This window comes from Eubalaena glacialis, chromosome 9 (assembly GCF_028564815.1).
Source record: "Eubalaena glacialis isolate mEubGla1 chromosome 9, mEubGla1.1.hap2.+ XY, whole genome shotgun sequence".
Lineage (NCBI taxonomy): Eukaryota > Metazoa > Chordata > Mammalia > Artiodactyla > Balaenidae > Eubalaena > Eubalaena glacialis.
In genome coordinates, this window is record NC_083724.1 from 106382417 (window position 1) to 106526595 (window position 144179).

The 144179-nt window shown below is 40.7% G+C and overlaps 2 protein-coding genes and 1 pseudogene across 2 annotated transcripts in view; all 3 read right to left on the bottom strand.

Moving 5' to 3' along the window:
• Window positions 1–51362: 51362 nt before the first annotated feature.
• On the bottom strand, window positions 51363–116745 carry SPIN1 (spindlin 1). Its single transcript, XM_061200654.1, has 6 exons — window positions 116648–116745; window positions 93711–93925; window positions 78102–78150; window positions 64135–64388; window positions 59166–59399; window positions 51363–55023 (listed from the first exon to the last, which is right to left on the bottom strand). Exons 2-6 carry the CDS (start codon window positions 93760–93762, stop codon window positions 54824–54826), a joined length of 789 nt encoding a protein of 262 aa, XP_061056637.1. The 5' UTR covers window positions 93763–93925; window positions 116648–116745; the 3' UTR covers window positions 51363–54823.
• Window positions 116746–125741: 8996 nt separating this feature from the next.
• Window positions 125742–127105, bottom strand: LOC133097498 (leucine--tRNA ligase, cytoplasmic-like; annotated as a pseudogene).
• A 15913-nt stretch (window positions 127106–143018) lies between these two features.
• The window catches only part of LOC133097390 (NADH dehydrogenase [ubiquinone] 1 alpha subcomplex subunit 3-like), a 3469-nt gene continuing 2308 nt past the window's right edge, over window positions 143019–144179 (bottom strand). Inside the window, exon 2 of the mRNA XM_061199246.1 lies at window positions 143019–143277. Coding sequence (XP_061055229.1) covers window positions 143019–143277 — 259 coding nt within the window. The remainder of the gene's footprint in view (window positions 143278–144179) is intronic.

Genomic DNA, 144179 nt, shown 5'->3' on the forward strand with positions numbered 1-144179 from the left:
AGATAAGCAAAATGAGAAGACAGAAAAACACACAGCAGATGAAGGAGCAGGGTCAAAACACACCAGACCTAACAAATGAAGAGGAAATAGGTAGTCTACCTGAAAATTCAGAATAATGATAGTAAGGATGATCCAAAATCTTGGAAATAGAATAGACAAAATGCAAGAAACATTTAACAAGGATGTAGAAGAACTAAAGAGGAACCAAGCAATGATGAAAAGCACGATAAATGAAATTAAAAATACTCTAGATGGGATCAATAGCAGAATAACTGAGGCAGAAGAACGGATAAGTGACCTGGAAGATAAAATGGTGGAAATAACTAATGCAGAGCAGAATAAAGAAAAAAGAATGAAAAGAACTGAGGACAGTCTCAGAGACCTCTGGGACAACATTAAACGCACCAACATTCGAATTATAGGGGTCCCAGAAGAAGAAGAGAAAAAGAAAGGGACTGAGAAAATATTTGAAGAGATTATAGTTGAAAACTTCCCTAATATGGGAAAGGAAATAATCAAGTCCTGGAAGCACAGAGAGTCCCATACAGGATAAATCCAAGGAGAAACACACCAAGACACATATTAATCAAACTATCAAAAATTAAATATAAAGAAAACATATTAAAAGCAGCAAGGGAAAAACAACAAATAACACACAAGGGCATCCCCATAAGGTTAACAGCTGATCTTTCAGCAGAAACTCTGCAAGCCAGAAGGGAGTGGCAGGATATACTTAAAGTGATGAAGGAGAAAAACCTACAACCAAGATTACTCTACCCAGCAAGGATCTCATTCAGATTTGATGGAGAAATTAAAACCTTTACAGACAAGCAAAAGCTGAGAGAGTTCAGCACCACCAAACCAGCTTTACAACAAATGCTAAAGGAACTTCTCTAGGCAAGAAACACAAGAGAAGGAAAACACCTACAATAACAAACCCAAAACATTTAAGAAAATGGGAATAGGAACATACATATCGATAATTACCTTAAATGTAAATGGATTAAATGCTCCCACCAAAAGACACAGACTGGCTGAATGGATACAAAAACAAGACCCATATATATGCTGTCTACAAGAGACCCACTTCAGACCTAGGGACACATACAGACTGAAAGTGAGGGGATGGAAAAAGATATTCCATGCAAATGGAAATCAAAAGAAAGCTGGAGTAGCAGTTCTCATATCAGACAAAATAGACTTTAAAATAAAGACTATTACAAGAGACAAAGAAGGACACTATATAATGATCAAGGGATCGATCCAAGAGGAAGGTATAACAATTGTAAATATTTATGCACCCAACATAGGAGCACCTCAATACATAAGGCAAATACTAACAGCCATAAAAGGGGAAATCGACAGTAACACAATCATAGTAGGGGACTTTAACACCCCACTTTCACCAATGGACAGATCATCCAAAATGAAAATAAATAAGGAAACACAAGCTTTAAATGATACATTAAACAAGATGGACTTAATTGATATTTATAGGACATTCCATCCAAAAACAACAGAATACACATTTTTCTCAAGTGCTCATGGAACATTCTCCAGGATAGATCATATCTTGGGTCACAAATCAAGCCTTGGTAAATTTAAAAAAATTGAAATCGTATCAAGTATCTTTTCCGACCACAACGCTATAAGACTAGATATCAATTACAGGAAAAGATCTGTAAAAAATACAAACACGTGGAGGCTACACAATACACTACTTAATAACGAAGTGATCACTGAAGAAATCAAAGGGGAAATCAAAAAATACCTAGAAACAAATGACAATGGAGACACGACAATCCAAAACCTATGGGATGCAGCAAAAGCAGTTCTAAGAGGGAAGTTTATAGCAATACAAGCCTACATCAAGAAACAGGAAACATCTCGAATAAACAACCTAACCTTGCACCTTAAGCAATTAGAGAAAGAAGAACAAAAAAACCCCAAAGCTAGCAGAAGGAAAGAAATCATAAAGATCAGATCAGAAATAAATGAAAAAGAAATGAAGGAAACAATAGCAAAAATCAATGAAACTAAAAGCTGGTTCTTTGAGAAGATAAACAAAATTGATAAACCATTAGCCAGACTCATCAAGAGAAAAAGGGAGAAGACTCAAATTAATAGAATTAGAAATGAAAAAGGAGAAGTAACCACTGACACTGCAGAAATACAAACGATCATGAGAGATTACTACAAGCAACTCTATGCCAATAAAATGGACAACCTGGAAGAAATGGACAGATTCTTAGAAATGCACAACCTGCCAAGACTGAACCAGGAAGAAATAGAAAATATGAACAGACCAATCACAAGCACTGAAATTGAAACTGTGATTAAAAGTCTTCCAACACACAAAAGCCCAGGACCAGATGGCTTCACAGGCGAATTCTATCAAACATTTAGAGAAGAGCTAACACCTATCCTTCTCAAACTCTTCCAAAATATTGCAGAGGGAGGAACACTCCCCAACTCATTCTACGAGGCCACCATCACCCTGATACCAAAACCAGACAAAGATGTCACAAAGAAAGAAAACTACAGGCCAATATCACTGATGAACATACATGCAAAAATCCTCAACAAAATACTAGCAAACAGAATCCAACAGCACATTAAAAGGATTATATACCATGATCAAGTGGGGTTTATTCCAGGAATGCAAGGATTCTTCAATATACGCAAATCAATCAACGTGATACATCATATTAACAAATTGAAGGAGAAAAACCATATGATCATCTCAATAGATGCAGAGAAAGCTTTTGAAAAAATTCAACACCCATTTATGATAAAAGTCCTGCAGAAAGTAGGCATAGAGGGAACTTTCCTCAACATAATAAAGGCCGTATATGACAAACCCACAGCCAACATTGTCCTCAATGGTGAAACACTGAAACCATTTCCACGAAGATCAGGAACAAGACAAGGTTGCCCACTCTCACCACTATTATTCAACATAGTTTTGGAAGTGTTAGCCACAGCAATCAGAGAAGAAAAAGAAATAAAAGGAATCCAAATCAGAAAAGAAGAAGTAAAGCTGTCACTGTTTGCAGATGACATGATACTATACATAGAGAATCCAAAAGATGCTACCAGAAAACTACTAGAGCTAATCAATGAATTTGGTAAAGTAGCAGGATACAAAATTAATGCACAGAAATCTCTTGCATTCCTGTATACTAATGATGAAAAATCTGAAAGTGAAATTAAGAAAACACTCCCGTTTACCATTGCAACAAAAAGAATAAAATATCTAGGAATAAACCTACCTAGGGAGACAAAAGACCTGTATGCAGAAAATTATAGGACACTGATGAAAAAAATTAAAGATGATTCAAATAGATGGAGAGATATACCATGTTCTTGGATTGGAAGAATCAACATTGTGAAAATGACTCTGCTACCCAAAGCAATCTACAGATTCAATGCAATCCTTATCAAACTACCACTGGCATTTTTCACAGAACTAGAACAAAAAATTTCACAATTTGTATGGAAACACAAAAGACCCCGAATAGCCAAAGCAATCTTGAGAACGAAAAATGGAGCTGGAGGAATCAGGGTCCCTGACTTCAGACTATATTACAAAGCTACAGTAATCAAGACAGTTTGGTACTGGCACAAAAACAGAAATATAGATCAATGGAACAGGATAGAAAGCCCAGAGATAAGCCCACGCACATACGGTCACCTTATCTTTGATAAAGGAGGCAAGCATATACAGTGGAGAAAAGACAGCCTCTTCAATAAGTGGTGCTGGGAAAATTGGACAGGTACATGTAAAAGTATGAAATTAGAACACTCCCTGACACCATACACAAAAATAAACTCAAAATGGATTAAAACCTAAATGTAAGGCCAGACACTATCAAACTCTTAGAGGAAAACATAGGCAGAACACTCTATGACATAAATCACAGCAACATCCTTTTTGACCCAGCTCCTAGAGAAATGGAAATAAAAACACAAATAAACAAATGGGACCTAATGAAACTGAAAAGCTTTTGCACAGCAAAGGAAACCATAAACAAGACCAAAAGACAACCCTCAGAATGGGAGAAAATATTTGCAAATGAAGCAACTGACAAAGGATTAATCTCCAAGATTTACAAGCAGCTCATGCAGCTCAATAACAAAAAAACAAACAACCCAATCCAAAAATGGGCAGAAGACCTAAATAGACATTTCTCCAAAGAAGATATACAGATTGCCAACAGACACATGAAAGAATGCTCAACATCATTAATCATTAGAGAAATGCAAATCAAAACTACAATGAGGTATCATCTCACACCGGTCAGAATGGCCATCATCAAAAAATCTAGAAACAATAAATGCTGGAGAGGGTGTGGAGAAAAGGGAACACTCTTGCACTGTTGGTGGGAATGTAAATTGATACAGCCACTATGGAGAACAGTATGGAGGTTCCTTAAAAAACTAAAAATAGAACTACCATACGACCCAGCAATCCCACTACTGGCCATATACCCTGAGAAAACCATAATTCAGAAAGAGTCATGTACCAAAATATTCCTTGCAGCTCTGTTTACAATAGCCAGGACATGGAAGCAACCTAGGTGTCCATCATCGGATGAATGGATAAAGAAGATGTGGCACATATATACAATGGAATATTACTCAGCCATAAAAAGAAATGAAATGGAGGTGTTTGTAATGAGGTGGATGGAGTTAGAGTCTGTCATACAGAGTGAAGTAAGTCAGAAAGAGAAAAAGAAATACAGTATGCTAACACATATATATGGAATCTAAGGGGGAAAAAAAGGTCATGAAGAACCTAGTGGCAAGATGGGAATAAAGACACAGACCTACTAGAGAATGGACTTGAGGATATGGGGAGGGGGAGGGGTGAGATGTGACAGGGTGAGAGAGTGTCATGGACATATATACACTACCAAATGTAAAATAGATAGCTAGTGGGAAGCAGCCGCATAGCACAGGGAGATCAGCTCGGTGCTTTGTGACCACCTAGAGGGGTGGGATAGGGAGGGTGGGAGGGAGGGAGATGCAAGAGGGAAGCGATATGGGAACATATGTATATGTATAACTGATTCACTTTGTTATAAAGCAGAAGCTAACACACCATTGTAAAGCAATTATACTTCAATAAAGATGTTTAAAAAAAAAATTGTTGTTTTAATTAATGCAGACATGTCTTTAGAGCCATCAACATTAAGCATAATACTTTTGTCATACTTTGGTTTATTAGAAATCAAATAAGATCTTATTATTCCTGTTATAAAGTTTGTCAGCAAGGAAAATAACTTGATATGATGAAACTTTTAAGTAAATAAAATAGAGGTAAATGAGAAGAGCTTTTTGGCAAACTCTTTAGGAATAATTATGTTTTGGGAATGTCCATCTAAAATAGTATCTGCAGATTTTGGTAACCTGAAACTTTGGAGTTTTGCTAAATTAAGTTAAGCTTTCTGAGAGGGTGTTCCTGGGTTGTAATCCTCAATTTGGCTCAAATAATATTTTCCATTTTTTTTCTTAGATTGACTAATTTTTCATTGACAGTAGATAACAAAACCTCAAAGACAATTAACTGGACTAGAATAATGGGTACACTATAGTTTTCTACTGAAAATTTTTTATATTCATCCCATTTTAATCGAAGATAATTACAGTGAAACTAATTTGTAAAATAAATTAGTCTTATTAAAGTTGGATTATTAACATAAATGTAGTAAGAATAGTCATTATATGCATAGTTTTAAATATGACATTTCGGGGCTACAGCTTTCATAACATCCAAAGGGCTTTATTGCCTCCATAGAGTCAACCTTAAAGAGTTCTTTAAAACTGTCTGGTAACAAGGTGAGAAATGGAATATTTCCTGCCATATCAGTAAACAAAGGATGTCACGGCCATCAGCAATTGCAACCTTCCAACGGGAGCCCTGAGGAAACTCAGGATATGAAAACACAGGATACTGGCCCCAGATAGCTGAGGTGAATATCAAAGGAATGATTTCAGTGAGCCCAGATTCTTGCATCTTCCCATACATAGAAAAGCGCTAAATTCCTTAACTTGGGATATGTGGTTTTCTTTAATCTACAATAATCTTTTGATGTTCCCCACGACCTGCCCTTTGTTGCAAAACTTCTAAATAACCTGGCTCCCCGCCCTTGCCTCCTCGGAGCAGTTCTCTCAGGGTTACTTGAGAGGCTGCCCCCCTGGCTTAAGTCCTAAAAATTTCTGCCAAATAAAACATAACTCAACTTTTAGGTTGTGAATAATTTTTTAAGTCCACAAAGGAATCTCATATTAGACCTTTAAAGTCTCTTTAGGCTAAGACGCTAAGTCAAGGACTTGTCTAATTGTGTCCTATTACAAGGAGAACAGATTTTTATTGTTTATATAAATACTTGTGTTGCCATGAAAAATAAGAATATTTAACAAGAGCTTCTGAATTCTGGAGGGATCAGATAGGGAGAAAAAGATAAATGTTTCAACTTTGTTTACAAAAGTATACTTTATTAAATCGCTGTAAGTTATAGGTAGCTTAAGAGACAGGAGAAGAGGTCCTTTAAATCTGGAAAACAAAACATGAAAGAACCAGCAATGTTTAAATTAAATCATAAAAGTGATAATCATCTTCATCAGTTCATTCAGTCTCCTGTTAATTCTTGTTTTGTTTCATCTTGGGTTAGCAGCTTTATGAATCAACCAGTTTTCATTAGAGTTTTATAAAGTCTTACCCAGTTCAGTCTTACGATCTTAAAGTTATCAGAAACGTATACTTTAGAGTACTTGTTTAGGACTCGGCGCTTTCACTGCTGGGGCCCGGGTTCAATCCCTGGTCGAGGAATTAAGATCCCGAAAGCCACCCAACGTTGCCAAAAACAAGACGGGGGTGGATTCCCTGGTGGTCCAGTGGTTAGAGTACTTGTCAGGGTCCTTTCCATGAATCTCTTTGAAGATGAAGCATTTTTGCCTGTAGTTGACTGTAAGTGCATTCAGAGAAGAATAGAGAATAAAAAATAACTGTCTGTGAGTGGCGAAAGACTTAAAAACAGCCATGGTTAAAATTCCCCAAAAAATTGATGCAATTGAGAAGCAAATTGTTATTTTTGTGATGTATAATACTATAAAATAATAACGGAAATTATGACTGATAACATTACAGCAGGACATATCAGATTTTTAGGAATTTCATATAATTTCTGAATTACTTATATTAATAATATACAACCCCATGTAAATAAAATCTAAGAAAGTTAAACATTAGTTTTTATTTATGTTTCCCATGTAACTTAACATATCTAATAAGCCTAATAAATTAACATTTCTCTTTTATAAGGAGAGAGAGCAACCCTTTTGAAATCTTCCAGGCACCCTCTGGAAAATCCCAAAGTTAGTTTGAGGTCAAAAAGACTTCACTCAGAATTTGATTTTGGGAAATGTGTCAAAAATGTCAAAATGGGGCTTCCCTGGTGGCACAGTGGTTAGGAATCCACCTGCCGATGCAGGGGACACAGGTTCGAGCCCTGGTCTGAGAGGATCCCACATGCCACGGAGCAACTAAGCCTGTGTGCCACAACTACTGAGCCTGCGTTCTAGAGCCCACAAGCCACGACTACTGAGCCTGCATGCCACAACTACTGAGCCTGCACTCTAGAGCCTGTGAGCCACAACTACTGAGCCCACATGCCACAACTACTGAAGCCCGAGTGCCTAGAGCCTGTGCTCTGCAACAAGAGAAGCCACCACAATGAGAAGCCCAAGCACCACAACGAAGAGCAGCCCCCTCTCGCCACAACTAGAGCAACAAAGACCCAATGCAGCCAAAAATAAAAATAAATAAGTAAATAAATTTAAAAAATAAAATAACTTAAAAAAAAAAAAAAGGTCAAAATGTTTAAGACTCTTGATCAAATAGGATCACAGGTCACTGTGAAACAACACTTATTCATTCAACCAAAGTGACAATTAAAAGATTTCAAAGGCAAATACAGAAAGTTATATACAACTGACCCTTGAACAACATAGAAGCACAACCCTCCATGCAGTGAAAAATCCACATGTAACTTTACAGTTGGCCCTCCAAATCTGAGGTTCCGTATCCTTGGATCCAACCAACCTGGAATCGTGTAGTACCTATCTACTGAAAAAAATGTGAGTATAAGTGGACCCATGCAGTTCAAATCCATGTTGTTCAAAGGTCAACTGTAGTTGTAAAAAACCCTAGCTTTTTCAACAGAGAAGACTCAGCTTTCTTAAGTAATCAGTCTTGATAAAGACAACATGAAGCACAGGAAATTATTTTCATAAACAACAGGATCTTTGTTTTCTAGGCAGACTACTTGAAAAGTAAAGAAAAACCTTTCAGAGTCTTACCAAGAACAGACTGAGTCTAATAAAACTTTGTCCTTTTAGCAGATGAAGGAACATTGTTTTAGTTTTACATAAGTACACTATTTATTAAAGCTTGTTTTTAAAAAACCTTATAATATATCTATTCAATTTTAGCCAGATTTGACCTCACACATAAAATTTATTTTCCATAAACCTCCTGAAATTTTCTATATCCATTTAGGTTTTGTCTTATTTTTTTTTCTTTTCTTATTCTGGAACAACCAGTCATTTTTTTTTTAGACAACATTGCTCTCTTTTCCCTTAACAAAAACACATCCTATATTCTTTGCATACTCTTCATAAAAAAATATATCCCATTTTCTTCCCATATGTTGTATGCAGAGTTGTTTCCCTTTGCTATGTTTAACTATTACTAATCTTTCCTTCCCAGTGAAAACTAGGAAGCAGGCAGTTGTGAACTGTTTATCACATATTAACATCCTGTAGTAAATTAGCAAATGTATGAATACAATCATTCCTCCGTGTCCTCGGGGGAATGGTTCCAGGACTCCTGTGGATACCAAAATCAGCAGATGCTCAAGTCCCTTATATAAAATGATGTATATTTGCATGTAACCTACACACATTCTCCTGTATACTTTAAATCATCTCTAGAGGGAGGGGCAAGATGGCGGAAGAGTAAGACGCGGAGATCACCTTCCTCCCCACAGATACATGAGAAATACATCTACACGTGGAACTGCTCCTACAGAACACCCACTGAACGCTGGCAGAAGACGTCAGACCTCCCAAAAGGCAAGAAGATCCCCACGTACTTGGGTAGGGCAAAAGAAAAAAGAAATAACAGAGACAAAAGAATAGGGACGGGACCTGCACCACTGGGAGGGAGCTGTGAAGGAGGAAAGGTTTCCACACACTAGGAAGCCCCTTCGTGGGCAGAGACTGCGGGTAGCAGAGGGGGGAAGCTTCGGAGCCACGGAGGAGAGCGCAGCCACAGTGGTGCGGAGGGCAAAGCGGAGATTCCCGCACAGAGGAGCGGTGCCGACCAGCACTCACCAGCCCGAGAGGCTTGTCTGCTCAGCCGCCGCGGCGGGCGGGGGCTGGGAGCTGGGGCTCGGGCTTCGGTGCTAGCCGGGAGGGAGTCCGGGAAAAAGACTGCAGCTGCCAAAGAGGCAAGAGAATTTTTCTTGCCTCTTTGTTTCGTGGCGCGCAAGGAGAGGGGATTCAGAGCGCCGCCTAAACGAGCTCCAGAGACGGGCGCGAGCCGCGGCTATCAGCGCGGATCCCACAGCAACAGGGACGCAGAGGGAAAAACGGAGAGATTCCCGCACAGAGGCTCGGCGCCGAGCAGCACTCACCAGCCCGAGAGGCTTGTCTGCTCACCCGCCGGGGCGGGCGGGGGCTGGGAGCTGAGGCGCGGGCTTCGGTCGGATCCCAGGGAGAGGACTGGGGTTGGCTGCGTGAACACAGCCTGAAGGGTCTAGCGCACCACAACTAGCCGGGAGGGTGCACGAGAAAAAGTCTGCAGCTGCCGAAGAGGCAGGAGACTTTTTCTTGCCTCTTTGTTTCGCGGCGTGCAAGGAGAGGGGATTCAGAGCGCCACTTAAACGAACTCCAGAGACGGGCGCGAGCCGCGGCTATCAGCGCGGACCCCAGAGACGGGCATGAGACGCTAAGGCTGCTGCTGCCGCCACCAAACAGCCTGTGGGCGAGCACAGGTCATTCTCCACACCGCCCCTCCCGGGAGCCTGTGCAGCCCGCCACGGCCAGGCTCCCGTAATCCGGGGACAACTTCCCCGGGAGAGCGCACGGCGCGCCTCAGGCTGCTGCAACGTCACGCCGGCTTCTGCCGCCGCAGGCTCGCCCCACCTCCTCCGTACCGCTCCCTCCCCCCGGCCTGACTGAGCCAGAGCCCCCGAATCAGCTGCTCCTTTAACCCCGTTCTGTCTGGGCGGGGAACAGACGCCCTCAGGGGACCTACATGCAGAGGCGGGTCCAAATCCAAAGCTGAACCCCGGGAGCTGTACGAACAAAGAAGAGAAAGGGAAATCTCTCCCAGCAGCCTCAGAAGCAGCGGATTAAAGCTCCACAAACAACTTGATGTGCCTGCATCTGTTGAATACCTGAATAGACAACGAATCATCCCAAATTTAGGAGATGGACTTTGGGAGCAGGATATATTAACTTTTCCCCTTTTCCTTTTTTTTGTGAGTGTAGATGTGTGTGCTTCTGGGTGAGATTTTGTCTGTATAGCTTTGCTCTCACCCTTAGTCCTAGGGTTAGGTCCGTCCGTTTTTTTTTTTTTTTTTTTTTTTTGGCTTAAAAAATTTTTTTTTCCCTAATAAATGTTTTCTTAATAATTTTTTCCTTATTTTCTATTTTTAAAAAAAATTTTTAATAAGTTTTTTCATATTTTTTATTTTAAAAAATTAAAAAATTTTTTTTTCTTAATAAATTTTTTCTAAATAATTTTTTTCTTATTTTTAGTATAAAAAATTAATAAATCTATTTTTAAAAATTAAAAAAAATTTTTTTTTCTTAATAAATTTACTCTTAATAATTTTTTTTCTTATTTTTTATTATAATTGCTTTATTTTATTTTATTTTATCCTCTTTTTTTCTTTCTTTCCATTTTTTCTCCCTTTTATTCTGAGCCGTGTGGATGAAAGGCTCTTGGTGCTCCAGCCAGGCATCAGGGCTGTGCCTCTGAGGTGGGAGAGCCAACTTCAGGACACTGGTCCACAAGAGACCTCCCAGCTCCACGTAATACCAAACGGCGAAAATCTCTCAGAGATCTCCATCTCAACATCAAGACCCAGCTTCACTCAACGACCAGCAAGCTACAGTGCTGGACACCCTATGCCAAACAACTAGCAAGAGAGGAACACAGCCCCATCCATTAACAGAGAGGCTGCCTAAAATCATAATAAGGCCACAGACACCCCAAAACACACCACCAGACGTGGACGAACCCACCAGAAAGACAACATCCAGCCTCATCCACCAGAACACAGGCACTAGTTCCCTCCACCAGGAAACCTACACAACCCACTGAACCAACCTTAGCCACTGGGGACAGATACCAAAAACAACGGGAACTACGAACCTGCAGCCTGTGAAAAGGAGACCCCAAACACAGTAAGATAAGCAAAATGAGAAGACAGAAAAACACACAGCAGATGAAGGAGCAGGGTCAAAACACACCAGACCTAACAAATGAAGAGGAAATAGGTAGTCTACCTGAAAAAGAATTCAGAATAATGATAGTAAGGATGATCCAAAGTCTTGGAAATAGAATAGACAAAATGCAAGAAACATTTAACAAGGACGTAGAAGAACTAAAGAGGAACCAAGAAACGATGACAAGCACAATAAATGAAATTAAAAATACTCTAGATGGGATCAATAGCAGAATAACTGAGGCAGAAGAACGGATAAGTGACCTGGAAGATAAAATGGTGGAAATAACTACTGCAGACCAGAATAAAGAAAAAAGAATGAAAAGAACTGAGGACAGTCTCAGAGACCTCTGGGACAACATTAAACGCACCAACATTCGAATTATAGGGGTCCCAGAAGAAGAAGAGAAAAAGAAAGGGACTGAGAAAATATTTGAAGAGATTATAGTTGAAAACTTCCCTAATATGGGAAAGGAAATAGTTAATCAAGTCCTGGAAGCACAGAGAGTCCCATACAGGATAAATCCAAGGAGAAACACACCAAGACACATATTAATCAAACTATCAAAAATTAAATATAAAGAAAACATATTAAAAGCAGCAAGGGAAAAACAACAGATAACACACAAGGGCATCCCCATAAGGTTAACAGCTGATCTTTCAGCAGAAACGCTGCAAGCCAGAAGGGAGTGGCAGGATATACTTAAAGTGATGAAGGAGAAAAACCTACAACCAAGATTACTCTACCCAGCAAGGATCTCATTCAGATTTGATGGAGAAATTAAAACCTTTACAGACAAGCAAAAGCTGAGAGAGTTCAGCACCACCAAACCAGCTTTACAACAAATGCTAAAGGAACTTCTCTAGGCAAGAAACACAAGAGAAGGAAAACACCTACAATAACAAACCCAAAACATTTAAGAAAATGGGAATAGGAACATACATATCGATAATTACCTTAAATGTAAATGGATTAAATGCTCCCACCAAAAGACACAGACTGGCTGAATGGATACAAAAACAAGACCCATATATATGCTGTCTACAAGAGACCCACTTCAGACCGAGAGACACATACAGACTGAAAGTGAGGGGATGGAAAAAGATATTCCATGCAAATGGAAATCAAAAGAAAGCTGGAGTAGCAATTCTCATATCAGACAAAATAGACTTTAAAATAAAGACAATTACAAGAGACAAAGACGGACACTATATAATGATCAAGGGATCGATCCAAGAGGAGGTATAACAATTGTAAATATTTATGCACCCAACATAGGAGCACCTCAATACATAAGGCAAATACTAACAGCCATAAAAGGGGAAATCGACAGTAACACAATCATAGTAGGGGACTTTAACACCCCACTTTCACCAATGGACAGATCATCCAAAATGAAAATAAATAAGGAAACACAAGCTTTAAATGATACATTAAACAAGATGGACTTAATTGATATTTATAGGACATTCCACCCAAAAACAACAGAATACACATTTTTCTCAAGTGCTCATGGAACATTCTCCAGGATAGATCATATCTTGGGTCACAAATCAAGCCTTGGTAAATTTAAAAAAATTGAAATCGTATCAAGTATCTTTTCCGACCACAACGCTATGAGACTAGATATCAATTACAGGAAAAGATCTGTAAAAAATACAAACACATGGAGGCTACACAATACACTACTTAATAACGAAGTGATCACTGAAGAAATCAAAGGGGAAATCAAAAAATACCTAGAAACAAATGACAATGGAGACACGACGATCCAAAACCTATGGGATGCAGCAAAAGCAGTTCTAAGAGGGAAGTTTATAGCAATACAAGCCTACATCAAGAAACAGGAAACATCTCGAATAAACAACCTAACCTTGCACCTAAAGCAATTAGAGAAAGAAGAACAAAAAAACCCCAAAGCTAGCAGAAGGAAAGAAATCATAAAGATCAGATCAGAAATAAATGAAAAAGAAATGAAGGAAACAATAGCAAAAATCAATGAAACTAAAAGCTGGTTCTTTGAGAAGATAAACAAAATTGATAAACCATTAGCCAGACTCATCAAGAGAAAAAAGGAGAAGACTCAAATTAATAGAATTAGAAATGAAAAAGGAGAAGTAACCACTGACACTGCAGAAATACAAACGATCATAAGAGATTACTACAAGCAACTCTATGCTAATAAAATGGACAACCTGGAAGAAATGGACAGATTCTTAGAAATGCACAACCTGCCGAGACTGAACCAGGAAGAAATAGAAAATATGAACAGACCAATCACAAGCACTGAAATTGAAACTGTGATTAAAAATCTTCCAACACACAAAAGCCCAGGACCAGATGGCTTCACAGGCGAATTCTATCAAACATTTAGAGAAGAGCTAACACCTATCCTTCTCAAACTCTTCCAAAATATTGCAGAGGGAGGAACACTCCCCAACTCATTCTACGAGGCCACCATCACCCTGATACCAAAACCAGGCAAAGATGTCACAAAGAAAGAAAACTACAGGCCAATATCACTGATGAACATAGATGCAAAAATCCTCAACAAAATACTAGCAAACAGAATCCAACAGCACATTAAAAGGATCATACACCATGATCAAGTGGGGTTTATTCCAGGAATGCAAGGATTCTTCAATATACGCAAATCAATCAACGTGATACATCATATTAACAAATTGAAGGAGAAAAACCATATGATCATCTCAATAGATGCAGAGAAAGCTTTCGACAAAATTCAACACCCATTTATGATAAAAGTCCTGCAGAAAGTAGGCATAGAGGGAACTTTCCTCAACATAATAAAGGCCGTATATGACAAACCCACAGCCAACATTGTCCTCAATGGTGAAACACTGAAACCATTTCCACTAAGATCAGGAACAAGACAAGGTTGCCCACTCTCACCACTATTATTCAACATAGTTTTGGAAGTGTTAGCCACAGCAATCAGAGACGAAAAAGAAATAAAAGGAATCCAAATCGGAAAAGAAGAAGTAAAGCTGTCACTGTTTGCAGATGACATGATACTATACATAGAGAATCCAAAAGATGCTACCAGAAAACTACTAGAGCTAATCAATGAATTTGGTAAAGTAGCAGGATACAAAATTAATGCACAGAAATCTCTTGCATTCCTGTATACTAATGATGAAAAATCTGAAAGTGAAATTAAGAAAACACTCCCGTTTACCATTGCAACAAAAAGAATAAAATACCTAGGAATAAACCTACCTAAGGAGACAAAAGACCTGTATGCAGAAAATTATAGGACACTGATGAAAGAAATTAAAGATGATACAAATAGATGGAGAGATATACCATGTTCTTGGATTGGAAGAATAAACATTGTGAAAATGACTCTGCTACCCAAAGCAATCTACAGATTCAATGCAATCCCTATCAAACTACCACTGGCATTTTTCACAGAACTAGAACAAAAAATTTCACAATTTGTATGGAAACACAAAAGACCCCGAATAGCCAAAGCAATCTTGAGAACGAAAAATGGAGCTGGAGGAATCAGGCTCCCTGACTTCAGACTATATTACAAAGCTACAGTAATCAAGACAGTTTGGTACTGGCACAAAAACAGAAATATAGATCAATGGAACAGGATAGAAAGCCCAGAGATAAGCCCACGCACATATGGTCACCTTATCTTTGATAAAGGAGGCAAGCATATACAGTGGAGAAAAGACAGCCTCTTCAATAAGTGGTGCTGGGAAAATTGGACAGGTACATGTAAAAGTATGAAATTAGAACACTCCCTAACACCATACACAAAAATAAACTCAAAATGGATTAAAGACCTAAGTGTAAGGCCAGACACTATCAAACTCTTAGAGGAAAACATAGGCAGAACACTGTATGACATAAGTCACAGCAAGATCCTTTTTGACCCAGGTCCTAGAGAAATGGAAATAAAAACACAAATAAACAAATGGGACCTAATGAAACTTAAAAGCTTTTGCACAGCAAAGGAAACCATAAACAAGACCAAAAGACAACCCTCAGAATGGGAGAAAATATTTGCAAATGAAGCAACGGACAAAGGATTAATCTCCAAGATTTACAAGCAGCTCATGCAGCTCAATAACAAAAAAACAAACAACCCAATCCAAAAATGGGCAGAAGACCTAAATAGACATTTCTCCAAAGAAGAGATACAGATTGCCAACAGACACATGAAAGAATGCTCAACATCATTAATCATTAGAGAAATGCAAATCAAAACTACAATGAGGTATCATCTCACACCGGTCAGAATGGCCATCATCAAAAAATCTAGAAACAATAAATGCTGGAGAGGGTGTGGAGAAAAGGGAACACTCTTGCACTGTTGGTGGGAATGTAAATTGATACAGCCACTATGGAGAACAGTATGGAGGTTCCTTAAAAAACTAAAAATAGAACTACCATACGACCCAGCAATCCCACTACTGGCCATATACCCTGAGAAAACCATAATTCAGAAAGAGTCATGTACCAAAATATTCCTTGCAGCTCTGTTTACAATAGCCAGGACATGGAAGCAACCTAGGTGTCCATCATCGGATGAATGGATAAAGAAGATGTGGCACATATATACAATGGAATATTACTCAGCCATAAAAAGAAATGAAATGGAGGTGTTTGTAATGAGGTGGATGGAGTTAGAGTCTGTCATACAGAGTGAAGTAAGTCAGAAAGAGAAAAACAAATACAGTATGCTAACACATATATATGGAATCTAAGGGAAAAAAAAAAAAAAAAAAAGAGGTCATGAAGAACCTAGTGGCAAGATGGGAATAAAGACACAGACCTACTAGAGAATGGACTTGAGGATATGGGGAGGGGGAGGGGTGAGATGTGACAGGGTGAGAGAGTGGCATGGACATATATACACTACCAAATGTAAAATAGATAACTAGTGGGAAGCAGCCGCATAGCACAGGGAGATCAGCTCGGTGCTTTGTGACCACCTAGAGGGGTGGGATAGGGAGGGTGGGAGGGAGGGAGATGCAAGAGGGAAGAGATATGGCAACATATGTATTTGTGTAACTGATTCACTTTGTTGTAAAGCAGAAGCTAGCACACCATTGTAAAGCAATTATACTTCAATAAAGATGTTTAAAAAAAAAAAAAAATCATCTCTAGACTACCTGTGATACCTAATACAATGTAAATGCCATGTAAATAGTTGCCAAAATGTGGCAAAATTAAGTTTTGCTTTTTGGAACTTTCTGGAATTTTTTTCTGAATATTTTCAAGCCACAGCTAGCTGAATCCATGGATGCAGAACCCAAGGATACACAGTGCCAACTGTACATAATTATAAAAATGTATACTTTTTAGAAATATGTTTTTCATAGCATACTTTTTTTAATGTGGCAAATGACATATTTATTAACAGACCCAGATATCCATTGTCTCTCTATAAAAATTAAAAAGCCAAAAGTAGATAAACTTATCTTTATGTTTAGTGATCAACATCTCAGTATACTATCTTATTTGGATATGACCTAGATATTCAAAGTATATCCATTATTTAGTTAAACTTAGTATAAACTTTTATCTTATTTAAATTTATTTAAATTGTTTTTTCTTAACAGTTATGCTTAGATTAGACATCAAACAGCTAACCATCATCTTAAGTTATTTTTCTGGCTGACAATTTTGTAATATAGAGATAGCATGAGCTAATTTGACTAGTAAACCCAGGTAGAAAAAGTTGTATGTTTGTGCTATACTTAATGCTGACAATTCTGAAAACATGCCTGTTTTATTAAACTAACAAACTTAAACTAGTTTTTATTTATCCAAGATTATCCCAGATCATGTGAACTTAAAAAATACTTGAGTTAGATTCTATATTTCTGTTTTTTACGAATACTTCATACGAGCACTTAGTCTTCTTTTAGCCAATTAAATAGAACGCTTTTAAAATTATCACATATACATAATATAGATACTTACATAGGTAAACATATTGACAGACACAAACAGAGACCTTATAACTTTCATTTAAAAATTTTAGGGACTTCCCTGGTGGTCCAGTGGGTAATACTCCCCGCTCCCAATGCAGGGGGCCCAGGTCGATCCCTGGTCAGGGAACTAGATCCCGCAAGCATGCCGCAACGATGATCCTGTGTACCACAGCTAAGACCCGGCACAGCCAAAATAAATAAATAAATATTAATAAAAAATAAAAATTTTAGCCATGTCACAGGTACAATAATACAAAACCCAAAAGAATAGCTGGATCCAAATTGCGTTCCTGGCCACTGGACTAAGCTAAGGTTACCTGCTCAGATGACCAAAGTTTTTTGCTAAAGATTGTTGTTTGTATGCTGTAAGGATTCTTTTAGAAAAGCTAGTTTTGGAAACATTCTGTCTTTTAGAAGCTTCTGCATACCAATCAAAGAATGCATTCTATTGTCTCTGAGAAGTTTGAGATCCTCTTTTCAGGTAGACTTGTCTAAGTTGAAGTTTCCCCTAAAGTGGCCATTACAATTCCAAATTATCCAAAAGTTCACTCATTTTCCAAAAAGGCACAAGTTCCTGGTCCATAGTGGGTATACATATAGGAAATAGGAATTTTTGAGGACAGTGGAGCAAGAGTTTTAGACCAGGTAGAACCCATCTTTGCCTTTGGATTCACTAAAACAGATAATCTACAGGGAGCCCTGTAAACCTACTGCCCCCTAAAACCCAGGGAATCACAGGTTTCTCCCCTTACAGACAAAAGGGTGACTTACCAAGAAGCTTCAACAAACAAAATACAGGTATGCACAATAAAATCAGAGAGTTCAAAATGCAAAGAGCGTGGAGCTGGGATCCAAGAGAAACCCTTACCCTCTGAAACCATAGTGGAATACTTGCTTGCCTCTTCCTAGCTTCCAGTAGTTTACAGCAATCTTTGGTGTCCCTTGGCTTGTAGACACATCTCTCCAGCCCTCCACCTTCACATGGCCTTTTTGTGACACCAGTCACATTGGATCATGAGCCCATCCTACTGCAGTATGGCTTCATTTAACTTAACTAATCATATCTGCAATGACCCTACTTCCAAATAAGGTCACATTCTGAGGTTCTGAGAATCGGGACATCAACATATCTTTGTTGGGGGGACATAATTCAGCCCATAACACAAGTCTAGAGGAAGAACGGTTACTTCAAGGAGGAGGATTGGAAGAATCTGTAGGAGAATGGGCCCAAGAAAGAGGTGGTAGATGGTGGGCCCAAGCAGGTTGGGGAGAGGGAATAGCAAGCATCTCAATTTGGCTTCAGTGGACATTCGTCAGGAGGGTGGATGGAGAGGATGATGGAAGGTGGATTGTGCCAGCTCACGCAGGGCACTGGATGCCCAGAATGCTTAATGATCATGGTGTTTTATTCAATGCTGTATGCCAGGCACTGTGTTACCTATTTAATGTTGACAGGCATTACCTATTTTATGTTAACTTATTAAATCCTCCAAAAAGTTCCATAATGTATTGTAGAAACAAAATAATATATGTAGTTCCTCTCTTTGAAACAAGAAAGTGTGAAATCAGAAATGTGGACTTTTGTTTTATTAAAACGAGAAACAGTGAAGCCCAAAAGTACTTTACTTGTTCAGGCACTGAGGCTTCCCATAGCTAACCCCATTCTCTCTGTTGCCACCCCCCACAGAAGCATGACAACCCAACCGCTTCCTTTCTGAGCCTCCTGCAGGCCTGGCCAGTGGCACTTAAGGCTCTTCCTGGAATCTTCCTCTCTGTGATACAAAAGGAATAAGAAGAACCCCTTGTCTGGTGCTTACCTACCTCCAGAAGGCTTGCAGACAGCTTATAAGAAAAATAAACCCCTATCTCAGCAGTTTTCAACGTACGTTTTCCAGAACCCTGTGTGACCCAAGACCTTTTCAGATGGCTTGCAGGGTGGAAACTGTTTTCACAATAACACTAAAATGGTATTTGCCTTCACCAAATTGACATTTGCCCGAATGGTACAAAAGCAACAGTGGGTAAAACCACTGGTACAACCTAAATCAAGCCAGTGGCACCAAACTGTACTTAGTAGTAACCATATTCCTCACTTACATGCATTCACACAGTTTAAAAAAAAAGTGTTTCACTTAAGAATATTCATGATGATGCTGTAAGAGTTATTAATTTATTAAATCTCAAACTCTGAGTACAAGTCTTTTGCATTCTGTACGACAAAATGGGAAGTTTGCATAAAGCACTTCTGCTGCATACCAAAATACTACGGTTTTCTTGGGGAAAAACACTGTGCAATTGTTTGGCTAGCAAGCCAAACTAGCCATTTTTTCATGGAAGATCATTTCTTCTGGAAAGAACAATTGGCAGATGAACTGAATATTTAGACTTGGGCATTTGGCAGACATTTTCTCAGAAATGAATAAATGGAGCCTATCGATTCAAGAAAAACAACTGACATTACTTGTTGCCTGTGATAACATTCAATCTTTCAAGCAAAAATTAAAATTTTGAAAAGCTTATACCCAGAGCCATGAGCTCAACAGGTTTTCAGTCATTAAAACACTTGAGAGCTTGGTGGTGATATGAACAAATGTGATTTGCTTCACGTTGTATAATAACTAGGTCAAAATTTGGAAGTTCTGTTTAACTCAGTGAACCAATATTTTCCAAGTGGTCAATGCATAGTCATATAAATCCATGCACAGATTTCCCATGCACAGATCTGTTCAAAGTACAAGATGCTCTAATTGACTGTAGTGTAACAGAGGATAAAAAGTCCATTGATAAGATTTCAGATTGCACATCGCAGATAACCTTTAAGAAGCTACCACTTGTCAAGAGTTGGTGTAGTATCAAAGAAGAATATCCGCAACTATCTGAAGGCTCTAAAAATTCTCTTCCCTTTTCAAACTACAGATCTACATGAGGTTGGATTTTCTTCACATACTTCAACCAAAACAACCTATCACAGCAGATTGAATGCCAAAGTAGATATCAGAATCCAGCTATTTTTTATTAAGCCAGACGTTAAAGAGATTTACAGAAAGACACACAGTGACACTCTTCTCCAAACAAAATAATTACCGGTAAAACATCATTTTTGTAAAAATATGTGAGTTAACATGTAATGGGTTTATTAGTGTTATTTTAATTGAATTAATACATAAAAAAATTTAAGTTATTATTTTTAATTTCTAATACAGTAAATGGTAATACTTCCAACCCACATGAATGAAAGATCTTTGTCATCCTCAATAGTTTATAAGAGTATAAAGGATCCTAAGAACAGAAGTCTGAGAACACTGTTCTTGTTCAAGGTCACTGCTGGCAGGAGGTATCTGTTATGTGCCACAGAAGCATTCATGTTTGTAAGTGGTATTGGAAATACCTTCTCTTCTGCTAATCAGAGAAGCTAAAGAATACAGATTTTTGATGATCCAGGGCTAGTCATGATGAAGTAAGCAATTCTACTCATCGAACTGAAGAAATAGAAACAAGACTTAGTTTAACTATACTCTCTTGTTCCAAGGACACATTTTTCTGCTGTGATGACTTTCCCCTTCATCTGTAAAGAGATCCATGTGTTTCTGATATTTCCACCTGTACACAAACCTTTAATGTCTGTGTGGTTGTCTAGGAATTGTGAACTGTATTTTACAGAATTATGTTAAGTTACAAAATACACCTGGTATAGATGATATTGATTGCTTTAAAACCACTTCTTAATTGCTTCAGATATCATTACACTGAGGCTGGACTTTCTGGGCTCCTGACACCATTTCCCAGGCCTCATGGGCCTGACCTCAGCACCCACCTGCTAGCAGCACCTGTGCCTCCCCTCTGCTCCCAGGCGGAACTTCATGTCCACTCCAGGCCATGCTGCCCATTGAGAGCACTTTCCTCACTTCCAACGTGCTCGGTGATTCTTGGTCTTTCTATTTCAAGATAACTGTAATCTAAATAGGATTTGGAGACGGTTCAATGCAGAGAAAAAACAGGAAGAAAAGCTGTGACTCCCCAGGAGCATGGGTGCCTCATGCTCAGTGGCCAAGCAGAACTGAGGGTCCTCACACTGATTCACAGCACAGAGGGGAACCCAATGAACCAGAAGTCTCCCCACAGCCTCGAGGAACCCCCGACAGTGAGGGCCCCTTCCCCTGGGGACTCAGGTTTGGATAAGCCAATGCACCCAGTCGGGTTTCTCCACTCACATTTTCTCTTTCCGATTTCATGTTATCTTTTTTTAACTTGTTTATTTCTATTAGTTGGTTTAAATCCCTTCTGGAGTGAGGAGGGAGGGAGATGACTGGTCTGTGAGCTTGCTGGTGACTTAATAAAGAACCGGCAGATACACATTACTGTATATAAAATAGGTAAACAACAAGGACCTACTGTATAGCACAGGGAACTATATTCAATATCTTGTAATAACCTACAAATGAGAAGAATCTGAAAAAGAATATATATATATATATTATATATATATATAATATGTATATATTATATATATATATATAACTGAATCATTTTTGCTGTACACTTGAAACATTGTAAATCAACTATACTCAGTTTGGGCAGGGATGGAGAGATGTATGTCCAGCTCTCACTTTTAGTATTCACTAAGAATCCCCGTTTCACCAACCTCTCAGGTCTCTGCTGAGGGCTCTTTCAGACAGACATTGGGAGAGCAGCTGGCCTGACTAGGGTGAGTAAGAACAGGAAGCTTGAACACAATAACTACAATGTTTGCTCTCACTCAGTCCTCACATCCACCTATGGACGAGGCTCTGTGTCCGTCCAAACTCGGAGGCCTCAGGAGCTAGCATTTGAATGAGAAAACCATAAAACTCTTAGTCCTGCTCATCTTTTTATCAACATCCAACACTAAGCAATCATACCCAGAAGCCAATGACATCCACCATTAAGGAAAATTGTCTTCAAGTCTTAACTAACAAAGTCAAAGACAAAGGCAAATGTTTTTTGTAAAATCTTCTCAGCCCAACCTCTGACATGTAGGGACAACAGCATCTGGCAGCTACCGATAGCTTCTGGTATTCTTTCTGGCCCCTCCATGGATTTTTTCTTTATCTCATCCACGTGTTTCTTTAAGCTTTTACTGTAAAGAAGAAAAGGGATTCAGAAAACCACACAAGACAAATGTGCAGCTTAAGATAAACACCCCCACAGAGGCCATGACACAGCTTCGTGGCAGCCCAGGGATGCCCACCAGGCCTCTCTCCCTTCCCAGGAAGGAGACAGAAGTGTCCTGGTGTCTCGCTGGCTCAGGGACTGCTTGCAAGGGGAGGGGGTGCTCCTCCTATGCCTCCTGGGCCCTCCAGGGGCCCAGCGTGCTTGTCCTTCTTCCCGCTGGCCACACAGAGAAGGGAGGATGCCATCCACTGTTAGTACAAACATGATTTGGGGGCTCGGTGCAGCCATGCAGCCAGCGCCATCCTGACACACTTGCAGAAGGTGGATCTCGGGGTCTGGTGAGAAAAAGGAGTCCAGTGGCTCTTGGAGGCAGCGGGATGGCCTCAGACCAGCTTTAGAATAATGGACGTTGGTAGGGCAATGGCTACACAACTAAAAATATGAGTTTCCCAACTTGCTGCCTTTAACTCGTGCAGGAGTGAGAGTTACTAACCTAGTGCAGTAACCAGACTGACAATAGTTGCCTGTAGGCTGTCTCCAGGCCCGACCTGGGTCTCTGCCGGGGCTCCCACCAGCTGGGGCCAGGACCCAAAGTTAGGAGACGCCTCATTTTCTTCATCTTCTAAGCCTCAAGGTAAGTTTTTCTGGAAGACACTTGACCAGCTGTTCTTAATTGATAAGGGGCTTAAGCTGCCCTTATGTTGTTGATGTGGGGATACTATCTGACACATTTTTATCCCAAATTACAGCTCTTGTAAACTACGCTCCTTTTTTAAAAAAAAGAGAAATCACATGCATCTGCCTTTCGGTTTGCTGGCATGATGAGCCTTGCACTTGCTACAAGTGCCAGCTTAAGACAGTATCATGGTTAGACAGTGAACGCTGCAAAGGCGGCTGCCCCCTGCTGGGGGCCATGGCCTCTGTGGGGACATTTCTCCAGCTGAGCCACCTTTACAAACTTGCCTATTTCAAAGTCATATCCAAACACAGTCTACAAGGTTGCCGGAGAGCAGCTCGGAGATGACATCACCCCTAATTAGCAGCTGAGAGAGAAGGGCGTGAAAAACAGGACGATGCAGGTACAGGGGAAAAAAGATGCTCGAAATAATTTCTATCCTATTAAATTGTTGAGGCTGAAGTCCAATTGGTCTATTTTGTTATTTAGGATCTCTTTTGCCTTATTGATTTTCTGTTTGGAAAATCTGTTCATTGATGTCAGTGGGGTGTTAAAGTCTCCTACTATTATTGTATTCCTATCAGTTTCTCCCTTTATATCTGTTAGTATTCATTTCATTTATTTAGGTGCTCCAGTATTGGGTGCATATATGTTAATGAGTATAATATCCTCTTCTTATATTGATCCCTTTATCATTATATAATGTCCTTCTTTGTCTTTATGGACTTTGTTTTAAAGTCTATTTTGTCTGATATGAGTATTGCCACCCCAGCTTTCTTGTCATTTCTATTTGCATGAAATATCTTTTTCCATCCCCTTTCAATCTGTGCATGTCTTTCACCCTGAAGTGAATCTCTTGTAGTCAACATATTGTAGGTTTTTGTTTTCTTTAATCCAGTCTGCCATTCTGTCTTTTGATCAGGGCATTTAGTCCATTGACATTTAAAATAATTATTGATAGATATGTACTTATTGTCATGTTAAACCTTGTTTTCCAGTTGATTTTGTAGTTCTTCTACAAAACTTATTTTTTGTTTTTCCTTTTGTGGTTTGATATGGTTTTCTTTTTTATTATGCTTGAGTTCCTTTTTGGTTTTTGTGAATCTATTGTATGTTTTTGATTTGTGGTTACCCTGGTTTTCAAGTATGTTGACGCTTAACTATATCTACTTGCTTTAGACTGATAATACAAGTTCAAACACATTCTAAAAGATCTACATTTTTTATTCCCCTCCCTCACATTTTTGTGATTTTGATGCCCTATTTTACATCTTCATGTTCATCCTTTTGCTGTTAATTGTAGTTAAAATTGTTTTTACAAAAAATTTTTTATTGTTTTTGGATCTATTTACTTGCCTATTTAAGTGATCTTCAATCCTTTTATATATTTGACTTTCCTATTGTGATTTTCCCTTTCCTATAGATTCTTGCTTCTTTTCTATTTAGAGAAGACATTTCAATATTTCTTTTAGGGTAGGTTTAGTATTGTTGTATTATTTTAGTTTTTGCTTGTCTGAGAAATTCTTTATCTCTCTTTCTATTCTAAATGATAATCTTCCTGGGTAGAGTATCCTTGGTTGCAGGTTTTTCTCTTTCAGGGCTTTGAATATATCATGCCACTCATTTCTAGCCTGCAAAATTTCTGCAGAGAAATCAGCTGAGAGCCTTATTGGGGTTCCCTTGTAACTGACTCTTTGTTTCTCTCTTGCTGCCTTTAGAATCCTCTCTTTATTTTTAACTTTTGCCATTTTACTTATAACATTTATGTCTTGGTGTGGGTCTGTTTGGGTTCATCTTGTTTGGGACCCTCTGTGCTTCCTGTACCTGGATATTCGTTTCCTTCTTCAAGTTTGGGAAGTTTTCAGCCATAATTTCTTCAAATACATTTTTGATCCCCTTCTCTCTCTCTTCTCCTTCTGGAACTCCTATTATGTGTAGGTTTGCATGCTTTACATTATCCCATAGATCTCGCCTGTTGCTTTCATTTGTTTTTCATTTGTCTTTCTGTGTGCTGTTCTGATTGGGTGATTTCCATTATTCTATCTTCCAGATCACTTATTTGTTCATCTGTGTTATTTAGTTTGCTATTCACTGCTTCTAGATCGGTTTTTATCTCAGCAATTGAGCTGTATAATTTTGATTGGTTCCGTTTTATAGTTTCTAGTTCCTTGTTACAGTGATCTGCATTTCTATCGATAATCTTTCCTATTGCCTTTAGTATTTGTATTACCTCCTTTTTGAACTCAGGGTCTAGTAGACTGGTGAGGTCTGTTTCATTATTTGTTCTTTCATGGGATTTCTCTTGTGCCTTTAATTGGGAGTGGTTCTTCTGCTTTTCCATTTTACTTAACTTTCTCTGCCTCTATGACTTTAGGAGAAACAGTTATCTACTGTGGTCTTGAAGGGGTGTTTTTATGTGGGAGCATCCCTGTGTAGACTGTGCGAGTCCAATATTTTTGGTATGGATGCCAGCCACATCTTTTCTCAGTGTGTGCTGGCCATTATCCCCTTGATAGTGGGTGTAATTGGTGGTGTGGTGTCCAGAGCCAGCACTGGATGTTTGGCAGGGCCTCCTCTTTGCTCCATGGCTATCACAGCCCTGTTGGGGGCGGGCTCTGCTCCCCAGTTACTGGAGTAGAAGCCCTGAGGATTGGGTTCAATTCGGCTCTGTTGCCCTTGACATCACGCTTTGTTCCAAAGGAGGTGAGTGCTGAAGCAAGTGAGGTCCCTGTGGTCACAGCAAACCTATTCACCACCTGTGCAGAAGTCCGTGGTTCTGCCCAGAAGCAGCCCAAGGTCACATCCCTTTCTCCATTGTGTTTATCCTAGACCTAATGCTAGGCTGGTGCTGGGGGCCAGAGCGCTGTAGCTGCAGGAATTGAAGTGGTTGTGCTGCCGCCTGGGACCTGGGCTGCCTCTGTGGCTGCTCTCTCCCAGGACCTGTTCATCCCAGCTCCGGCTCCAAGCCATAGTGTGGGGTGGGCGGGACCAGAGCACTCCTGCCAGGAAAGGAACTGCTACATATTCCTCCCCAGAGGCTGTCCGCCCAAGACGTGTGTTTCTGTGGTACCACCCAGTGTGCACGCCAGCAAACTCTGCCACTGCTGGACCTGTGCCCCACTGTGCACATGCTGACAATGGGCTCCAATGGAGGACCACACCCACCATTCGTACACCGGCAATGGGCTCTGAGGTTTGGACCTTTACCACACCCCAGGCCCTCCAGGCTGTCTCTGCACAGCTAAACCAAGTTTTCTCCCAGGGCCCGTCCACCTGAGATTCAGTGCCTAGCTGCTGCTGGCACTAGCAGTCCTACCGGGCATGCATTTCAGGCTGGGAAGTGCGGCAAGGTGGCGGCCAGTCTCCCTCCACCCTGATCGCTAGCAAGCTGGCACGCGTGCACTCTTTGAGAGCAAAGTTCAGACCCTCCAGCCCCTCTATCTGTCCCAGCGGACCTCCCAGCAGGCAAGGCGGGTCCCTAGGGAGGGTGCCTGTCTGTGTGGACTTTCCCTCCTATGTCCTCATCCTCTTACCCAGGGTCCTACTGTCTCTCCGAAAGACTTGAGTTCTTGGGACAGGACCAGGAGTGGACATGATGCCTGGGATTGCAGCACCCATTGTGCTATCAGACTATAGCTAGAGTCAATCATGGAGGAAAGCAGAGGCAGCCCGGGAGTACTACACCTCATCACCCCTCCCCTTCTAAGAACCTTCAGTTATGGGAGGTAATCCATTCTCGTTTGAGCCAATGTTTTCTATCACTGTTGCAGAAAACAACCTATGTGGTGTTTTGTCTAAAATTTCTATCTTGTATAAAGTATTTTGGCAGATACTTTTCCTACTGTATGTGATGAAATCACAGGGAGAAGAGGCAGTTGAGAATCATGATTCGACAGGTGATCTAGTCAGACCTGCAGAGCCTTCGCCCCTTCCTGGTTCACTCTGGTGGGGGTCACACCCACTCCCTGTGACAGCTCCTTAAAGAGGCCCCTACTGGGGTAATCAGCCCATTTTAAAGGTGGAGATCCGAAGCCTGACTACCACGCCCTGAGCAACAGGGCATGAAGGCAGAGATGAGTCCTCCGTTAGGACATGAAGAGCTGACTGTTCAAACGATTTCTTGCTAAGAGATGATTAGTTTCCAATGAGAGATCTAGAGTTCCTCATGTACATTACAGTAACTGTTGGCTCAAGGCACCTGTGTCTGCTCTCTCCACAGACTTCCCAGCTACAGGGTCCTTCAAGCCTCTAAAAGCACGTGGTGAATGGCTGGCAGTCTCTGGTTGTCGTTTCCCTGTAACCCCCGCCACTGTTACAGACACACACCACACACACACACACACCACACTCACCACACACACACACACACACCACACACACCACACACCACACACACACACCACACACGCACACCACAAACACCACACACACACCACACACCACACACACCGCACACACCGCACACACACCACACACACCACACACATCACACACACCCCACACTCACCACACACACACACCACACACACACACCACACTCACCACACACACACACCACACACCACACACCACACACACACACACCACACACCACACACACACCACATACCACACACACACAAACACACACACCACACTCACCACACACACACACACCACACACACACCACACACACACACCACATACACACACCATACACCACACACACCACACACACCACACACACCACACACACACCACACACACCACACACACCACACACACACATACTACAAACACCACACATCACACACACCACACACACACACCACACACACCACACACCACACACCACACACACACCGCACACACTGCACACACCACACACACTCCACACTCACCACACACACACCACACTCACCACACACACACACCACACACCACACACTCCACACACCACACACCACACACCAAACACACACACCACACACACACACCACACACACACCGCACACACCACAAACACCACACACCGCACACACCACACACACCACACACACACACACCACACACCACCCACACACACAAACACACACACCACACTCACCACACACACACACCACACACACACCACACACACACACCATACACCACACACACCACACACACCACACACCACACACACACACAAACACACACACCACACTCACCACACACACACCCCACACACACACCACACACACACCACATACACACACCATACACCACACACACCACACACACCACACCACACACACACACACCACACACCACACACAAACACACCACACACCACACACACACACAAACACACACACCACACTCACCACACACACACACCACACACACACCACATACACACACCATACACCACACACACCACACACACCACACACACACCACACACACCACACACACACACCACACACACACTGCACACACACATACTACAAACACCACACATCACACACACCACACACCACACACACCACACACACACCACACACACCACACACCACACACACACCACACACACACACACACGGCCCCGAGCTACCTTCCCTGCACCCCCACACTGTTCACCACTTGTTTTGCCAGAACAGAACAAATATTCTTATATGGTCATTTTGCCTACAGAGGGTCCACTAAAGCACAGGTCTTGCGCACCCCTCCCCCTGCCTTCCCCCCTGCAGAAATTTGGTCCACAGGCAATGGCTCTGTGAGCCGGGACCACTGTTTTCAGAAGAAGCCAATGGGCAGCCCCATAGACCTCGTATGTAACTACAAATGGAAATCATCGTGACACCCTTGAACGAAGTAACAAAATGCACGGAGGGCTCTCTGACAGATCATGAATACGTGGCGTGAGGAAGTTGGAAAGCTTTTATCAGTAAGTGCTGACCTCACAAAGAAGTCTGTAAGAGAATTAAAACAGAGAAATACAAAGTGTGTGCGTGTGTATGTTAGAGAGAGGATACAGGACAAAAGCAGGTGTAGCTCTCGCTGGCCCCTCTCTGGCGTGGCCTGAGTACATTGATAGTGACCATTAATTATACTGCCTGAGATGGTTGTTGAGACCAAACTTCACCCTGCCCATCTATCCCATCTCGCATTCTTTGCCAGCCTCACTGCCCACCCTCCAGTTTCTCTACCATAATAAGCCATGTGCTTTCTCATCCCAGGGCGTTTGCACATGCTGTTTCACTAACCCTCCTTCCCCTTCAGGGCTCTGCTTAAATGCCCTGTCCCAGCAAGTCCACCTTCAACCCCTGGACCCCGTCAGGCCAGGTTAACTCACGCTGAGCACATTTCACACTGTGTACCCAATTAGCATAGTTGTATGTGTGGTATATCTTTTATAGTATGTATAACCACATAGTGTGGCAGGATAGTTAGTGTTACCGGTAGTTTGAGTCTATCCTCCCCTGTGAGCTGTGCGCTTTGCGAGGAAGGGGCCATGGCTCTCCTGTTCAGATTTGGGCCCTGGGTAACTGGCATGAACCTTCCATGTAAAAGTAAAAACCCACCCTGCCACTCACAGGGCTGAAAGGGCAGCCCCAGAAGACCAGCTGCAGAATTCATAAGAAAAGCACTTCTCACAGGACAGCTGTGCCCTGTCACGACAACGCCCTCTGTGAAGGACTGCTGCTGTTCCCACTGAGAAGCTTGAGTCTCTAAAATCCTAGACTGTCAGACACTTGCCATTTGGAATGAAAGCTGTGAGAATGAAGCAGCCCATGATCCCCAAGGTACTTGGGTCTCTGACTCAGGGATGAAGCCCAGATGTACAACCCAGGTGCACAGCTTCAGACAAGGGGTCTCTGGACTCACGTTCTTGCAGTTCCCAAGGAGGTCTACACAGCTCTGCAGGGCAAGCCTATCAACCCATAGCTTCATTCCAATTTCACCTAAACGCCATCCTTTACAAATCCTAAAAAACTCTTTCCCTTTATTGGTAAGATGCCCAAAGACTCCTTTGGTAAGCAATCAGCTCACTGTAACAGGTCAATGAACCAGAGGCCAGGTTGGTCCCCGGAGGTCCCAGGCGAGAAGACACATTGATCTGGAACAGAGCGTGGTGCCTCCTGACAGCCTGTGTGTTGTCCACGTCCCCAGCACTTGGGCCAGTAGGCTCCACGTGGTGACCAGGGCTGCAGCCTCTGTCTTCTCCAGGTTCAATCATAGACATTTTAAAAATTGAGATATACATCACATACTGTAAATTCACCCTTTAAAAGTGAACTTTTATTTCAGTGGGGTTTTTAAAATATATTTACAAGGTTGTGCAATCATCACCACTATCTAGTTCCATAACATTTTCATAGTCCAAACACAGATCCCCAAGACCCCCTGAACAGTCACTCCCCATTCCCACGCAGCCCCTGGCAACCTCTGATCTGCTTCCTGTCTCTACAGATTTGCCTATTCTGGACTTTTCATAGAAATGAAAACTTATGACGTGGCCTTTGTGTCCGGCTTCTTTCATTCAGTATAACGTTTTCAAGGTTCATCCAAGTTGTAGCACGTACCAGTATTTCATTCCTTTTGTGGCTGAATAATATTCCTCTGTATGGGTAGAATATTATTTTGCTTATCTCGTCATCAGTTGATAGACACTTGAGTTTTTTTTTTGGCTATTGTGAATAATGCAGCTATGAACATTTGTATACAAACTATTGTGTGGACACATGTTTTCATTTCTCTTGGGTTTAAACCTAGGAATGGAAATGCTGGTTCATGTGGTAACTCTGTTTACCATTTTGAGGAACTGCCAGACTGTTTCCCAAAGCAGCTGCACCATTTGCATTCCCACCAGCAGTAAACGATGGTTCCAGTTTTTCCACATCTTCACCAACACTTGTCTTTTTGACTCAAGCCACCTTAGTGGGTGTGGAATGAGTGTGACTATATTATTCTTGAGTAAATAGGTTTCCCCTCTTACTATCATACCAAAATTCAAACATCCCTTTAAGAACACACAATCCTGACGCATAATCACAAGCATGTCCAAGTGCCCTTCATGCTGTGGCCTGAGAGCTGTGTACGTAGCGGATACGTGAGGCAGATCCAACCGCTTCCTACCTGCATGACCTTGGGCAAGTTATTTATCATCTCTCAGCCTGAATTTCCATATCTATAAAATGGAGATGGTAATGTCTATTGGGAGGATTTAATGAGATAATATATGTAAAGTCTCTCGAAAAGTGCCTGGAAAATAAGAAGCTACTGTGTTTCTCATTATCATTTTAATATAAATTGATACTACTGAGCTCCTATTAGCAATAGAGTGACTTAATTTGTTAGAGCAAATTAGAGAGACATAGTGATCCACTTACCATCATTTGATCTAACCAAGTGACCCACAATCCAGAGACAATCTCTAAAGACAGCTGGCCAGGGAGGAGCTGAGGCTCAGATATCTGTAATCGACCTCAAAGTGTGGTGTTACAGGCTCCAACCAGCTGGGCAAGATGGGCACTGAGCACTTAGGATGAAGCCCAAAGGATAGAAAGTCACGCCACTGCATTCCCAGTGGTTTGCCATAGCTCTCGGTAAACTCTTTCCTGGGGCCTCCCTTGGGAACCCCAAGATTGGCCTGGGGGGCTGTCCAGATAACACATTCAGGGCAAACCAGGCTTTCCAAAGCCCTTTCCGTTTTCAGTCTCCGATTCTTCCCTCCTCAAGGCGGACTCATTCCCTCATCTGTGGAGGTTTCTTACCCCCTCCAGGCCTGGTGACCTGTTTCTCCAAAGTTGTAACTGCTCAGACCCTCTCGTGGATGGTAAAGCGCCCATCTTGGTGACTACTGCAGTTTATCCAACCAGCACGAGGGGTGTCACCATGTCACAAGCTCACTAGCCTTTGACTCTCAGAGCGGAGCAGAGGCTCCACACACCTCGCCATCCTGTCTCACAAATCACGGGGGGCCTGTGTGAGTCTTATTCACCTTGCCTAGGCTACCACTCCCACGGTCTGGGGCCGCTTGGGCAGCCCAGGGTCTCCAGATTTCTCTGTGGAGCCCTGTCCTCTGCACCTCAGGCTACTCCGAGGGCAGCAGCTGCCCCTGGAACCCGTTAGAAGTGCAGACTCTCAGGCCTCACCCCACACCCGCTGAACCAGAATCTGCATTCACGCTCCAGGAGAATCAGAATCTACATTCACGCTCCAGGAGAATCAGAATCTACATTCACACTCCAGGAGAATCGTGCTCTCAACCTAATAGTTTCCAACCAACTGACAAATCTTAGAGCAACGCCCTGGGCAGCTGTTCTGCTTAAACCGAGGCCTTTAGTCCGGAACATTCTGTTTTCTGGGTGCCGAGTCCTCATCAGCATATCAGCCTGCGGCCGTCCCCTCTCCTCACTGGCCTCCACAGCCGGTCTACTCTTCCTCCCATCTGTGCGCTCACCCTCAGTCCCCAGAGACAGGCCTCCACTGCCCGCACGCATGCACACTCACCCGCACATGCATATGCTGACACTACCCATGTGTTCACGTGCAGCACTTGCATACACTTTACACGTGGATGTGCACACACACACATGCACATTTAAACACATGCTCGCAGACCCACCTGAACATGCAGAGACACACATGCACACTTGTGTGCATACTTACACACTTGTGAGCACACACAGGACCCTGTTCTCAATCTCTGGGACCAGCTGAGAGAGGGAAAAATAAGATTGATTCCAACATACATCAAGACTCTCTGTAAAACCTGTGGGTAAAATACTCAGCCCTCTCTCCTGAGAAAGATCAGGATTTTTCAGCCCGACTTTTGAGAGCCTGTTTTGTAAATCTGTATATATTGAGAAACAGTCAGTGGTCTGAATGAATGAAGATCAGCTGCATGGATGCTGACTGACAGGGTCAGGTCATGATCACGCTGGCAGGTGTGAGTTCGTGGAAGGACAGGAACCACCCCCTCTGCACTGCCCTCCAATAGGCAGGTGTCCACACCTGGAGAGACCCTTGACCTCGAGGTCTGCCCGTCATCTGTAAGATGCGACCACCCACCTATTTCAGTCTCTGCACAGGGTCCCTGCTGGCCCAACGGCAGAAACTGAGGCTCTCACAGTTCACTGGTCGAGGGCCCTTCACATCTGAACTGAAGCCCCCCGAAAAGCCACACTGAACTTATGGGGAGAAATGCAAGGGAGGCAGATGCTCACCTTTTTAAGGCATGGAATTTATTTTATGTACCAACGAACACATAGTACTTACCTGTACAGTTTACAGGACAGCAATGAGATGGACAACCATCCGTGTTAGGTTATGCTAGCGCCTCATCTGCACTGTCCACGACAGCAGATACAGGCCACACGTGGCTATCTATATTACAATGAAATAAAATTAAAAATTTAGTTCCTCAGCCCCACGAACCACATTTTGGGTGCTCAGAAGCCACGTGTGGCTACTGCATTGGGCAGCACAGACAGAACATCTCCCAAGGTTCTACTGGACAGCCTTGTCTTGGATGCTCAGTGCAAGCTCAGCTTTCCATAGCACAGGCCTGATTGTTACTACAAGACACTCAAGTGGACCCATCTGTAAAATGGGAGTGATAATAATGCCTAACCGTCAGAAGAAGTTACTGTAAGGATTTTATATCTTATACATGAAACACACACACAGAGCAACCAAGTTCCCCGCACGTACACACATGGTGTTCTGTTGCCTGACAAACCTGAGTTACTGCTATGTCTTAGTCCACTCAGGCTGCTGGGTGGCTTACAAACAAGAAATCTGCTCACAGTTCTGGAGGCTTTAAGTCCAAGATCAAGGCACCAGAAGGTGGGTGAGGACCTGCTACCTGGTTCACAGATGGATGACTTACTATCACATGGAGGAAGGGGCAAGGGAGATCTCTAGGGTCTCTTTTGTAAGGGCACTAATCCCAACAGGGGGCTCCACCCTCATGATCTAGTCACCTCCCAAAGGTCCCACTTCCTAATACCATCACACTGGGCCTCAGGATTTAACATAGGAATTTTGCAGAGACACAGCCTGTAGCACTATGGGCTCGAGCTTCTGCCAAGTGCCTTAATGCAGGCACACATGGTTCTCCCTGGAGTCCTTACTTTGTCAGATGTTAGTAAGATATCTCTACTCTGTTAAAGGACTGAGGAAATCTAACTCTGAAATGCTTGCAACATTCCTGCCCTGCACAGGATTTCTCTGCCTTGGCTTCTTCCAAGATATTCTCCCGAAATCCAAAGCCAGAGCTGCTTTACCCTGGTAAGTTCTGCGTTGGCTTGTTACTCACTTGGAAAGGGTTTATCGCTCACCATTGTGTTGGTAGCCATCAGCAGACGAGGGGGTAAGTGATAACTGAGGGTCCATGACATCTCTCCACCAGAGTCTTCTCCAAGCCACAGGTTGCAAACTTCTCTTTCTAGGTCCCCCATCCATAAATCCAAACAACCTTTTATTCTTGAGAGACTTTCATTCAAAGATAAACTGGTAAAACTCATGTCTAGTAGCAACCACCAAGCAACTGTATTTCTAAAGACTTCTTTAGGATCAACTATCAAATGTGAATTTTTTTTTTAATTAATTTATTTATTTTTGGCTGCGTTGGGTTTTCGTTGCTGCCCATGGGCTTTCTCTAGTTGTGGCGAGTGGGGGCTACTCTTCATTGCGGTGCACAGGCTTCTCATTGCCGTGGCTTCTCGTTGCGGAGCACAGGCTCTAGGAGCATGGGCTTCAGTAGTTGTGGCTCGCGGGCTCTAAGAGCGCAGGCTCAGTAATTGTGGCTCACGGGCTGTAGAGTGCAGGCTCAGTAGTTGTGGCCCATGGGCTTAGTGGTTCCATGGCATGTGGGATCTTCCCGGACCAGGGCTCGAACCTGTGTCCCCTGCACTGGCAGGAGGATTCTTAACCACTGTGCCACCAGCGAAGCCCTCAAATGTGAATTTTAAAAGACCATCTCAAATTATCACAAAGTCACTGGGAGCAGGGGATGCACTTCTGGAGGAGGCTTTGCAATCCATCATGGCTGTGGGCCCTAGAGGACGAGAGGGATGGAGGCAGTGATTTATTCATTTAACCATTCATTCATTGTTGCTGTGATCAATTTTTCCAAAATAAAGACATTATTACTTAGGACAGATATTTGGCTTTATTCTTTTGTACATAATTTAGACAAGAATATTGCTGATATTAAGAGAGACCAATACATCTACACGGACGTGAAATAAATCAAAGCAGTTTTGAAATGGCTACCACCCCAAGGTTTCTGAGACATGGGGCATAAAGAAAAGCACAGGCCAAGGTCAAAGCCACGGCTGCCACAAGCACAGAGGTGGATGTCGCCTGGTTGCCTCAAAATCTTATGTTCTTATGCTGTGCAAAGAAAGTAACCAGTTCCTAAGCATGAACATTCATCTTCATTATAGTGTAGGCATTCTTTTTAGGGCTTCAGTTTAACACTATAGATTCTCGAATACATGGGGCACACCGGGGGAAACAAAGCTCTCATGGCCAAGTGTAGTCGACATAACCTTGAGTTGCTCTCCCGTGTAAATGTGGCCATGTAAGAAAGGAGAGCGAGTCCTCTTGGAGACTGGAAGGTACCTCTCTTCCTTTTGCATCTGGACCCAACTGTCCTTCTTGCCTGGATCTTGAAGGAGCAAGCACATCCAAGCCTGCGAGGAGATGGGGCACTGGCAGTCACTGCCCTCAGGGTCAAGGCTGGGGCTGGCACTGGCTGACCACTAGCTTGTGAGTACAACATCCAGGCCAAGGAAACACCAGGAGAGCCGGGGCAGCTTGCAAAGGACATGCAAAATGCCCAAGGGGAATAGCGAGGTGTTCCCAGTTATGACTGTGAAGTGGGAATCCCCTTGCAATGACAGCAACTGGAACTGGAATCTGACGTGGAGAAACTCATAAAGTAGCACATGTGGAAGTAGTTAGGCAACAAAAATGCAAACAAAGCAAGGCAATCTCTCTAGCAAAGAACTCGAATAGGAGAGACTTGTGAAATCCTCACAGATTCTTATCCCAAATAGCTTCCAGCAGGAACTCCCAGCTTGATACTCTGGTCCTCGAATAATCTCCTCCCTCTGAAATGTTTTATTTGTTCTCCCTCAAAGTCCAGGTACCTTAGGCAGGAAAAGGTTAGACATCTTGTTTGCTCCCTTCTCTCGTCAGTGTGTCCACCCGTGCAAGGGTAGGAGGCAGCAATGAAGAAATGCACTGAGCCACACACATGTTCTGGTGGGGGAAGACATGCCGCCTGCCCACCAGCCTCCTGCCGGACTTTGATGAAACATTTTCCCACATGAATTTGCCCTGGTGTTGGGCTGACTTGTAGGATTGCCTCCAAAGCTAATTTTTCCTCAAAAACTGCTTTCAGGGCTTCCCAGGTGGTGCAGTGGTTGAGAATCCACCTGCCAATGCAGGGGACACGGGTTCGAGCCCTGGTCCGGGAAGATCCCACATGCCACGGAGTAACTAAGCCCCTGCGCCACAACTACTGAGCCTGTGCTCTAGAGCCTGCAAGCCACAACTCCTGAAGCCCGCGCGTCTAGAGCCTGTGCTCCACAACAAGAGAAGCCACTGCAATGAGAAGCCCGCGGACCGCAACGAAGAGTAGCCCCCGCTTGCTGCGTGCAGCAACGAAGACCCAACACAGCCAAAAATAAATAAATAAATAAATAAATAAAACCAAAAAAACCTACTTTCACAAAACCCCCTAGGACCACAAATGTACATGAGACTAACATTCTCCTGTCCCTCGCACTACCACCTGTGTGCTCTGACACCTGCTCCAGCCAACAAATGCAGCATCCCAAAGCACATGCACACAGGCGTGCACAAACACAAGTCTGCATTCCACCCCAAGGTAGACTCTGGAAGGTTCCTCACTGCAGCGGGCTGAGCTCTGATGGAGGGATGTAGTGGCGAGACTCGAACGGTGACAAGAAGGCGTTCTCAACCCAGCCTGAGTGACCTGGGTCCACCTCTCCACTTGCCTTCACTTTCTGAGGGCAGGATCAGCCCCACAGCACGTAAGATGTGTTTAATTCCCAAACTAGCCTAAAGCAGAATATTTCCAGTAACGAGTCATTGGGAGCGAAAATAAAGTGTATAAGGTCTCATTCTCAGCTGCTTTTGCTTTTGGTATTCTTATCTTTTTGGTTTTGGTTTTTGGCTTTTCACACTCCCTTCTGGCCGCCTTTTCTGGTTCTGCCTTTCTCATGGGCCTACTCCCTCTTCCAGATTGAGCCTGCTCTCGGTCTCCGGAAGAATCACAGACTGTCAGCATCAGAAGGGGCCACCTGGCATCAAGGTGCTTCCTTTAGCTTTTGGTCAACCTGCAGGCCTCACAGCACCGACTCACCACCAACCACTGCTGCCCCGTGGCGCCCACGGGCCACATGCGAGCATTTGCCCAAAGGGCGTCTCAGCCTGGGCCGTGAGCTGCCCATTTCCACAAGTATTAATACTTGTAGCCTTTTCTCTAGTTTTCTTGCCCTCCTCTCAGCCTTTTAGCAAGAGGATCCACTTGTGATGATGACGCTATGGTTCCCACCAGTTATTTTCCTAAATAGAGAAAACTTTAGTTTTTCTTGACTTCAGCTCTGATGTTGTTTCCCAGCACTTGACCCAGAGGACAAAGGCGCACGACACTCACGGAGCTCACAACCCCCAGCCCCCTTGGCAATCTACCTCGTCCAAATGCAAGTCACAAACTAGACCACCACGCTTTTGGTCTAGCCCTGTGTCCTCGGACTGGATACCAAAGCATCACCCATGAGGTCGTCAGAAAAACAAATTCCCAGGCAGGCAGCCCAAACTCAGAATCACAAACTGTCCCTCCCACCTTTCCTTCTTTTTAGAATTCAGGTATCATCTCAGGAGTCTTCTAAAAGCTTTATTTGAGATATAATTCACATATGTATCATAAAATCACCTATTTTAAGTGAATAATTTTTTAGCAAATTTAGTAAATGGTTATACAATCATCAGTAACAGTTCCCTCAACGCAAAACGACTCCTAGTATCCACTGGCAGGTGGTCTGCATTCCCAACCCCAGCCTCCAGCAACCAACCAATAATCTACTTTCTGTAGCTTTTACTCTTTAGGAAATTTCACATAAATGGAATCACAGAATATGTGGTATTTTCCATCTGTCTTCCTCCATTTTATGTTTCTGATATTGTAGCTTGTACCAGTTCATTCCTTTTCCTATCTGAGTAGTGTTCCATTGTATGGATCTACCAGTGTGTTTATCCACTCACTGGTTGATGGTAATTTGGTGTATTTCCATTTGGGGGCTATTATGAACAATGTTTCTATAAACATTAGTTTACAAGTTTTCTGTAGATATATTTTCTCGATTTTCATGTGTAGTTTCCTAGGTACCTAGGGTCTTATGGTAAATTTGTATTTAACTTTTTAAGAAACTGCTAAACTGTTATGCAAAGGGGCTGCACCAATTTCTCCACATCTTTGCCAACATCTGTCATTGCCTATCTTTTGGGTTACAGCTATTTTGGTATTGTTATTTGGTACAGTTATTCTGGGTGGGAAGTGGCATCTCAGTTTTAATTTGCACTTCCCTAATGACTAAGGATGTTGAACATCTTTCTGTATTTATTGGCCACTTGTGGATCTTCCTTGGAGAGATGTCTATTCAAATCCTTTGCACTATTACTTGGATTGTCTTCTTGTTAAGGAGTTCTTTGTATACTCTGAATACCAATCTTTTATCAATATGATTTATAAATGTTTTTTCCCAGTCTGGCTTGCTTTCTCATTTCCTTAACAGTGGCTTATGACACACAAGTTTTTTTTTTTTTTTTTTTTTTTAGAAATTCACGTTCTTATTTATTGATTGATTGATTGATTGCTGTGTTGGGTCTTCGTTTCTGTGCGAGGGCTTTCTCTAGTTGTGGCAAGCGGGGACCACTCTTCATCGCGTTGCGCGGGCCTCTCACTATCGCGGCCTCTCTTGTTGCGGAGCACAGGCTCCAGACGCGCAGGCTCAGTAATTGTGGCTCACGGGCCCAGCTGCTCCGTGGCATGTGGGATCTTCCCAGACCAGGGCTCGAACCCGTGTGCCCTGCATTGGCAGGCAGATTCTCAACCACTGCGCCACCAGGGAAGCCCGACACACAAGTTTTTAATTTTGATGGAGTCTAACTTATCAACTTTACCTTTTAGATTGTGCTTTTGGTGTCGTATACAAGAAATCTTTGACAAACCATGAAGATTCTTGCCTATAATTTATTCTAAATTCAATAGTTTTAGCTCTTGCATTTAGGTCGTTGGTCCATTTTGAGTTAGCTTTTGTATATTATGAATGATCTAAATTCATCTTTTTGCATATGGATAACCAATCCTTCCAGCCTCAACTGTTGAAAGGGCAATATTTTCTCCACTGAATTGCCTCAGTACCTCTGAGGAAAACCAACTGCCCATGAATGTAAGGATTAATTTCAAGACTCTCAATTGTCTCACTGAGATAGCTAGATGTATCTAGATACATCTTCATTCCAATACCACACTATCTTGACTACTGCAGGTTTATAGTTAAGTTTTAAAACCAGGAAGTATAAGTTCTCCAAATTTGTTTTTATTTTTCAAAATTCTTGTGGCTATTCTGAGTCCTTTTATATTTCCATAAAAGTTTTAGGATCAGCTTAATTCCTGCAACAAAACCTGCTGGAATTTTGACAGGAATTGCCATATTAATAGTGAATCTTCCAGTCCATGAACATGGAATGTCTCTCCATTTATTTAGATCTTCTTGTGTACAATCTCATACTTTTATTAAATTTATTCCTAAGTATTTTATCCTTTTTGATGGAATTAATTTCAAGTTGATGTAATTATATGTAGAAATGCAATTTATTTTTGTATATAAGTCTTCTATCTTACAACCTTGCTGAATTCCTTAGCTTTAATGTTTTATGTGTGTATCACTTAAGATTTTCAACATAGAATCATCTCATCTGCAAATAAAGGTTAACTTTATTTCTTCCTTTCCCACCTGGATGCTTTTTATTTTTTTCTTGCTTGACTGCAGGGTTAGATCTACAGTATAAAGTTGAATAGAAGGAATGAAAGTGGACAACTTTGACATTCCTGACTTCAGGGGAGAAAGTTATTCTTTCACCATGAAGTATGATGTTAGCTGTTGTTTTTTTTATAGATACCCTTTGTCCGGTTGAGAAAATTCCCTTCTAGTCCATGTTTTTGAGAGTTTTTATCATGAATGGTGTCACACTTTGTCAAATGCTTTCCCTCTGCCTTTTGAAATGACTCGTGTCTTTTGTCCTTCCATCTATTAATATGGTGGAATACATTCATTGGCTTTCTGGTATTAAATCTCACCTGGCCATGAACCTAAGCCTTTCTAAATGTCATTGGATTTGTTGAAGATTTTTGTATCTATATTCATAAGGGATACTGGTCTGTAGTAGTGTTATGATGTTTTTGTCTGGCTTTCGTATCAGGATAATAGGGGGCTCATAACATAGAACAAGTAAGTATTCCCTCCTCTTCTATTTTCTGAGTCTCTGAAAGATTGGCATTATTTCTTCTTTATATGTTTGACTGCATTCACCAGTGAAGCTATCTGGCCCTGGGGTTTATTTCATGAGAGAAGTCTAGTTTCCAGCCTAATCTCTCCACTTGTTATAGATCTAATGAAATTTTCTATTTCTTCTTGACAAAGTGTCGGTGATTTGTGTCTTAAGATTTGTCCATTTCACTTGCGTTGTCCATGTGTTGACATAAAGTTGTTCACAGTATTTCCTTACCATTCTTTTAATTTCTATAAAATTGGTAGTTATGTGACCTCTTTGATTCTTGATGTTGGTAATTTGTGTCTTCTTTCTTCCTTGGTCACTGTAGCTAAAGGTATGCCAAACTTGATCTTTTCAAAGACCCAACAATTGCTTTCATTGATTTTTCTCTACTATTTTTGTTTTCTATTTCACTGATTTCCAAACTAATCTTTATTATTTCTTTCCTTCTGTTTGCTTTGGATTTATTCTTGCTCTTCTTTTTCTAGTTTTTTTAAGGTGGAAGCTTAGACTTTGATTTGAGATCTTTTTAATATAAGTATTCACAGCTATAAATTTTCCTCTGAGCACTGTTTAGCTGCATCCCATATATTCTGATATTATGTTGTGATTAACACTTATTAGGAAGTGATAGCCAATTTTTTTTTTTTTTACAAACACCTCTTTAATCATCCACTTACTATCATTTTTGCAAAAGTCCAACTTCCAGGAAGATAACAAGGAATTTAATATAAAAGGTTGTTAGTTAACCAATTCAAGCTCTGTACTTCAGATTCTAAGAAGTAACATTGAGCATATTAAGATCTCTCTATCTATGCATAATAGTCCAGTAATCAGGCCAATGTGAGCTATCTGGAAAATAAACATGGATGCATTTGGTATTAACCCACTGCATACACACACCCATGTCATCATTCAGACGGTTTGAAGACTGAGTTCCATCCTCTTAAAGACAAATAAGAATTCTGTGAAACACACAGCTAAGTGGTTATTTAGAGAAATTCCAAGTGTACATGGCAAATGAATTGTGATAAAATACTATTCTTTTGTTCCTATAATAGTTTCTTTTAATTAATAAGCATCTTTCAAAGTTATAAAATGACATCAATTCATTTTCCAAAGTTAAATCAATGTGTGAGAGCATGAGAGAGCATCCTGCAGGTGAAAATCATTTTGGCACAAGGTACTTCCGTGTCCTGCAAGTTTTCTGTTTTGTTTTAAAACTATTACTGAGTATCCTTTCAGGAATAGAACAGAAGTAGTCTAAAATGACTTGAGTTTTGTTTCTGATGAAGCTATCAACATCATTTGAATACTGAAGCCTGAGGGTTGTTTTCCATCAGAAAGTCATACCTAAATGGGCAACAGCAGACAAGGGTCACTTGGCTGAGGTCCGAGGCAGAACTAACACAGCCTGGCTCATGAATGGGCAAAACACAGGAATGCCATGTGCTGATATCCGAGCAATCTCATAAGCACATTCACAGAACTCCAAACACGACAACTTTAATCATTTCCCCAGTTCCAAAGTCTTTTAAGAATAAGATTCGTATATTGACATAAAAGTTAATCTGAAGGTTTAAAACAGGAAGATTTAAGTCAAAATCATTAGAAACATAAAAGCATTTTCTCACCATCCCTGAGATACAGCCTTGGAAATATTAAAATAACAAAAACTCCCATGATTTTTAAATACTCCCTAAGATCCAAGATGGTAGGTCTCAAACTTGAGTATGCACAAAATTATTTAGGGGTAGGGAAGCAGTTCTTCTAAGATCGCAGTTTCTGAGCGTCAACTTTAGTTTGTGCAAAGCCTAGGAATCTGTATTTTTAATAACCCTCACACAGATGATCATGTAGCTGACTCTCATGCTGCACGCAAAGACACTAGCCTAAGATGGGTTAGCAGAAACAATTTCTCAGTCTTACTGAACACTCTTAAAGACCACCCATTTCTGATGATTAACAAAATTAACATGTAATCAATTCCTATTTCTTAGCTCTTTAACCCCTTTCTACTCCAGAGTAATAACTTAATGGTGAGTTACAAGCACAATGTCAGACAGTGAGGAAAAAAGCTACAAAACCTCACCTTTTAAATATATAATCTTAATATAAGTAAATGAATCTTCTATAAAGGCTTATTTAGGCTCATGACAGACCATTAAAAGTGTGCTAACTGTTGATAAGGCAAGGAAAATAAAAGCACGAAAGGACTGGGGACTAATGTGTAAGAGAAAAGGGTCACGTCAGCCAACATTTCATTACAGTACACGGTGCCTGCTTAGCCACCAGCTCCAACAGGCAACCTGGAGCTGGGCAGCTGCCCTTTTCTCTGCAATCCTGGTCACCAATGTGTGGTGCTAAAGTGAAAGGGAGGAATTAGACCCTCAGTGGCCTTCCCAGGAACCACTCAGAGAAAGAATTCCCATGTTGAAAAATGAAAAGTGCTCCCAGCTGCCACAGCAAACCCCACCATCAAACACACTCTTGACGGTCATGTAGGACCAACTCCCGAGGCTGTAAATCCAGCATGGTCACTTGGGATATAGATTTGACACTTCTGCCTGTGAATATTTTCTTCTGGGGCCTCCTGACCATCCACAATAGGAGTGTAACTGAGACAGTAGTTACGCAACAGATCTTTGTGCAAAGAGAGCAGTTCTCTCACTACTCCTCCTTCCAGGAAGCAGCCAGGGGGTAGAGGTTGGGGGCGAGGGGTTGGGCAGCAGGGTCCTTGGGGGCAGGTGGATATCCTGACCTCTGAGGTTTGAGTGTCACCTGTGTTCAGCAGACAGGATACAGTCACTTTACCAGGGACTACACTCGCCACTGGCCCTCAGGCCCGGGCTGCTCCCTGGACTTTACGGATGCCATGAGGGGTGACGGGTGACAACCCCAAAACTCAACTGGCCTGTGACACCAATCACGATGTTATGAACATGCTGTGCAGCAGGCAGTCAAAGAGGCCCTGGTGGAGGCCAGAACAGTGGAGATGCCTCCTGACTCTATCGTGGGCCTCCACCCAAGCACTCAGCTTCATAGGTGTTCTGCAGGCACTCAGGAGCTGGCAGACAGCCTGAAGTGGAGAGCCATTGAAAGACAGACTCTCAGGTGAACCTGAGATGAATCTGCTCCGTGTCTCTTCTAATGCTTAAAGGTATCCTAGGCACTGTATGAATTAGCTTACTCCTTTTTTCAATAATGTACTTTCATATACTTCCCTTTTGGGGGGATTTTCTGCTCAAAGTCACTCAAACCAGAACTTTTTCAAAAGGATACTCTGGGGCTTCCCTGGTGGCGCAGTGGTTGAGAATCTGCCTGCCAATACAGGGGACACGGGTTCGAGCCCTGGTCTGGGAAGATCCCACATGCCGCGGAGCAACTAGGCCCGTGAGCCACAACTACTGAGCCTGCGCGTCTGGAGCCTGCGCTCCGTAACAAGAGAGGCCACGATGGTGAGAGGCCCGCGCACCGCGATGAAGAGTGGCCCCCGCTTGCTGTAACTAGAGAAAGCCCTAGCACAGAAACGAAGACCCAACATAGCAATCAATCAATCAATAAAATAAATCTTTAAAAAAAAAAAAAAAAAAAAAAGGATACTCTGGACAGTACCTAGGGAACTAGGTACGACTTTACCATCTGAAAAAATTCATGACACAAGATTCTTAAAATCTTGTCTTTAAAGATCATAAAAAGTAAATAAATCAACACAAAATTATATTAACATGATCCTGAAATAAGATGCTTAATAAAGGTACGACAATTTACTTAAGTGCAAAGGAATTTTGGTAATATGGTTAGCTATAAAAGGAACTTAATTTTCTTGGAAAAATTAACAATCAGACTTAGAACAACGGCCTCAAATAAATTTTGAAAAACTTCTAATTTACCTTCTGTTCAGTGCTGAATGAGCATATAAACTATTAAGTTAAACCTAGGATGCTCAGTATAAGGAAAACATTAAAATACCTTGATATACAAAAGTCCCATCTTAATAGTGTCTTTCCTCAAAATACTTAAAATGTCTTGAAATCCAGTAAATCCTACAATATCACATCAGAAAAGTGAAGCTGGTAAAGTTGGTCTTTTCTCCAAAGAAGGTAAAGATAAGAATACAGAGCTACTGTTAAGATGTGTGTCTAGCCAAAAATCATGCCTTCACCTCTGTTCCAGCTTGAAATTGTAGGTAGAACTGTTTTTAAACAGGAAACAAATCACAAACAATTTTAGAGTATTTTAAATTATGAAGACACAGAAACTGGGGAAAAGGTTTTGGATTTTTCTGATATTAATGGTACACAATTTGAAACTTAACCTTGCACTTCATGATAAAACTGTAAGATAAGGTGCATGTAAAACCTGAGAAGCAGCAGGTATGACAACCCAACCAGGCAAGTCCTGACCACAGCCAAATGGATCCTGCTGGAACGTGGAACACAAGTTTGTCCTGCTGTCTCACAGAAAGCCCCTCACTGGAGGAGGCTGGGCAGAAACAGCCCTGGTGGATTCCAGTGTATTAACGGTCTGTTGGCCAATGGTCGGCTGGGAGGATTTTGACTGTAAACTGAGAATATGCTGCAATTTACATTTTACTTTGTTTTCTCTTTCTAAAAGCTACACCACACCACTCTTTGGTGTCACAGACAACGAAAATGCTTAAATGGCAGTTGTAAGCTCCTCCATGGAGCACAGTGTAGCAGGGAGAACACCAGTTAGGAATAAACACCTTCATCAGCTTCATGTCCATCAGCCAAAGTAATTGTTGGTGTAAGGCACCTCACTGAACCAGGTGAGCAGGGGGAAGACTTCAATGTAGTAACACGTAGAACAGACACGAGCTTATTGCTATCTGAATTACCTTGCTAGTTTAAATGTAGTACAGATTGTCACTTATTCTGAGGCATTTTTGCAAAAACAAGTTACTCTTTCCTAAGTGCTTTTAAAAAACAGGAAATCATAATATTATTCTGGATAAACAAATTAGAAGTTCAGAGATGTTAAAAAAAAATAATCATGCAAAGAAAGAAACTGAGCACAGAGATGTTTTAAAATAGAGAACAGAGACCAGACTCCAAATACCTGCCCAGGGCTAATTCTACCAGGCCTTGTGAATCTATCCTGCAAAGTCCAGCTGCTGCACCGCACCGCACCCCACAAAATCCCAAGTCATAACCACCATATAACTCACGTACTGGTGAATTTTAACCACACAACAGTGACCACAAGTTTTAGGAGCCATTTCAGTGAGATGCCTCTCTGAGGTGGCAGCATACCATATCAATTTACATTATCTGGAAAGAAAGAGCAATCTTCCACAGGACTCTTAAAAAACTTCACTATTAAAGGATGGAGAATTTTCAAGGGCAAAATAAATATGTATACCTATTTTGTTCCATAAAAGATTTTAGGTAGCTTATGAAATTATTTGTATATTATCCACATTTACAAAATATCCTAGAGGCAAGTGTACATTTTTGCTACTATCTGAAGAGTATTAAAGCTGAATTAGGTTAGAACTGACTTGCTTACAGGTTATAATAAAGACCTGCAACATAGCAACATTTGAAATTCTACTCTGAAGAAGTTTAATTAAACCCTCACCTCCTTTAGAGGAAGGCAGCCTGCTATCTTCACTTTCCCAGCAGGACAAAAACCTGCTCTTGGTGTCCACACCCTCGACACTTTCCCAGGCGTCCCACTGAAGAACACAGGCAATGGCACCGTTACGCGCCAGCTGCCAGCTACCATTCTCGGACAACTTGATGGTTATTTCTTTTGAGCACACGTGAAAATAAAATGAAATTCTGTTGCAGTTTAAATAAAGCAGCTGGCTTTACTTGAGTGTGGGACCAATGTTAAATAGCCATACCAGAAATTAACTAAAGATGGGAGATCAAATACTAAGGTGAAATTTAATACCTGCAAACAACCCCGCCCCCCCCAAACCATAATCAACTTTTAAAACTTCTCCAAAGAGGGACTGATTTCAGATTATATTAGAGAAAAAGCAACATCGGTGATTAAAGACACAGTGCATCAAGGCCTCACTTGGGGTGGGAGTGAGGACAGTGGTCAGTACTCTCCTATTACACAAAACGGCTATGTTTCATTGGGCATAACTGTCCTGTTTTAAAGATACGACTTCCCTCTTAGGCAGCAAGACATTCTCAAAGTAGACTGCTATTTAAATTACTCCAAATCGGGCCACTGGCTGACACTGCCAACTCTAGCACCATGTTTCACGAAAGCACTAAGGAGGCAGTTCAGTGTTCATGACCCCTATGACAATGTGAGAACATTAGCAAAACACAGATGCAGACCTTTATTCATGAAGGTTATCTTTATAGTCTACTTCTCAGTCACAATAAAATGGAAAATGTGGAGCATCCCACTGACCTTTCAACGGTGCTTTTTACAATTTTTACATATGCTGGGAGATGCTAGTGTTCTGAAAAAATATAAAAATGGAAATCTTCCCGATTGACATTATATAAGTGAAACTATATGAAACTAAAAGTAAGATCTCAAAGACCATAAAATCAAAGCAAAACATGGCAAGGCCTGAAATGACAGAGCTGCTGTCTGTGTAAGGCCCTGACACCCAATGAAATCCCAGCACGAAGGTGACTCGCCCCCTCTGCATCAGGCTCAGGTTTGCATCACACGCACATCCAGCATCATTGGATCCACTCATCTTTTGAGTGAGTAGAGCAGGATTCTCCCCAATTACAGAAGAGGAAAAGAAGTTAGAAAGGCGAAACAATTTGCCTGAGATCATACTGATAGGAAGTGGGCAACTAGAACTCAGAGATTTGGCTCTTCTTTCAATGCTCTTTTTAGTACACTAAATTTATCCATCCCTTTTAAATAAAAATAGAAAATTAGTATTGTTTTTAAAAGAATTAGTCTGTCAAAAATAATGCTCTGCCAGTAAGATTTCTTTTCCATTGTAAGCTTAACAGTAAGAAAGCCCAACTCAATTTTAACACGGTGCTGTGGATTAAATTGCATTACCCCAAAATTCATCTGTTGGTATCCTAACCCCTAGCAACTCAGAATGTGACTGTATTTGGAGATATGGCCTTTAAAGAAGTGGTTAAGGTTAAATGAGGTGGTTATAGCGGGCTCTAATCCAATGTAACTGATGTTCTTACAAGAAGAGATCACGACAGACACACACAGAGGGAACACCATGTGAAGTTGGAGGTAGGACAGCTGTCTGCAAGCCAAGGAGAAAGGCCTCAGGAGAAACCATCCTGCTGACACCTTAACCATGGAGTTTCACCTTCTAGACCTGAGCAAGAATAAATGTCTATTGTTTAAGCCCCACAGTCTGTGGTGTTTGTTACGGCAGCCTGAGCTGACGGACACATACAATACGTAGAGCAGTATCAGAAAACAATCTTTCAGTGGTCTACCACATGTAATCTGATCAGAGCATGACCCTTTTTAAAAAATATAATTACCAAATTTTAAAAAAGGGCCAGTGACAATGGCTGAGACACTTCTGTTTTTGTTTACTTGTTTGTCTTACAAATGCATGTGAATTAAGGAGACGGCTGGTAACAGGTGTTAGTTTCCTGTGCTCTGTGTGATCTCTCCCCCACAGACTGCTCAGAGGCAGTAATTCTAGTTGTAGGACAATGCAGACTGTGGACTCCATCCCTTCAGACATGTTTTTCAGTCCTTAACATACTGCTCTCTTCTGCTGGCTGGACTGCTCTGAAGATGACCACAATCTTGTCCTTCTCCTGTGACAAATCAGATTTGGGATAAATTAAGACAAATGCAGTGGTTAAAACTACTTGGCCACAGTATTACAGGGCAACTCGAAGCAACACTTTGTTCAAATCAGGTCCCCCGTAAATAACCGACATGCACACACACACACAGAGTAAACACAGTCCGCAACAAAGTACAACTCTTGGGAAAAAAGCCACAGTCACCAGGGACCACTCTCCTCTCGTTTTTCTAGTGGGAATGCGCAGTGCACAAGTAGTCGTGTTCAGATTTCTTACAAATCCTTTAGGAGACAAATCTAAGGCAAAAGCTTTAAAGCTACTTTCACAATCTATATCAGAAGACAATTCAGAACGCTGAATTTCAATCTTCAGTTGTTAACTGTTCATGTCAATGTCAAGGTTTTTAAAAGGTCTTCCTTCTGTCCCTTTCACATCATAATCTGCTTTGGTTCCAACATGAAGACACAGAATTTAAAGTTACGTGTAATGTGCCAATCCTATAAAAAGGATTTTTAGGTAGTTCACATGGTACTTCAAGCTCTAATGTTCCCCCAGAGCATGAATTTTCAAAGCATAAGTTGAAAGTAATGAAAGAGGATGGAGATAAAGCGGAAGCAGGAACACACGCACAGTACACACGGCAGCCTACTCACCTACTGTTAACAGCCAACGTAAAAAAGAAATGCATGGAAAGGGCCCACGCTTCCGTGTCACCATTGCGAGAGCTGACAGGGGTCAAAGCGCTACCTGGTCCAGTGCCCTCACATAAAAATTAAGCAGAAAGAATGCAATGTCATTTTTAGGCAAAATGATGTGCCAAGGCAGTACCCGAAGACCATCTGCCACTGAGTTACCAAAACCTAAGAGTTTTAGGGCCCATACAGGGGCAGAGACTATCCTAGAATGTCTGGAGAAACAGTTTACAGACTCACCTAATTTTCTGAAATTCAGCAGCCTAAAAACTTAAACACACACACACACACACACACACACACACGTATATTAATGACATAGGACAATTACTGTAAAAACTAGGAAAGAGCATAAGAAGTCTAGGTTTTATAAGAATATTAACTTAATGACATGTTTAAAGTGTCTTTGAAATATAAAATAGTATCTACATTCTTGTGATGGAAATTATTTAAATATTTCTCTCCAAATAAAAGATATTTATTTTTATCTTTTATTAGCTATATTCAGTTTAACTTTGGGTTACAATTCTCACTATAAAGAGATTTCTACATTCTAGTGACTTAATATAAAACCTTTCATTATGCAACTTGGAAATAAAACACTTTTTGCTATCAATGTACGAAATAAGGTTACAAAAAATTATCCATAGAAATGACTGGACCATGGACTATTCAAATCAAATCACCCCACTGAAGTAATTTAATTCTGAGGCGTGAACACAGACAGCAGCTTGGAGCCCGGGCACAGCATTGAGGGTCTGAGTCCTGATGGCCTCTGTAATCCTGGACAAGGTACTCAACCCTCACTCCTTTTACAACAGCACAACATGGAAAAACGTCATGCCTTCCTCACAGTATTAAGAATTAAATGAAGGGACTTCCCTGGCAGTTCAGTAGTTAAGACTCTGCGCTTCCACTGCAGGGGGCATGGGTTCGATCCCTGGTTGGGGAACTAAGATCCCACATGCCACATAGCATGGTCAAAAAACAAAAACAAAAAAACAAAGTGTTTGGCAAGGTACTTATTAAGCACTTTTGCTAGTGCTTTATTATTGTCAAATGCTTTATTATCACAGAGTGGTGACTGTACCAAGTGAAGAAACAATGGAAAACAAGCCCATCCCTGCAATTCTCCAATAGTGGCGACTGCTCTAGACCTAGTTCTTCAGTTTACAAACAGCAGCCAGCAACCGCCAACCTTTAGACTAAGCTTGCCTTGTTATTTTGGGGGAAAATATTTCCTGAGCTGTACCTTCAATACTGCAATGAGTGATTTACCTTCAGGAAGAAGACTGTAAGATCTCGCCCAGGGTGAACACGTGTGCTTCCAGGTTCATCTCCTCCCTACACCTGTCTGCGACTCCTCTCACCAGAGTCTGAGAGGTGGTCCTGCATCCCCTTGGCCAGGGCCTCAGCAGTGGTCATTGCAGCTGCCATGCCAAGCCTCCCCAGCCACTCTGGCAGCAAGAAAAGTGACCTGTCCCGTCCTAGCTTTAACCACGGATCCTTGGGCCAAACACGGAAACATAAAAAATGAATCTAATTAAGGGCAGGCATACCATAAACTCTACTTTTCCCCCTCACTGATAAAATTATCCAGGAAGATAAAATATAGAGTACATATAGTTCCAGTATTACCTACATGTCTTCGTCCTTGCTATTGAAAAAAAAAATGGAGATTTTTCACTGCAGAATTTCACTAGTTGGTATTTAAGTATTAATAAAAGCAATATATAATTATAGCAAGAAAAGATGGGAAAGTATAAAACACACATTATTTAATTCTATTTAAACAATTCTTTTACGTTTAAAATTTTATGATAAATTGAAATTTCTCATTAATTGCTAATCACAAACTTCCATATTTTGGACTATATAATATATTGGGACTATTGATTATTGCTCCCTTTCTTTACAGGTACTATTAATTATCATTCAAATAAAAATTCTATTTCTTTCTGTTCCTATATATATCTGACATTTACATTTGGTGAAAAGAGGGAAAAAAGGTCTCTTAAAATTTTCAAGTAAAACTTCAAAAACTTTTTCAGAAGCACGTTTAACACATCAGTTTGCTCATAAGCACAAAATTTACAGTCAAAAGTTGCACATAAAGGGTTTATTTTAAATGTTTTAAGGATAGGATAGAGTTACATCATAATTATAAAAATTACTTACAGAATGAACAGATTTATATTGTTTATACTTCTAAATGCAGAGAACAGGGAACTGTCTACACATTGTATAAAATAAAATTAAAATTAAAAATGAATTCAAGCTTGAAAGATGAGGTCATTTACCTAATTTTAAAATGCGAACACGAAGACCTCTGAACTATACACATTCGTTCGAACTGCACTAATGATGGAAAATACAAAAAGCGCAGCATTTCCAAGGAACCACAGACATTTTGACCATAATTATTTTCTGTTACAATAATTCCTGTTTTGTCTTTGGAGAACTGTCTTTTTTTTTTTTTTTTTTTTTTAAGACAATCAGCTTCAAGGATGTCTTCAGGCACTACAATTTGTGACAATCAAAACAGTCTTCTAATGGGTCCACAGCGTTCAGAGATTCAAGCCCAATGCACTTCAGGGTTTGGCACGTAAAACAATAATAGAAATGAAATCTGGTTTAGAAGCAACTGTGACTGTTTTAAGAATGCACAGTCCCTTCAAATGCTGCATGACATACACAACTGGAAAATCACCTTCTGTTGGCACTACATTTGCTTCACCAGTGCATCTTTATCCTACAACCACTGAAACAGCACAGTTAAGCAAATATACAGAAACTGAAAACAAATAAAAACAAATATAGAAAACAAAAAACCTAAATATATTTAACATGCAATTTTAGTTAGTTACATTGAACATTCTACTTAGAATAGAGCATGCAAAAAAGGATGGTCTGCTTTTAAGGTTTTCCTTTGAAGCTTTACATGGCAGCCAGACATCACGCACGCACACACACACGACACAATAATACTATAGCAGGTCAATGAGAAAGGCCAATACATTTTATACAGAGATTCATGTCTTGTGTTGTCACAAGTCCCATGATAATTTTGGAAATTAATGTTGTATTCCTAGAACAAGGAACCAACATTCCGATACCAGGAAAATGCAAGCAATGCATGCAGATCTGAAACATGAGCCTAGACGAAGCCTGAAATACTCGGCTGGGGAGCAGAGTTAGTCATGGCGTCAGGAAGTGTGGTTTAAGCCACCAAAAGAAAAAAGAATGGGGAAAAAAAAAAGGAAAACAGAACAACAAAAAGACCCCTTCCCCTTCCTTCAACCCTAAAGGCAATAAATGGAACAATGATTAAAATAATGATGATAATAAATCACGTCACATTCATCTAGAGAGATCATGTGGTATTAAAAGTTGCTAAAGGTACTTGCAGAAAAACCACAATGCAAGTCATTAAGTAATGCCAGAAATGTTTCAACTCAACTGACCCAACCCTCAGGATGCCTCCAAAGGACTTGTTTTTCAGTCTGAAGTCACTGTGTCCTGTTCATGCAGTGCACGCTGGACAACTCCCTCCCTGGGCCACACGTGTCCACTTGGGCACAGGGGGCTCGGCTCAACCTTGAGATTCACATGCAGGAACTCTTACAAGAGCCTCCAGGAGAACAGATGACAGATCTGTAGCATGACACTTGTTTCAAGCACAGGAGGAACATCTAAGACCTGGGTACCCACTGCACGGAGAAGCTCACGCCTGGCTGCCCTCAGTGAGGCACTGGGCACGCTGGAGAGAACTGGGGTGCTGTATTTACATGGTGCGCGAGGTTACCACCCACCAGCACAACAAGGCACAGCCTTCCTGAAGGCAAAAATGGGCATCACACAAACCACGCAGAGCGCGGCCTTGAAACTACAGAATCTCTTAACATCAAGAACAGCCATGAGAGACGTCACACAGACCTGGTGTTTGACTGAGATTCATATGCATTTAAGCTTTCTGCCCAAATCTGAGGTAAGATTTTCAACCTCCACAAGACTGGTTTCACAAATCATGTTTCTCCTAGCTTTCAAACTGCCAGGGATCATCCAAAACAAAGTGATAGGCTGATGTTCTGCTGCTAAATGAACCACTTTTGCAGTTCTATTTTAGTTAAAACAACCTTGCAGGAAAGGATTCAATGGCTAAGGGTTGCTATCAGTCACACCCACAAGCCAGTGCAGGTGACTGACCCTGATGTGGTAGGATCCACCAAATGGAATGAATCCACATCAACAGCACACCATGAGTAAGAACGTACAGCACCACAAGAGGTGTCAGAAATTTAAGCTGTTATTTGTCTAGACATTCTTTGAGGGGAAAAGCCAAGGGGGAAAAGCCTTCTGACCATAATCATGTATCAGTAATAACAGTAATAAAAATAAAGGTATCCCAGAGAACTTGTTAAAAGGCAACAACGTCATTCTTAAACTTACATTTCTAATATAAAAGCACTACGTTCTTCCAGGAACTTACCAAATACACATAAACCGCTGATATACTGTTGCCTTTTAAATCCGTGTACTAAAATTCCAGATTACTAATTTGTACAAATAATGGACCAAATGTGCCATCCAAAATACACCTGCATTTACACTATGTGGACCAAGTACCTGGGCTTTGCTTAAAAAGAAGTATTTATGATAAAAAATGTAAACAAATAATGTACAAAGCTTAGAATTAAAGGCAGCCTTTTACCCAGATTTCTAACTGTTTTGTAAAATTGTAATGTGGGTCATTAAATGTTCACAGGTGATTCATATTTTAATTTACAGTTTAAAGCCTCCAGACTGAAATGGTGCTCTGAACTTGACTTTCAAAATAAGCTGAATGTCCCGATGTGCTTCCTGTGCCCAAATTTAATTTTAAATAAACACCAGTAATACACTGAATACACTAAATACAAATGGCTTGGGTCAGCACTCCTGTTAAACTGGAGAAAATTATGTAACCCCCACTCCAACCCACAAAGAAAGGACTGCCCATGAAGTGTGTGTGTGTGTGTGTGTGTGTGTGCGTGCACACAGATCTATGTGTATGTATATATACATTATATATGTATACACACAGATATAGATAGGTAGGTAGATATAGATACATATATATCTCAAAAAAAGGCAATAACAAAAATACCAAACTATGCTTGCATTGTGGCAGCAGAGTAACAGTGTTAAGCGTGAAGGGGAAAGTGGGTAAGATCTACTACAGTTTTAAATGACTATGATACTAGCTTAACTTTTACCAGACTTGCCTGTAACTCCCTTCCAAACAGACAGACTTCTTTTAAGAGGAAGGAGTTCCTTACACAAAATGCTTTGTGTTCACATAAATCTGTACTATTCAGAACAAAACCAGTTCTGCTGGCAGAGATTGTGGGTTCGCAGGGACATTTAAGCTTTCATTAAACTGGAAAGCAATCAAGTCTTTATGTCTACAAATTATACATGTAATAGTTCCACAAATTTGGCAAAGTTCGTGATGACATCTAGGATGTTTTCACCAAATCGTAGACATAAATATGGAAATCATCATCAAACTTGATGAAATAGACAGACGGTTTGGCTTCTACTTGATGAATGACCATGCCAGTCCTTTTAGAGCCATCTTCTTTGGCATATTCCACTTGTTTGCCTACCAGGCTGTCCACAACTTCTCCTGGTTCCCTTTCTGCTGGAGGTGAATCATCTGTATTTAAAAGGGGGAAAAAAGAGAATTTAGAGTCAATTTTTAGATACACACCAACTCACATATCTATTTTAATAATTTAAAAAATTTTTTTTAATATCCTGAATTCATCTTGATTTTCTAGACCAAGAGTCAGCAAACTTTTCCTTCAAAGGCCAGACAATACATATGTTAGGCCTGAAGCCATACGGTGTCTGTACCAACTACTCAGCTGTATTGTTGTCACATGAGAGCAGCCACAGATGATATATAAATGAATGGTGTGGTTGTGTGCCAATAAAACTTTATTTACAAAAACAGTGTGCTGACCCCCAAGAGCTAAACATGTAAACGACTTTGAAAATCATAACCAGAAATTCCTTTGGCTTATATTTAGTTATAGCTATAATTACCTAAAGAGGGATGGACTAAAAGGAGGAAAGGGTCAAGAAAAAAACTAAATACAGTTGGCCCTTGAACAACAGGGGTTTGAACTGCATGGGTCCACTTATACAGGGATTTTTTCCAATAGTAAATACATGATCTGCAGTTAGTTGAATCCACAGATGCAGAGGAACCGCAGATACAAAGGGCTGCCCATAAGTCATATGCAGATTTTCAACTGCGTGGATGATCAGTCCCCCCAACCCCACAGCTGTTCAAGAATCAACTGTAATTATACAACTTCTTTCTTTTTTTAAAAGATTTTATTGAAGTATAGTTGATTTACAATGTTGTGTTTTATAACTTCTTAAAAATAAGCCTGCTTTACTTTGAAATAATTTCAAAGCAGATAATACCTACTGGGATTACTGAGAATGTGCTACACACTTAAAATGCCTAAGTATTCCTGTCTTATCCTGTGAATCCTTAAAGCTTTTTTTCCCTCAACTTCATTTCATCACACATGGTTCTCTTAACCCAGTTTGAAAATAAAAGAGATTTCCTGTGCTATAAAAATAGGTGCTAAGTGAACTCCATCCTCAGACCAATTACAACTGAATGTCAGAGGATGGCTGAGGCACCTGTACTTTTTTAAAGTCCCCAAGAAAATCTGAGTGTTGGAAAACACTGCCCGCCCTATGACCTAGCAAGAACTCTGTAAATTCTAGGAATACACATAAAATGAGAACAAACCATCACTGCCAACAATAAAGAAACAAAGTACAAAAAAGGGGAGCCAGGGGATGGAGCTAGGCAGTTACAATTCTATTTTAAGAAACCCCTAACAGGTCCTGGAATAACTCAAGCTCTTATCCATGTAGTAACAGAGAGCTTTCAAGTAGGACAACCAGGTATCCTGGTTTGCCCAAGACAGTCAGTGCTTATGCCAGTCGTCCTGACACAATGGTTAGCAGTGCACCTTTTTATTTTCACATGTATCTGGGTTTGGATCATATCATGTATCTGTATTAATAGTAGTTTGCCTCTTTGAATATAATAAATTCTCTCACTGAATGGCATAATCTGAAACCTGCTATTCTGATCTCACACAACACAAACCAACCACCTGAGCATAGTGTTATCAGTTCTTTAAAAAAAGGAAATGGGCTTCCCTGGTGGCGCAGTGGTTGAGAATCTGCCTGCCAATGCAGGGGACACGGGTTCGAGCCCTGGTCTGGGAAGATCCCACATGCCGCGGAGCAACTAAGCCCATGAGCCACAAGTACTGAGCCTGCGCGTCTGGAGCCTGTGCTCCGCAGCGGGAGAGGCCGCGACAGTGAGAGACCCGCGCACAGCGATGAAGAGTGGCCCCCGCTCGCCGCAACTAGAGAAAGCCCTCGCACAGAAACGAAGACCCAACACAGCCATAAATAAATAAATAAATAAATAAAAAAGGAAGTAAAGAGGAAATCTAAGCTGAACTCTTCTTCAACAGTGCTCTTCCGTCAAGCAGCAACATCATACCACACCACACTTTTGTGGCACCTCATGTGTACAAAGAAATTACAAACACATGATCGCCATACGTTTTACAGTAACCATGAGTGAAGAAGCCAGGGACTCAGAGGCCACTGCAGAGCTCTTTGTATCAGAACATCACAACAGCAAGTAACAGCAAATAAACTTCCATACCACTCGAAAGAAAGGAGTGGGAGGATAAAGACGTGGTCGGTACAGGCAATGATTTAATGTGCAAATGACCTCATACTTTCTATTATCAAGTTAACAGTACTTGCTTTGGACATTTCTCTACAAAAAAGTTTAGAACTTCAGATAGGTTGGAGAAATGCTTTTATGGTATGCTCTCATATTTAAATTCCCGCCTATATAACACTTTCCATTACACATTTACAACAAATATACACACACCTAAAAAAAAAAAAAAAAAATCTAAGAAGGCAGAAGTCAGGGCCAGATGAGCACATGAGTAGATTCATTGAGTGGCTTGTTCACAGGAAGAACTTTAAAAAAAAAAAAAAAAAAAAAAAAGGAACAGAGATGGTGTTACATTGCTAATATATCCAGTGTCTGTCAGTCGGCCACATCTGTCTAGGGCCAAGAATTCACGTGTTTGAGGAAAAGCTATTGAGTAGTTTAAAGAAAAAAAAAAAAAAAGGCTTACGCAAAAGTGAAATTAAGAAAATAATTTTATTCACAATAGCATCAAAAAGAATAAAATACTTAGGACTATAAGAAGTGCAAAAACTTATACTCGGAAAACTACAGAAATGGAAAAAACTCAATAAATGAAAAAACATCCCATGCGCATGGGTCAATGGCTTAACTTAAGATGGCAATACGCCCCCGCCAAACTGATCTAGAGATTCAACACAATATCTAACAGAATCCCAGCTGACTTTTTTGCAGAAATTGACAAGCTGATTCTAAAATTCTAAAATGCAAAGAACAGCCAAAACAATTCTGAAAAAGAAGAAAGGAGGATTCACACTTCTTCATTTTAGAACTTATTATGAAGCAGTGTAATCAAGTGTGACACTGGCATAACTATAGACGTATGGAATAGAACTCAAAGTCCAGAAATATCTCCATACCTCCACAGTCAAGTAATTTTTACCAAGGGTGCCAAAACCATTCAGTAGGAGAAAGAACAGTCCTTTCAAAAAGTGGTTTTCAGACAACTGGATGGCCACATGCAAAACAAAGAAGTTGGACATGACACATCATAAACAAATATTAACTCAAAATGTATCAAAGATCCAAGTAAGACCTACATGTAAGAGCTAAAACTGTAAGACTCTTAGAAGAAAACATAGGGGCAAATCTTCATAACCTTTGATTTGGCAAGGGATTATTAGATATGACACCAAAAGCATGAGCAATAAAAGGAAAACTAGAAAAATAGGACTTCATCAAAACTAAAAACTTTTGTACTTCAAAGAATACTATCAAGAAAGTGAAAAGACAATTCAGAGAATAAGAGAAAGTTTCTGCAAGTCACATATCTGACAAGAGACTTGTACCTATACTATTGACTATTACGACTCAATAACAGAAAGACAATGCAATTGAAAAACAGACAAAGGATGTGAATAGATATTTCTCCAACGAGACACACAAATGGCCAATAACACACGAAAAGATACTTGACATCTTTAGTCATCAAAAAAATGAAAACCAAAACCACAATGAGGTATCATTTCACTACCACTAGGATGGCTAGAATCAAAAAGTCAAGTTAACAAGTGTTGGTAAGGATGTGGAGAAATCAGAACTCTCACACACTGTTGGTGAGAATGTAAAATGATGCAACCACTTTGAAAATCAGTCTGGCAGTTGCCTAAATGATTCAACCCGGAGTGATCACTATGTCTCATCAATTCCATTCCAAGGCATATACCCAAGAAAACAGAAAACAAATGTCCACTCAGAAACTTGTACACAATTCTTCATAATAACCAAAAAGAAGCAAAAAAAATCCAAATATCCATCAACAGATGAACATTACATACACATTATACACACATTATATACACCATTCATATGAAAGTCCAAAGTCCAGAACAGGGAAAGTAAATTATTCTTGGCAAAAGGGTGAAAATTTCACAACCTATGCTTGGTGCATGACTAAAAGAATAACCACTTAACCCTAATAATTAAAATTTTTAAATGTATCTGCATAAGAGTTAATCAAATATCTTGCTCTAAAATTCAAATTCCTTTTGAATTACCAAAAATAAAAGTTGTCAATCTATACTTACTAGAATCGGGCATAATGCGAAGGTCGCCTTCTTTATAATCATCTAAGAGCTGGTACATGTACAAGACAGGATCTTTTTCATAGGTGATGTAAAACCATGTGTTCATTATAGGGGCGCGTGCTAAGACCATTCCCCTCCACTCGTCTTTAGAGCCATCCTCGGTCTCAAACATGTGCTCCACTGCTTTGCCAATCATTGTGTCGGCTAGGTGTGCATCACTGATTCGAGATGTTGCTGGGGACAAAAAAGCAAACAATGGTTTACGGGAAAGAATCTGTTTTTCTTTTTTTTCTGAATTCATCTGTTCTTGGTACTGTACCTAATTAAAACTTTTAGTTGTTTATTCAAGGTATAAAGTGTTTTTTGTTATTGTTTAATAGATAATTATTTTAAATTATGAGATAAATTATAGACTTACAGAAGAGTTCCAAAAATAATATTGTTCCCATATACCCTTTACCCACCTTGCCTTTTAAATATCTTATATAACCACTGACCATTTATGAAAACCAAGGTATTAACCTATTCAAGGCATAGGTTTTTACTCTTGCCCCTACAATTTATTTTTTACAATAATCAGAGTGATATTTGTGGCCGTTATACCAGATTGTGTTGGTCATTTGCTTAAAATACTCCAGCACTTTCCTTTCATAATTTGAATAACGAACTGCTTCTCCAGATCCACAGCCCCTTGGCCATCATCCCCTGCCAGCCCTCTGCCCTCCTGTTCGTCACATACTGCTTGACTGCCTACACCTCAGCAGCATGGGCATCTTTTCCTGGGATACCCTTGGGCTGACTACGGCCCCCACATCCTCGGGGGCTGGCTCTTCCTGAGCAGATGTCTTCCCAGAGGCTTTCCAGGACCACCCGGTGAAAATAGCCCCAACAATCAGTCACCTAACCGAGCTTGATTTCTTAAAGACATTTACCACTCTCTGCAGTTATCTTGTTTTACATGTTTGTTTACTTGCTTTTAGACTGCACAGTGATGAAAGCAAAGGCCTTTCCCATCTTGTTTCCAATACTGTGATCACAGGGGTTCAACATTTGTTGTATAAATTAATTATTTCAGAGGAAAGGAGGTTGTTCTTGATGGCCTGTGTGATTAGGAACACAGGCCTCCCTACTGGTATATCAATAGCCCTCTGCAGCCCTGCTCTACATTCCTTAAAGACACAGGTGAGAAATCACAAGTTTCATTTTCTTTTTTAATATTGGGAAAATTATGGAGGAACCTACTGATTTTAAGGTTTTTCCATTCCTCGCATTTTAGACAATTATCTTTAAAAAAAAGTTAGCACTTCTATCTTATTCATGAGTGCTTCTATTTTTGTCAAAGTTCAAAGGAACAAAGATTAGAATTTCTTGGTAAAGATACTGCCATCCAATTTTATCAGAAGGACACTGCAAACACATATGGTAGTTTTCTTTGCTTAAGTATGCAATAATTACCAAAAATAACATAGAATTCCCCACTGTGCATGACACTAAAGCAAAATCCCACTAGTTTTCTTCATACCAGAAGTTATCAAACTTTCTCATCTTAGGACTCCTTTACATTCTTAAAAGTTTTTGTGCATTTGTTTATATGGATGATAAATATCAGTACCAACTATTTTAGAAATTATAAATGACATATCTAAAAATATTTTAAAATACCTACAGAAACACATTTTTAATGAAAAATATTTTCTAACAAAAAATTAGTAAGAGATGTCTAGCTTTAAAAATGGACAGCTAGAATCTCATATCTGTTTCAGCATTCAATTTGTATGTACTTTTAGTTGGTGTATAAAATCACAAAGATATGCTGTTGAAAAAATATTTTATTAGTCTTTTCAGATAATTCTAGATATTCTTCTATGATACCACATCAAAACTCAACAAGTGGTAGCTTTCCTTAAAGGTTAATTGCAATGTAGAATCTGAAATCATTATCAATAAACTTCTGTCACACTATTAAATTAAAATTCATTTGTCTCCAGAATACATAAAGAACGCCTACAACTCTACAACAAACAAAACAAAAAAATCAAGCAACCTGATCAAAAAAGTGGGCAAAGGACTTGAATAGACATTTCTGCAAAAATGACATACGAACAGGCAAAAAGCATATGAAAGATGCTTAACATCACTGATCATCAGAGAAATGCAAATCAAAACCAACAGAAAATAACAAATATTACTGAGGATGTGGAGAAACTGGAACCCTTGGGCACTGTTGGTGGGACTGTAAAATGTTAACAAACACTATGGAAAATATTATGTATGTAGGCTCCTCAGATAATTAAACACAAAATTACCATATGATTCAGAATTCCACTTCTGGTTAAATACCCAAAAGAACTGAAAGAAGGGCTCGAAGAGATATTTGTATACCCACGTTCACAGCAGCAGTATTCACAATAGCCAAAAGGTAGAAGGAACCCAAGTGTCCAATCATGGATGAATGGGAAAAAAAATGTGGTATACACATGCAATGGAATATTATTCAGCCTTAGAAAGAAAGGAAATGCTATCACATGCTACAACATGGATGAATCTTGAGGACATTCTGCTAAGGGAAAGAATCTAGTCACCAAAAGACAAATACTACATGATTCTACTTATGATGTATCTAAAGTAATCAAATTCATAGAAACAGGATGGTGGGTGCCAGGGGCCAGTGGGAGGCAGAAAAGAGTAGCTGTTGTTTTAATGGGGAAAGAATTACAGATTTGCAAAATGAAAAAGTTCTGGAAACCTATTCCATAACAATGTGAATATACGTAATGCCTCTGAACTGTACACTTAAAAATAATTATGGTAGTAAATTTAATGTTTTGTGTTTTTACCACAACATAAAAAATCTGTCGGTCTTTGAATGGCTCTTTCACCAAAATATGATTTGGTAACATCATGCATTGCTCATATAGAAAATATTGTATTCACTGAGTTATGCAGACCTTCCAACTAGTGGGAAACTCCAGTGTATAACTGTGAAAGGATGAGAGTGAAAAAGGCAAATTATATCTTAAGATTTTTATGAAAATTAATTTTGACCTCATAAGCCTCCTGAATGGGCCTCTGGGAACCTCAAGGGTCCTCAGACTACACTTTGGGAACTGGTACTCTGTGACATCACATGCTTTTGGGTTGACTGACTTACTTTTCTCTCCACCTTTAGCTTAAGGAAAACAAAACTGTAACTTTAGTCTAATGTACTGCCTGCCTTAAGCAAATTAGGAAAGACCATTTTCTTCCTACATGGAACATAAATGAAGTCCAAATAATTTTTCAGACTAAAGTATCATAGGGAATACCATAGTTAACTCCTAATTAAATTAGGCATGTAACATATTGCTGGTTTGCACACAGGCCTTTGGATTTCCTTTTTAAAATTGCTTTTCTGTTTACAAAAGCAATCCATGTCTACTGTTGGAAACAGAGATGGCCCAGAACTAGAAAGAAAAACATTAAGAAACCCTTAAATCCCATCACCAGAGATACTCATATATCTTCGGATATTTTGGTTTAGTCAAATCACTTTTTTATCAAGATAAAAGGTTTCTTCTGTCCTATGATGACCATAGAGCTAACACAGGTCATGTGGCAGAATGCAGTAAATTTCAAGTAAGCTAGCAGCCTTGCCCTTGAAGGGGTCAGAAACTAAAATTCTGGGTCAGAAAAAGAATGTATGATAATTACTGAGCACAAATAATTGATATAAAGGTGTGGATAATACTTTTTAAGCCCTGAAGGGAAGATTCTTCAATGTTAATTTCTAATGTGGAAAATGGACTGATGTCAAGATCAAGAGGAAAGAGGAAAGAGGATGTGCCTCACGAGGAAGAATGTGTTCAGCCGAACTTCGACTAAAATGCCAAAGATTTACTATTACATAATTAAGTTACCTTTGGTTAAAAATACAAATTTAAAGAAAGATTTCTGTGAAAACTGAACTATATTTATACAGGATGAATAAAGACAGTGTTTGCTATCTAAAGCAAGGATTAAAAAATAACGTGCTGCTCTCGCAAAGTTAACTTGATGAGGAAGCATGTGTTCCAGGGACACAACGGCAAAAACAAAGGGGGAAAGGGAACTAGGTAAGCGTCTTCCCTTGACAATTTGATCCCAAATTTCTATCCTCCAAGTGCAGATCTGCTGAGGCTCTATTTGTAAATATATAGGCTTTTAAGGACAATTCCAAAAGCATAAACCAGATTCAAGCAATAGCAGCATCACTGTAATAATAAGAAAACATTTCAAAGTAAATACTCTGAAGAAAGTAACAATTTGGGTGTATTCTGTTGATCTTAAAAATAAAATCATATTTTATTTTATTCTTAAAAATAAAACCAGTCATTATTATTTAACTGACACCTTATGCCTTAAGGAACCTAAGGTATGCAAGGCAAAACTGATTTGTATGACATTAAAAAAGCCATTCATTTCCCACAAACCTTGTACAAACGAACCCCCAAAATGTAGTATAATAGAGTTCACATGTTTTGGTTGCTTAAATTTTGGCTGAAGGTACAATTACCACTTAACGTAATAATACACAATAATAAAAATTCACTTCACATAAAGATCCTAAAATAAACACATGAAAGTTTTCTGAGCTATTACAATCTGATGAAATGAGCACACTGAATATTTGAGCTAATGAGAAATACTCTTACTCACCAGAGTCCAGATAAACAGTGAGCAAAATGTGGGAAATAATCATATTAGAAATTATTAGACTGTTGACTTCTTGGGGAACAATTTTATACGTCTTTATATCCTTCACAGTTCCTTGAACTTTGGTTTTAGAACATTTGCTGAGCAGTTTTTGTGGTTTTAGGTGACTGATTTAAATGTGTATCAGAAGTGCTTATGCTCCAATAAAAAAAATACCAGTAATGCTAATAATCAAAAAGCATCCATTTCAATAATCATTTTTAAAGCATACAATGCACAAATAGTAAAGAGAACTTACCAACTCTATCAGGGAGGACTTCAAGCGCAGAAACTCTTTCATCTTTATTAAGTTCTAGTCCATAAACACAGTCAAATCCATCGTATTTTATAAGATACAAAGAAGGATTTACAGGCACCTGGTCCAGAACGGTTCCTTTCCACTGGGTGATGGGGCCATTCCCCTCTTTCCACCCATGCTGAATCCTGCAGCCTACGATGTTCCGCCGGGGCTGGGAAACAGGTTTGCTCGGCCCCACACTGCTCCGATGTTTTCTGTATTCACACATATACACACGTAAGGTATCATCTCAAAAGTATGCACTCCTACCAACACAACTACTGCTAGCTAGCATGCTCCCATCACAGATGATCCGGTCCTATGCTAGCTAATGTTGCCACACTCGGGGTTCAGGTGGCTACAGGCAGCCATCTCCCAGTCCCACAGCCGTGCAGTGGTGGCTCACAGGTGGGGCCCATCTCTAGCAATAGAAGCTTCTTGTGCACCCTAACTGTGGACACGCAGAAAAACACAACTAGTCAATAGCAACTTAGCCTTAACATTAAGTATCAGTTTTTCAGCTTTCTGAGTTGCCTTTAATTCAATCAACTCACAATTATCCAAATTAATCAAAGAAAGACAAGGGCTGACTACATGAAATAACCGCACATGCATATGGCTTTATAAAATAGAAATCCATTTCTCATTAATTCAAGAAATTCAATTTCACCCATTCTAATGCCCACATAATTTTGTCCCCACTGGCTTAAACAATAAGAATAAACTAGACATTTAACTTTTTCTTAAACTGGAGTCCAGGCTGGTTTCTATCCATGCATTTATACCATCATTATTTCTCTAGAAAACATAACCTTCAACCCTTAAATTTGTAACAAATACTTAATGTAGTATTAAAAATTATTGAAGCAACACCAAACTACATTCTTTCTCAATTACAAACAATTGAAAAATCTACATACAATGTTTACAAGTAATACACCTGGCTCTCAATATCAGGGAAAAAAAACTTCATTTCATGTAGAAATCCAGAGACAAGGGACAAGACTTGGCTTGAATGCAAGCTGAAGGCCAAAGCCATGCTGGCACATGGATGCCGCTATATGCCAAGAATGAAAAAATTTAGGGAGCAGAAAAGAACCCACTCCCACACTCTTATGGGCATAAAGCTCTCATCTGGTAAACCACAAATAAAAGTGGTGAACAAATGGCATAAATACAAATAAACTTTTAAAAACAAGTAATTTATTGTAGCCTGTAATATTTAAAACTACAGTTGTACATATTTTAAGTAGACCAGCTTGGTAAACTTAGTGGTTTTGTGAAACAGAGAAACAGGTTACAACAAGATATTAAAGCTGCCTCAAGGAGGCCTAGAATCAGTTGACACAGTCCTTTACCTAAGCAAGATAGGGAACACCATTTGGGGAACACCTCAGAAGGAAAACTTCTCCAGTTGGACTGTAAAAGGGTTCAAAAGGTTATATGCAGGACCTGAGACCAGAAAACACTGTGTCTAACCCAGCCCTTACGTCTCTGCAAACACCCAGCCAAATGGCCTTCCAGGAAAGGCAGAGCCCTGCACTGAGGACACATACTGAGAATAACATCCTGAGTAGGGTGAGGCCCGCAGGTAAAGGAAAGATGAGGTTCAGATGCTTACAGGGTGGGCCCAAAGGAGGCCGACCTCAACAGGTATCACAGAGGAGACTATACAGAGAAACTTGAGTATGCCATGGGAATACTGAAGAGCTCTGCAGCGAGGATAGCTGTCCTGGAATACCCTCACCCCTTCTCATGGGAGAGGACCGTGGTGGCACCAATGGGCAACAGAGGCAAACCCAAAAATATGCCCACAAGGCAGATGGGAATTATCACCTAACATTATGCACATAACAGAGGCCACGAAAGAGGAACTTACATCAAAAACATAAGAGCCCAGATGAGAGACAGCTACACAAGAGAAGATGTGAGAAAAATCAGACACAGTCAAGAAACAAGCAGCAATTTGAAAACTTTTCAGAAATGAAGGCTAAACTAGAGGAACATGGAAGAAATTGACACCATGGGGCATTTAAGGAAAACAGATAATAAAAAAAGAGACAGATGGGAACAGATATGAAATTCCAACTTCCATATAACAGAATCACCCAAAAGCTAAAATCGGAGGAACAGAAAGAATACTAAAATAATTCAAGAAAAATATCCAGAAATAAAAGACTTAAATGTACAAACACGCCCCTGGGAAAACTGACCCAGAACTACTGACACTAAGACAGTCTAGTGAAACAAACAAACTTTAAAGAAAATAACATCTCGTGGGCATCCAAGCAAAAGAACTGCATCATGTGTAAGGAAAAGATAATCACATGTGTAAGGAAAAGAAAATCACACAGTGACACCGTGTGCCACCAGATAACCAAGTGACAAACTTAAGGTTCTCAGGAAAGAAAATGTGAGGTGAGGGTTTTACAGGCAGCCAAGAATTCTATACTGACCTCCAAGTAAAAGTACACAGATAAAACTGTGTGAACACATAAGAACACGGGGAATACTGTTCTCACAAATGCTTCCTGGAGAAGTTAACAGTTGGCCATCCATATCCATGGGTTCCACATCCTCAGATTCAACCAAACGTGGATAGGAAAATCCCAAAATTCCAAAAAGCAAAACTTGAATTTGCCACACACAGGCAACAATTTACCTATCATTTACATTATATTTACAACCATTCACATAGTATTTATACTGTATTAGGTATTATGAGTAATCTAGAGATGATTTGAAGTATATGGGAGGATTTAAGTGGGTTATGTGCAAATACTATGCCATTTTATATAGGGGACTTGAGCATCCATGGATTTTGGTATGGTGTGAAAGGTCCTGGAACCATTCCCCCTCGGACACCAAGGGACGACTGTATAGGACAGAGTTTCAGATAATCAGGAACGCCTGGGGGACTTCCCTGGTGGTCCAGTGGCTAAAACTCCGTGCTTCCAATGCAGCAGGCCGGGGTTCGATCCCTGCTCAGGGAATTAGATCCCACATGCCACACCTAAAGATCCCACGTGCCGCAACTAAGACCTGCTGCAGCCAAATAAATAAATAAATAAATAAATATTAAGGGGGAAAAAAAGAAAGAACACTTAGAAAAGTTTCAGCACAGAGCTGATAGTAAGCAATGAATATCTCTTACTACAGAACAAACACAGGGACAAGAGAAATAGAGTAGTATTTAACTATTACCTGCTCTGAAAATAGAGTTAACACCACTCTGAAAAAGGGTAGGAAAGAAGAATACGTAAAGTATAAGAAGCTCACTAAACAAAAGAATATTACTTGGAACAAAGTACCTGATATTAAATGGATATAAGCTAAAATAAATGAATTAATAAGATTAATTTTAGAAGACTTCAGTATAAAACTTAGTGAAGAGGAAAAAACCTTGATAACATATTATCGAGTCTGTAACTTGTAACTACTACTAACACTCAAACCCGAAAGAAAGTGAACCTCAAGACCTTTTCATAATCCCTGAAAATGTGCCACTACATCCAACTGGCCCTCTGTAGGGATATGGCTGGTGAAGGTGATTACATTCCTCCTTTAGAATACAAGAATCTTTTCTAGCATTACATTTTTCTTCAAATAGACAATTACCTATCTTCTTTTGATCTTTAGGCAAAAGTCCTTGTGATTCATCCTGTGTACAGGATCAGGCTTTCTTCACAGCAAAGGCAGAGGTTGGTTCCCAAAACTCACTGAAGAAAGAATTCAGTCATATGCACCATTTTGTAATTCACACAGATGTTCCATTATTACTACCAAAATTATAAGCAAATTCAGCATCTTCACCAGTGTGATGGTTAATTTTAATGTGTCAGGTTGGCTGGGCCACAGTATTCAGGTATCTAAGTCAAGCATTAGATGTTTTCTGTGAAGGTATTTTTCTACATGAAACTAAAATGTAAATCAACAGACAGACTGCCTTCCATAACATAGTTGGGCCTTATCCAATCAGTTAAAGGTATTAAGAAAGAGTGTTCGCCCCACACAAAGAGGCAATTCTACCTTCAGACTCAAGCGGCGACATCAGCTCTTCCGTGGATCTCCAGTCTCTCTATGCACGCACCATTGGTGCTGCTTCTCTGGAAAACACTGACTACAACAGAAAAGGTTCCCTCCTAGATTCAGAGGCATGAAATTTTCTACTACCATGATTCTCAACAAAACCAATATAAACTTAGCCATTGATAGCAGAAACGGCAACTGGAAGACTCAGAGCAGTGATTTTCTAGTTCAGTCACTAATCCTTTCTATACTCGTTAGTGGCATTCTTCTGGAACCGCAATTGCTTCTGAAGAGGGAGACGCTTGACGCTTTCTAATCACATTTCAGAACAAGCAGTTTTTATCCTGGTCACCTCCAGTGGTAGTACACAAGGCTCTCCTCCATCTTCTGAACAACACAAGGGACTCAAATCTAGCCAGCAAGCATCCCTATTCAAAGAGGCTCCTATATCCTTTAATTCTGAAGAAACACAATCCCTCCTTTTTGCATGGATTTTATTTCCTCACTTTCTTTAAGGGAATTTTAATCATTAACTTTAAAAAATATATATTTATTTATTTATGTATTTATTTATTTTTGGCTGCGTTGGGTCTTTGTTGCTGCTGCGCGGGCTTTCTCTTCTTGTGGTGAGCGGAAGCTGCTCTTCGTTGCGGTGCGCGGGCTTCTCACTGTGGTGGCTTCTCTTGCTGCGGAGCACGGGCTCTAGGCGCACGGGCTGCAGTAGTTGTGGCACGCAGGCTCAGTAGTTGTGGCTCAGGGACCCTAGAGCACAGGCTCAGTAGTTGTGGCACACAGGCTTAGTTGCTCCGCGGCATGTGGGATCTTCCCAGACCAGGGCTCGAACCCGTGTCCCCTGCATTGGCAGGCGGGTTCTTAACCACTGCCCCACCAGGGAAGCCCTTAATCATTAACTTTTGCTGTGGTAAATAATATGCTTGGTCTATTCTAACATTTTGCTTTGTGTTTCTGTTTGCAATGCTTTGTCTCATTTCCTCACCCCTTTCTTCCTTTATCTATACAGCTAGGATGAACAAGGTTTCTTTGCACCAAATAAAGCTTCTAATGGAAGCTGTAGGAATCTATAGATCTTATTTCTAGACTTACAGCAATTACTTCTAACTTCCTAAATATCCTATTTAAATTCCCTGACAGTCCAGTGGTTAGGACTCCATGCTTTCACTGCCGAGGGCGCAGGTTCGATGCCTGGTTGGGGAGCCTCCCGCAAGCTGCATGGCTCGGCCAAAAAAAAAAAAAAAAACCCTATTTAAGCTTACAATTTTCTATTAAAATCTACAATTAATCAAAACCTATACTTTCCCTTCCCTGGTCCAAGCAAGACTAAAAATAACAAAAAAATTCTTAGTAAAAGAAGGAAAGAATTTTAAAAACAAACACCTTAGCACCTAGTAACCCCTTCCTGGCCACTTTCACCACACTGCTGAAATTTAGTCTTTTGTTCCAAACTGTTATTTATCTTGCTACTATCTTAAAAATAATTTTTAAAAAACATTTCCTTATTTAGAAGTAAACAAGAGGATTTTTGCTGCTTTCTGCAACATTTATTTTTTTCTCATGTACTGGGTTGGCCAGAGAGTTCGTTCGGGTTTTCCCGTAAACCTGAACTTTTTGGCCAACCCAATATATTTGGTCTTTCTGGACATGTCCTCTGGTAAGTCAGATAGGGTTAACAAATGCAAACTCCAAATTCTTGCAAGCCTCAAAATATTATTTTGTTCTCATCCTTGACTTGCCTAGGTATACAAGGCAGGCTCAAATTCCCTTTCCCCTCAGTACCTTTATTGCAAAAAGGTATTTTCATTGTCTTCTACCTTCCAGAGTTAAGAGATACCAGATGCCAATCTGATCCTTGCTCCTTTGAGGGTAACCCATCTTCCTCTTCAAATTGCTTTTAGAATTTTGTTACTGGATTCTGAAATGTTACCAGAACTTGTGACATATGTTTCTAATTATCCATCACTAGCACACGGTCAGTCTCTTGAATTAGGTAAAACAGGCTTGAATTTCAGTCTATCTATTGAATACCTTACATAATATTTTTAATTTCTATGAACTGATTATTTCTTTATCTTGAATGATTTTTCTTTTTAATGAACACAACTTCTGATATCTGAGGATAATTTTCACTTTTCCTGATTCCTTATGAACTTCTGGGTTTAGCCTTGTTTTTGTTGAGTCTGTTGCTGTCTGAGTGGCAGCTTTCTTAACACTTGCAGATTCCTGGTTAGCTGCCCTGTTCCATGTATGACTTTCTTTGGTGCTATAAGTGTTCCTCAGGTGCCTGATGATTCTTAGTGTTCATATTTCAGATGCAAGGAAAGATTAAGTGGTATCTGTAGCTGAGATGTATTTCTTCAGGCCAAGTCAGGGTCCCTGGTGTCTGAGTATTAAGTACAGGTTCTGATAAAGCAGCCAGGACCCAGGGAATTGTGGAGCAGCCGAGACTGAGTAGCAACTTCAAGTCAGGGGAGGTAAGGTGAGCATCTACTGCTTAATGCAGCTGGTTTCTCACCCATAATGATTCAGACGACTGCAGCCAGCCTTTGCTCTCCCTGACTTGAACAGATTCTAGGGGTCTAGTTTGAACATGTAACTTTTTCAACTTTTTGGAGGTCTTCCTTTGCAGCTGAAAGTGGTTGGGAGTTCCTTGGCTTAGCTTAGTTTTTATGTAAATCTATTCCCATCTGATGTATATCTTGCAGAGATTTCTCAGTGTTCTGGTCTGCTGGTAGGATGATCTTTCTACACCAATAACAAAAACTGCAAATTTAATGCAAATTACAATGAAGTACTATTTTCTAACTGCTTACAGAATAAATACAACCCTCCTAGTGAACAATCTGGCAATCCACTGTCCCAGTAATTCCATGTCTAGGAATTTATCAAAAGAAAACAGTGGACAAGCACAAAGCTACAGCTACAGTGATGTTCTGAGCAGTGTTCATACCAGGGAAAACTGGAAATAAAAAAATGTTCAATAGGTCTCACTGATTCAATAAGTAATAGTGTATCTATATGATGAAATAACTACATAGCTATTAAAATCACAGAAAAAACACGACATTTTATTCCTTGGCTTGTAGACACATCACTCCAATCTCTGTCTTCACATAGCCTTTTCCCCTATAAGTCTGTGTCCAAATTTTCTTCTTATAAAGACACCAGTCATTGAATTGGGGGACCTCCGTAATCCAGTATGACCTCATCCTAACTTGACCACATCTGCAAAGACCCTATATCCAAATAAGATTACAGTCAGTTTCCAGGTGGACATGATTTTTGGAGGACATTATTCAACTCAGTACATACATCCCTCAGAGTCGCTGCAAGGAATAAATGAAATAATGTTTCCAAAGCACTTAGTACTGTGCATGGCAGGGCACACAGTAGGACACACAATTTATCCATAAAGATAAGCAGAAAAAAACTTTTAAAACATACATTAAATTATTAACAGGTGTAATCTCTGGATGATGGCATTAAAAATAAGTTGTCTTCCTCTGAATTTACCTGTGTTTTCAAATTTTTCTATGACTTAAGTATTTTACTTTCATAGGCAGATAAAACACAATTTTTAATTACTCTTAAATTAATGCAATGGATGTCCTAATTCTGCAAGAAACTATATATAAAAACAGATTTATACATATTAGTGTTATCAATTCCAAATTGTATTTGTTGCCTTTTTTTACATCATTTCACTAGTTCTAAAAGAATTAAAGGACATCTAATATAGATACCATTTCTGCCCAATTTATCTAATAAACAACTTAATTTGATCGAAAGGAGGAGGTAAAAAAGAATGAATGGATGGGACTTCCCTGGTGGTCCAGTGGTTGGGACTCTGTGCTTCCACTGCAGGGGGAACGGGTTTGATCGCTGGTGGGGGAACGAGGATCTCACATGCCGCGTGGTGCGGCCAAAAAAAAAAAGAATGGATGCTTCAATGAATACTAAAGACAAAAACAGTAATTAGAATAATAGACTACTTTTTAAAATCATCAGTCAAGCTTTCCAATTACTGCACCTTGAATGCCTAAACTGCTCAAATACCCTCGCAGCGGAAGTTTACAAAGAAGAATGTTTAAAAATATTTTTAAACATATGTTAAAATATTAAATATTATTTAATATTAAGAGTATAGAAATATATGTTTTTGATAAACTGATTTAAGCTCTTCCAACTATAGCATCTACTAGAAGACAAGGTTTAGAACTTCCCTAAATAACAAGAAATATACTAAGAGTATCTAATATTGGGCAAAATGTTGATAATTATTGAAGCTGGATGATAGGAATTCGGGATTTATTATATACTACTTTATTTTTGTGTGTATTTGAAATTTTCCATACTAGAAAAGTTAAAAATTATATATTAAACAAACTCTAACATTTTACTTTAATTTCTAATTGCTAATTCAGATTCAAAAATCAGTAAGAAAAACTTTAAGGGGGGACATCCCTGGTGACGCAGTGGTTGGTTAAGAATCCGCCTGCGAATGCAGGTGACATGGGTTCGAGCCCTGGTCCACAAAGATCCCACATGCCGCGGAGCAACTAAGCCCGTGCAACGCAACTACTGAGCCTGTGCTCTAGAGCCCGCGAGCCACAACTACTGAAGCCCGCGCACCCAGAGCCCATGCTCTGCAACAAGAGAAGCCACTGCAACGAGAAGCCCGCACACCACAACAAAGAGTAGTCCCCGCTCGCCGCAACTTAGAGAGAGCCCACGCGCAGCAACGAAGACCCAACGCAGCCAAAAATAAATAAATAATTATATATGTATTAAAAAAACTTTAATAAAAATTAAAGCTTACTTACATGAGTTGAAATAGTATATATAAAAGCAAACAATAAGAACATGTCGGATTACCGGAAGATATAAAAAGAACACAAACACACTTGTGTCATCTTTAGACAGTTCAATCTAAGAACAGTACAGGGAATTCCCTGGTGGTCCAGTGGTTAGGACTCCTCGCTTCCACTGCTGAGGGCCCGGGTTCAATCCCTGGTTGGAGAATTAAGATCCCGCAAGCCACACAGCATGGCCAAAAAAAAAATTTTTTTAAATAAATAAATAAATAAGAGCAGTACAAATAAGGATGTGAGATTAATGATTTAAAGCAACGAACTTTAAAAATTTAAAATAACAGTTCCTTGAATATGGTGATTTTGTTTTATGTTCTCCCTGGATACATTATTTTTAACAGTCCTTAGTCTCTGGTATTTTCTTTGGGAAAAAAGTCTAAAATGTTCTTAACTATCATTTACTAGGTACTCAATAAATAAACAGCAATACTGTAAACAAATACCAAGACACTTCATTCAACTGAGGACATATGGAATTACATAGCCAAGGGCAAATAAAAAGCCGCATCGTGTCAAGATCCAAACAATTCAAGGATAAAAGCAGAGAAACAAGAATTAAACATCTATAATCACTTTCCTTGTTTCTTATCTCCAGAAGCTATAAATGGCTTTTCTTGTAGTTTCAATGGGAGAAAATGGTGACCAAGTACACAGCATCCAATCATCCTTCATTGCTGTAATTTTGTGTACTCATTTCCAAACAAGTTGACTTAGTTATCTAATGTGCTTTAAGATATCAGCTCTGATAATGGTCTAGGCCAGTGCTTCTCAAACTTTGGCATGCATCGAATCACCTAGAGAGCTTTTGAAAAGAGATACCCAAGCCCTGCCCCAGAGACTCTGGGCTCCATTCCGCAGGTCTAGAGAGGGACCAAAGACTTTCTAACAAGCTTCCAAGTGCTACTGCTGCTGGCACCATACCTTTGGTAGTAGAGCTGATCCAGAACAAATACTAATTTCTATCCACCCATGTGCCCAAAAAAGATAAACTGAGAGTGCAGAAAATATTTCTGTACTTTGCTCAATACTTTAAATAAGTTCTCGAAGTACCATTCTAATTATTTGGTAATCAAGAAAAGAATTCCTGAGAACTAGTGGTTACCAATAGGGGAAGGGAAGGGGGAGGGGAAAAATAGGGATAGGAGATTAGGAGGTACAAACTACTATGTATAAAATAAATAAACTACAAGGATATATTGTACAGCATAGGGAATATAGCCAATATTTTATAATAACTATAAATGGAGTATAATCATTAAAAATTGTGAATCACTATGTTGTACACCTAAAGCTTACATAATATAAATCAACTATACCCCAATTAAAAAAAAAATCTGTTTTAAGACCTTTCATCTTTTATCTAGACTCCCTTATTGACTTAAGTTGACTACTGTTTCTCATCAGTAAATATCTTACTTTTATAGTCAATATTTAAAGGCACCATACTTCTTCAAGTTAATTTTTCAACTATTACAATTCTACTATGAACCAGTAAATGACTGCCACACACCACGTACTTTGGTGTATGAATTAATAACTGACCTCTTTCCTTATTCTACTTCGTATTGTGAGATAAAAGCAGTTTCCTTACTCTGTGTTCCAGCAGATTTCAAAAGAAACTATTAAGGCAAAATAATTATCTTTCTGCAAAATGCATACCAGCAAGTCGAGAGAGAAAAAACTGCTTCTCTAGTACTTGTTGCTTGATAAAAGTTCTACAGCTGATACGGTCATTCCCAGCTTAAATTGGCAATATAAAAACAAGATGGAGAAAGTCAAGTTTTCCATCCAAATCACTATGGGTTTTTCATTATTTTGTCTACACACTGTACACCCTGAGGATATCAGAGATGTCCATGGCAAACAACCAAATGCCTCAAGGGTTTTCCAAAGCACTAGTCACTTTCACTGGTGTTAATAACAGTTACTGGCAAATTGATTAAAAAGTATTACATATTTGACCAATTTAAGATTGTCAATACCATGGATCATTTAGATGCTTGCTCCAACTGTTATCTAGTCTGTGTGTTTAGGACAGAAATAATATATTTTTCAGATATGAGACAACAAAACACACAGTTCAGAAAATAGAATGTGGTAGTTAATATAGGTTTTAAAATCAGACTGTCCTATTTCTGAATCCTAGCTCAGTCACTTCTTATATGTATGACCTCAGACAAGTTACTTAATCTCTCTGTGCACAGAAGGATTCATGGTCCCTACCTGACAGGGATGCCATGAACACTAAACGAGACTACACCAGGGACACGAGGAGGAGGAGCACAGTGACAGTTTTGGTTGGTGACTAGTATTGGTATCTTATAAAATGAAAGGAAAACATTCCCTGGAAATCCTCAACTTAGCATGTAACAGCTCCTGATCCATTTTCTAAATGTACATTAGTAGGAAATACACCAAAGCCCAGTCATACCTTCCAGCAGTACCCTGAAATGTAAATCTATCCACTATTCCAATTAGGAAGAAAAGAGTCAGATTTACATTTGAAAACTAAAACAAAAAATCACTGTAGGGCTTCCCTGGTGGCGCAGTGGTTGAGAATCTGCCTGCCAATGCAGGGGACATGGGTTCGAGCCCTGGTCTGGGAAGATCCCACATGCCGCGGAGCAACTAGGTCCGTGAGCCACAACTACTGAGCGTGCGCGTCTGGAGCCTGTGCTCCGCAGCAGGAGAAGCCACGATAGTGAGAGGCCCACGCACCACGATGAAGAGTGGCCCCCACTTGCCACAACTAGAGAAAGCCCTCGCACAGAAACGAAGACCCAACACAGCCAAAAATTAAAAAAAAAAAAAAAAAAAAAAAAAAAAAAGAATCACTGTAGCTAAATTCACCTTACATGTCCCCCAACTACACTTCCCTTCAAGATGTAACTTCAGTGCAGATTTCCCAAACAACCTCCTGGGAAGCCAGGAAAGGCTTGTCCACCAGCCTGTCCCCCAAACACACCAAGGACCCTAGCCCGCAAGAAGTACAAAAGTTTGTTTCTATTTACTTTAAAAAATGAGAACAAAACTCAGCTACACAACGTTTCTGGGTGCAGAGGCACTGCTCCAAGCACTTCAGACCCGATTACCCGAATCCCCTAGCACCCACGGGGATGGGAGGTGCCGTTCTCAGGACGGTGGCTCTGCCAGCATTTGTCTCCTGGGCATTCCCGTGACTCTCTCTCGAGCAAGCAGAGGCATCTGCACGTGGAGTTATTATTGCTCAGTCCCCCTGTACCAACACGGGAAGCGAGAGGAGGCATGACCACGGGTCAGTGGCTGCACATGAGGAGTCCCGAGTGCCTTACTTTCTGGAGAGCCACAATGGGGGCAGGCAAGGAGAGTGAGGCTCCAGTTCTGCTTTCCTATATATGTTTGCTATAAACACTTCATCTGTAGAAAGGATTCTATGATAAAAAGCTGAAAACCTCATTGTTCTAGTCCAACACCATGACTTTACATGAGTTAAGCAGAGCACCAGGCACATGAGGGAACTTGGTAAGGCCCACAACTGAGGCAGTGGGGCTTCCCACTCCAAGGCCAGCCTCTCCACCAGCCATTATTCCCACTCACCCCTCCAAGGACAACTATTAACACCTTTCATTTGTGAAATGTGGAAACTTCTGTTTCAGTTTTTTTCCATCCCACCCATCTTGAAATTTGCACTGAGATTAGAAAAAATAGGAAAATGACTGATAACTTTTCTTCTCATTTCAACTTCTCCCTTTTAATATGTTCAAAACGTCTACTCTTTAAGTGAGACAAGCACACCTCATATTAAAGCACTAGATCAAGTTCCCTGTATCATGCAACGTACAGGATGAGAAACCCTTTTAGCTGTACACATATGAACTTCAAAAATTGAACAGGTAGGTATTCAAGCCTTGTGTTTTAGGGGAAAAAAGATGAACAGTTCTGGTTTTGCAAAGTTAATGTGTAATTTACTTTCATTTCCCACTGTATTTAAGTTTTTTTTCATTACCTTCTATTTGTGCCAAGAGGTGGTTTACCATTTATGGTAATGATATGATAATGAGTGGAGATATATTACATAAATTATCAGATTACTGAATATGGCAGAAGATGTGAAGGTGATGGGCAAATAAATGAAATTTGAGAAACGCTTTATCAAACCTCAGGACTTGCCTTATCTTCATATTTTTACTTTCCAAGTCATTTCTTAAACTGAATATCACAAATATTTACATTACATATACAAGTATTCATTTAAATAGAGACATGTTTAGTTTAATCACCAACAATTACTGAAAGGCACCTTTATTCATCCAGACCTTTCACAAAAGCCCAGAGGACTCACACTCTTTGACCACTACAGTGTGGTGACCAAGAGGAGCAAGCATTTCAATATGAGTAATTTGAAAATAATTGCTATAGGAAGAGTCTTAGGAGGTGCTAGGGTCAAGGAGAGTCTTCCATATTTAACAATCCATGATTAAGACTCATACAATCATAACTGATTTGTTAGAGAGGGTTCCATGGTGCAGTAGCCGTCACTACTGCACAGCAGTGGATACTGTGGATACCTGTAAAATCTATTAAATAAAATACAGTACCAGTGGATATTGTTATTTAAGATAGTATCTCAATTTTCTTTTTGGACTAACTACATTACACACAAAAGAAGATTTCAGGGAGGAAAAAAGTTGCTTCTATTCTCTAGTACCTATAGAATTTAGGATTTATAACACATTTGTCACTTAAAATTATCTTTCAACATACATATGCTTTCTCTAAATTACAAGCTCCTCATTCACTTGAAAACCTTATGAAGAAGTGAGTGTGCCTGGCAGAGTGCTAGCCAGGTCCTCAATGCGCAGGGATTAGACAGCACACCACTACTCAGCATGCAGCACGGCTATACGTGACACTGGCTGCTCTGAGGCAAGGCCTGCTCATACAGGGAGAGGGCCTCACATAGATGACCTCATACCTCACGTAACCAAAGACCACAATTTGCTATCTAAAAAGGCAAGTTTCAGGACTGCTTACTTGTGGGATGTCCGTTTCTTCATCATGCTTGCAGATACACCAGCATGGCCTAAAAGAGAAGTGAGTATGAGTCAACGAAAACGGAATAAGAAATAGTTCAAACTCAGGAAAAAGTTAACTTATGAAAAACTGCTATATAAAGTATGAAATTAAAATAAACCACAAGGGAATTCCCTGGTGGCCTATGGTTAGACTCTGCGTTTTCACTGCCGAGGGTCCAGGTTCGATACCTGTTTGGGGAACTAGGATCCCACAAACCACGAGGCGTGGCCAAAAAAACCCACAAACAGCCAACGTGTAACAAAACCATTTGTTTACTTATCTTTTAAATAGGAGATATAAGGGATTCTGGGAAGATAAAATGACAGGGACAGCAGTTTATCTCCCTAAATCGGCCATAAAACACAAAACCAAAATCACATGGACAAAAACTACAACAAAAAATGACAATCCTAGTCATAAAGTACTAAAAGGTACAGAACTTGTCTTCCTGCCACAAACAACTACAAAATGGGACAAGAGATATGACACACCTGGATCCAAACATCAGGACAACAGGCAGCAGAGGACTATGGAACCGGGGAGCAGAAAACCCACGCAGGGGCCCCCACACCAACCAAGTGCATCCCGACAACGACTTGTGGATGATGGTTCATGAAGGGGAAACCAAGAACACTGTGGTTCTGCTACACTGAGAGTCAGATGGGAGTTGCGGAGGGCGAGGTGGCTGGGAGTTGTGGATCTGAGTGCTGGCAAGGAGAGAGATCTCAGAGGGAGCTCCAAACATCTGGAAGGGGAGCGGTGGTCTTAAGTCTGGCTAGATATTAACGTGCAAAGGCATGAGAGTTGTTCAAAGTCCATCTAGCCACCTCTCTGAACACACAGGGCAGTCAGTAAAAACCATAAAAAGATAATCCCTTAACCAGAAGAATGAAGTAGCCCTAAGAATAAAAGCTGCTATAGACCCATCCTAGCACCTGCTTGCCAAAACAAACTCCAATATTCATTAAAGGACATCAATAAAACCCAGTGCTCCACAACACACTTCAAATGTCCAACACCCCAACTAAAATTATTAGACCTGTGGAAAAGCGGCAGACTGTAACCCCATAACCAAGCGGGTTATTACCAAAACGATGTAATTAGCAGGCAAAGATGTTAAAAGAACTATTAACGACTATGCTCAAATAGCTAAAGGAAGACGTAAACACTTAAAATAGAAAAATGGGGGTGGGGTGGGGAGAAGAGAATAAATAAATGAAACTGGTGAAAAATACATGATCCAAAATGAAAGAAAAAAAAAAATCACTGGATATGATTAATAGCAGATTAGACCCCACAGATAAAAAGACCAGTGAATGTGAGACATTACAGTACAACATATCTAAAATGGAACACAAAGGAAAAAACTGGGGGAAACAAACAGCCTCAGTGACTTGTAGGACAATATCAACTAGCCCAACATAAATGAAATGCACTCCATGAAAGAGAGGACCGAGGGGTGAAGGAAGAAAAAGTCTGACAAAAATAATGGCAGAAAGTTTTCCAGATGTGTAAGTACATAACCATGGAGCCAACAAGCTCAATGAAGCCAAAGTAAGATAAAGACAAAGGAAAAAACCACACCAAGGCACATCCTAATCAAATTTCTGAAAACCAATGACAAATAAAATATTTTAAGCAGACAAAGAATAAAGACACCTTAAATTTAGGGAAACAGAAAATACTGGCTCCAGATTTGTTGTCAGAAACAATGTAAGCCAGAAAACAGTGGAATAAATCTTTAAGGTGTTGCTAAGATAAACAAAATAACCTACCTGTGGATTCAGAATACTATAAGTAGCAAAAATCTTTCCAACCCCAACAATATTGATAATTTCATTAAACATAGTCTAAATGAATCAATTAAGAGACCATATAAAGAAGGAAGAGACGATTATTAACATCAGACAAAGTAACTTCAGGACAAAGTTATCAGGGATCAAAAAGGACATTCCAAAATGATGAAAGGATCAATCAAGAAGCCATACCAGGGAGTTCCCTGGTGGTCCAGTGGTTAGGACTCCAAGATCTCACTGCCGAGGGTCTGGGTTCAACCCCTGGTGGGGGAACGAAGACTCCACAAGCTGTGAGGGTGCGGCCAAAAAAACAAAACAAAACAAAACAAGGGAAGCCATAACAATCTTAAATGTATATGAACCTAATTATAGAATACTGAAATATATGGACTTCCCTGGTGATGCAATGGTTAAGAATCCGCCTGCCAATGCAGAGGTCACGGGTTCGATCCCTGGTCCGGGAAGATCCCACATGCCGCGGAGCAACTAAGCTCATGTGCCACAACTACTGAGCCTGTACTCTTGAGCCCACGTGCTGCAACTACTGAAGCCTGTGCACCTAGAGCCCGTGCTCCACAAGAGAATCCACCATGAGAAGCCCGTGTACCACAACGAAGAGTATCCCCCACTCTCTGCAACTAGAGAAAGCCTGCGCACAGCAACGAAGACCTAACGCAGCCAAAAATAAATAAATAAATGAGTAAAGAATACTGAAATATATAAAGCAAAAACTGACAGAATTGACAAGGAAAAGTGACATACTCATAATTATATTTAAAAATATGAACGCTTCTCAGTAATTAATATAACAAGTGGCTAGGAATATCAGAAAGGATATAAAAGACCTGAATATCACAAACAGCTAACTAGGCTTAGTTGACATTTACAGAACGCCAATCCAATACTGCCAAAATAAAGATCTTTTCCAAGTTCACATGGGACATTAACCCAGATACACCATATGCTACTCAGAATACAAACCCTCAATACACTTAAAATAACGTGAAATCATACAGAGTATGTCCTCTAACTATATCAGAATCAAGTCAGAAATAAATAACAAGGTATTTGGAAACACCCCAGTATTTGCAAATTAAACAACAATCTTCTAAAACTTTATGGTTCAAACACAAAATCACAATGAAAATTCAAATATTTTGAATAAAAATATGAAAATGAAAACAATCTATCAATATCTGTGGAATGATGCAAAAGCATGCTTACTATATTGATCAAAATTTACGCTAAGTAACAAGATCCACCTGGGTGGAGGAAGAAGGCTTCTGGGTTTTCTGCAAAGTTCTCTCTCCTTGGCCTTACATTAAGACATGCAATTTTTAGACATAAATTTCTGTACTTACATAACATTTATAATTCTAAGACGTTAAATGAAAAAGGAGATATACGGTCAATTGGTCTGTGTAAGATTGTCCATTCTACTTCATAGATAAAAACAGCGAGACATTACCCCGATTGCTTAGAGAACCATTTTCCCCCACTTTCACCTAGCATGCTTATATACACTGCACGAAGTGGGCAGCTCATAGATGAAGATAAGATACAGACTGCACAGAGAGCAAATCTATCCAGAGCATCCCTGGAACATCCCTAGGCTTACAGTAGATGAGTATAACGATATAAAAAAAGTAAAAGTAGACGTGAAAATACAGGATTCGATCAAGATCTACTGGAATTGTACCTGGTGTCAGGATCCCCTCCTTCCCTTCCACACTAACTATACAAGGAAAGGGCAGCTGACGTTAGCATTTGGTACGCCCCCGGCCTAACACCCACGCCGCTCCCTGCATCCTAGACACTTAACAGGCCCCAGACATCGCCACACTCCCCACAAAGCTGACTTTCCCATTTAGATGAGTACCGTGACGAAAACAATCTTCTGATCACTCAAGAAAAGGTAAGCTGTTCGTAATTAATCCTTAATTCTTAAGTATGAAGGGACAATGATCAATAGTCAAACAAAACAAAAAAACAAACAAAAAACCCAGTGGTATGAGAAAGATAAAAATAAGCATCACTGTTTGTAGTTCCAAGACCTACGAAGATTAAATAAAAGAACTGGTAGCCTCCGGAAAACTGAAGATACTATAGTCATAAAATGGGAACAAGTGGCTATAAAAAGGGACAACAAGAGCTCTTGAAAATTAAAATAAATGAAGAGAGAGAACTTTCCATTTCCAGTCCGGCATGTTAGGAGCTTGGAAGTTATCACTCTGTCCTAACAAGGGCTGAACAAGCTGAAAAATCAACAACTCTTCTTAGATTGGTGAGAGAAGTGAGGTTACAAGGAATCACTGTCCCCAAAACTGGAGACACAGACAAGCAGATACAGAGAATCACAATTCATGGTAGCAGAATCCTCTGCAGGAACCAGTACCTGGGTAGGAAAACCTGAAAGGCAACTGACCAACTGCTAGAGGCTTGGTGTGGACAAGTCTGAAAAATAAAAACTCCAGGGGACCTAGTCATGGGAAGGAAGGGGCTCCACATTTTTGTAAGTTTTACCTCCAGAAGCACCATCAGGTTCTCACAGTGAAGAGCAGAGAAAAACCCCCATTTGCTTTCAGCAGAGGGAAGGGAGAAGTACCCCTTTTGAAATACACCAAAGTATTCTGTTCTTACCAAGGCCTGCCCTTGAGAGAAACTATTTTATTGGAGCCTTACTGTATCAGGGCCTAAGTGACCAGAGGGAAGGGAAATACCCAACTCCAACTCTCTAGCTGTCCCCTGGTGTGACAGGAATTTCAAGGCTCAGCCCCCTAGCCACCCTGTAGGACACAAGAGGGGAGGAAACTGAGAAGCACAAGTGAAGGTCACAGCCCGGTGAGGCAGACTCCCTGAAGACTAAAACCTCATCACAGAACTACATAGTGTATCTCTCCCTCCCACACCACACCACCATATCACTTAAGGCTCATTTACCAGAGCTCCTTTTACCCAAAATATCATGTCTGGCTTTCATCAAAAACTGTGAGGCACAGTTTGAAAAGACAGAGCAAATACCAGAATCAGACTCAGATATGGCAGTGATGCTGGAATTAACCAACTGAGAACTTAAAGTAACTATGAATAACATGCCAAGGGCTCTGTGTGGCTGAACCACACTGACTCTTCTTTGTCAGCTCCATCTTAGGCCCACAGTCCCACCCCCTCCCCTTTCTGCGTGACTGAGCTTTAGCTTACTCACAAGAAATGCACCCAAAGCAGGTTAAGTTTCCTATCAACTTTTACCCTTGCCTTCACCTGATATGAAAACTGGGAGAATATCTTTTGCTGATGCAGATGGTTAGTGGACATGAGACCCCTGAGGCGGGGAGGAAAAACCCCAGTCCCATCTGTGTGGGTGTGCTTTTCCCTTAGTAATCAGATTCCATTTTTAGCTTTGGCTCCTTTAAATCCCCCTATACTCCTTTTGGTGGTATGGAGTGCAGCTGCAAACACCTATGGATGGTCATCCAGCTGATCCTGCCTGTGTATAAGTCACCCCACAATAAACTTCGTAATTGCACTTTATGACTGCTTCACTTTTTAGTCTCAAAGACTAAAAAAATTAAAGAACCATATAAATGGACAGATATTCTATGTTCATGGATAGGAAGAACCAACACTGTCAAGATGTCAGCTCTTCCCAACTTGATCTGTAGATTAAATGTAATCCCAATCAAAATCCTAGCAAGTTATTTTGTGGGTATCAACAAACCGACTCTAAAGTTTATATGGAGAGGCAAAAGACACAAATAGCCAACAGGATATTGAAGTAGAAAAACAAAATTGGAGGACTGACATTACCCGACTTCAAGACCTGCTATATAACTACACTAATCTTATCAGTGTGGTATTGGTGAAAGAACAAAGAGATCAATGGAACAGAATAAAGAGCCCACAAATAGTCACCCATAAATACAGTTAACTGTTCTTTGACAAATGAGCAAAGGCAATACAATGGAGAAAAGACAGTGTTTTCAACAAATGGTGCTGGAACAACTGGACATCCACATGTAGAAAAATGAATTTAGACACAGATCTTATATCCACCACAAAAATGAACTCAAAACAGATCATAGGCCTAAATGTAAAACAAAAAACTATCAACTATAAAACTCCTAAAAGGCAACATAGGAGAAAATCTAGACAACCTCGGTTATGTTGAGAACCTTTTAGATACAATGCCAAAGGCACAATCCATGAAAGAAATAATTGATAAGCTGGACTTAATTAAAATTTAAATCTTTTGCGCTGTGAAAGACACTGTCAAGACGGTAAGAAAATATTTGGGAAAGACATATCTGATAAAGTACTGTTATCCATAACATAAAGAGAACTTTTAAAATTCAGCAATAAGAAAACAAACTGATTAAACAACTTTTAAAAAATGAACCAAAAACCTTTACACTTCACCAAAGATACAGAGATGGCAAATAAATGTATGAAAAGATGGTCTATATTACATGTCATCAGGGAAATACAAACTCAAAACAATGAGATACCACTAACACACCTATCAGAATGGTGAAAATCCAAAATATGTATTGACAACACCAAATGCTGGAGAGGATGTGGAGCAACTGGAATTCCCATTCATTGCCGGTGGGAATCCAAATTTGGAAGTTTCCCACAAAACTCTTACCATATGATCCAGCAATTATCCTCCCTGGCACTTATCCAAAGGAGGTAAAAACTTACATCCACATAAAAGCCTGCACATGGACGTTCATAGGAGCTTTATTCATAATTGCCAAAACTTGGAAGCAAGCAACAAGATGTCCTTCAGTAAGTGAACGGATAAATAATCGGTACTATATTCAGACAACAGAATATTATTCAGTACTGAAAAAAAAAGCTATCAAGCCATGAAAAGACATGAAGAAATTTTATGACTCCAACTATATGATATTCTGGGAAAGGCAAAACTATGGAAACAATAAAAGGTCAGTGGTTGCCAAGGGTTAAGGGGGAGGTAGGGATGAATAGTTGGAACACAGGGTTTTTAGGGCAGTGAACCCATTCTGTATGATACTATAATGGTGGATTTGTGTCATTATGCATTTGTCAAGACCCACAGAACATACAACAACAAGAGTGAACACTAAGACAAACTACAGGCTTAGGATGATGCTGATGTGTCAATGTAGTACCTTCATTGTAACACATGTATAATTGAGTGTGGGATGCTGCTACTGGGGAACACTGGGGAGAGATGGGGGGTATATAAGAAATCACTGTACCCTCTGCTCAATTTTGCTATAACTTAAAACTGCTCTACAAAAATAGTCTATTTTTTTTAATTCTTTAAAAGAAAATAAAGAGGTACTAGACTTATTCTTTGACCATCAACACTGGGCTAGACAACAAGAGGTAAGTGATGCCTTCAAAACTGAGGTAAAATTATTTTGAATACAGAACTCATAACCAGATAAATTACCAACTGGCATTTACAGTCATGTATGGGCTCAAAATTTAAACCTTAAACAAAGCTCTCAAAATTATTGAAGGATACTCCAGAAATTGAGAGAAAAGCACTGTAAACACAGAGGATCTGAGAAACCATGTTAGAAGTTCAGCGCAGCTTCTGAGAAGTAGGCTAAGAGACCCATACAGATGGGAGCAAGAGACAAGGGACTCAAGGAAGATTTTCTCCAAGAAGCTGACTCCACACAATAGAGAGTATAAGATAAATTACTCATACCACAGACAAAAATTAATATCTCTGACATTAAAAGAGCTTCTGCAAGTAGAGAAGAAAAAAATGGGTGAGATAAGAACAGAAAAAGGCCAAAGAGGCATTTACAAGTAACACAAGATATACAGCCTCACACATACAACTACACTGAGCTATCATTCCCACCCATCAGATGGACAAAAATCTACATTGCTGACAACATACAACGCTGGTGAGACTCTGTGAGAAACACTTACATATTACTTGCTGGTAGGAATGCAGAACGGTACAGAGCCCATTGAGGGGAATCTGGTGACATCTCACAGAATTACATACACATTTAAGATCTGATTCAGTTCTACCTCTAGAAATCTATCCTAATGGCACTGGCAAGACAAATGGACAAGGCTCTTCATTGCAGTTATTATTTCTAATAGCAGAAGAGTAGAAACAACCTAAATGTCCAAATAACTGACTACTGAACAAACTAATTTGGTACATCCACACAATGGAATACTGTTCAGTTGTAAAGAGTCATGAGCAATTTCTCTATATACTGCTAAGAAGAGGTCACCTACACATACTGTTAAGTGGAAAAAGCAAATAACAGAAGAGTAGGTAGGTGTGTATATATTCACTGGGCACCAATGTCAGTTAGTTGTCAATGGTGGGTTATATCACCCATCTGAGGATCACAGATTTTCCAGTGGAAAACAGAACAAGACCCTTTATTAGGTAGCTACATCTATTTGTTGATTGAAATGAGAAAAAAAGCCTAATTTATAAAATAAACTGTTCAATAACTCACCAAACCATTACTTAAACTGTACTAAACCATCACAGGCAAGTAAAACTATATACACTCAAACTGTTGTTAACAAGCTCATTCAGACACATGTTCCAAAATAACCAACTTTTGACTTAACTTTGCATGGACTCAAATGTTCCAAGGATAAAGACCAACGTCTGTTCCAGCAACTCATTTGGATTAAAAATACCAATCCCCCTACACACCACACTCATTGCCTCCAATCCTATTAACTCACTCATTCCTCCCCTGTGAGCACCTTTCTCTCTTGTGAAATTTCCCTGGGAGGCTGTCAAGGTGACAGTCTCCCTGTTGATCAGCAATTTTAATTAGCCTGGCTTTACATGACCAGCAGTGGTCTCTGGGGGTGCCACTTCAACAAACAGAAAAAGAGTATGACTTTATAACTTTAAGGGAGAAATCAGGAAATCTGAGAGGTGTTAAATACTCTCATCATACAAGCAGGAAATCTGAAAATCCATCTCTGAAGAAAACATTCACAAGAGAAAACATTCACAAATAGAGACGAAAAGCAAAGAGACATTAAGAGGCAGAGCTAATTCAAGAAAGGCTTTTTAAAAATGCAACTTACAGGGGCTTCCCTGGTAGCACAGTGGTTAAGAATCCACCTGCCAATGCAGGGGACACAGGTTCGAGCCCTGGTCCGGGAAGATCCCACATGTCGTGGAGCAACTAAGCCCATGTGCCACAACTACTGAGCCTGTGCTCTAGAGCCTGTGAGCCACAATTCCTGAGCCCGCATGCCACAACTAGTGAAGCCCACGCACCTAGAGCCTGTGCTCCACAACAAGAGAAGCCACCGCAATGACAAGCCTACACACCGCAACGAAGAGTAGCCCCTGCTCGCCACAACTAGAGAAAGCCCGCAGGCAGCAACGAAGACCCAATGCAGCCAAAGATAAATAAATAAAATAAATAAATTACAAAAAATAAAAAATAAAAAAAAATAAGTTTCTAGAGAAGAGGGAAAATAACCACTGGACACATACAAAGGTTCAGAAATGAAAATGGCATACAACTTCCCCAAATAGCAACACTGGATCTCAAAGACAATGAATGGAGCAATGCCTGGAAAATTCTGAAAGAAAAAGTTATTTCCAACCTAGAATCTTTTCCCTGCCAAATATAAAGCATGAGAGTAGAATAACAACAATGTTGATACAAGGTCCAAAAAAACTTCCATCTTCTATGTGCATTTTTAAAAATTCTTATTAGAGACAATTTCAGGAAATCTGAGAAGTGGAAAGTAAAGAATATGAATGAATCACTATACATTCCACTTGCAGCTTTAACAATCAACTCATTCACTGCCTACTCTTGAAACTTTTGAAGACGTACATGCTTTACCTAGGCAAGAGTACACACTAAGAGACAAAATGCATGGGAACCAGGAGGAAAGGAGAATCTAACATACAAAAGAGGAAAAAGAAATTCCAAGGATGACAATGTTGCATCAGGTCGAGAGAATAATCAACAGATTAGAAAAGGACAGAAGGCGCTAGGAAAAAATCCTCTAAGAAAAACACGGACAGATGGATTATCTATCACATTTGGCATGCAGGAAATTATACTGAGAGGAGTTTTCTAAAGCTGTTGGAGGGTTTAAGAGACTTCAACTTGCAAAGAAACTTAAACAAATAGAAAAAAACTAAAGCAATCACTAAACTCCAGGAAAAACATAATGTGCAAAAAAAATAATCATACTGCATTACTTGACTCAAAAGTTCAGTACTTATGCAGTAATCATGATAGAAACAATAAGTACCATTTTAGCCAAAACTTAGAAGGCTAAAGAAGTAGTAAAACTGTCCCTGTTTGCAGATGACATGATGCTATACATAGAAAGTCCTAAAAGATGCTACCAGGAAACGACTAGAGCTCATCAATGAATTTGACAGTTGCTGGATACAAAATTAATACACAGAAATCGTTTGCATTTGTATACACTGAAAACAAAATATCAGAAAGAGAAATTAAGGAAACAATCCCATTAACCACTGCATCAAAAAGAATGTATCTAGAAATAAACCTACCTAAGGCGGCAAAAGACCTGTACTCCAAAGACTGTAAGACACTGATGAAAGAAATTGAAGACGAAAGATATACTGTGTTCTTGGAATGGAAGAATCAATATTGTTGAAATGACCATACTACCCAAGGCAATCTACAGATTCAATGCAATTCCTATCAAATTACCAATGGCATTTTTCACATAACTGCAACAAAAAATTTTATTTGTATGGAAACACAAAAGACCGCCAATATCCAAAACAGTCTTGAGAAAGAAGAGCTGGAGGAATCATGCGCCCTGACTTCAGATTATACTACAAAGCTACAGTAATCAAAACAGTATGGTACTGGCACAAAAACAGACATAGAGATCAATGGCACACAATAAAAAATAAATAAACCCAGGAATAAACCCACACACTGATGGTCAATTAATCTACGACAAAGGAGGCAAGAATATACAATGGAAAAAAGACAGTCTCTTCAATAAGTAGTGCTGAGAAAACTGGACAGCTAAATGTAAAACAATGGAATTAGAACATTCTCTAACACCATATACAAAAATAAACTCAACTGGATTAAAGACCTAAATGTAAGACTGGATACTATAAAACTCCTAGAGGAAAAGAACACTCTTTGACATAAATCACAGCAATATTTTTTTGGATCTGTCTCTTACGGTAATGGAAATAAAAGCAAAAATAAACAAATGGGACCTAATTAAACTTAAAAGCTTTTGCATAGCAAAGGAAACCATAAACAAAATGAAAAAAGACAATCTACGGATTGGGAGAAAATATCTGCAAATGATGCTACTGACAAGGGATTAATTTTCAAAATATACAAATAGTTCATACAGCTTAATATCAAAAAAACAACCCAATCAAAAAATGGGCAGAAGACCTCAACAGACATTTCTCCAAAGATGACATACAGATGGGCAACAGGCACATTAAAAGAGGCTCAACATGCATTAATTAGAGAAATGCAAATCAAAAGTACAATGAGGTATCACCTCACACCAGTCAGAATGGCTATCATCAAAAAGTCTACAAATAATAAATGCTGGAGAGGGTGTGGAGAAAAAGGAACCCTCCCTACACTGTTGGTGGGAACGTAAACTGGTACAGCCACTACAGAGAACAGTATAGAGGTTCCTTAAAAAACTAAAAACAGAGCTACCATATGATACTGCAACCCGTGCACCCCAATGTTTGTAGCAGCACTAATTATAATAGCCAAGACCTGGAAGTAACCTAAATGTCCGTCAACAGATGAATGGATAAAGAAGATGTGGTACGTATATACAATGGAATATTACTCATCCATAAAAAAGTAAATGAAATAATGCCATCTGCAGCTACATGGATGGACCTAGAGATATCATACTAACTGAAGCAAAGACAAATATCATATGCTATCACTTATACGTGGAATCTAAAAAAATGACACAAATGAACTTACTTACAAAACAGAAATAGACTCACAGACATAGAAGACAAACTTATGGTTACCAAAGGAGACATAATGGGGGAGGGGGATAAATTAGGAGTTTGGGCTTAACATATACACACTATTATATATAAAACAGGTAAACAACAAGAACCTATTGTATAGCAGATGGAACGATACTCAGTATCTTTTTAAAAAAAAATCTTATTTATTTATCTATCTGTCTGTCTGTCTGTCTACGCCAGGTCTTAGTTGCAGCAGTCGGGATCTTCGTTGCAGCATGCGGGATCTTTAGTTGTGTCAGGCGGGATCTTTTAGTTGTGTCATGCAAACTCTTAGTTGCAGCATGTGGGATCTAGTTCCCTGACCAGGGATCGAACCCAGGCCTCCTGCATTGGGTGCGTGGAGTCTTAGCCACTGGACCACCAGGGAAGTCCCAATATAATCAATATCTTGTTAATAACCTATAATGGAAAAGAATCTGAAAAAGAATACATACATATGTACATGTATATACACACAACTGAATCTCTTTGTTGTATACCTGAAACTAACCCAACATTATAAATTAACTTTACTTCAATAAAAAAATTAAATATTGACTTCATTATTTAAAAAAAAGAAAAGGTTAACGGGAGAAAAAGATGTTATGTGAAAAAGCCATCATCCTCAACAGGTTTCAATACATATCTAAATTTGTCAGATCAAGAGAAATTTGTATACTCATTTACAAATTTTGAAGGTAAACATCAAAATGAATGGAGTGCCTACTTTTTGATATAAGTCTTCGGCACTACTTGACATTTCACCCATGAATTTTTATTGATTTGATAAAAATAAAATCAAGGTTTTAAAAATATTTGAACATAGCAAAAATAGTTGTTAATCTGAGTATTAGGCACATGGATATCTATTACTACCATTCCCTGTACGTATCAGTATAATGTCATAAAAGGAGGAAATTTGCAACCTTTGGTACACTAGTAAAAATGAAGGCTAACTCTACAGGAAAAAAAAAATATGAAAAAAGTTTTACTGTATAAAAGGACTTGCTGCCTAACGTCATTAGGTATATATAAACTACCACTTAAGTAACCAATTAAATTCCAACATATTTATATAAATAAACCTAAGTTACTTTAAAAATAGAAATCCCTGGAACTTCCCTGGTGGCGCAGTGGTTAAGAATCCGCCTGCCAATGCAGGGGACATGGGTTCGAGCCCTGGTCCAGGAAGATCCCACATGCCGCAGAGCAACTAAGCCCATGTGCCACAACTACTGAGCCTGTGCTCTACAGGAGCCCGTGAGCCACAGCTACTGAGGCCACGTGCCACAACTACTGAAGCCTGCGCACCTAGAGCTCATGCTCCTCAACAAGAGAAGCCACCACAATGAGAAGCCTGCACACCACAACGAAGAGTAGCCCCCGCTCGCCACAACTAGAGAAAGCCCGTGTGCAGCAACAAAGACCCAACGCAGCAAAAATTAATTAATTAATTAATTTAAAAAAAAATAGAAATCCCTAATATGTTGAGCTAGGTACATAAAGAGAATGTAAAAAATTCAATTTTCAAATTTTTATTGATCACTCACACCCTAATGTCAAACACTGTCAGGTATTAGGAGTTGCCCACTGTGGTGGTTTTAAAACATGACCACAATTCTCTGACACTTCTCCCATGGAGCAGAGTACATGCCCACTCCCTTGAACCTGGGCAGACCTCTGAGACTGCTTCAACAAACAAAATGCAACAGAAGTGAACCTGTATGACTTCCAAGGCTCCAAGAGAAGAGACCATGCCACTGTGCCTGTTTCTCTTGGGATACTTGCTCTGGGAGCCTTCATGTAGTAAGTCCAGCTACACAATGGCCCACAGAGGAAGAGAAACATCCTAGGAGCCTTATCCACTGAAGGCCCCCACTTTAGCCTTTCAGATGGCACCAGACTAAGGGCATAGCTGAGGCACCATACCAACTCTAGAATGCCTATTTGGGCTTCTTGCTGCATGAGAAAAAGAAACCCCCTTTGTGTGTGAATTTTCTTTACTTTTAAATGGGCACATTTGTTACTGATACAGGGATTTAAAGGTAACAGAGCCTTTGTCTATGTTAACAGGAAAAATGATTAAGACTAGTTTATAAGTAATACTGATCAAAGTATCAGTAATCTCTCTAAAATAAGAGTATAATACACAACAGTGAAAAACAATAAATGACCCCAGGATTTCATATGTTAAAATATTCAACAATAGGCTGATTAGAATTTACAGAATACCTACTTTGTCTTTAGCACTATACCATATGCTCTAAAAAATATCAAAGAGTAAGAAAATGTACGATCAAAGTACTGGCTAGGATTAGACAATCTCTCCCTTAACAGTAACATCTCTTGGTTTAGCTCCTTCAATTACTTACACCATACTACACATCACTTTAATCAATTCTCTCTCTTAAGAATATGACTAAATTAGTGAAGAAAATAGGAGTGCTGAATTTAGAATGGTGTGCATAAAAAGAACTTGAGGGTACGAATTACTATTTCAAATGACAGAAACATGGGGCGTTCACTGATGAACAAAAATTTGACAGCAATTTTTGCAACTAATGAGATAAAATAAACATTTCGTTATCAACAGTATGATCAACAAAAAAAAATGCTTTTTGCAGAGCAGCTATAATGTGCCAGGCACCTACCTAAGCACCTGACACACATAAACACATTTATTCTTCATAATAACCCCAATAGATACATACCATAACAGTCCCATTGTTTAGATGAGAAAAACCAAGGCTTAAGAAGATACAAAATGCACCAATGTTTATACAGCTAATAAAAGAGCAGGACAGAGCTGATGAGCCGAGTTGGAATTTAAATAGTAACCTCTCAGGTGACTTACACTTCAGTCACTCGCCACTACTGCAAGTTAATCTTACTGACAAATATTTAACAGTTAAATCAATATTATCTTTACAAGAGAGGAACTAAAATCAAAGAGAAAAGAGAAACTTAAAAATCTTAATCCCTGTGGCTCTTCTACAAAGGAATTCCAAACACTACAGTTAATAAATAAATTCTAAATCACATAGCAACCACTTGTATGATTAATAGTAATTTTCCTAGCAGAATTCTCAGATTCATTTATCAAAGAACCTTAATATGTTATGACAGGTTTTTTCCAATATTCAAATGTATTTCTGGAACGGAGAAAAACATAAATCTTAAAGAAAATACTACTTACCTATTTTATTTTGTAGCCTATAAGATTTTTACCTTTGCTTTTAGGGTGGACAAAAATCATGCAAAGTCTAAACTTCTAGTATCGGCTGTGTGCCACAAAGATAAGAATTAATTTCTATTAAATAGTCATTTCATTTCCATACATTTCATTCCAGTAAAGTTCTTTCAAATAAATACACAAAAAACTGAGCTTACCTTTTCCCTATAAATATCCTAAATCTCACTAAATCTAATACTCAGCTAGTCATCTCACTTTCACATCTTCTTTCAAAAACAAATGATAAATCCTTTGTTTACTATAATCCTATAAGTATTTACAATTCACTTGCTGTATTTACTGGACATCTGTAACTTACTGCAAGAGACCACAGGAAAAAAAAAAATTAATATGATCCCTACCTTTCCAAAACCTAAACCTGTTTCTTTCACATGTGTATGTGTTTAAAATACTGGAAATCACAAAGCTTTAGGAATAGCAAACCACTAGGAATTACATGAGAGCATTTCTCATTTTTACAACTGTTTTAAATTTATTGTACTAAAGTGTAGAACTGCACTGCCTACCTGCATCAGCTCTGGGCCGCTGGCCAGGTGTCTTCCCGAATGGGGTCTTCATTCATCTGTATTTAAGCGAGCAGCAGAGCTGCTGGACTAGGGTGAAAATTCAGTGTGCTCCAATGTGAAACTTTTCACAGAATTTCAATGTTCTTGTTAATCCATCATCCCAAGCGCCTTTTTTTTTTATAAGTTCAGCAAAAATACGTGAAATCCTAAGTACTCTGTAAGACAGTGAAATAATAGTTCATTCATTACTAGAGCATCACAAAAGCAAACTACTCCGAGTAAGCCATCAAACATGACAAATTTTAAACGTAACATCAGCTAAAATACACTTTGCCGGGAAGCAATTAACTTTATTTCCTCAGCACTCAGTGCCAAGGACAACACGGAGGAGCAGGAGAAAAGGAGGTACTAGACCCCTCAACAAGGAAAAGTGCAGTTCCTCACGGGTCAACTGAACATAATACAGCATCTGGCTTCCCCCATTGTATCCCAACCCATTTTGCTGGCAGCCAATCCATTTTGCTGGCAGAAGTCAGAAAAGGGTAGACACTGGCATGTCAGAAAAGATTTAGACTGGCAGGGCCCATATTCTTGATGGGACACAAAAAGACCCAGCAAGGCACTGGAGCGGGCAACAGAGGTGCGGCAGGTGCATGGTGGAACAACAGCTGGAGGGTGAGGCAACACTGGAAGCTACTTCAAGTCTGAGCCACAGCTAGAGGTGTGGTCAGTAAACCAGCAGCCTTGGGCAAAAGAAGGGATTGCGGCCAATAAGACTTCGCAGTTCCCTTTCTGCTCCCAAGCTTCGGGAAACCAGAGCGGAAGATGCAATAACTCTGGAGGAGCCTCAAAGAAATTTCCATACCCATGCAAAAAAGTTAAGTCAGTTTATCATTTAAATGAAATTTGGGTCCAGTTTACAGTCCACGAAGTAAAACATATATGGAAACGTATTCTCGTAAAACACAAAAATATCCACCACACATATCACTGAACCACATGACTACGTTCAGTTCTCGTTATTAGTCATCATGTCTACGTCGTACAGCCATGCATTCACAGGCTTAAGAATTGAAGGGAATGCATTTTCTAGAGACTAAAATTCAACAAAATAGTTAAAATAATTAAAAAGCCTAAATAACAAGGGAGAGAGGAATCATTTCAACTGGTAAAAATTCTTAACTATATAAAACTTCAAGGGAAATTTAAAAACAAATGGCTTTTATAATTCATTTAATGAATATTCAGAATGCCTACTGTTTGAAGCTTAGGTAGGAGGAGAGAGACAGTACACAAATAAGTAAGGAAAAGAGACAGTATTTCAAGTGGCAATAAGTTATACAGGCATGCCTCAGAGATATTGAGGGTTCAGTTCCAGACCACCACAATAAAGCAAATATTGCAATAAAGTGAGTCACACTAATTTTTCGGTTTCCAATGCATATAAAAGTTATGTTCATATTATACTGTAGTCTATTAAGTTTGCAGTAGCATTATACCTGAAGAAAACTATGTACATACCTTGATTTAGAAATACTTTATTGCTAAAGATGCTAACCATCATCTGCCAATGCCAGGTTGCCACAAACCTTCAATAAAACAAGGTATGCCTGTACAGAAAAAACATGGAAGCAGCACCTTTTCTGAAGGTGACTTTTCCCATGCAAGGTTCATGTGCTCTTCCTAGGAGCTACAACCAGCCTGCCTCCCCACCCACTGAGCTAAGGAAACGAAGTCTAGGCTGTCATGACAACAAAGTCTAGGCTGTCATGACAACAAAGAAGTACACTCGTCTTTCCCAAGGCCACCCAACAGACATGTAAGCCTCGCATCAGTCTACCTCTTTCAGCACCAGAAATCTCAGCTTCCCCATTCAATTCTTCCAACTCTGATGTTATCTTTCCCTACTAGAACCCTACAGCCCTCTTCCCCCATCTGCCCAAACCTCTCTGCTGCCTTCTGAAAGGCAGTCTGTCTGTAGCAAAAGTCTATCTAGGGTCCCCTCCATCCAGCAGCTCTCTCCAAAGTGGTTGTCTGTGTTCCTCAAACAACCTTACTTACACAATTTCTCCTACCCCAACACCCCAACGTGGAGGCAAGTGCCATAGCACTAGTAATAACAGGCCCCCCTTTTCGTTGCAGTCATCTACCTATTAATCCTCTAGTCATCTGCACACACTCTTGAAGATCTTGTTTTCCATCACATTCTTGGCAACATATGATCCTTTGAACAACGTGCCCCCTTGGTTCTCTGACATCCTCACTTCAAACTACCTACCCAACTCCAGCCAACTATCTCCACAGCCACAACCTCAACCTTCTCGTCACCAATGACTACAATACCTCTGGAATCTTTGTTTCAAGCATCTCACACTCAAAACCACCTCTGATCATTCCACTTTTCCTACACCAGCAGTCCCACTCCAACAAGTCTGATGCAACCACTACCTCCAAACTACAGCTTGACCTTTATCTTCCTTGGGGACTAACTTCCCTCATTACTCAGCTTAGATTCCACAGATGGTCAACCACTATAGTGACTCCCTTGCTTTTCTCTTCCTGTCACTTTCTGGCAAAACCCTAACCCAACTCCTTACCTACTGCACCCACAATTTCAGCCATTAAATGGGGCTGAAAAACTTCAACTTTATAATCTCATATCTCAAGTGGGCATTTGACAATACCAAGCCCACCCTCAGCAGATATGGTGCCTTTCTGCTAGTTAGACAGAAGCAAACAAAAGAGAACTACTCATCTTCCCACCACCAAATTCACCAGCTGGTTGGTAGCCTCTGCTACTATAATAACAGATAAACTGTGTTTAAATTCAACCCTTTCATATGTTTTATCAATCCCATCTCTATCTTCTCTATCAATTTCTGTTCTCATCAGTATACAATAAATAATGCAGTATTTCCCAATTTTAAAAACATCCCATGACTCTGTTCCTTTTCTCTGACACTCTTTACAAAGCTGCTTCAAAGACTGAAGAATATTTTAATCTACACAAGTATCAATGTTTCTTAACTTAATAAATCAACTTGGTTCTATAACATGAAAATTTTAGCTTACTGATGGTCTAAAGAGTATGCACCCTTCTCACTAGCAGATTTAAGCTTACCTTGGTATGATTTTCTACTGCTTACCACTTCATTAAAATTTTCAGGTTGAACTTGTTATAATACTTGTAAAAAGTATAAAACACAGATTGAAAAAAAGTTGCAGAAAGGAAGGATATAGGAGCTTTCTGAATAATATAAGAAAACAAAATTCCAGATAAAAGTCCTTCCCCATTTTTGAGTTGCAATTACTATTCCAACTGCTTAATCTTATCTTAAACCCTGAGACAGCACAATCTCATTTCTAAGATAGCAGAAGTTATAATTTTTTTCAAATATTACACAAAATGTTGTCAAATGGAGCTTAAATTGAAGCCAATAAAAAAGATAGTTCTGTATTCAGGACTAAACCCAACAGATTGCTAACACCATTCAGTGAAAGGCTGTTAAAGAATAATGTTGCACAGTACCAAAGAATCACCCCAAATTACCTGTTGATTATAAATGCTTCTTGACAATGGAGGGATCAAACAATTCAACACCACTAATTGTGAGCCAACCACACTTTAGAGGCTTCCAGATGTGATGTGATGCAAAGTACATCGTATCATTATAAAACATTCTTGCCAAAAATGCTTTATCTAAATCTACTTGAGCCTCTAGATCTAATTCCCAGTTTTTAAGAAATACAGGTGATACAAGAGAATGTGAGAAGTTTCTACAAGACAAATGGAATATACTCTTTAAAAAGTCAATGTCATAAGAAAAAAAGGTAGACATACTGCTCTAGATTAAAAGAGACTAAAAGCAGACAGCAAGCAATCCCTGAATGAATGGTTTGGAGGGGAAAAAGCTATAGAAGAAATTGAAGTCTGGGGAAATTAAATAGGGTCTATATAGTAGATGACACATTATGAAATTATCATTAACCTTTAAAAGCACAATAATGGGGGCTTCCCTGGTGGCGCAGTGGTTGAGAATCTGCCTGCCAATGCAGGGGACACGGGTTCGAGCCCTGGTCTGGGAAGATCCCACATGCTGCGGAGCAACTAGGCCCGTGAGCCACAACTACTGAGCCTGCGCATCTGGAGCCTGTGCTCCGCAACAAGAGAGGCCGCGATAGTGACAGGCCCGCGCACCGCGATGAAGAGTGGCCCCCACTTGCCGCAACTAGAGAGAGCCCTCCCACAGAGGCGAAGACCCAACACAGCCATAAATAAATAATTAAATAAATAATTAATTAAAAAAAAAAAAAGCACAATAATGACACTGTAGTTATACATGAGAATATATTTATTCTTAGGAAATACATGCTTAAATTTCTACAGGTAGGCTGAATTAATGTCTGCAAGTGAATTTCAAATAGTTCACGGAAAGAAAGTGATACATACACAAACAATAAAATGAAAATGACAAAATATTAATTTTTGAATCTATACAAAGAACATACTAATGTTATTCTCTGAACTTTTATTTCAATTTAAAATTTTTCATAAAGAAAGTTGGGGAAAAGAAGATCCTGGATTTATTTCCCTTTGCTATAAGTCCATCTGTATTAAATATAATTAACTATCCAAGCATGCAATTTGGCTAAACAGTCTTTAAAACATGTCATGAATTTAGTTTTGAAACTCAAAATATTTCTGTAACCATCTCAAAGGGGATCACAAGATTCTCACAATTTCACAAACAAGTGTCCCCAAGCACATGCTGTGTGTCACACACTGCTATACATGCATCAACTCAGACTCTACACAACCACCATAAGGCATACACTATACCTGTTCCATTTTGGAAATTAAAACCCTACGGCATCGGGACTCCCCTGGTGGCGCAGTGGTTAAGAATCCACCTGCCAATGAAGGGGACACGGGTTCGAGCCCTGGTCCGGGAAGATCCCACATACCGTGGAGCAACTAAGCCCGTGAGCTACAACTAATGAGCCTGCACTCTAGAGCCCGCGAACCACAACTACTGAGCCCGTGTACCACAACTGCTGAAGCCCACGCACCCAGAGCCCGTGCTCCGTAACAAGAGAAGCTACCACAACGAGAAGCCCGCACACCACAACGAAGAGTAGCCCTGGCTCACCGCAACTAGAGAAAGCCCATGTGCAGCAATGAAGACCCAACGCAGCCAAATATAAATAAATTTATATATAAAAAAAACCCCTACAGCACCTTTGTTATACAGCAGAAACTAACACAACATTGTGAAGCAATTATACTCCAATAAAGATGTTAAAAAAATAAATAATAAAAAATAAAAACCTACTGCACCGAAATTAAAACGCACGTGGGCATATAGACTTACAAGTAGCATAGCTGAGATAAATTTCTTATTTTAAAAATAAACACAGGGACTTCCCTGGTGGTCCAGTGGTTAAAACTCTGTGGTTCCACTGCAGGGGGCATGGGTTCGATCCCTGGTAGGGGAACTAAGATCCCACATGCATGCCGCAACTAAGACCTGGAGCAGCCTAAATAAATAAATAAATAAATATTAAAAAAAAAAAAGTTACATATCAAAATATTTGCTGCCAGCTGCTATCACCAAACAGTGTTATTTATAAAAAGAAAATAAATTTCTAAAACTGCTTAAGCAGAAGTGCCATGTTCCAAAGAAGTCTCAACACTAGTGGAGAAGTACAAACGGCTAAACACATCAAGTGTTAAGCTGAAGTTTGGGCTGCCAACAAGTGTCTTAAAGTTGTCGTCACAAAGGGTTCAAAGTGTGGGGAGGAATGTATGCTATCACAAATATTTATGTGAAAAACGACATACGGCTAAAATCTGAAAAGGACCTGAATATTAAACAAGAAATAATTTTTTTAATTTCTTAATTATGATATTGTAGTTACAAAGAAAAAAATCCTCATTTTTAAAAGTATCATGATGTCTGCAATTTACTGCAACTTTCAAATGGCTTAACAAAAAATGTGAGTATAACAAAACGTCAGCAAATGAATCTCAATGGAAAACATACAGGTATAACTCAGCTATAGGTTTAACTTTTCAATGTATAGCAAGTTTCATTTAAAAAGTTTGGGGAAAACAACAGCAGAGAGAGAAGAACAGCAAAATTTGGAATTGGTGGCAACAACACAGATTTACTGTAGGTACTCAAAAGTCTGTAGCTTATGTCCTAAGATGTGATTTTTAAAAATAGATTAAGAAAAGGTGGTAGGGTTTCCCTGGTGGTGCAATGGTTAAGAATCTGCCTGCCAATGCAGGGGACACGGGTTCAAGCCCTCATCTGGGAAGATCCCACATGCCGCGGAGCAACTAAGCCCATGTGCCACAACTACTGAGCCTGTGCTCTGGAACCCGTGAGCCACAACTACTGGGCCCGCGTGCCACAACTACTGAAGCCCGCACGCCTAGACCCTGTGCTCCACAACAAGAGAAGCCAGTGCAACAAGAAGGCCACGTACCGCAACCAACAGCAGCCCCCACTCGCCACAACTAGAAAAAGCCTGCATGCAGCAACGAAGACCTAATGCAGCCAAAAATAAATAAATAAAATAAATTTTTAAAAAAAGTATTAAAAAAAAAAGGTGGCAAAATATTTGCAATTCCTGAATCTGGATGGTGAGTATACAAATGTTCAACTGCGTTTCAACTTTTCTATACGCTTGAAAATGTTCACAATAAAATGTTGAGAGAAAAAGGGTCAATAGTTTTAGATTATATAAATCTGGAAAGAAAAAAACATTGTATTACAACTCAGAACCTTCCTAAGTACCCAAAAGAATTCACCAGAAAGTCCAGTCACAAATGTTTCAATGGATGGCATGTAGAAACAGTGCTCCAGAGGTCTCCAGCGTAGGCTGTCCCTTTGGCTAAAACCTCAAGATTAAAACGAAGGGCTGTTTGAACACAGCATTGTTAATTACCCAGTGTTTGGCTATAGTACATACCAAGTGTATATCTGAAGGCCTTCAGGGCCCCAAACTCTCATATCAATATAAACAAAATTATTAAACAGCCTAAATCACGAGACATCTAACCACCAAGTTCTAATATAGGAGCTCTTAAGGATGGACAAAATTCACAAGTATCATGAATTTGGATGAGGGAAAAATTCTATCTTCATTTTCCTAACTTTCACCTGAATTATATAGCAAGCACTTCCTTCCATCATGAGCGTATGAAACCACATGATTTTACCAGTATCCCTGACTTTCTCAACAATAGAAATCACAGATCTTTCCACCCCACTGCATTTATTACAGATCTCAAAACAGCTTTTAAGCTCATCAATTACTTCGTTTTTTTTTTTTTTTTTTGGCTGCATTGGGTCTTTGTGGCTGCATGTGGGCTTTTCTCTGGTTGCGGCAAGCGGGGGCTACTCTTCCTTGAGGTGTGCGGGCTTCTCATTGCGGTGGCTTCTCTTATTGTGGAGCACGGGCTCTAGGCGCGCGGGCTTCAGTAGTTGTGGCTCGTGGGCTCTAGAGCGCAGGCTCAGTAGTTGTGGCGCACAGGCTTAGTTGCTCCACGGTATGTGGGATCTTCCCAGACCAGGGATTGAACCCGTGTCCCCTGCATTGGCAGGTGGATTCTTAACCACTGCGCCACCAGGGAAGCCCTCATCAACTACTTCTAAATTAAGTTATGAGGCCTGCCACAGAACAAGACATGACCGGAGTGGATCAGCCATCAGGGCATTAGTCATCAAACTGTTTGACAACAGAATTGGTGACTGTTGTAAAACAAAGAGTTTGGCTGGACCTTGCCCCCCCCACCCCGTTCCTGGGAAGTACCTTCTAAATCATTGGAATGTCCTAAATGACAGGAGTGTTTGTGATTTATGGTGGGCCCCTAGATAGTTTGTGCTAACAAGATGACTCAGAATGGGGCTGGCCACACCAAAAAGACCAACCACGGGATTAGAGGATTGGAGCTTTGAATCCCCTGATAGCAGCCCAACTTTCAGGGAGGGAAGCTAAAGACTGAGCTCAACCTCATGGCCAATGATTCAATCAGCCATGCTCACATAACGAAACCCCAATAAACACTCTGGACATAGAAGCTGGAGAGAGCTTCCCTGGTCAACAATACTCTAACTCCATGCACCATTACATATCCATGTGCAGGTCAGTGATACTCCTGACTCCACAGAAGAAAACTAGAAGATTCCCATTCAAACCCTTCCAGACCTTGTCCTGTGTGCTTCTTCTTTTGGATGGTCATGGATTTGGATCCTTTTCTGCTATAATGAAACTGTATCATAAGTATAGCATTTTCCTGAGTTCTGTGAGTTGTTCTAGTAAATTATCAAACCTGAGAAGGTCATGAGGACCCCCGAATTCGTAGCCAGGTGGTCAGAAATGTGGGTGGCCTGTGGACCACCAAGTCTATTGTTGGTGTCTGTAGTAAGGGCAGTTTTATGGAGGACAGTGGTTCGGCCTATAAAGTCTGACCTCACTCTGGGTAGCTAGTGTGTCAGGATTACACTGCTGTGACACACGGATCTACTATGCTCTCTTGTATTCCCTATCATCAATTATTTGTTGATCAATATGTGAAAGGAGATAAAAGACCACCTCAATTTACTTTTTGATAAACATCAAGAGCTGTCACTTTAGTACCTTAAAATATGAAATTGTTTCTGTATGTCTTATCTGTCACTTAACATATTAACAAAAAAAGCCATACTACTAAATTAACATTGTTTTCATATTTTAATAACTATTTAAATATAACATTTCTTCTTTGCTCCCTTGTATTTTATTCACTGTATTCAGAAACATTCTGAGAAAGTATCCATAGGTTTCACCAGACTGAGAAAACGTCCGTGGCACAACCCCCCCTGCCTAAAACCACTGGCAAAAAGCAACCCTGAATCTTTGATGTGTCTTTAAAGGCCACCTGCAGGAATCAATGTAAAGAATGGACAATCCTGGTAGTGATGGACTGGTAATTTAGACCTCTCTCCTGAAAGCTAGAATATCAAAATAAAATCTAAAAGAACACCCTTAACAAAAACTATTGGGAAGCAGGGTTTCTTATAGAAAAGGTTAATTCCAGGTGAGGGGGAGGAAATATATGAAGAGCCTGGAACATCTTGCCATACCAGAAGCCAGGAAGCTATCAAGGTCAGGAAGATCACTGGAATGGTGTCACAGAGACAAAGAGGGATCTTTTACACTATTTTCTTGACTATTGTACAGTTCACTCTCCGTATCTGTGGGTTCCACGTCAACAGATTCAACCTACCTCAGATCAAAAATATTCAGGGGAAAAAAAATTCCAGAAAGTTCCTGAAAGCACTGGCAACTATTTACACAGCTTGTACATTGCATTTACAACCATTTATGCAATATTTATGTTGTATTAGATATTATAAATAATTTAGAAATGACAAATTATATGGGAGGATGTGCATAGCTTACATGCAAAAAACTACGTCATTTTATGTAAAGGACTTGATTTTGGTAACCATGGATTTTGGTATCCTCTGGGGATACTAGAACCAATCCCCCGCAGATATCGAGGAACGACTGTATATGACTGAAAACTTCCGTAACAAAAACTTGAACACACACAGTGACACATACACTAACCATATGCTTGAAGGCATCAAAGAACTTGAAGATAGCAGTGCTTCCAGAGGCAGGACCTAGAGTGGTAGGTAAACCCCACACATGCAACCACTTTTCTCCCTGAGAGTAACTGCCAAGTGTTAAGGGGCAGCTAAAGGCTAACAACTGTGCAAGGTGAGGGGCCAAAGACCAGAACCCAGGGACTACCAAAGGAAGGAGGGGGCTGGTGAACCCACGTCTCTATGAAATGGAATCCTGAATTGCTCTTTGGAGCTGGGGGAATGGTAAGAAGTCCAGCCGCAACTCCTCTTTACCCTAAAACTTAGCAGAGGTGATCCCAAGCTGCCAGCTCCCTCAGACGTCTGGCAGAGCAAGCATAAATCCTCTCTAGGAATATCATCCTGACCCCAAATTATCTCAAACGATTTAAAAAATGTAATCTACTACATGTGCAACCATACAAGTTAGCCCAGAAAGAGACAAAATAAAAACTAGCAGAAACGACAGATAAACAACAAAAAAAAGCAGACCCATTGGGCTACCAGGTGTTGCAGTTACAAAATCATGCTTTAAAGTAAGCTACGGGAAGAAGATCACAGGAATAAATCAAATTATTAAATGAAAAATAAAATAGCTGTGACTATTATGTTCAGAGATAGAAAAATAAGATATAAAACTTTGGTAGAAAACTATCACAGAACCAGATTTTCCAGAAGTGAAAAAATACAATAAACTCAATGGATAGATTATCAATAGGCTGGTCTCGTTAAAAATTAGTGAACAAAGAGAGATCAGAAGAAATACCCAGGACGAAGCATGCAAAGGGTAAGAGACTGGGAAGGCCTCACATGCATTTAAATGGAGTGGAGGGTAGGGGGGACAGGGCAGCAGAAATACTTTAAAAGATAATGCCTACCAACTTCTCAAAAGAATAAAAAACATTACCACAGATTCAGTAAGACCTATAAACACAAAATATAAATTAAAAAAATATATACCTAGACACATCATAAAAACTGTTGAAAACCAAAGACCAAAAAAAAAAAAAAAAAACAAAATAAAAACCCATAAAAGCCTTAAGTAAAAAAGATAGATTCCATCCATGACAGCAAATATTAAACTGACAGTTTACTTAAGAAAAAAAATGAAAGCTGAAAATCTAATTTAATAACTTCTTTCAACACCTTAGAAGAAAACTGACAAGTTAGAACTCTATACATATCAAAAATATCCTTCAAAAGGGAAAATCAATTTGAGATATTTTTAGACTAACACATACTCAAAGAATTCACTATTAGGAGTCACACAACAGGGGAGAAATAAAGAGTGTTCTTCAGGCAGAAGGAAAATGGAATTGGATTGGACTGGAATTACAACAAGGAACGAAGAGCAATGAAAAGGGTAAATCCAAATGGCTACTACTGTACAAATTAATAATGTCCTAAGACAAAATATACACAGAATTAAAATAGCACAAACTGTGCTACGTAAGTGAAACTAAAATAAATGGAGTTTAAGTGTCCAGGAAGAGGGGGAAACAACCAAATATTAGATTTTGACAAGTCAAAGATGCATGTTTTAAGTAACCTCGAGGTTAGCAGAGGTAAAAAAAAAAAGGCATCCAAGGAAAGCCAAGAAAGGAGTAAAAGACACATAAAACAGGTACAATAAACAGAAAGCACTTATTAAGACAACATACTTAAACCCAACTATGTCAACAGTTGGGTTGAATTTAAATATCAATAGACTAAACACTCCAATTATAAGAAATATTGTCAGACTAGATTTGTTAAATCCCAGTTATATACTGCTGACAACAGAAACGTCCAAAACATAGTACAAAGACTGAAAGTACAAGGTTAAAAAAAAAGATATACACTGCGCCTACTAATCAGAGAAAAGATAATGCAACTACATTAATATTAAGCTAATCAACCTTTACCTCTAATAATACTTTTGCCTTAAGGAAAGACAATTATTTTAAAAGACTCAACCGGTAAAGAACATACACAATGCTAAACCTTGTATGCACCTAGTAACATAGCCACAAAATAGATAAAGCAAAAATTATCTCAAGTAAGAAAAAACAGAGAAATGCAAAATATGAGTATTAATACATTTCTCTTGGTAACCAATACAACCAGCAAACGAAAAGGAAAAAAGTAAGAATGTAGAAGAATTTAACACAATTAACCAAGTTGAACTAACAAATATAGAACACTGCATCCAACAAAGACAGAAGCACATTCTTTCCAAGCACACACAGGACATTTACAAAAAGTGATCGTATGTTGGACCATAAAGCAAGCTTCAAAAAATTTCATAAGCTTTTATATAGTATTATGACCACAATGAAATGAAGACAGAAATCAGAAAAAAACAAATACAGCACAGAAGATTCTTTGAGCAGTGAAACTATTCTGTATGACACTATAATGTCGGATACATACTATAAATGTCAAAACCCACAGAATATAGAACACCAAGAGTGAACCCTATGTGAACTATGGACTTTGGATGATAATCATGTGTCAATGTAGGTTCACCCATTCTAACAAATGTACAATCTGGTGCAGGATGCTGCTAATGGGGGAGGCTGTGCTTGTGTGGGATCAGGGGGTACAGGGGAACTCTGTACTTTCTACTCAGTTTTGCTGTGAACCTAAAGCTGCTCTTAAAAATAAAGTGTATTTAAAACAACAAAAAAAAGTTTATCTGACAAGATAGGTTAATGAGTATGCTATGGTTACAAACCACCCTAGAAATCTTAGCTGCTTAAGATGAAAAAAATTCCCACTCCCCACCCATTCCCTCCCCCTCTTTTCTCCACCCTTGCCCTCTCCCCAACCCTCTGCTCTCTGTTTGCTCTACACCAGCGGTCCCCAATCTTTTTGGCACCAGGGACCAGTTTCGTGGAAGACAATTTTTCCATGGACAGGGGTGGGGGGGGGGGGGAAGGCTCAGGTGGTAATGCAAGTGATGGGGAGCAGCAGATGAAGCTTCGCTCACTCGCCTCCTGCTGTGCAGCCCGGTTCCTAACAGGCCAGGGACTGGCAGCAGTCCATGGCCCGGGGGTTGGGGACCCCTGCTCTAGACACAAAAAGACCTGCACTGCCAGAAGCTCCATTTGGAAACATGATCACTGGCAGGAGGAAAGGAATGTGGCATATCTCACCACTGCTCTTAAAGTCTGTGTGACAAGTCTCTTCAGTTCACACTTCACTGGCCAAGACAAATCACATGACCACACCTAACTTAGGAGGCAAGAACTAAAGCAAGATACTGGCACACACTCAATGAAATGATTTAAATTTTAAAAGACCACTGGCGAGGACGTGGAGTCACAAGAATGCGTTCACTGTAGCCCAGCGGTCCCCAACCTTTTTGGCAGTTTCACAGAAGAGAATTTATTGGGGGGGGGGGCCGTTCAGTCGGTAACGTGAGCGATGGGGAGTGGCAGATGAAGCTTCGCTCACTCGCCTGACGCTCACCTCCTGCTGTGCGGCCTGGTTCCTAACAGGCCACAGACGGGTACCTGTCCGCAGCCTGGGGGTTGGGGACCCCTGCTGTAGCTGGAATAGAAACTGATAGGTATATCCACGCTGGAAGTTTGGCATTATCTACTAAGACCGGACATAGGCATAATATATGACCGAACAATTCTACTCCTAAGTCTACCCAACAAAAAAGCATACAAGAAACATGCACCTGAATGTTCACAGCATGTCTGCTCACATGAGCCCTGTGACAGTCATGGAAATGAGCCCGTTGGATCACCTAACATGGGGAGCTGTTCTGTTCTGAATCCATCATCACCATTCCCCCAGCCCAACACTTCCCACAGGCTGTTCTAGCCAATGACTCGCCATATGCAGGATGCTAAAGCATGTCCATTCCTGCAAGACAAGGAACTCCTCTGACCCCAACTTTCGCTGGAGGACATGTCACTGGCCTTGCTTAAACTTTCTTAGAACTGCACTGAAGTCCGAAGACTTATCGTACCAAACGTTCCCTCCAACCTCTTCCTCCTCTACATACATCAGTCCTGCAAAGCGCTGTTGGCTTTCTCACAAGTATTTCTCCCAATACAGCAAAATCTAATCCCAACTTGTTGTCTTCTTGTCCTTGGGGGACCTCAACAGGCTCAAACTGGGAACAACCCAATATTTATCAACAGGAGAATGAACTACTACCATGGATAATACATGAATAAATCATTACATGAATAAACAAACTACAACTATACATGACCGAGTGAGTGAAATTAATGACAAAACGAGTAGAGTTCCACAGTTGGTATGTCACAAACCATGGATCTGTAACTACTTCTGTACTCTCAGTACATTTCACCAAAAAAAAAAAAGAAAAAAAGAAAAATCAAAACGGCAAGACTCTGAAAAGTCAACTATCCTTAAACCAAAGGGGAATTTGCTACTTACTATTAACTCAGATTAAGAAGCTATCTACATGCACTAATATGTATAAAATAATAAGAACCTGCTGTATAAAAAATAAAATTCAAAAATTCAAAAAAAATAAATTAAAAAAAAAAAAGAAGCTGTATGCAGCCGGACTGTTTACATGGAGCCCTCCTCCCCCTTCCTTCATCATTCTCACATCCCTCAGAGGTAACCACTGTTTAAAGATTGCTGTGAATCTAATGACATATGCAAATTCTTAAAGCATAGTAAGTATAGACACACAAACATCTTAAAACACATACATGCACACACACACTAAGTTGTACAACTTGCTTCTCTTACTAAACATTACATTTTCCATGCAACATAGGAAATCTTTTCCTCTTATTTTTATTTCCCTCTTATTTTTAATAGTGACAGAACATTCCAGTGTATGGATACAAAGATCACTTACTTTACTGTTAACTTCAATATTAGACAGATGTTTCTAATTTTTCACTACCACAAACACCACTATAATGAAAAATCTTACACATAACAGGTTTGTACATTTGTGCAAATACATCTATACCATAAATTCCTAGCAGTGGAATTGCTAGGCCAAACAGAGTACAGACATTTTATATTGTTTCAATGACGCCACCCTCCAAAAAGATTCCACCAAATTATAGGCCCACAAGTCATATAAATTATACATTTAAAGGCTAATGTATTTTAGATGAACCCTACTTTACGGACTAAAACTTGTGGTGAAGAGTAATTATGAACGGAAAGTACATAAAATTTCTTTTATCTTTTACTGAGTCAATTTAAGGAAAAACTTCATAGGGTTACACAAAAATACCAGAGTAACCAAAAAATTACCAGTAGTTATAACCCAGAGATTGATTCTAAATAAAAAAGACCATTTAATAGACCTGACAACCCAGGATCCAACTGTCACCACAGCATTTACAGATTCCAGTTCAGTGTCAGCAGTTCCCACCGTGACTTCTGATCTACAGAGAAGAGTGACCAGAGTTCTCAAGGGTACTGGGGCTTATCGTACCAAACGTTCAGATGTCTTGCAGATGTCTTATGGCTGTGGGATAAGGCTTGAGTTATGAACCTTCCCAGGAAGGGTAAGTCTTTCATGACAAATCCACTCCAACAGTCCAATCTCCCTAAGCTTTTGGATACCTTCCTCTACAGTATACCAAGGTAGTTCTGACATCTCAACTCCACTTAGTACAGGCCACCCTTTGGTTTGTTTCAGGCAATCAACCAAGCAGAGCCCTTTCTAAGCCCTCAAGCTATAACACTGAATCCAGAATCTCTCCTTATGGGTCCACATCAATAAATTTGGCCTAACCCAACTTTACATTCCCTTTACCTTCAACTCACACCCTTAACATCCATTCCCATAAATATTCCCCAGGTTCCTATTTCTCTCATGGCAAACTAGACAATCTTTTGGAGGATAGGCCTACCTCTTCATGGGTCACAATTTGCACCTCACCCTTTGGGGCCTCCTGGGATGATCCTAGGGGAAGCCAAACATAGGTTTTTCAGGCAAAGGGAGATTAAGTTCAGGCAAGAGGTGGAAAGGCTGCTTCTACTGGGAAAGATAGCCCAGCAGAATTTAGGTGTTCAAGGTCTCCAACTAAATCAGAATCTGACCATATGCCTCTAATCCAATTTTCAGGATCCCATTCCTTACCAACCAATGTTTTCACTTACAAATGGGGAATTCAATTTGCAGGTTTAGGGCAGTCGTAGAAACTTTCAGGTCCCTCATGTGGAACCTGACCTGGTAATTTAAAACACTGAACTCATCGTTTTGCTTTGCAACGTTTTCACTTGGCTAGGCTAAATCGCATTCCCCAAGATTTCCACTCCCATTTGTTTCTACATTGGGCGGGCCACAAGAGAGACTACTGTGCAGCAGGCGGAGGGAGCAAGTGAAGGGGCACACATCTGGTAGGACATCTGCAGCCTGCACCCACTGAACTCCCCATTTGCTTCAATGATGCGAGGCTGCAACAACTACTCTACCTTCCCCCAGGCTCCCTGAGAGTCTCTGCCTCCTGGGCCAAGTGTGTGTGGTTACCTCCATGACAAAGGGCCAGCTCTTTCAGGATACCCACACAACCAAGGTCAGAGGCAACAGAACTGACACAGCTTTCCATCTGTCTTGCTGTGGCTTCCAGTCTGGGTTCTCCCCCACTGTACACCCACCTTCCTTTCTCAAATGCCTGTCCTATGGACTGCAAACTCCAGCATCAGGCACACAGACAACAGCCTTATCAACGAGCTGCGTCGTCAGCTCCTACACTGTGTTAACTGAGATCCCTGAATAAGACTGTCTGACAGACCCCTGTGCAGCAGACCACACATTTAACCACACAGCCTCAACCTGCCCTTGGACAATTCTAGCTACTGCCCAGGGGATTTGAGCACTCACAACCCAAGCACTGAACTAAGGACAAGAAAAGTAATTATGGACAAAAACAAGAAGAATCTCTGCTTTAATGAAGCTCAGCCTTTTTGAGAAAACAAAAATCCATTAAGTCATGTGAACAAATGTAACCCTGGAATTTTGATAAGCACCAGGAAGGACAACAATGTCTCTAATAGAAGAACTTGACTTCAGTAAAGTCAAGAAAACTGCTAGTTATTGTAGCAAGTGATGAATATATCGAAGTTCCCTATTCTACCTTTATTATAAAATGTGCAAACTCACACAAAACGAATTTCATAAAAAAGTGATGCCTGAGACAAGCTCTAAATGAAATTAGAAATAACTGAAACACGGACAGAAAAGCATCCCAGGAAGAGGGAAAGAACAAGTGCCACACTCCCTGGTGGCAGAGATGATGATGGGCACGGGAGATGTGAGAAGGACCTGCATGGCTGGAGCAAGAAAAGCAAAGGGAGATGTGGTACAGGTGAGGTCAAGGCCCCAAAGGATAAGAAATATGCACACCCTTAAGGCCACGTTTTGAAGTTCTGTCCTTAAAGCAACAGGAAGCCACTGAGGGTTTTACGTAAAAGGTGACATAATCAGATCTGCCTTTTTAAAAGGTAATTTCTGACACTAACAAATTACAAACATATTTACCTTTTACCCAACAATCTCACTATCTTGAAATTATACCTGCACAAATACAAAACAATATATCCACAAGGTTATTCACAGCAACGGACTATAAACAACCCAAGTGTTCATAATTAGGAAATGAACTACAAGCACAAAAGAATGGAAAAGAGTGTATACGAAGTGATCTCTAGAATATATTAAATAAAAAGGAAGAAACAACAGTGTACACAAACTTATTTTTAAGAAAGGCAGATAAAAAACATACTTGTGCTTATATTTGCAAAAATAAAACAATGGAAAAATAAACCAGAAACTAATAAAAGTGGGGCAGGAGGGGAACAGTGCAGGGATAGGAAGAAAAGGGAGAATGTGAACATACCTTTGTAATGCAGCTTTGATTCTGGAACTATATAAATGTTTTACACACTGAAAAAATACATTAAAACATTAAAGAAATCCTTAAAAAGTTAAAGATTTCATTCAAATAAACCAAACTAATGATCAAATTGGTTACAAAATCAGAGGGAAAATGTTTTCAAATGATTTTATAATTCAGAATGTCAACTGTACATCCTTGCATGGATACATTTTTAAAACAAGGAGAAGAAAACACAAACCTACAATCACTCTACTGTTATTAATGTTTTCAAACTACTATATTTATACTGTAGGATAAAGGAAAGTAACTATTGTTGCTAAGAATGCAAATTTTTAACATTAGAGAAGAAAGGATAAAAAAGTAAAAACCCTATAAAGTTAAATGTGAATTGGAAATATCAACACAAAATCAAAATTTATTATTTCCCAAGCCTATCCAATGAAAGCAAGGGCATCTCAGTAGCAGTAAGGACACACAGCACCAGATTTTGTTATCTAAATTCCACTGCCTGATAAAAAGAGCTAAAACAACTGGCTGATAGATATTGGGCAGGAAAAGCACAAAGTGAGTCTAAGACATCTTGTAACATGAGCAAGAAACAGTTCAAAGATTAATGGGGTCGCATCCAAGGGAAGAGAACTAGTTTGGAAGGACCAAGCCATGCCCAAATTAGAACAAGCTGAGGGAAAAGAATGATGACTACTTGATTAAAACACACCAAATACATAAAATTCCTTGGGTCCACAGTGATCCTGAAAGAGAGAAAGCAAAAAGAAACAACAAATCAACCCTGTACATAGGAAAAAGAACATTCTTATCCTGTGTCAGGACCTAAAACTCACACTAGGAATATTAACTTAGATATATGATTAGTTAATATACAGATAGATATACAGGTCATATATACGTGTCTGTAACTACATAGATCATCTATAAATAAATACGTGAATCATTTGCAGACAGGTCCAAAAATTAAACCTAGGTTATAAGGATATAACTATAAGCAAGCTGAACAACAAATATAAACAAACAAATATAATCTAAGTTTCAAAAGTTGTCATGCCTTCTTACTACAATCTAAAAACATCTAAAATGGTATGAAAATGCTTTATTAACCTCTTCATTTACTCTCAACATTTGGATAAAACAATATCCATGATGAATGGATCCTTCCTCCCTCTACCACCCACCCCCCCACCCCCAAAAATGTCAACACACTTAACATTCTAGGGACTCCAGACAAATTGCCCCTGCTTCAAATGACTTCATCTGCCTTCTTGAACAGGCTACACTCTGTAAACTAGAGCTCCTACACTGGCAGATTCCTCCAATGCACCTTTCATACGGTTTAATGCCTTTCAATGGCTCCCCTCACCTTTAGGATAAACACCAACCACCTTAATGTGATATGTACAATTATTTAAAATCTGGCCCCAAATTCATCCCTAGACAGACTGGCCATGACAAACTATAAGTGGTGTCAGCAGTGGTATGATCAATACCCACAGAGAACTTATGATGTCCAGGAACCCTACGAATCAGTCACACAGGAGTAACCGATAATACAGGACAAACTTTTGGTTGTAATTCAAATCCAGAATGGTCTCAAACACTCTCTTCAGGACTCTGCTCCTGCTGTCCCTCCATCTAGACTTTTTTCCTCTCCTAATCTATATTCTTAACCCTGCTGGAACATCCCCTCTTCCCAGATATCAAAAGCATCGAATTTCCTCATATGTATGGGTATCTTCCCTACCCAGCTGTAAGGTCTCTGAGAGCACATCTTTATATATTATGTCCATACACGACTTATGGCAATTTTAAGGCCATATAATAAGCACCCAGTAGATTTAATTAAAAATTTAATTGGAATTTCCCTGGTGGCGCACTGGTTAAGAATCCGCCTGCCAATGCAGGGGACACGGGTTTGAGCCCTGGTCTGGGAAGATCCCACATGGCGCGGAGCAACTAAGCCCATGTGCCACATCTACTGAACCTGCGCTCTAGAGCCTGCGAGCCACAACTACTGAGCCCGCGTGCCACAACTACTGAAGCCTGCGCACCTAGAGCCCGTGCTCCGCAACAAGAGAAGCCACTGCAATGAAAAGCCCGCGCACCGCAACGAAGAGTAGCCCCCGCTCGATGCAACTAAAGAAAGCCCACACGCAGCAACGAAGACCCAATGCAGCCAATAAATAAATAAATGTATAAAAAAAATTTAATTGAAGACGAGCACAACTAAGCAACCTGATGTTGAAAAAAAAATACTAATAACTATAGCAAAGTTCAAAAGCAGGATGGAGAAGGAAATCAACGATGACTGGCACCAGCTGCTGCACTTCAGGAACTGTACTGGGAACTCTACAAATCCATTGCATTTAACTCTCATAATAGCTTTATATGATAGGTTTCATCCCAATTTACAGTTAAGGAATAGAAAGCTTAAAAAGGCTGTGTGATGAATCATGTATGTGGCTTTGGACCAGTAAGGAGTGTGGCTGGATTTCAACCCAGGCTCTTCCGAGCTGAAGGCCATTCGATCTCCATGTCCAACTCCAGAGCTCTTATCTTTTTCACAATTGATTCCCTGCTTCCAACTTCTTTTCATTCAAGGAAAAGAGAAAGAAAACACAATTAAGCATCTAATAAATGTAAGAAAGTATTTACATGATATATATTAACTGTTCTTTCTCAGCAAACTAGAATCCTGCTAACAGCTAATTCAAAAGAAATACCCAACAGCATTATTTTTAATCTCTAAAATAATCCACAGTAATTCTTCAGGAACAACAGGTATCCTTTTTATGTGTTTCTAACATACCGGCAGAAAAAATGCTAACAATTAAGGAGTGCAGCCAGTGGAGTTTAACTGTATGCAATCAGGTAAGTCATTGGGAAGTGAGAACACTACATAATTAAATTTCTTCTAGTTAAGACCTCAAATTAATAACTCATAATTATACACTATCAGTGTGATAAGAGCCAAATCTGAGGTACTCTTTCCCATAGGATGCACAGGCACATACAAATCACATCAACCTCCCAGTCCACAATTTACGGGAGTGGTACCATTACCAGTAAGGACACCAATGACCAACATTTCACCATTACCTGGATTTCAAGAGTGTTACTAGTTATTACACTAAAAACAAAACAAGAAGGGATCTGGGGCCAAATACGGAAAACACTGCTGGTACTATTTCTCAGAGCCCTTAACCTGATAATGTGAATTGTGACCCTTGGGGAGAAGGAAAAGGACAAAGCATTGTTTCCCAAACTAAGGTAACCAAGAACCCCTTTGTTTTTCCTGTAGCATTTCTTAGCACTAGTATCACCAAGAATACCACCTTAGACACTGCTTCAGATATATATTCCAAAACTAAGTAAGTATTGTTACTGTGGTCTGAATTGGTAAATAAAGGTACTGTCAGAAACAGTACTATCAAAATTCGGGGCCCACAGAAAATCTTAAAAAAAGAATGCTAAGTCAATCATAGAGATGACTGAGGGCCTCTTTTCCTTACCCATTTCACGGCATTTTAAAGTAACCATTTTGTGGGACTTCTGGTGGTCCAGTGGGTAAGACTCCGCATTTCCAATGCAGGGGGCCCGGGTTCGATCCCTGGGTGGGGAACTAGATCCTGCACGCATGCCGCAACTAAGAGTTCGCATGCCACAAGTAAAGATCCTGTGTGTGGCAACTAAGACCCGGCACAGCCAAAATAAACAAATAAATATTAAAAAAAATAACCATTTTGCTACTCAAAAGAGTCAAAATAAAGAAATTCAATTTTATTTCTCACAAGAAACAGACATCTACTACCCATAATTTTGACAAACATATTTAGCAACTCTTACATTTAATTATCAAGTCTGATAATAAAGGTTCTGTAAACCAGTACTTACTACAATTTTTTGGTATTTGCCCATTAACCAAGGTTGGGGGGATGGGGGAGAAGCCTCCTCATTTCACTTGACCCCCATCTGAAATTTCACAGCCTCTGAAAGTTCACAACCTTTAAGAATGTTCACAAACTCAATCTGTCCTGGTATACACCCTCAAGTGTAGGTTTAGTTTTCACTTCCTAACAAAAGCTGTGTAGAAAGCAATTACTGTACTCTCCATCAATGCTTTCAGACCGCAGAGTTCCTTCCAGAAAATTCCAACAGAAGTTATATAGGAATTCGCATTTTGGTAGGTATGTCGTCTCTGGCACAAGTCACGTTATACAGTGTAATCCGTTAACACTTAAATGTATTTGGTGTTTTTTAACGTACAGCAAATCCGTATTTGCTACTTCAACATGCATGGAAAACCCTCTCCAAAACCAGGAATCCCAATCCACAAATCAGAAATAGCAAATAAACGTAAAGCAAATGCGTAAACAGATTTGGGGTGCCTATTTCGTGGCATTTATTGCTGAGGCCATCACTAAAATCGAATCCAGTAAAGTCGAGGACGCATCCGCAGTTGGAAAAATGAACAGAGCCAAACCGAAGGCACTGCGCAGTTTCCGCGCCGTGCAATTAATCTCAGCAAATGCTTGCGGAATGCGTTCAAGGTCACTCGTGATGAAAAAGAAAAGTGTGTGTGTGAGTGTGCGTGTGCAGAAACCCCGCCGTCCGCCAGTCCCGCGCAGAGCTGACCAGGGCGCGCGGACAGGCAGCCAAGGGGGCGGTGGAAATGAGGCGGGGGGTGTTACGGGGAGCCCCGAAAAACCACCTTCTCCACGAAGCCTACTGCTGCAGGACCCAGGGCAACCGCCGGGGAGGCTACGCCGTCGTAGGTACACAGCCCTGGGTGGGAGACCAGCGCCAGGCCTCAGGGGGGTCCCGAACCCGGTGAACCCCCTCCCCTTTCTGAGGTCTCGGTCCAGAGCCCCTCTCGCTCCGGGGGGCAGTCCCCATTCCCTCCCCCACCTCCTTTCCCACCCTCCAACCCGGCCCCTCCCCACGCCCCGAGGGCCCGTTCCCCTCCCCCCTTTACATCCCCTCCCACCCAACCGGGGATACAATCCCCACCCCCGCCCCAGGAGACTCGAACCCCTCCCCCTCAAGCCCCGAGGGTCCCATTCCTTCTTCCCCGCCCAGCCCGGATTATGCAACACTCACCCCGCCCCGCCCCCCGCCAGGGCCCGCCGCATCGCCCCCCCGCCCCGCCCCGCGCCCCCCGCCCCCCGCCCACTGTGTGCCGAGGCCTCCGGAACAAAGCGCGCGGGGCCGACCGGCCTGGTCGGGGGCGGCGGCCATGTTGGCGGGGGTGGCGAACAAAGGCGCGCGGTCAGAGCCCGAGGCCCCCGCCCGCGGCCCGGCCGGCAGGGGGCGCTGTGCAGGCGCCACCCGCCGCCCGGACAATGCGCCTCGGCCCGCTGCTCCCCGGGCGCCACCGTCCCTCAGCGCGCCCCGCCCGCGACCCCGTTGCGGCGCCTGCTTCCCCACGGCGCACGGACCTCACCTGCCGGCCACCTAGGCCGCCGTCGGCAGCCCGCAGGCCCTGCCGTCCCGCGCTGCGCTCCCGCCCCGGCCCAACCGAGCCAGACGGCGCCGCCCCGCCCCCGCTCCGCGGCCGCCGCCGCCCGCCCCCGGCCGCAAGGCGCACGCGCACTGCGCCCGCCGACTGCACCGGCCGAGCCGCCCGGCCCCGGCCCGACGGGCCGTACTACGCAGGCGCTGCAGTCTGTGGGCGGGGCCTAGAGGGCGGAAGGCGGGGCCCGGCGGACTTGGCTTGAGACTGCTCACCTGGTGGTGGGGCGGGACTGAGTGGGGGAGGGCCTGGAGGTGGGGCGGGGCCTGGTGGCAGAGCAGGCCTTGGCCTGGCACCACTCACCTGGCCGCCGAACAGAGCGGAGCAGGGCCTGGCGCCGGGTGGGGCCTGGCTGCGGGGAGGAGCCGGGTGCGGCTCTCACCTGGGGGCGGGCCCTGGCTGCGGGGCCAGGCTGCGCCCCAGCTGCGCGCTGGAAGAGGCGGTGTTCAGGGCCTGGAGCCCCGGGAGAGGGGCGGCGCGGTCGCACCGGAAGTCTGGCATCCTTGGAAGTTTCGTTTTCGCGCGGTGGGAGGGCTTTCATCGAATGACTGTCCCTCCTTGTCCTTGAATTTAAGCAGCAAGTCGACCTGCGTCGCGCACGCCACCCCTTTGGATAAAGCCGGATACAGTGACAAGGCCATCCACTGGCTGAGCCGTGGCCGCAGAGACAGCGTCCAGTGCCGTCCGGCTCCCCGCGCGGACACCTCCGCCGCACTGCGCCACCGCGGCACGGACCCGGGCCTCGCCCACTCACCTGCCCTACCTGGCGGGGGAGGGTGAGCTCTGCAGCGCTTGACCCTGCACTCCCTTCCCGTGCGCCGCCCCCACCACAAACTGGAGAACTCGCTCGGCTCTCCGCGCAAGTCAGGAGCCAGGCATTTACACGGTTACTCGTGAACTTGTTTGAGTTCTGTTTCAGCCAAGATGCCTTTTGAGTGTCAGGTTAATTGTTTGCAGGAGGATGGGTAGAGGAAGGAAGAGTCCAGAACGGTTTTGACTCCTGCGGAGTGCCGTACCTGGAGGCTGAAACCCGGGTCTGAACCCCTACCCCTACCCCAGCCTGGAGTTCTGCCCCCTCCAAGCCCTGGCCTGGGACTCTCCTCTCCCCACATCTTCATCTCCCAGCTCCCGCCCAGCCCTCTCCCCCTACCAGCCCCGTGTCCTCCAGCGAGTCGCTGGGCGGACGTGGTTCCTCGAGTGCAAAAGCGCAGTCACTTCGTAATAAACCGCCTCCCCGAATGTTGTCAGGTCAAATGACAGACGTATTATTGGAAAGCACTGTGTATACTCTAACCTGCAGGACAGTTGTCAGTTAGCAATGCTCTTTGGGATTTTACTGGCACCTTTTTCTTCCAAGTAAGATTGATACGTGCCTGTTGGAACAATTAAAGTGCTCATCTCAGATGACACACTTGGCAAGAGCTACAAGTTCACAGGCCAAGTAGAGGGCCAATTTAGTTACAGATATACAAAAGTGTGTCGCCGTACTTACCAGTTAGGAAGTGTTGAGGAATTGTTACTTTCCTTTGTGTTTAATGTTTATGATGCAGACAGTAGTGGAGCATTTCAGAAACAAGGAGAAATGGAAGGAGGCAGGTGCCAAGGAGTCAGCTAGTTGGAACATTTCAGTGGCATCCCCTGGATTTCTCCACCTCGCTACTGTTGACATTTGGGGTCAGATAACTCTTTTTTAAGGGAGATGTTTGGCAGCATCCCTGGCCTCTACCCTCTAGGTGCAGTACACTCCCTCCTCCAACATGAAAACCAAAAATGTCTCCAGACAAAGCCAAATATGTTGTCCTACACCCTCCAACACCGGAGAACCCCTGTTTTAAAGTTGGCCTCTAGTGATGATCACTGGGAGCTATCAAGAATGCACAAGCCAGGGCTTCCCTGGTGGCGCAGTGGTTAAGAATCCGCCTGCCAATGCAGGGGACATGGGTTCAAGCCCTGATCTGGGAAGATCCCACATGCCACGGAACAACAAAGCCCGTGCGCCACAACGAATGAGCCTGCGCTCTAGAGCCCGCGAGCCACAACTACTGAAGCCCACACGGCCACACGCCTAGAGCCGGTGCTCCGCAACAAGAGAAGCCACCGTAATGGGAAGCCCATGCACCACAACGAAGAGCAGATCCTGCTCACTGCAACTAGAGAAAGCCGCGCAGCAACGAAGACCCGATGCAGCCAAAAATTAAAAAAAAATTTTTTTTAATTAAAAAAAAAAGATATTTTCTAAAAAAAAAAAAGAATGCACAGGCCAGGGAGGTCAGCCAGCCCTATGTCAGAAAGGGCCACACTCCAGAGAAGGCAACTACTAGTCTTTCTGCTAAAAATATCTCAACAGCCCTCAGAAGCCTTGCTTGCTAGCATGCTGAATGTCAAAAATGAGGTTTTACGTCACCCATGTATATCTGCCAAAAAGGTTTAAAATGAAACTAGTCACAGGGGAAGAAATCAAACAAATCCAGAGTGAGAGACATTTTGCAAAACAGCTCCACCAGACTTCAAAAAATCAACATCGAGAAAAACACAGAAAAGCTAGGAATAAGTTCAAACATAACAGACCACAACCAAATCCATTGCATGACCATTGATCCTACACCAAGTTGAAGGAAAGAAGCTATGAAAGAGATTTGGGAGATAATTGGAGAACTTGATGGAAAATATATTAAAGAGAGTATTATTTAGTCTGTTAAATGTTTCATTGTGATCATTGCTATGTTTGAGAACGTCCTTGTTCTTAGGAGTTGTGTGATGAATTATTTTAAGACTTGTGGTGGCTACAATGTTCTTTCAAATAGCTCAGAAACACATGTATTTTATATACAGATAAAGCAAACGTAGCAGAAGGTTAACAATTGGTAAATCTAAGTGATGGGTATATATATTTTAATTCTGCAATTTTTTCAACTTTTCTGGAAAACTGAAATTTTTCAAAATAACAAGTTAGAAAAGTGGAATACGAAGTATTTTGTGAATTTCTGGAATGCTAAATAAGCCAAATTGCTTCAACTTCCCAGGCAGCCTCTGTTCTCTTCCAACTTGCTAACTAAGCATTTCCAGAAACTTAATTTCTTTACAGTTTTTCAACCACACTGGACTTCTGGAGATTAGGTCAGAAGGGCCTGCATGTATTTTTCATCCTGCAGGAACTATATTGCTGGCAAATATAAACAAATATAAACAGGTGTGTTAAAAGTTTCAACTTATACAAGGCCTATGTCTCTTTTAATGCTGGGTCCCAAGGATCCTACTTGGGGAGAAGGGAGTTTCTGCCCCAGAGATGAACCCCCAGTGACTTGGTATATTCACCCCACTGACATTGACGGATCATAGGAAACTGATCCTCAGGAGCCTTTTTAAATTAGTTATATTTATTACAGGATTATTCAGTTATTCAACACAGCAAAAAGTATTCAGTATGTACCCCACGCAATAGGGATGATTCTTTGTATTAACTTAACCTCTAGGTGAGTGAGCCTTATAGGCCACCAGTCACCTTGTAAGTAAGGATGCTCTCTCCCCAGTGTTTGCCTGGGTCAACTCCCAATTGGGTGCTATAGCCTGCTATCCCCGGGCAGTGGAGACAAAGGTCATTGAACTGGGAGCACTCAGGCCTTACAAGTCTAACATGATGGCCCTCATTATGACTGTGGCTTATGCTGGTTCTCCTACTCCCACTTGTGGCTATAGGTTATGGCTATGCTGGTTAGGCAGCCCTAATATGTGAATCCTGAGAAGATGGTGGCCTCACTAGGACAGAAGCCACTCTTCTCCACTGGCTCTGGGGCCAGATCTCTGACTAGAGCCACACTGATGCATATATCCTACAGGGAGAAGCATGAGGTCTAGGGCTGTCATTCAGGGCAGAGGTGACCAGAACCTACCTGGATGGCCAGCAGTGGGGCCAAAAAAGAAGAAGAGGTAAGGAATGCTCAGGAAAAGGCAGGGTCAGCTCTGCCTGGCACCTCTCCAGGTATTTACCCCACTCTGGGCTACAGAAGGCTGGAATGAGTGAGGATGGATTCTCCAAGCCTCTTATCACCCTCTGTCACATCGTGTTTTCTTCTGAACTTCCGGAGGGCACACCTTTGTTTCTATTTTCTGCTGTATGTCTACTGCCTGGACTAGAGCCTGGTGAGAGATGTGGTTCATTAAAGACTCTACAGAAGACCAGTTGTGGTTTGTAGCCAGCTTCCCCAAGTTTGTTTCACAGCCTCAATGCAGAAGTTTTTCTTCGAGGGGAAGTAACCAGTTAGGGAAAAAACCCAGGTTTGCCAGAGGTGCTACTGCAGGCTCTGCAGGAGCCACACAGAGACCTAGATCCAACACCCTGGCTTCTGACCCCTTCCCCCTCCCCCTCCACCTCCCCACCCTCCCCACCCCCCCGTGCCCTCTCTAGTGTCCTCACCTTGTTGGAGAGGGGAAAATTTCCCCCTCTACTCCTCTTGAGTTCTTGTGGGTGGACTAATAACAAAATTAACACAAGACAGATGAACAGGAGAAAAAGAAACAAATTTTAATTCATGCACATGTAGGTCTCATAGAAATGGGATCTACGAGGTGACCAAAGCAGGCAGATTTTATACTTTTTAGACAAAGAAAAAATAAATTTGTGAGGAATTGACAATACAAACTTAGGTTTTGGGTGCTCAATTAGTGAAAAATCTAAACAGAATTTGGGCTTGGGGTAGTAAATTTTAAAAGTAACAGCGTTTGTTTATACAGGCTTCTCAGCCTGATTTCCTTGTCTCTGGTGATAAGGATCTCTCTTTGCCTCCTGGTACAAAAAGGGTACCTTTCACATGGGAGATTTATTTCCTGTTTTCAGGGAGACAGAGGGGAAGGTCAGAGTGTCCCTCTTGCGTTGGCCATTTCTTAAGTAACTTTAATTCAAAATAATCAATGTGCCATTGTGGCATATTTGGAGGCAGTCTGCCCTGGCTCCAACAACCTCAACCAGGAGGGTATGAGTCCCTTCCTTTCCCATTCTGAATGGAAAGGTCTGGCCACCTTGCTTCCCAGGAAGCCTCAGACCAGGTAGATCCCAGCAGCTTCCTATTAGAGGGGGAAGGAGCCGGATTTTGCAAGCCTCTTTCCTTGGAAGTCTGGCAGCAGTGGGACCAGAAGAACCAAAGAGGACCACTTCTTCTCAGGAATTCTCTCAGAAAGTACTCTTTCTCCACACTCGTTTTTGGCTTACCTTGGAACCTCAGGAAAATCATAAATTAGAGCGCCATTCCCCTTCCAGGCTTCTCTCAAATAATTGAAACTATCACTGTCACAGCACTGCTGAATGAGAAAGAGAGCCAGAAGAGCCTTTCCACTCCCTGGCTCAACAGATATCAAATGGACCCTACTGAGCACAAGGTACTGCATTAGCCTCTGGAGGAGACCCTATGTCTACATACACAAGAATGTTTACACTTCATGAAGGGGACATCACATGGTGCTAAGGAAATATTTACTGAATGAATGACTCCAAGAAAGAAACAGCAGGAGCAGAGTTCAGCCATCTGGTCAACTAAGCAGCTTACTCCCCTGGCTCACTCCCACCTTTCTCCAGGTCATTCTCTACCCAGCAGGCAAATATATGCTTTTAAATGTCACCTCCTCAGAGAAGCCTTTTCTGACCACCTGCACAAGTAGATTGCCCTCTATTCTCTTTTACTGACATCCTTGTTTATTTTTCTTTGTAGTACTGATTCTCTTTTGTAATTACATACAGCACTGACTTGTTCAGTCACCACCCACCCCATTATAAAGTGCAGAGGCCAGAGGCAAGATCTGTTTTCCTTATCAATATACCTCCTAGAGGACAGTAAGGGTTCAGCAACTATTTATTATAAATGAATACATGACTTCTCTGAATACTGTATCATGCGCATTTGTTAGAACATAGGGTTTGTGAAGGGCCTCAAGTGCCAGGATATTGGGGAATTTAAATTCTATGCACATGTAACGGAGTTTCACCATCCAGTGGGAGACAATTGAAGATGTTCAGTCAGGTTTGTGGGGTGACTTTTTAAAATCAATCTGTTGCTATCTAGAAGAAAATTTAGAGTGGGAATTATGAAATATAGGTGACCATGTAGAAGGCTACTGAAATAACTTTGGGGAGCAGGATTTGAACTGGATGCAATGCTTATGAAAAGGGTAATATAACAATAACTTTTAAACAGCAAGCAATACATATGGCTGGTTCACTTCGCTGTGCAACAGGAGCTAGCACAACATTGTAAAGCAACTCTACCCCAATTTTAAAAAAAATTAAAAAAATAAAATAAACAGCAAGCAAAATACTCGATGATAGAGGAGAGTTATTATTTTATTGAGGAGGAGGAGGATGGTGGCATTATGGTTAGGCTGAGATGGAGGAAGTCCTCATGATTTAAAGAAACATCCTGCCAAAAAAATTTTTTTAAGTATTTATTTATTTATTAGGCTGTGCCAGGTCTTAGTTGTGGCATGCAGGATCTTTAGCTGTGGCATGTGAACTTTTAGTTATGACATGTGGGATCTAGTTCCCTGACTAGGGATTGAACCCAGGCCTCCTGCAGTAGGACCACTGAGTCTTAGCCACTGGACCACCTGGGAAGTCCCCTGAAAATTTTTGATTAAATGATATGATGATACAATTATGCTGAGTTCTCTCAACAGAGTAGTTTTGCCTGGTTATGTAAATGGAATCAAACAGTGACATGCCTACATACAACGTAACACTTCAATACTGTTTATGCATCCCTAGGGATACTGTACATGAACTGGAAGATAGCTGCTCTTGGATATATTCCTAGAAGTCTGATTGCTGAATAAAGAGTATGAATATTAATAGAAATATTAATACATACCACACCCATACAATGATATGAAAATTTTAGATCTTTGCAAGTTCAGTAGGTGAACAAAACCATATCCCATGATAGTTTTTATTTACATTTATCTCATTTTATGAGAGGTTGGTCTCTTTTCATATATTTAAACGTCATCTGAGCCTCAGAAATCCACTAAAAACTATTAGAAGTAATAAACAAGTTCAGCAAGGTTATGGGATATAAAATCAATATACAAAAATCAATTTTTTCCTATACAGTAGCAATGGGTAAACCAAAAGTGAAATTAAGAAAACAATTCCTTTTATAATAGATTTCAAAAGAGTAAAATAGGAATAATTTTAACAAAAGAAATGCAAAAATTATACTCTGAAAGTTACCAGTGTTGAAAGAAATTAAAGACCTAGATAAGTTTGAAAGTATCTCATGTTCACAAACTGGAAGACAATATTTATAGATTGTAATACTCTCCAAATTGATCTACAGATTCAATACAATCCTTATCAAAATCTCGACGACATTTTTGCAGAATTTGATAAGATGATCCTAAAATTTGTGTACAAATTTAAGGAATCCAGAATAGCCAAAACAATATTGAAAAAGAAGAATAAAGTTTGAGGAATCACACTTCTCAATTTTAAAACTTACTACAAAGCTACAGTAATTAAGACAATATGGTATTTACGTAAGCATAGATATATAGGGAATTCCTTGGTGGTATTTACATAAGCATAGATATATAGGGAATTCCGTGGTGGTTGAGTGGTTGGGACTCCGAGCTTTCACTGCCAAGGCCCCGGGTTCGATCCCTGGTTGGGGAACTAAGATCCCACAGGCCACTGTGTGGTAAAAAAAAAAAAAAAAAAAAAAAAAAGAATAGATATATAGATAGATGGAATAGAATTTAGAGTCCAGAAATAAGCCCTGACATTTAAAATCAATTGATTTTCAACAGGGTACCAAGACAATTCAAAGGGGTGCCAGTGTTTTCAACAAGTGGTGCTCAGACAAATGTATATCCACATTTTAAAAAAAGAAGTTGGACTCCCATCTCACACTACATGTAAATATTAACTCAGAAGTATCAAAGACCTAAATGTAAAAATTATAAAATGCTTAGAAGAAAACATAGGTATGTCTTTGTGACCTTAAATTAGACAATGGTTTCTAATTCTAACATCAAAAGCACAAGCAACAACAACAACAAAATAGGTAAACTAGTGATCCCCAAAATTAAAACTTTTGAGCTTCAAAGAACACCATCAAGAAAGTGAAAAGACAATCCACAGAATGGGAGAAAATATCTGCAAATCACATATCTGAAAAGGCACTTGTATAAAAACATACAAAGAACTTAGCAGCACAATAATAAAACAACAAACAGCCCAATTAAAAATGGACCAAGGATCTGAATAGTTCTCCCAATAAGATAAGCAAATGGCCAATAAGCACAGGAAAAGTGTTCAATATCATCAACCAATGAAGGACCGCATATTGTATGATTCCATATATATGAAATGTCCTAAGTAGGCAAATCTGTAGAGACAGAAATTAGATTAGTTGTTGCCTGGGATGAGGGGATAGGAAGACTGAAGGGTAATGACTATGGTGTGCAGAGTTTCTTCTGGGGGTAATGAAAATGTTCTAAAATTGATTATGATGATGGATCCATAACTATGGGAATGTACTAAACACCATTGAATTTTACACTTTAAAGGGGTGAATTACCCGTAAATGAATTAAATCTCAAAAAAAGCTGTTCAAAAATGAAACAGAAAACAGTCATTTGATATTTATTTCTTGTGAATTGTCTATGTCCATGGTCAATTCTTCTATTTGGATCTTTGTTTTATTTTTCTCCTTAATTTGTAGGAACTCTTTGCACCTTGAAGAATACTAATCTTCTGTCATATGTGTAGCAAAATATTTACCCAATTTTTTATTTGGTTTTTTCTTTTGTTTGTGGTATTTTTTTCCTGCAAAGGTTTTGTTAACCCCAGACAATAAAACAGCCAGTTATTATACCAGCAAAGCAAGTTTATCTGGGAGCAGAAAACAACTGCAATTCGAGACACGCAACTATAGCAAACCACATTTAGGTGCAGCCTAAGGTTCTCATAGCCCACCTGTAGGCACAATCATAGTAGTAATATCCCCAGAAACCAGGATAAATCTCCAATGTGCCTGAATTTAATGAACCAGATTGATCATTGTATCACCAATATCTGCCCGTAGCCCATTTTCAGTAAGATGAATTTTCTTGCTCGTGGGGTCCACGTGGAAAACAGCATGCTCAGAAATGGGGGTCTCCTCAGCATGCTCTTTTCCCAGGACAGGAACTCGCCAAGGCCCCAACAGTGGATCGTCAAATCTCATCAGTTTCACTTTGGAAAGGTCTTTGATTCCTCGGTCCACTTTCATTAAACGCCGGATTATAGAATCACGGTTATCTTCTTGCCTGATTTCAATTTTGGTTGAGAAGTGGCCATTGAATGGCTGAGAATTCACTAGGGAAACTGATACACCAGGTTCTGTTCTAAAAACATTAAGTGGTTTCCCAGAACAGCAGTCTTCCCTGACTTTATCTGCTTCAGAGGCACACTTGACTTCTGCGTGTTCTAGCTCAAGGGAATTGGTCAGATAGACTATATTCTCCATGAGCACTGCCTGTTCTTCAAATTCTCATTGCAAATCCAGAACACGAGGTCCCATCTTCTCCAGATTTTCCTTAATCATGGTGACAAATGGCATCACTTTCTTCATGTATTTCTTCAATTCTGGCAAATTGCCTAGTTCATTAGCATGACTTTGTTATCAGGCAATTTTCCACTGTTGGTCTCAAAGTGATTACGTAGAACTGACAGGGTGATGTGTTGCCAAGATGGATAGTTCTTCGCCACATAGATGGTGCAATGTGAAGGCTTCTGAGGGGGCTGCTTGTCAGTCTTCTTCCCTTTAGCTGGTATCATATAGTTCTTGAGTCGCAGTCTAAGGTCATGTGCTACTTCCATGAGATACTGTGAGGAGCATATCAAGCTTTCATCCACAGGACCTGCCAGAGGCCATGAAGCATTCATAACTGAGTTGGGCTTTCCCAGGAGTGTCCAGATGTGCTCACACAAATGAGGACAGAATGGAGCCAAGAGAAGTGTCTGAACTTCAATAAACCGGAACACAAGGTCTTGGTGCATCCCTTCTATGGCCAATTCACGGTGCTTATCTTTTGCAGCCTGAAACTCAAAAACCCTGTTTTCAAAGCTTCTTTAAACATCATCTTTCCATAGTTTTGATCTGTTTTTATAATGCCTGCATTCATTTCACTGGCAAAAACTCTATCATTGAAGATGTTGGCAGGACCACTTCTTAGGCTATCCCAGTTGGCAACCATTTCTTTCACCCATTTCACCCAGGTGTACAGACGGAGAATACCTGCATCTGCCATGGTTTCCATAAACTTAGCATCTTCAACAGTGTCACCAGCATCAGCTAGAGCCAAGCACATTCCATCGGCTGAATATTTGTCAAGAGCTTGGGTCAAAGTGAGGAAGTTGCCTGTGGAGTTTTGACATCAAAATCCAGCAAAGAAGTGCAGCAAAGTAAGGAGAGGAAACTTTTTGTTGAGGAGAAGGGAAAGTTGGGAGGGGCTGTTATAAACAAAAAGTCCACTAGAGCAGGGGTCCCCAACCCCCGGACCACAGACTGGTACCGGTCCGTGTCCTATTAGGAACAAGGCCTCACAGCAGGAGGTGAGCAGCGGGTGAGTGAGCCATTCATCTGTATTTACAGCCACTCCCCATCACTCACATTACCACCTGAGCTCTGCCTCCTGTCGGATCAGCCTCGGCATTAGATTCTCATAGGAGCATGAACCCTACTGCGATCTGCGCATGCGAAGGATCTTATGAGAATCTAATGCCTGATGATCTGAGGTGGAGCTGAGGTGGTGATGCTAGTACTGGGGAGCGGCTACAAATACAGATTATCATTAGCAGAGAGGTTTGACTGCACAGAGACCATACTAAATCAATTGCTTGCAGACTCATATCAAAACCCTGTCAGTGAGTGGCAAGTGACAATTAAGCTCCATCTGGTGGCAGGCTTTAAGTCAGAATTTGACACTTATTTTAGTCTGCACGTGGCCCGCCCATTATTTTATTTACCACTTCTGTCCACGCCTCTTTCCCCGCACCGTGCACTTGTCTCAGTCACAGTTTTGGTAAGCCCACAAGCTCACCCTAGCCAAAATGAGTAAAAAACAAATGTCGCTGGAGAGCTTCTTTGAAAAGGAGGAAAGACCCAATGATGAGACAGCAGAAGACTCTCAGGCTGCCAAGAAAAGGAAAGCTGCATTTAAAAGAAAATACCAAGAGTCTTACTTAAATTGCAGCAGGTGATTCACATTCTCCAAGCCCACTTTGTATAATATGTGGCGACCAGCTATCCAACGAAACCATGAAACCTTCAAAACTGCTCATCTATCTCAGCTTTCACAAGAGTTTGAGCATTACTTCCCAACCACAAAAGACCCCCAAACTGGCAAGGAATGGATCTGCAACCCATTTGTGAATAAGCCAAGTGAATTGACTTTGTGCATGCTAGAAGAGGATCAACTGCTTGAGATTGCAAATGACGGTGGCCTTAAAAGTATGTTTGAGACAACTTCAAATCTCCATACTCCATACATTCTGGATTAAAGTCACGGCGGAATATCCTGAGATTGCCACAAAAGCACTGAAAAGCTTGCTTCCATTTCCAACATCCTATCTTTGTGAAGCAGGTTTTCCTGCAGTGACAGCAACCAAAATGAGATTATGGAGTAGACTGGACATAAGCAACACACTTCGGGTGTCCCTGTCTCCCATCACCCCCAGATGGGAACATATAGTTGCAGGAAAACAAGCTCAGGGCTCCAACTGATTCTGCATTATGGTGAGTTGTATAATTACTTCATTATATATTACAATGTAATGATAATAGAAATAAAGTGCACAATAGATGTAACGTGCTTGAATCATCCCGAAACCATCCGCCCCACACCCGGTCCATGGAAAAATTGTCTTCCACGAAACCGGTCCCTGGTGCCAGAAAGGTTGGGGACTGCTGCACTAGAGGAAACTGGGAGTTCAAAGTATAGTGGCTTTTCATTGGTTAAGTTGTGACAGTCTCTCATTGTCTGAGCCACGCCAAGCAAGAAGAAAATCTCTCTTCCTCCTGCTGGTGGTAATAAAGTAGTGTCATTTCTGTAGGAGATGGAAGGTACTTCTCTTCCTGTTGGGATCTTATTGACTTCAAATGGTACCTGTGTGAGTGTTCCCCCTTCTGCCCTCCCAAGTCTATTTTAGTGAGGTTTCCCTTCATTAAGAGAATGAAGAATGTCACAAGGCTTATCGGTAAATAAAGGATGTTGGGGCCATCAAGCCATCGGCCACTGCAGATGCCCCAGACCGTGCACCATGAAGAGATTCAGGATGGAGAAAAGCAGGATACCAGTCCTAGATAGTTAAGGTGCATATCAAAGGAATAATTTCGATGAGCCCAGACTCTTGCATCTTCCCATAGATAGAAAAGTGCTAACTTGAGATGTCTGGTTTTCTTTAATTAGCAGTAAATTTTGATGTTTTGAGTACCTGGTTTTTGTTGCAAAAACTCCTGTATATCCTGGATCCTCCCTTGCCTCTTTGGAGCAGTCCCTCAGAGCTATCAGAGCTATTAAATCTGTGAAGCCACAATGCTTGCAAACAAGGACCCTGGGTGGTGATTATTTTCACAATTTGCCTTCAAGACTGGGTCATCTACCAACTTCAGTCTGGGCCTCACCACACCTCCTCTGGGTATGAGGATGATTCAGAGGGCTGAGCAGAGCCTGAGGCACATACAGTGAGCACTGGCATTCTAGCAGATAACATACATCCAGGATAACCCATAGAGGTGCAATCTGTGGCCAGGACAAAGCCAAAACCTATGGAGAACGTAGCTAAGATGCTAGCTCCCGGGCATCAGCAGCCTAGGGACAGAGAGGCTCCCACCAGGTATGATCTGTCCCAAGCCCTGATCCCAAGGGCTTCTACTTTTCATAGCAATGCCAGCTTCCTGGGAGGAGGAGGGAGTCTTCATTTCAGGAGGGCGGGAGAGGCCAGTTTCATCTATTCTTTTGATATCCCCCAAATCTGTGAGTCCTTAGCAATTTGGCATTTGAGTCTCAAACCCACTTTGCATACTTCTCAAGTTTTTTTTCTCAAACTAAAATCTCTGCCTTGAGACTTCAGAAACCTACTTTGTAAATCAAAAGCTAAGAATTTTGTTATCTTCAGTCTTTTTCTGATCACCTCTCCTGTGAGGCAGAATATTTGGAATATTCTAAATAGATGAGTTCCAAACATGTTCGATCTCGAAGTTGAAAACCTTTTGAGCAAGCACCCCCATGTGTGAATGTGCTTCTAATGTGTGTCCATAGATACTGCTGCTAATCTATACATTAAAAATTGGCAAAGCATAGCTTTTTCTCTCTGCCTTGGATGTCAATTAAATTCAATATAAGTTCGCCCAGCTAGAGTGCTTGCAGTGACTTTCTGCTAATGATGTTGTGCTGGTAGGTGGTGGAGGCTAAGGGGAAGAATTTTTAATTCCAGGAGAGATGGTTTTTGGTTCTCAATGACAAATGTCAACTGGCCCTTCGAAGCTCTTCTTGGAGTAGTATCCGGCAAATCATTCCTTAATTACCCTTGTTCACCCCTTATGTTCCAGGCTCCTCAGTGGGCTCCGTACCCCTCCTCCATTATTGCAGATGAAGAGCTAGACTTCTGAGGGTAAAGGAAAAAAAATGTTGCCTGCTATTCCCGTTCTACAACCATCAAGCCATTAGCCACTGCAGTTGCCTGTGCACCTGAGGGGAATTCAGGATGGAGAAAAACAGCAAGCATTCTGGGCTTTGGATACCAGCCCCTAAGTAGTTAAGATGCATATCTAAGGAAAAATTTCAATGACCCCAGATTTTTGCATCTTTCCATATACAGAAAAGCACTAAAATCATTAACTTTATATGTCTGTTTTTTGTGATTAGCAGTAATCTGACGTTCAACTACATGGTTTTTTTGTTTGTTTGTCTTTTATGTTTTTTCCAGCAAAAATCTCATATATATCCTTGCTTCTCCCTTACTGCTTCGGAACAGTTTCTCAGGGCTGAGAGGCTGTCTCCTGGTCTACAGTCCTCAGCAAGATGCTGAATATACTCAACTCACAGCTCTTACAGTGTGTGTGTGTTTTTTAAGTCAACATGAGTTATCGATCACCCTTGGGAAGAAAAGGAAGATGAAGGATTTTTTTTCTTGTTAAAACACTTTCTAACTAGAAAACTGATGCATACTTGCTGTAAAAGATACAAAGAATGACAGAAATGTATAAAATGAGCTCCACCTGCACCTTCATTGCTCAGGGAAGGCTCCTGTTGACCTAGAGTCCTTCTTTTATTGGAAAAGTTCCTTCTTTTCAAAGCACATTTTGGATATCCTTGAGAGTAGCTCTTTGTACACATTTCAACTACTTTGTGGAGCAAACTTTGTTTTTTAAATCAATATTTGCTATATCAAAGTTACAAATTTAAAATTAGTGAATTCTAAAATTGTAAAAACCTAGTTCTTCTTTAAGTAAACCTATAATTCATATTATTCTATTTATATATCTAGCAAATCTTTAAATAAATTTTAAGGCTTTTATACAACTTAAGTCTCCTTAAACATTTAACAATATATTTGATTTCCATCAACTATACTTAAATAAAAAAGTAGCAAAATACATATATATGTGTGTATATATATGTGTGTGTGTATATATATGTGTGTGTGTGTGTGTGTGTATATATATATATATATATATGATTTCCTTTGTAAGTACTTTTGTTGTTTGATTAGTGAACAAAATTTTCCCAATAATCACCAATCTTCATAAATTCATGAATTGTAAGTTATTTTAAATGGTAATAATGTTTACAAAGAGTAAGATTTTCTTTTAAAATTAAAAAAGTCTGGTCAGTTATTTAATTACACATTTTAAGCTGAAATTACAAGATTGTTGGGCCCCAAATCTCTGAAACTTTAAAAATACTTAAAATGCTAAGTATGCACAAAAATATTAACTCTATACGTTTGATTTATGAATTAGGTCTACACATACTTTAGATACATTGACACAACGAAGACACAAGCATGTGATGACACCTGAGTGGAGTGAAGTAACCAACCCAAGCAAGGTTATTCCCTCAGCTCCAGAAAATCGAGGTGATCCTTCTCAAAATGAGGGACATATTTCTGTACCAAAGGGAGTCTCAGCCCGTGTTTCAATCACTCAAGTTGTACATTATCTAATTCTCCTATCCGAAGATCAGCAGCCTCCCCCTTAAGATGGTACCTAACCTCCTTGCATTTGGGATTTTTGTCTTTTTGTGGCTCTTAAGATATTTAAGTGACATTATCTCCCAAGGCTCTGTCTAACTTTGCACCCACAAATTCTAAGGTCTGTATTGGATTCTGTATTTCCCAAGGCTCTAACTCTGCACCAACAAATTCTAAGCTCCTTTGAAGGAATTCAGGAACACCACCCCAAACTATGCCTCTTTGGTATATTGATTATTTCAATCTGAAGGCACTCGAAAAAAGCAAATGCTTATCTGCCTAAAGACAAATCCTCCAAAAAGAACCAGGGACTTCCCTGGTGGTCCAGTGGGTAAGACTCTGTGGCCCCAACGCAGGGGGCCCAGGTTCAGTCCCTGGCTGGGGAATTAGATCCCACATGCATGCCGCAACAAGTCCGCACTCTGCAACTAAAAAGTTCCCACATGTCACAACTAATACCAGGGGGCAGCCTAAATATAAATAAATAAATATTTTTTAAAAATTAAAGAAAAGAAAAAAAAAGAACTCAGTTGTCATCAATTCCCTCCCAGCAGTTTTTCACTCACCAGGGAAGATTGACTCTTATCACAGGAGAAGAGACAGGAAGTCACCACCACTCTCAAATTTTGTCCCAAACTACCACACCTTCCATCTGGTTTTTTGTTGTTTTTTTTTTTGTAAATCATTTACTCTCCCCTAAAATGCTCACATCCCTTCTCCCCTTCCCCTATTAAGACAGTATATAAGCTCTCAAATCTCATCACCATTTTGGGTATTCACTTTTTTTCCCTGAGACACCCCCATTCATGTGATGTTCAAAATAAATTTGCATACCTTTTGTTCTGTTTACTGTGCCTGTTGTCAGTGTGTTTCATAGACCCAGCCAGGGCAAGTCTTTCTTTTTCTACCCTTTCCAAACACAAACCTCTTCAAAGATAGTCTGGAGAGACAGGTACACAGAGTGAGGGGAGAGGGTGATATCCTCCCTCACCTGCTACATCAGTAAAACAGATCTTGCCAATCAAGAGTAAGCAGTGTCCCCTCCTGTCCCTCACAGGAGCTGGCCTGTGAGCTGGGCCCAGGAGGACAAATGAGGGACATACAAGCATTCAAGCAGAGGGTCCTAGGCCCACTGGCCACTCCTCCCCTGCCATCCTCATCTCTCCGTTCTGAATGTGCCCTTTGTTTTCTACATGCCAGGGAGATTTTCCTTTGTCACTCACTTTAAGCAATTTTATTATGATATGCTTTGGAGTAATTTTCTTCATGATCCTTCTGCTTGGGGTTGTTGAGTTTTGGTTTTTGTTCTTGTTTGTTTGAGTTGTGGGTTTATAGTTTTCATCAAGTCACCTCCCTCTATACTTCTAGGACTCAAGTTACAAAAATATTAGGCCACTTATGTTGTCTCACAGTTTACTCATACTCTGTTTCATTTTGGATGATTTCTATTACTAGGTCTTCAAGTTCATTAATCTTTTCTTGTGCATTGTCTAAAATGCTGTTAATTCCATCCAGTGTATTTTTCATCTCAGACGTTATATTTTTTATTTCTTGAGGTCCTTTCTATTTTTTTTTCATATGTTCCAATAACTCTTTTATACACATGTGTTCCTCTGTGTTCTTGAACATTTGGAAAACATCCATAGTAGCTATTTTAACATGCTTGTCTACTAATTCTATCATTTGTATCATTTCTGGATCTGTCTCTACTGATTGATTTTCTACTAATCATGAGTTATAGTTTCCTAGATCTTTGCATATTTGGTAGTTTTCTTTATTGCATGATAGATATGGTAAATATATTCTTGGGTGTAGGAATTTTTTTTAGTATTCCTTTAAATGTTACTAGCCTTTATCCTGGTACATACTGAAGGTACTTGTAAATAGTTTGATCCTTCCAAGACTTGATTTTTACTCTAGGGCTAATTTGTCCCTACTCCTAAGACAATACACTATTGACTACTTTTCTCAACACCCTGTTTCTTAGGAGTCTTTCCAATCTGGCTAGTGGAACATGAATTATTCCTGGACTGTGTGAACCTGGGGATTGCTCCCCTGATCCTTTCTGGTGATCTTTCTCTGGCCTGTCTCCTCAGGTACTCACACTTTTCAGAACTCATTCACATATCTGCAGACAGATTTCTGGAGTTCTCTGTGGAGATCTCTCCTCTGGGGCACTCTCTCCTGTGAAGCATAGCTGCCTTGGCCACCCCCATCTCTGAGCTGTGTCTCCTTAACCCAGGGATCCTGCCACTGCTGGGCTACATCTGGGCACCCTTTATGATGCTCCGTGGCCAGCAAACCATCCAAGCAGTAATCCATAGTTGTTTCCTATATTTGATCTGTTTTTCAGTTGGGTAAGGCAAGATATAAATTCTGTTCCCTTTATTCCATTCTTACTGGAAGGAGAATCACTCCCTTTGTGATCTTTGAATGGTCAGTCCTCTAGGACCTTCATGTTTAATGAATGTGAGGCTCATGGACCAGCAGCAGCCCCTGGGAGACCCACCTGCTACTGAGTCACATTCTTCCTTTTAACCATCTCTCCTGGTTCTTCATACACAAGTTATGTGATGCCTTGGGAAACAAGCTCAAGAACAATAAAATTCACACTCTAGTTTAAATAAAACACTAAAAACAGTGGAATGCAAGTTAAATAAGAACCCCATCTATACATGGCATGGAAAATGCTGTATTGTTTAGCTTGCCTTCGGTCTAGAACGATTGCTGCAAAATTATCATTACCACAGGGATCCTTGATCACATATTCTTTTCATTCAATTTAGCAAAAGATCCCCTCTATTTTGGTCTCATTTTGGTTTTAATATAAAGCTATCCTTACTTGTAAAGCTTTTTTAATCCTAGAATGAACCCAACACTGAGCTGGGTCTTTTCATTTCAGCTACAGCAGACAGTGTCTGTAGCCAGAGAGCCTGCTTCACACTCAGGCAAGGAAAACACATGACAAATGTGTAAGTTACTCATTTGGCATTTTAACTGAACCAAAGAGCAATTCATTTTGTAGAAAAAAATTTAAATTACCTGGTTTCTCATACCTGGCTGTCAAGCAAACAAAGGCGTAAAGTAGGATAGAAGATTCATTTGGACATATTCCAACAGCAGGTGTTTTCTAATGTAGCCAAGTAGCCAAAGGTCTCATCTTTCAAAGCATATTATTAATAAGTTCAAATAATATCAAAACAAATGAGTGCATAAATACTTGGAGGTCACTATATATCTATTTTAATGATTCATTCATTCATTTTCTAAATGTAGTAATACTTCTGATAGAATTTGACTCATTCAGAAATGTGACCCCACACTTTAGGTGATCAAATTCTTTAGACCACTTTTACACCATAATGGTGGGATTTTTATGTATTCATTGAGCATCTACACTGTGTTTAATTATATTTTATTCCGATAAATTTACACCTTGCACACCAGAGATTCAGAGAGTCAGAGGCATAGAACTAGTGAACAATGACCAAGTAGGTTGGTGTCCATTTACCTATGAGAGAAAGCTCCTTAAAGCTAGTGAGCTTCCAGGTTTAATAAAACACTAAATAATGTATCACAAGGTTCCACATCATAGTGAGTAACATTATTTCACAAATTTTGTAATGATAACTGTAAAAGGTTTGCGTGTAAAGTATTTTAAGTACTTTAGTAATGTTATTGGTAAGCCATACTGTATGATTTATATACCTATGGTCAGTGTATCTGGAGATGGAGAACAAGATTATGCTCGACTGAAGGAAACAATCATGACAATGGTAATAGGAGTTTTTAATGGGGCAAACACGATTCTGGCAAATCCCACTCTAACACCATCACAGCATGTAATAACAGCAAAATACTAACATGATTTAAAAAGAAGTAAAAAAAAAAAAAAAAAAAAAAAAATCTGCTGAAATTTCACAATAAAATTCCCTGACATGGAGATCTCTACAAGATGCTGCCATTTTTTTGTAGTTGTTTATGTCAAAAGTATAGAAATAACAAGAGTCTGCAATTTATAGTTACAGATATCAGGCTTCCCTCCCTGCCCTCCTGCCCTTATTCAGTTAACAAATATTTATTGGATGCCTACTGAGTTTTTAGGCACTGTTAGGTGCAAGGGATATCATGCTTAATAAGACGTGAATAATGCCTGAAAAAAATGAAATGCAACTACAACAACAAAAAAGGAAAACCAGTTTCCATGAATGAAGCCTGTGCAAAAGTTGTATACTTTGGTGCCAGAACTTCTGCCCAGTCCTTGAGAGACATGAGGCCACAGGGGTCAGGCATCAGAGCCTCAGTGGTAGGAAACCACATTATTCCAAGTACAAGTTCCCAGAAATTGAGAGCATGTGTGGAGTAGAAGAGGCATTCTTCCTGTTTGTCTTTAAAGTATTTGTCTAGGTTTAGATAAACTTGATTTATCTTTCTAAAAAGATTTCATTGTATTTTTCTCTTTTTTTGGCTATGCCGCGTGGCTTGCAGGATCTTAGTTCCCCCACCAGGGATCGACACCAGGCCTCAGAAGTGAAAGTGCTGAGTCCTAACCACTGGACTGCCAGGGAATTCCCTCACTGTATTTTTAAGTTAGGAGGTCTGGCCTTTTGAACATGGAATGATACATGAGAAATGTCCTACAGGGCATTTTGGGACATCCTAAGAGGTCTTTATAGCATGTATTGAGATATAATTTACACAGCATACAGTTTACCCATTTAAAGTGTATAACCATCACTAGAATCGGTTTAAAATATGTTCATAACACCAAAAGACCCATATCCTTAAGCAATCACTCTCCATTCCCTCCTCCCTAGGCAACTACTAATTTACTTTCTGTTTCTATGGATTTACCTATTCTGGATGTTTCATATAATTGGAATTATACCATTTGTGATTTTCTGTGACTGGCTTCTTTCACTTAGCATAATGTTTTCAAAGTTTATCTTTTTCAATGTAATGTAGAGAATCACATTAATTGATATTTTTTTCTGTTTTTTAATTTTTTAAAAATTTTGGCTGCATTGGGTCTTCGTTGCTACACGTGGGCTTCCTCTAGCTGTGGCAAGTGGGGGCTTCTTTTTGTCATTGCGGTGGCTTCTCTGGTGGAGCACGGGCTCTAGGCGCACGGGCTTCAGTAGTTGTGGCATGCAGGCTCAGTAGTTGTGGCTCATGGGCTCTAGAGCGCAGGGTCAGTAGTTGTGGCACACGGGCTTCGTTGCTCTGTGGCATGTGGGATCTTCCTGGACCAGGGCTGGAACCCGTGTCCCATGCATTAGCAGGAGGATTCTTAACAACTGCGCCACCAGGGAAGCCCACATAAATTGATTTTTGTATGTTAAACCATCCTTATATTTCTAGGATAAGTCCCAGTGGGTCATGATAAGCCTAATTCTTGATATATTACTAAAGTATATTTGCTAATATTTGTTAAGGATATTTGCATCTGTCTGTAATTTTCTTTACTTGCAAAGTCTTAATCAGGTTTTGGTGTCAGGGTCACATAGGCCTTACAAAACAAGTTGTGAAGTATTTCCTTTTCCTCCATTTTCTGAAAGAGCTTGTATAGTATTGGTATTATTTCTATCTTAAATGTTTGATAGAATTCACCAGGAAAGACCTCTAGGTCTGGGCCTTTCTGTAGAGGGAGGATTTTTTTTTTATTATGAATTCTTTATAGATTTGGGATTCTTTAGATGTTCTTATGTCATATTTGCTAATTATATTTTTCAAGGAATTTATCTAAGCTTATTTAACTCTTGAATGTGGGTTATAGATCAAAAGGTGAATGAATATTTCAAGCATAGAAGATTGCATGGTCAAAGGAGTGGAGTGTGTGCATGTGTGTGGATACAAGCAGTTGTTGCTGGAACATGAAGTAAAGGCTGAGAAGTGATGGAAACAGAGATTGAGACCAAACTTTAGACAGCCTCCTTTTTGACTATGCCTTGTCCCTGAGCCCTGTCCTTGGCCTGACAAGTCAAGCTATAGCCAAAATCCTGCTAACTCAGTTTAGAGAGAATCCCCTACCCTTGGTACTGTAGGGGTGCAAAGACTTTCCCTCTACCCTCCTGGATTTGATGGTTGGGTCTATGAAGTACCCTGACAACAGGCAGATTAGCAGAAGAAAATGTATACAAATGTATTAATTTTTTTCTTTTTTTTTTTTTTTTTTTGGCCTCACCGTGTGGCTTGCGTGTTCTTAGTTCCCTGACCAGGGATTGAACCTGAGTCCCGGTATTGAAAGTGCAGAATCCTAACCACTGCACCGCCAGGGAATTCCCAATTAATTTTTAATGTTACGTGCACAAAGGCATCACAGGAAAAAAAGTGAATACCTAAAAAAAGCATATATAAGTAAGAGCTTATATACCATCTTAATAGGGGAAGGGGTAGGGAATATGGGCCCCTTAGGAGAGAGTTAGTGATTTTCAGGAAAGAGCCCTTAGAGGAATAGATGGGAGGTATGATAGACTGGGACAAATTCTGGATGTGATGTCAATTACTAGTCTTCTCTCCTGGTGGATGAAACTCCCGGGGATACAATTTATGACAACTGAATTCCTTTTGGAGGATCTGTCTTTAGGTGAATGAGGGGAGTTCAGAGAAAGCCTCTCCCTGATTTGCTGTTTTTAAAGTGCCTTCAGCTCAAAATAATCAGTATACAAAAATGGCATATTGTATACTGATACATACCCCAAGGGTGGCATGTCAGGATTCAGGAAAAGCCTCCCAAAAATGTGCATGAGGATTAGTTCGAGCTAAAGGCAACTGAGACCCCGCTGGTTTAAGAGAAGTTATTGCTCCTCCCTTAAGTACCTAGAAGAATTTAAATTGGGGATTTTTCCCAGAAAATTTATTACTGAGAGATAAATTTTATCTAAGTGGCCCAATATATACAGCAGGTCAAACATCTAATTATCAAACACCTGCTCTTCTTCTTACTGTCCTGTGAATTACCTTCCTGTCCTTGGAAGCTCCAGGCCCCTATCCCATTCCTTAGCTCAGAATGACATATATACCTCATTTTACCTTTCTGTCTCTGAACTGCTCATGTATGTGGGATTCCTATACATACAAAATTAAGTTTGATTTTTTCCTGTTCATCTGTCTCATATCTATTTAATTCTTAGACCAACCAGAGGAACCTAAGAAGGGTAGGGGAAAGTTTTCTTCTTCCCTGACAGTGTCCTGAATGCCTTCAATATCTGCTCACCCTGGATATCTGATCAAATTCCTCACCCTGCACCCTTGATATCTGACAACCCCAGCCTGCCTTCAGCAAGAATCCTCTTAAGTTAGTTTAGCAAGAATCCTCTACCCTGGATGTCTCCTCTTAGTGATTTCCTATCCACTGACCCCCTCACTCTGCTTATTGGGTATAAACCCCCAGCCATCTTTGCTGCATTTGGAGTTGGACCTATCTCTTGCCCCTATTGCAATAGTCTTGACACCTTTCACCATAGTCCTGAAGAGAGTCTTCTTTACTGTTTTAACAAGTGTCATAATGATATTTTCTTTAACAGACCGTGGTCTTAGGAAGTTTGGGTTGGAGTTTCTAAGTTTTGAGAGGTTATAAAAAAATCTAACTCATGGTTAGATTTTTCAGTATAAAGTTGAAAGTAAGAGGTCCTTCTGATGGGGTTCAGAAGGCACCCCTTGACACCATCTTGGCACCTGGGCATATTGAGTATTTTAAACTGAAGGCATTTGAGAAATGACAGGTGCTTGGAAGGGTTCTCTGACCTCCCACTTCCCCCGAAGCAGGTCATGAGATCCTCTTATAAGAGGTGCCCTCCTTATACCCAGAGTAAAGGAGCCTCCTTATCTCCAGGTTGGAGGGACACTGAGAAGATTCTGAGCACACAGGCCTTGCTGTTTCCCCCAGTTTACTACACTGACTTCATACCCTGTCCTATCCTGTTCCTTCATGACTGTGCACTCTTCATCAAACTTAGCATAAAAACGCTCAGTTTTAACTGTTTCTTTAGGTCTTCATTTTCTTATGAAGGCTCCCATGTCATATAAAACTTATGTTAAATAAATGTGTATGCTTTTCTCCTGTTCATTTGTCTTTATCAGTTTAATTTTCAGACCTAGCCAGGGACCCTGAGAGGGTCGTCCCTCTTCTTTCCCTACATTTCCTTCCAATAACTGTATGAGGTTTTTTCATTGTGAGCTAACTTAAGTGAAATGAAATGAATGGCAATCTATTGTTCCCAAAATTGAAGGAAAGGCTAAAGGCCCAGGCTGAGAAAGGACAGGGAGACCGAGAAGCCTGAGAGACCTGGAGCAGGAAGAGATGTGGTGTCTCCTCATGGGGAGCTTGGCCATTTTCGACCCCTACATAGCTCTGCTTGAGGCTCCAATTCCAGCAAGAGTTGGGTTTTTGTCTCCCAGAGCTGCAAATCTCTCTAGTGCCTGCACGCTAGAATCTCCTGGGAAGTTTTAAAAAACATGCTGATTTCCCAGCTCTACCCCAGAAATTTTGATCAATGATAATTGGCCTGGCCTACAGGGCCTTGGTCTTTTCCAGAGTACCCTGGCACTTTAGGTGTGTCTGGGAGAAGAGCACTCCTTGGGGTAGGGGGCTGAGTCTGCAACCACCTGGAGGTACTCTGGGCCAGGTGCGCTGGGGCTTGTTTTCAGCCAGTGCGGGGGAAATATAATTGCAAAATCCTTTCCCACCCCAGAATACTGCTCCACAGAAGTAGAAGAAAAAGAAAACAACATTATTATCAAATGAAGCATTAAACTAGAATTCGATGCACATCACAGGCGTTCAGTGTAACTCACTAAAAGGATTGCAAAGATAGAAAGAAATCTCACTCTTTGATACAGCCAAGGGCATACAACCCATCACATTAGGTAGCCTTTGCCATTTGGAATAAGGTGACAAGTCTGGTCCACCTCCTCCCAGGGCATCTTAAACTCTGTTATACTACTGGTATATAAATCCTGCATCATCATGGTTGTCCTTAAACATGGGCAGTGCATTTGGCCACCAATCAAGATTAAGGGCTATAGGGGATCAGAACAGGCCACCCCAAAACATGCCACATGGGCATAAAGATTATTTTGAGCTGAAGACAATTGAGAAACAGCAGATGCAAAACAAAGCTCTCCACCCTCCCCATCTGCCTAAGAGCACGATATAAATCCCCATTTGTAAAAGTTTCTCCCTGTACTGTACCAGAAAGAGGAGGATGTCTCTGAGTCTCTTCTCAGCCCCCAAAATAGCAGGAGAGGAATCTATGTGACAAGGCTACTAAAACAACACTTGTCTTCCATGAGTTCTCCCCATATATTTACCTTCCCAAGTTTGCTGCCTTTAAATCCTGAACATCTTTTCCTAAGTCTTGTCACATCTCTAGAGATTTATTGTTTTTTAAGATGTTATATAAGCCCAAGTTCTAACCACCCCTTTGAGTTACTCATCCCTGAGTTTTCCCATGTCTATATGTGCTGCACGCATTAATAAACTCCGAGCTTCTCTACTTAATCTGTCTCTTATCAGTCTAATTTGCAGGGCCCCAGTTGGAGAACCTAGGAGGGAAGAGGGAGAGTTTTTTCCTCCCCTACAGAGCTAATACGTTTCCTCCTAGTGGGGTTGGATACCCTTATCAATGCCTTGGGGATCCAGAATACTGAAGAGCAGCAGCAAAGAGAAGGAGGCATTGGCATGCCAGCCAGAAGCTCATGGTGCCATGTTGGGAAAGGAAAAAATTTCCCTCTACTCTTTCTAGGTTCCTCTAGCTGGTCTAAGAACCACACTGACATGAGACAGATTAACAAGAGAAAATAAAGTTTAATTACATACTACATACCTACGGGGTCTCCATAAGAATGCGAGTTAGGCAATTGAGGCCTATATGTCATCCGAGGGAAGGAGAAAGGGTAGGGGTTTGGGACTTCAAAGGGGAGAAAGACAATTCACTTGGAAGTGGAAAAACAAATGTTTGGTGAACAGATGTTTGCTATGCCATGCAGAGACAGTGGGACGCAGAGAGGACTTTGGTCTGCAGGCCCTGCTGAGTGACCCCTGCCACACCCAGAATACTGATTCTTTGTAGATATCTCTGGTGATGGGGCTCTTCCTGGGTCAGGGCCTTTATCTAAATTCTTTAGGCAGTAAGAGGGAGGTAAAAAGAAAGACTTCCTGAGTCTTCTGTTTCTTAAAAATTATCAGCTTGAGATAATCCTCATGCCAAGGAGACATTCTGAGAGGAAAAATGGGGTTTGTTCAGTCAGTGAATTAAACTTTTTTTGAACATCTATGTGCCCGCAGTTAGCTAGACTCTGCAGAATTACTGGGATTAAATAAAACAGCAAAATGAATTCTCCTATTGTCAGAGAGGAGGGAGGCAGGGAGAGGGAGAGAGGCAGGGAAGCTTCTCTGACTTGTCCTCCTCCCCTTTCCTTCTTTCCTCCCTTTGATGCTGCACCCCAGCTGCCTTGGACACCCCCACCACCCCATCCCTGGTGTCCTGGGGGTGTTTGCATCTTCACCTCCCCTTCCAGACTGCAGGCTTCTCAAGAGTGGGGTCAAGATCCTCAGCACCTTCTCAGGGCCCAGCTCAGGTAGGTGTTCAACAAATGTCTGAGGACTAAAGGCAGAGTCCTCACCCTTAGGGCTTAGTATGCAGACTGTCCAGACATTGTGGGAATGAAGCCAGCCAGGCGGAATCCTGAAGGATGAGTACGACAGTGCTGTGGGCCAGTCCCCCCAACTCTTGTCTCGTTTCTTTGAAATTTCCCTGGCTGGTGTGTCCCTGAGACAAATAGTTGTTTTTCCCTGGGATTATAGTTGTATTTCAAAAAACAGATGGAACAAACCTTCACTGGTTCAAATCTCTGGATAGAGGCGGGCACCAATCCCCAAGCAGCGTGGAATAACTGGGCCTAGGGAAGTGACTTGTCTCATCTAAAAATACGCTTGTTTCTGCCTCTTCCATTCCCATAATTAAACACACGTACATGTACATGCACATACGCTTGCTGCCCCCATTTTTTTTTTCAGTTTTCACATTTTTATTGGGGGATCCAGGGAAGAGGACCCCTCCCTGTCAATGTAGGTGCTCACAGTTTCTTCAGCCACTCCAAGCTTGGGCCCTGTGGGTCCTGTGGGTGGCTGGACCCATTGGGTATGTTCCCATTGTCTAGGAGGAGCACTAGGTGGTTGTAAGGTGAGGCCTGGTTGATCATGATGGCATACTTGGTGTAGGGGCTGATTGTGGGCAGAATTATAATGAGGCCCCTGATGGTGAAGGACACCACCAGCACCAGCTCCTTGGCCCAGGCATTCCTGAGGAAGGAAGGAGTCTTGCAGTTTCCCTGGCTACCCCAATTTAAGTCAGCTGGTTCACAAAGACTCTCTGTTTGACCAAACTTTACACAGCCTCCTCATCCACGGCCTGCTAAAGACAATCTTAGCAAAAAATCCTGCTAAGTCAGTTTAGCCAGATTCACCCACTCTTGATATCTGATCAAACTCCTCATCCCCCACTACTGGTGTCTCATCCTTGATGCCTTCAGCAAGAATCCGGTTAGACTGGCTTAGCCAGAATTCCCCATCCTGGATGTCTCCTCTTAGTGATTTCCCATCCACCAACCTCACAGTCTGCTCATTGGCTGTAAACCCCTAGCCATCTTTGCTGCATTCAGAGTTGGGCCTGATCTCTTGCCCCTATCGCAATAGTCTTGAAAAAGGTCTTCCTTACCATTTGAACAAATATCAGGATAATTTCTTTTAGCTTGTTTGAGAAGGAAAAAGAGAAGTGGTCCAGTTGTTGCTTCTTGGTCTGTTCCTACAGGTGACTGGACTACGGCCAGAGCGACTTTGGGGAGAGAGCTGTCAGTTTCTGTACTTGGGAAGTGAAGAGTGGACTGAATCCCCAAATTTCTGTCCTTCTTTGGAAGGATACAGAAAAAGAGGTATGGGCAAAGAGATGCTCAGGAGAGGCAAGGCAGTGACCACCAGGGAGTTGGTAGGAAAGTGTTTACTTCTGCATTCTCAGAACTAAGGGAGAAACGCCGTGCCTGTCCATCAGCCTCTTGTGTTGGAGGGAAGAAGGTGGGGAGACACAAAGCAGGGCTGCAGCCTCAGGGAGATGTCTACACGTGTCCCCATGTCCCTGTAGCTCACAGGTGATCATTGCAAGATCCTTCTATCTATCTACCTCAGCTTATTTCACATTTAAAAAAGAAAAAATTATTTATTTATTTATTTATTTTTGGCTG

Bases quoted from the DNA above. Each gene is read 5' to 3' on its own strand.
- SPIN1 (XM_061200654.1), bottom strand. From the start codon at position 93,762: ATGAAGACCCCATTCGGGAAGACACCTGGCCAGCGGCCCAGAGCTGAT. The intron at 78,151-93,710 runs GTAGGCAGTGCA...CTTCTCTTTTAG, and splicing joins GCGGCCCAGAGCTGATGCAG to GCCATGCTGGTGTATCTGCA. The intron at 64,389-78,101 runs GTAAGCAGTCCT...GTGTGAATACAG, and splicing joins AAGAAACGGACATCCCACAA to AAAACATCGGAGCAGTGTGG.